Raw genomic sequence first — 135,621 nt, forward strand, 5'->3', positions numbered from 1 at the left:
CTAGCGGAGATTTACACATCAAAAGATTTACTGGGAGGATGCTAAGGGGGCCATAGGGCTATTGAAAAGGATTCCAAGGTCTTTCTGTGGAGAGACAAAAATGGGAATTTTGACCTTATCTGAAGATCAGAAATGGGCTGTAGAGCCTGGTTTGACATTAACGAGCTGAGAGCAGAAAAAGGGCTTCTCTGGAGGTGCCTGCCCTCAATTTATCCATTTTCTCCCTGTTAAAATCATGGCACTCTCTGGAGATGGCAGCTCCAAAGCCCATCTCATTTTATCACTTGAATGAAGTGCTTGATCTGAGAATTATTATTATTATTTATTATTTAACATTTAATATTTGAAGGCTGATAATGCCTTTGACACTCAGACAGAGCTTGTGAACAAGAGAAGTCCATGTTCTAAGGTTTTAGGACCACAATTCCAGCTTCCATTTAGTCACAGGACAGCTGAACACTGTTCTTAATGAAAAACGATGTGACGCATATGGGGTATGAGTCATTATGATGTTAACTACAGTTACTTCAAGCCCAGACATTACCAGAATCACTTTCCTCCCTGAAGATGATTCATGTGCCTCATGCGTGACAGTTCAGCCATTTTTTTGCTTATTCGGGTGATTTTCAATACTCATTAAGGGTTTGGGGGGGCAAAGCCCTTCTGTTCCTGTTTGCTGAGTTGAATTTTCTTAATATGTTCACCATCAGTTTCCCTGAGGTTTGGTACAAGAAAGAAGGAAAAAAAGGAGAAGCCACGAGATCTGCAGGCCTGTATGCAAGGGGTTTGCATCAGAAGGCTGCCGTTGTGCAAGGTCCACTCCCCACTCCAGCCATGAAGTAGAAGGTGCCCCATGCACTCAGCTGCCCATGAGTCAAGCACAAGCACTCAGAAGAGGGCAGAGGGATGCTGAAGAGTTTGCAGGAGACTGAAGGATCCCAAAGAAGGGATACAGCCCACCACTGCCCCTCCTCTGAGCCAGCAAAGGACTGAGCACAAATGGGGAAGGTCCCTGTGGTGCTCACACAGCTGCAACCTGGTATGTTCTTCCTAACCCTGCTACCTGCCTTTCACCTGGGGCTTCAGCAGCCTTCACTTCCAGAGACTTTGTCTCCTGTGAATAGCTGACTCAGGACATCCCTGGAGCTCAGTTTATGCAGCAATTAGTCAGTGGGGGACCTGCTATCAAGTAGGCAATGGCCACTTCAGGTAGTATCTATCTTTGCTGAGGTTGGACTTAAACTCTCTGCAGCCACATTGCAGCATAGAGACAGTCTGAGAGTCCTCAGCTGCTGTGGCTGTCTGTGTCCCCACATGCACAACCTGGGACACATCCTCGCTCAATGTGGCCTTTTTTAAGGCAGAGCTCTGAAAAAAATGAGAGGGAAGAGGAAAAAAATAAGTATATGAACCTTTAAGGAAGTGAAGCACCACAGTATAGCCCTTGTGGGAGAACAGGACTGAACCCTATTAGCTCAAAGCCAGCTGTGGAATATAAGGAGTTCTCTCTCTGTCATCTCCTCTCAAAACATGGCTCAATCATGCTATTTGCTTTGTGCCCTCCAAGGCCCTGGGGACTAGTGGTTGCAGTCTGTACCAGGAACAGAACCAGCCCTGGTAGCAGGAAGGCTGAATCATGTCCATCAGCCATTGACCTCACTTCTCTCCTGATCAGAGCTGGGGAAGATTTGCCAGTCAAGCACATGTCACTGACTTCTGTTCTTGGGAAAAGTTATGTCAAAATGAAGTCTTCAGTTTATGACCTAAATTCAACATAATAGAATGCAGAATTGCACAGACAGGTCTCAAACGCTCTGCTCTGCCTCAAACACATCTACATTTCTACAGCTAACTCTCACTGAGCTTTTTTTTTTGTACAGTTACACAGCAGTATAAATTTGGGATTATGCAGTTTTCCCCCTTGATTTTCTTTGTAACTCCGAGATTTACCTTCAACAGTTGTAGAATCACAGTGCATCAGGCTGGTAGGACCATTCTGAGTTCATGCATGTATCCACAAGTAGTCCCACCAGCTCAGCATTTTTAAGACACTGTTATCTTTCACGGACAGATTTACCACAAAGCTCTGGCTGCAGGCAAAACCAGCAAAAGCATATGGAGCAGCTATTCTGGGTTTAGAGCCTCTTTGCTTTTCCAGAGGAATGCAAAACAGCTAGACAGCACACAGGGTTCCCTTTCATATCCCACTCGTCCTCCAGATGTCCACTATTTCCCTGAGCCTACCCTCTACATGACGTGTGTGCACCCATACACACTTCTTCTCCTTTGTCGCCCCACTTCACATCCTTGAACATCCCACAGTGCTTCCCTGCTGTTCCAGCCTACCCCTCAGCTGAGTCTGGTCCAGGAGCATCAGCTCTGCTACTGATAATTGGAATTCATGGAGATCTCTTGCCCTCATAAGGACTTACCCTTTTCCATAATAACCTCCATGTGCTGTCATCCCAAGCAACTGTCCAGGAGGATGGGAGTTTCTTACACGGCAAGGAGCTGGAGATTTTGCCTCATGCTTTAGGGATCCAACAACACTTTGTAGTTGAAGCGAGGAAAAGGTCACACTAAATGTCTATTCACAGAATGTCAATTGGGAGTTTAATTACTTCAGAATTCAGATGCTCAGAACAGTTTTCCAAAAGTACCTCCTTCTCCCATCCATCATGTGCCAAAGAAAAGTGCCCAGCACCTGAATACTGCTCCAGCACCGTTGACAAGGGGTAGATGGGCTCCTCTTTGACATGACCACCTGAGACCCTGTTGGGGCCATAGGTGATGGGAAGCAAGGCAGGGATAGGTATGGATTCCCTGTGGATTTGACTGCAAAGGAGAGTTTTAGTCTTCAGCCTCCTCACAAGCTGATGTTTACTAAGAAGAAAGAAAATTACACTAATGCTAGAAGGATGTTATTCAAATATATTGCACACACAGGTTTCTCAGAACATTGGACAGAGGAAATTGGAGTCACCTGTGCTATCAGGTGATAATCATATCAAATCAGACAAAATCCGATGCTGGGTACTATATTTCTTAAGGGACCTGCAAATTACGCCTTGCTTACTGCTACCTCCTGAATGGCCAGATTTCCTCACAGACACTTTAAAACTTCATTCTGCACTCCAGGGCTTAGTGCTTCACTTATACAGGAGGCTTTTTTTTAAACTCTGTTTTTCACAATAAATGATCTGAATCTCTCTTCTAACTGAAAAACCTCAAGTTATCCATAACAGCTGAGTCATTACCAACACAGTACTGTAATATTTTTATTATTTTCTGTATCCCTCTATGAAAGCAATCTGGCAACATGTTGGTTGTTTTTTTTTCCTCACCACTGTACATTAACCAGATGGTTTTTGCTCTATTGTCCACAGATACACCCACATAGTATTTTTGCCTTCATGCTTCCATTTAATTTAGAAATCACTAGTGAATATGAAGCACTGAAGTCGTTCCTTCCAATATGTTTTACCTTCTTCTTGTCCATGCTTAATTTCTTCTCCCATCAAGCTGCCCAATTAATTAGTTTTGGCTGATCCCTCTGAAGCTTCCCTCTCATCTCTAGACTTCACTAATCTGATCATTTTTAAAAGCTGCAAATATAACTTTAATCTGTTCCATGCTCCCCACAGTCATCATAAATAGGACTTCAAATCCCCCCACTTATCTTGCCAGCACAAGGTGCTCCAAGTGCCTCTGACAAGCAGGTTCTTCCTGGTGCCCCCTGGTCCTGCTGATGCAGCCACTTGAGCAGCAATGGCCAGTCATCTCAAGTGGCAATTCCCTTTCATTGTGTCTCCACTCTCTGTTTCTTTGAGGATGTTATGCAGATGAGCCCTCACCTTTGCAAAGGCCTTCCAGTCACTGGGTGTTCTAGTAGAGTCTGTCCTTTTCTGGCACAAAATATTTGATCTCAGAACTCCGATCTCCAGTTGTGATTGTTTGGCAGGAGTTCAGCCTTTTAGTCTTGAGCGACGTGGGGTATTTTTGGCTGTCAATAAAGTAATGTTACCAAATTTGTCATGCTTATTTATCTGTTGCTATGTCTGTAGTTAAATGAAGCATGTGAAGCTCAGGACTTACTGGCAGGCAGATTTTAATGTTTGAGAGAACATAATCAAAACCAAAAACCCACCTTCCCCTGCCAGGCACAAGTATAGCCTTTTCCTCCTCTATTTTATGTCTCTGGCAACATTTCTTCTAATTACTTTTTGAAGAGGGGCATCATTTGGCTGGTATTACAAGTCCAATGGGATAGAACATCAGCTAATACTTAATGTAATGAGATCTCATTTCTTTCTGCTGGAGGGGTTCTTACCAGAGCCTCCCTTGCATGAGAGTAAAGGGCCATTTTGATATCCATTTTCAATTTTGTTCATCCCAGCAGATGCATAAATACAATAAGAAGTTTCAGTGGAGTGGGAGGCTCTGTGCATGTTGCTACACTCCCTTCAGAGTCTGTCCCTTTTCCTTTTCTGGGCAGGAAAGTTTCCAACCAGCAGCTTATCCTCACTGCCTCAAGGTGTTTTATGTCTGACTGACTCTTCTAGGTCACACAGCCTTTCGCCTCACGTCACCTCCCAGGGACACTGCCCATCTCCAATCTGGACTAAATGGCTGCAGTGATAAAAGCAAAGCCCCAAACCATATTGCTTAGGCTGGCTTTTGCCGTGCCTCCATAAGCACTAGCATGTACATATCTATGTATGCATACATTTCTCTCAGAGCCATCAGAGAGACACTGATTTGGGTTGCTAATGTTGTCTTATCGTTGTTAAAGCAGGAGAAACAGTGCTGCAGTTCTGCTGCTAAGCAGTGTATCTGGAAAAGTTGGTGACAGTTAATCCCATGCCCCAATGGGCAATCTCAGTACCTGCACATTAATCCAGAGATATGTGTGGCTCTGGTGAAGGATGGAACAGCCGCCCTATGCTGACAGAAGGAGCTGGCCAGGACTGTGCAGTGGCAGCTGTGGTGGAGGTGACCACAGCTGGCAGTCAGCAGTGCTGCCTCTATGAGCTATCCTCCCTGACAACCTGCTTGCCTTCTGCTTGGCACATTGCCATGGGGTAAAGCCAAGGCAGCTCTCTGGGCCTTGGCAATCCATGGATGAAGATGCTTCATCCAACAAGGGAGTTTTTCTTTAAGGTTCCCCCATGATATGGAGGGAAGGGGGGATTTTGAGTCCATGTCTTGCTTCCCTTCACCTCCACAGCCCCTCTAGGCTTGGCAAGAGTCTGTCCATGTGGAATGAGGCCTCTTTCTTTGCCTTTAATTACCACAAGCTGGCTGGAGAGGGCTTTACGAGATCTCAAAACTGAGGCAAACAACAGGACTGAGAAGCAGGCAGCTAGTGGTGACCACATTCCCATGAGCTTCCAGGGATGTGAACGGGACGCTTATGAGGATTTTCGCTAGGAGAAGGTGGTTGTCACCAAACTTTTTTTCCCCCACCCATGTAGCAGCAACTCCCCCTGCCTCCCCTGCTTCCTCACAGGGCTGCAACCCACCCCACACCCACACAACATCCTGGGTTGTACATGGCCAGGGTTTTGCTTCACACCTGCTGGGTCTTTGGCTAAGTTGGAGTAATCAGAGCTGGAGGAATCACTACTAGACATCTGCTCTGTCGTTCTGTCCCAAGTCACATGCTGAGGCCACTTCATAAGTATGTCTCTAACCTGGACCGACAGACCTTGGATGGGTAGAGACACCAAACCTCCTTTGATGCATCCCAAGCCCTTTCCTTTCTGTCTCACTCCCTAGGAACATAGGGTCAGACTATTTCCTTCTTGGCTCACCTCAAGTCTGTTGGCTGTGTCTGGCCAACTGGGACATGTTTTCCCCAAGGATCACTCTGTTCATAGCAGCAGGTCTGTGCTCTGGCTGACATCCTGGAAGAGAGCTTCCCTGCTGAGGCCCCAGCCTGGGACTGCTATTCTGGGTTCAAATCTTTCCCAGACCTGCTAGGGGATGTGAGACACACAGTTTGCCCTCAGAGAGGAAAAGCTAGCCACGTGTCAATGCTTCTTTGTGGAACACAGGCAGTTCGGTCCTGTCATTAGCCCAGGAAACCAAGCCCCTTTAGCAAAAGGATCTTGCTGCTACTACTGCAAAGATGTGTAGCTATCTGAGAACTGAAAAAGAGGGGAGGCTGCCCTGCTATCTCCTCCTCTAGCCAAAGTCCCAGACTCTCTGGAAATGGGACCTTGAGACACAACTGCTCTGGTATATAGCCCATCCGCTGCCAGTTCAGTACCTGGAAGAAGCTGGGAGGTGTTAGAGACAAGCCTGGACCTTCAGAAAGGCACGTTGTGCTGAGAAGCCACAGTGCAGTCCTAAGGGAGCCCCAGTGTGGGCTGTGAAGGGTGACCTCTGGGTAGTATGAATGGTGGACAGAAGTGGTTCTGGGTCTGGTAGTCATGGTCTGCTCCTGGCAAAGCAGCACTGGGGATGGGTGACAGCAGGGAGCTCTCTGCCCATGCCTAAGCAGGTTGCTGTGGCTGGACTAGGCTTCAGCCACGTGTGTATGTGCAACAGTCATCTCGTTTGCTGGGTGCTCCTGAGGTAGGGGAAGCCGCTGAGGAGGTACACCTAAGGAGTTCAGGAATGGCAGAGCATCGGTGCAGGGCTCAGGAAGCTGCTGGATCGTGAGGGAGAAGCGCGGGCTGCCCATGACATTACCTGGGCAGGGGGCGTGGAGTGGGCACAGGAAGGATGGGCTGTTGGGGCTGGAGTGTTGACTCTTGATGTGCTGGTGAAAATCCCGATTAACTCCACTAATCGGAGTGATGCCCAGATGTGTGTGAGCCAAATCAGCCTTCCACCCTGGTCCTTACGGAGCAGGGCAGAAAAATACCTAATCTGAGCCAGTAAACGATCTGGCCTGTCCCTGGGGTGCAGCCCCCTGGTCGGGCTGCTGACTCCTCAGCACCGGCTCGGGCAGCGAGAAATCTCCTTCATCTTTTTCCTTTGAACTCTGCTCGCTGGCACTGTGTCTTTCCCTTGCTGGGGGAGTGGGAAGGGCTGTGCTCTGGGAAATGCAGCGAGCAGAAGAGAAAAGAGAGTTTCTGCCGTGCCATCTGAAGCAGGAGAAGCAGTCACGTCGGGAGCAGCGACACAGCACCCGGTAGCCAGCCCTCGAGCCGCTGAGCGCACGGGCGGGCGAGCGCGGCTGTGCGGGCGCGGAGGTGAAACGGCGGTGCAGCCGCAGCCGGAGCGCGGCGCCGCTCCCCGCCGGCACCGCGAGGCTCCTCCGCGCTGCCGCACACCGGCACCGGCCGGGGCTCCGCCGCTGCCGCCGCTCCCCCGGCCGCCGCAGGGCCGCCGGGCGCCCACCCGGCCCGCAGGCCGCGCCGGGGCCGCCGAGCCGCTGCCGGCCGCCGTCATGCCTCCCGCCGCCACTCCACTTCTGCTGCCGGTGCTCCAACTTGGCCGGTGAGCCCTTCTTCGACACGCAGGTAAGGACCCGGGCACAGCGCTCGTGTCGGGGCACCCCCGCGGGCACCCGGGAGGTCGGCATTCCCGGGGGGTCTGGGAGCTCGTCTCCAGCGGCCCCAGGCTGCTCCAGTGCGATGGCAGCATATCCTCGGGGAAAGGCAGCCGCGCGTCGAGCTCAAGTTGGCCCCAGGGGGTCAGAAAATATGTTGGGGGATGTAGAGATGAAGGGCTGCAACCTGAAACAACCAGGACAAATTACCTGGTTAGAGGCTCTGGGCTGGGCAAAATGTAAGGATTTCACCAAAGTTTTGGAGGCCAGATAATGTAAGGGCAACTGCAATGGCACTTTGGATCCAGCCAACCATCGGGACTCCCTCCCCAGGCGGCATCTCAGCCGCCGGCTGAAGTTTGGGGGTTCTTTTCGTTCTGATAAGAAGCCTCAGGAGCTGGCGGGAGCCACCCCACTGCTGGCCATCCCTGGGATAAACTGGCAAGAGAAACAGCCCAGGGACCTCGGTTAAGAGGGCTATTGCCGCTGCCATGACTTACGCCAACGAAACGACTCCCCTGAGCAGCACCATCTCCCTTGTAGCCCTGCGGATGCCCTCCCAGCTTGTGTCTATGGAAAAAGCTGTTCAGGAGTTTAAACGAGAAGCTCTTTCTCTCTACCCAGTGCCTGTTTATAATTCCTTCTCTGAAACTGCTGCGGATTTCACAACAGCCGTGCTGCTCTCCCCTATCTTGCTTTACTGGACTGCTTGCTTTGCTTCTGAAAAAGATAAATTCCCTTTCTATGAGCTTGGGATCTGCCATCAATGAAAAGCTTTTTCTCAGGAGGAAGGTAGCACTATATAAATACCAGGGATAACCAGAGGTTTGGGGTCTGAGTCTGCCTGCCACACACAAGGGGCAAAAAAAAAGCTTTTCTCTCTGGGAGACAGTTGCTGGTTACTTTGTAGGCTGTCAGGCAAGGAATTAGCCTAGCCAAAATGCAATGAACTGCATTTCTCTGGCAAAAGTTTCTTGTGTCATAAAAATGGCTGGCAGAGCTAAAGCTTTGGGGAGCTGAATCCACTTCACTTTGTCTCCCTGAACTACCGTCAGAGACAGGTAATAAACACCATTATTAAAGAATGAGTAATTTGCTGCAGCTACAGCATGGTGAAATTGTACAGCAGATCCCTGCTTTTGCATGGTACCCAACCCCTCCCTGCCCTCAGCCCAGTCTGCAGACATCACCATCACTTGCAGAGAGGTCACCAAGCACTCAGCAAAAATTTGCGAATAAAAATCCCCCTCTGCCACCTACAAGCTCACTGGAGTAAGCCCCAAAGGGGCCAATCCTGTGTGGCCCAGGAGCTTGTGGTAGAGCAGTCTGTGGGCCCTTTTCGTTTCTCTACCCCTTTCACAGCCCTTCTGCATGTGTTGTGATGCAGAGCACCTTCGACCTCAACAAGTATCCCAAAGCTCTGCCCTTCCTGCCCTCCCTTTTTCTGCCTAATTTCTAAAGCCCTATATCTGAGCTTAGGACTAGCAGGTATCACTCACAGGAGCTGCAGCTCTATTGCTGCTTTCAGGGCATAATTTCAGGCAAGGTCTTCAGTCAGTATGTCTCTATTTGTAAAATTAGAGATGGGCCAGTTATTGACTTTTTTGTATGAAGGGCCAAGCCATTATTAGAGAGGAGAAAAAAAAGTCCATTATAGGTTTCCTCCAAATTGTCTTTCTGTTGCTGTTTCTCTGTCAAGTGAAAAAGGCAGCAAACCAGAACAAATGCTTTGCTCAGCCTGGAAGGGAAGGCTGCAGTGATGCCCAGTATTTTTGGGGTGCATCACTTAAACCAGCTTTCCTTTGGAGTGAAACACTTATCTTTTGAAAACTGGAGTTGGTTGCAGGATATGTCCCCAAACTATATGACTGGAGACTCAGCACTTGCTGTGAAAGATTGGCCCAGGGCACACGTGCACCAACTCAAATTCCATGCCACATGTGACAGCCACACTGGTGCTGCTCTTGAGCTGGGCACCAGTTTTTCTGAAAATCCTTCCAGCTCTCCAGAACCTCCATGGTGGCAGAGGAGGGTGAGAGAGTGATGCTGGGGCTTGCCCCCAATCACAGCAGGATATGCTGGGAGGGAAACACCATGAGCAGGTTTTCCTCACTCAGCCTACATAGGACCAACAGTGCAGCTCACCCAGAGCAGAGCTGCCTCTTTCAACACACTATGGCTCTGGATGGGTGCAAGCAGCAGCCTGAGTCCTGTACCAGACAGGTGGTGACATGGGCTGGGAAGAGAAATGGGCCAGGAAGAAAGGGAAAGCATCCATATAGCAAATGAAGGAGCAGCCCAGGGGCCCCTCAGCAAGGCAACTTGAAAGCAGTATGGAAATGTGATGTTGTTTTGCAACATCTCTTTCCATAGTATATGGAAGAAAATTTAGCACTGCATGATCCTGGACTCTGGTACTATGGGATGGACAGGGGTTGTGGGATAGCTGAGGGCAGCGGCTGCCTTTCCTCTCACCATATTCCTGATGACAGAATAAACCAGTGTGAACTGTGCCTCCTCAAACACAGAGGGCACATCTCCGCTTGAGTATTCTTTGGCAATAAATCAGAAAGAGACTCTCAGCATTTGGTTTGGATTGCACCTTCTGACCTGGGTAAAAATTTAACACTTCAGAAGTTTGTCTCAGTCTGCAGATGCTGGCCAGATGAGAAGATAGCAATCCACTTATTTTCTGGACCAGAACATCAGCTTATTGCTGAGAAATACACTTAAAATTAGGGTTTGAAAAGTAAGCTGGAAAGGTGTCATCTCCACAGCATAAGTTCATTTTTAAAGAGAATGGCAAATGAATTAAACATCTGAACTACAGAGAAGCCTTGTGAATCCCCAGGAGAATCAGGACACAGTAAGCAAGGTGGAAATAGCCCTGAGTTTAAGGCAGGCAGTCATGGATAAAATAAACAGGGCAGTGGGGAAAGGAGGGTGCTGGCATGTGCTAGCCCTGGGGGGGATAATGAATCATTTGAGTAAGGCTATGTTTTAAACAGAGACAAATGAGCAATCCTTAACAGATGCTTTCCATTGACAGCTTGGATTGATAGGAGGGGAATTTTCAGGGAGATGTGAGGATGGAGTTCAGTGCTGTGGCTAAGCTGCTCTATCAGCAAGCTGCAGCTGTGAAGTGGGGGACATCTCTGTCTCCTCTTCAACACCTACTGCCAACCAAGTGCTATGTCCCTGTTCCCATTTTGGTCTTGGATGGTGCAGGTCTCTCACCTGGAAGAAAGCCAGGTCCTATCTGCCTGACCACTCCTGTGCTGTGTGACAGGACATGCCAAGGAGAGCATCCCTGTGGCACAGACCCCAGGCATAGCCCTGGGGCAGGCTGGGCTGCAGGCCTGAGGGAAGCAGGGCTGGTCCTGGAGGGGAACACGAGGCACAGGTGTGCTCCAGTGCAGGGTATCACTGCACTCAGAGCGGTGTGTGGGAACAAAGCAGTGGGGAGAATGGGATGCAGGGTTCCATGGTAGCAGCAGCCATAAATGGCCTTCAGGACTTTACAGGCAGAAGAACAGCCTTGAAGTGGAGAAGATGGGACTGGAGCAAAGGGTATGGGTGAAAATGCCTGATGGGAGAAGAGCATAGAGCTATTTAGGATACCTACTGTGTTCAGTTCAATACTGGCTGCAAATAGTGATGGAGAATAGCTGATGTGAAATCGAGAACTGCAACCATTAGCATAGGAAAATCAGCTATGAGCAAAATTACAGTCCGTCAGCAAGAGCTTCTGTGCATCCTCCAGCAGCAGACAGAATGTCCTGGTAATAAACACATCTTGGGAGACCTCTGTGAACAATCCAGTGGGATGCCTGGTGTCCCTCTGGGTACCCCAGGCAGGGAGCCTGCTCTCAGGTGAGGGTTGAGGCTACCTCTGTTCTGGGAGCATTGGAGCCCAGATGTCAGTGAGTTTGGCTCTCAGTAGCTCTACATGCATGGATGTAGAAAGCTAAGTAGGCTTTCTACATTGAGGGCAGGGTGCCAATGCCCCTCTCTCCAGACAGCAGCCTAGAGTACTTCCTTAGGGTGGTCATGAGCTGAGGAAGTTGAAGCCCAGACCCAGTCTGACCTCACTTTTCTCCAGGACAATGATTTAGATGCTGCAGCATGCAGGGGAATTCATTCTTACCTGACCCTGGGCTGGTGGTTTGTGGCTGAAATAATCAGAGTCCAACCGCCTCCCATGCTGTCCTCACTGGTTGATGCCTCAAAGGGCTGGATATGCTGAGTGACAGTCCCGGCAGTCTCCACACCTGGAAGTTACTGCCTTGACCTCCACTGCCTCTCAGCCACCCCGCTGGGTCCTCAAATAGGAAAGTGAAAAAGCCTCTGGTGAGAGGTATCCTTCAGTTTTGTTTGGCACTTTTATAGCCCCGCACTGGAGCTTGTTGTTGAGGGCACTGCAGGGCTGCAAGTAGTTTGGGTGCAAACACAGCAAAAGTGCCTTGAAGCTGAGAGGACTGCCCTAGTGTGGATGTTGGCATCCCCACAACTGGGCCATCCCTGATCCTTCCCTGGTCTACTTTCTCGGCACAACGCTGCCAGCCAGGTCACTCGCTCTGCTCTGCCTCAACTGGCCACCCCATGGCCACCCCACCTGCACTGTCCCCTCTGCTTCCTGATCCTACGCATCCAGGACAGCCTGTGGAAACTTCTGACAGCCACCTTATTTACTTGTTTGCGTCTCCAGCTAAAAAAAAGGGATGCCTAGAGAGTCCAAACCTGCTAATTATACACCTAGCCGCCCACTCCACCATGTGCTTTATTTCCATCATCATCCATTCTGAGTCCTTCCCCCTCGACAGCTCGATGAGCCCGTCTCCGATCTCCCTTGCTTGAGGTGCACGGCGAGGTGCAGCCCGGCGGAGTACACTGCAGCGGGGCACGGCGCTGTGCTCCCACTGTAGGGGCCAAGGCTACCCATGCGGGGTTCAGGCGCCGTAGCCGAGCCCAGAGATTTGGACACAAAGGCGCGGGGACCAGGCTTTGCCAGCAGGCGCGGTCCCGGCCTTGCGGCGCTGTGGGTGCCGGGGGCGGCAGCCGGGGGTCGGGAGCGGCCAGGGCGGTGCGGGGCCGGCGCTGCGCGGAGCGCCGGGGACACCTGGCGGCCGCGGGGCGAGCGCGGCCGGGGGCGGGCGGGGGCCCGGCCAGGAACGGGGCATCCGGCGCCCACGAACGCCCTGCCAGCGCTGCAGCGGCGGGGCGCAGCTTGTGTGCAGGCATTCCCGGTGTGGGGAGGAGTGTTACGTGTGTGCCTGCAGTGTTTGGATGCGACGGAGTTCTACTGCTCCCCTGATACGATGTTCATGGGCAGCGTGTCCGACTTGCTGGAAACGGGAATTGAAGATAGGGCGGTGGGGGAGCCTCAGCCCTGTAGAACCCCTGGCACGGTTCCTCCAGAAGCAGCCTGGCTTTCCCTTGCCAGCCCCGGGGATGAATTTGCTGTTTCTTGCCATTAGGAGCAACGCCTTAGCTTTGAGCACAGCTGGGTCGGAACACTGCTGCAGAGAAACATTTTTGTCAGGGACAATAAAGACTCGATTTCCACCTGGAAATTGCCCAATTTGACTTGTGAACCTTGAAACGTAGCCCATCGCATCCCAATTCTCAGAGCAATTTAGTCTCTGTTGAAGCCAGGAGCCCATTGCCGAGGCACTGGCTTTCCACTTGTCAGGAGATCAGAACAAGCATTTTATTCATTCCTTTCCAGCTCTATCAAATCAGCTGCATCAAAGTTGTGAATCAGATGCTCTACATCACCAATGCGTCAGCTATCCTTCCTCTAATCTATGTCCACAGGTTCTCAGTCACCTTCTTCCTTCCCTTCTGGTCCTCACCAATTCTTTTGCCTCCAGCAGCTTCAGTCCTTTTCTTCTTCATCTCAGCCACCAGGGTCCAGTTTGTTGCCTAGCTCAGACGTGACTTTGCTTCCCCTGCCCTGTGCTTCTTGTCCACCATGGTGCTTCCCAAAGCTGTCCCTAATACACTGTTTTGCTTCTCTGTGTACCACCTCTGCCAGCCCCACTGGGGGTGTCATGTCCCACCACCCTCCCCTCCTGCCCCACACTGAGAGCTGCCTCTCCCACACCACCCCTCGGCCCTTTCCAACCCACTGTTCACCTCATCTGATGCTCCTGCCACAGCAACCTTTCCCAGTACTGGTGAAGGCTTTGTTAGAGGGATGGGCAGCCCCTTACTCTGCACACTGGTGCTGTACCCAAGGCAGGAACAGCGATTTGGAGATGGGCAGAGCAAATCTGCTTTCTGCGGTCATGTCTGCGGCACTGATGAAAACACTTCCTTCTCCCGCTGAGCTATGGTTCACCCTGCAGGGCTCAGGACTGGGACATGTCAGGTATCCATGCTGCTGCATGGGCTTCTAGGGCTGAGAGAGGGCTTGATTTGCCCCTGCCAAATACTCTGTCCGTGAGCCTTCACCACCCTTCCTTCATCCTCCTTGATCCATTCCCTCTCCAAGATGACAACTTTCTTCTTAGCAGCTTTTGCAAACTGTTTTTTCTTGAGCAGAATCACAAGCTTGGATGTCCAGAGGAAGAGGTACTGTGTCCTGGCAGGACTTGGGCCTCTGCTTAGAAGCCTCAAAGCACCTCCTTGAGAGCTTCTAGGAAGGTCTGTGACCTGGGAAGGGTGCTAGATGTATATGCTTTCCCGCTCTATCAGAAGCAGCCCCACCTGTCTCAGGGATATGGCAGCTGTACCTGTCTGTGATGCTGCTTCACATCAGGAACAGACATTCACACTGTCCCCTGCCCTCAGACCAGCCAGGGCATGGCAATGCAGAGGGGCACCACTCCCTGAGGGTGCCAACCTGCCCAGATGCTGTTCTGAAGGGGGAAGTCTTCGTTTGGGGAGGGCTGACCTTCTCACTCAGGAGTCTTCGGACATGCATCAGCACCACAACCTGCTAATGAGCCCGGGAAGCAAGGCAGAGTGTTTGCCTGACAGGGCAATTAAATGATGATTGATTCCTGGAACAGCTACTTAATTCATCATTAACTGGCTTATCACAGCTGGCATCTGTGCCAAGGGTCTCTGTGAGAACTGCCTCAGGGGATGTGGTGTGGAGGTGAGGTCTATGAAACACAAAGCTATATTTGCTATCTCTTTATTTTCATGCCTTATTTTGGCTCCTTTTACCCAGTACTTGCCTTGAAAAGCTGATACACAACGCACATCTGCATTTCTCACTCTGCTGGGGACCTCTGCAACCAGGCTGGGGAGCATGAGGGTCCCTGCCCAGCCAGCTGGTTACAGGAGCAGCCATGCAGAGGGGAAGGCAGTTCAGTAGGGAGCCATCAGTCAGCAGTAGAAGTGCAGCAATGGTTCAGCTCAGCAAGGGCACTGAAGTCCCTCCTCCCCAATGTGCCTTCCCCCTGAGCTCACGTTGTGCATGTATGCTTGCATGTGTGCATCTCCCTGTGCACCTAGCAGCATCTTGCCACCATTGCCTGCTGTCAGTACTGCCCAGACGAGCCCCCTGGAGCTGATGGACATGCATGCTATACAGCGTTGCTGGTAATGAAGTCAGAGAATGGCCACTCTTCCCCAGTTTTGTCTTTTACAGCTTCCTTGCTTTTATCTGCTGACTTCATTCCTTTCCTCATAACAAGGTGTCTTTATTACCAGGCTTACTTTATTACTAGCTTACTTTATTAAGTCCCTGTGTGGCTAAATTCACTGTAGAATCCAAATAACCCAAAAGGGGTTTGAGGATAACTTCAGGGCTTGTGCGGCTCTTCTTCCCTGTGTGTGGGCATGCAGGGATGGTCTTCACCTTCTCTGCCATTCCCTCTCTAATGCCATCTCTAGAGGTCTGATGGCCGTCATCTACACCTGCAAACCCAGATCATTTGCTGCATGGTCTCTATGCGACGTGCTGATCTTGGTGACTAAGGAGTGGGATGCATCTCTAATCCCTCTGGCACTGGGACTCTTCACATCAGCTATTGGAGAGGAAGGTTTCAGGCTGGCTGCCTTCCAGCAGGGCTGAGCACACTGCTGTAGGCATATTGTGATGCTGGCCTTCAGTGTCCCCTCTCCATGCCTGACAAATGCTGGGACTGGGCAGTAGGACTGCACTTAGTGGTGCCAATTTATCAGAAGCAGAGTGAGATCTTCTGTATACTTACCTTCGTCCTAACAGTTCTGTTATTGCCCCATCCTGCTCCCAGGGAGAGCATCAGCCCCAGCTCTTAAGAGTTGAAGGCTGCAAGGAAAAGCGAGTTTAATACAGGTATATTTTTTATAATACCAGAGGGTACATGGACTAAATCCTTCAAGCTGTAGCCCTGCCCTGTCCATGCTTTGTGCAGCAGCTCTGAGGTCCTGGCCCTGCCCTAGAAACAGCTCAAGTGCAGTTTGGGGGATCAGAGATGTTGGGGCTTTCCCTCCTCCCCTGGGAAAAAGCCTTCAGCCCTGCCCAGCCCACATGCACAGAGACTTGCCCATGCTTCAGCAGTATTTTCCCATGATTCCTTTTGCTACCCACACTATTACCCTTCCAAAGCATGTTCACCCTGAGCTGTTTACTACCTGCAAACCATCCCTTCCTCTTCCCTCCCACTCAGATCAGTGAACCATCTCCCAGCCAGCCCCTTTAGCATCCTTTGGGATGCCCAAAGTCAACAGAGTCCATGTCCAGCAGCAGTCCAGCTGCATAGATGGACTCATCACATGCTGATCCTCTGGCACCTCCCAAGCTGCCTTTTAGGTTTCCAATTCCTACCAGCTCCTTTCCCTTCTTTCTCCCCCACGCTCTGTTTCCCAGCACTTGCTGCTGTGAATGTATGGCTTTCCCACACAGCTCTCCCCCTTCTCTAACCTGCTGCAGAAGACCCAAAGCGAGAAGCGCAGCAACCTCCACGCAGGCAGCACCCACTGCCCGGTGGCCGGGAGCCTGCCTGCAGTCCATCTGCTGGTGTTTCTCAGCACATTTGGAAGCTGGCTCCCTTCAGCAGCTCCCAGCAAGATCCCATTCCTCCCTGGTGTAGCTTGCTGTCAGAAGCGTTTCTTGGGATGAGGCATGGATGCCATACCAAAACTCAACTTTCTCTTACTAGCGCTGGGCTTCTGCTTTTGCTTGGGCTGCTGCTCTCAAACGACACTCAGTGATTGGTCTCTTCTTACTGTTTTGTTAAACAGCAAGGTATTTTATTAGAAATCTAATTTGCATGTTAAGGTAAGCAAGGAAGAGGATTGGGGTTTCCTTGCCTTAAAACCATAATGACGCTTTGAGCTTCTCTCAGTCTGTGGAGGAAATAAAATCATCCTTGATACAAATATGCATCTCCCTTAAATACTTTGAAAATACTTAGCAGCCATCTGCTGCACGAGCCATTACAGGCTTTATTAGTAAGGTGGGAGACTGCAGAAGGCAGAGAATGGTTTTGGGGAGGGAGAAGTTGAGGGCATTTACCAAAATGCACACAACTTTCGCAGCACAAGAGGGCTTTTGAACAACAACATTTTCCTTAACAGATTTCCAAAATGTGATGACCACTGCCAGAACAAAGCCCATGGACAGCTCCATTTAAAACTGTGTATGGCTCCCAGATTTGCATGGTGTGGCAGAGTGTGGCCAAGGTACTATTTGGGCTTTTCACTCCGGGGTCTTTGACTCCAACTTCTTTACTTTTATTTCATTCTTGAGGACAGATTTAAAGCCATGGTGATGTGCTGTCTATCAGAAAGCCTAGTGCATCTTGGGGAATCCTGTAGCAGGAGGGAGCATGCCCCTGCTACACAGCATCCTGCAGAGGAGTCAGCGATTGAGGTCTCTAAGGAGGACAGGAACATTTGGGGTTGCAAGACAATAAGGTGTCATGGTCTAAGAGCTGGAAAAGTGCTAGAGAGAGACTGTAAAATGCAGGGCTCAGGTACTGAAGAGCACAAAGTAATTGTTTCTCTCTCCTGGGGAACACTGATATTTCATTGTACGTTTTCTTTGTGCCAGGGTGGGTTGGGAAACCAAAATAGCAAAGAAAAGGGGTGGAAATATTTGATCTCAGAAATTTTCATGGGAAAAAAAAAGCAGCACAAGGTTTCAGCACTCTGAAATGGAGGAAGGGAGAGGGAGGTGAATTTCCCCAAGGAATAAACCCATGTTGACATTTGTATCTGAGGATCCCATTTAGATTCAGCATTTTTCTGAAGCTGGTGGCCCAGAGCTAAGGCTGTACTGCTGCCGCTGTACGCAAGGGTGGAGCTGGCTTAAACAGGGCTTTGATGTGATGGATCATTTACTTAGAATGTCCTCATTTCAAGTGGACCAAACCCCATGGGGTGTCCCCTTTAATCTCTACATCTCTTAGTTCCTCCTCATGGCTGGCTGAGCATCCAACACTCCCACTCCAGCCTAAACACCACCTCCATGTCCTCACAGCAGCTCCCTAGCTTCCTTTTGGAGCTCACTGCTCTTGTCCCAGCCCCAGCTCAACCTTGGAAGAGCCCTAGAGAACCTCCCATGTACCTGAAAGTCTGTTATGTGTTTGTGTAATCTCTAGAGGGATGTAATTCACCATGCAATCCTCTGCTTTGGAAAGTCAGGGAGGCTCCTCAGTCTCTTATCTACTTCTGTGCTGTCTGTTAGGCTTTGTCACAGCTCACATTATGAACCAGCAGAAAAGATGCAGCAGGTCCTTTCCTGTCAGGCTGCATATGGCCAACTCAAGATACATTATAGATACACCAAATTCTCATCTTAATCCAGCCTGAATCAGATCATCTTATTGCAGGGCTGCATCCTTATCTTAACTACCAGCCTGGGAGAGACGAAGAGATGCTCCGTTTGCCATGATAGCATTCAAGATGTGCAGAGGTGGGGAGGGCTCTTGTTTTCTTCATTATTGCCAAATTTTTCTGTTCCCACTAGCCTCGTCTTGACATCGGCTCAGCATGGGTGAGAGGCTTTTCTGCTCCCCTGCCTTGCTGAAATAACAGCCTTCTCCCTTCCACTCTCTCTGCTCCTGCAGGATCTCTTCCCCCTACCACCGGCAGTATGGAGAGCGTACGTGAGCTCCAAAACCCACTTTTGGCCAACACCAACGGACACCTTCGCAGCAGCTATTCTTACCACCAGCATCACAGCCAGGACTATCCCAGTCATCACTGCCAAGGGAAACTGTATTCCTACATCTTCCAAAACACTGGTGCTGCCAGGACTCACCAGCTGCTGGATGCCAGTTCCCTGCAGCTGGCTGTTGAGGCCTTGTATGGCCCCAGTTTCATCCTTGTGAAGGATGATACCACTCTCAAGGCCAAGGACAGCAAAACAGAAAGCTGTGAGACCACTTTTACAGAAAGCAAAGAGGCTCCATCTGAAGCTCCTGATGGGCATGAGGCACAAGAGTCCTGCTTAGTAGAGAGTGACATCCGCATTCAGACTGTGTCCTACGAGGTGGAAGAAGAGGAGCTCCAGGAGTATGAGGTGAGTTTTGCCAGGTGGTATGGCACTAAACTCCTATGGTAATTCTGGACATGAGCTCAGATTCTTGGTAATTTTTTCTCCCTTCTTTACCCAGAGCTCCTCCCCACACCCTACCATCTCCTGCCTCACCAGTCTCCCTGTGCACCCAGTATTTCTTCTTTCTCCTTGTAATTTCTGCTCCCTTCTCCTCACTGGTGACCTTGGAGGTCAGCTCCATGCCACTGGGAGCAAAGGGGTGGTGGGCCTCTGCAGGACCCATGGGTTATGGGGACTCTTTGGCAAGGGCAACCTGATGCTGCTGCTGCTGCTGTGGAGCTTGAGCTGAGGAGAAACAGCAATTCTTGCATAACAGCAAAATTCACATGCCTCATGGTAGCAGCTGAGAAAAAGCATTATATATAAAGACAGGATGAATCCTGCAAAGAAAGAATGAGAGCTGACAAAGCAGCCTCCTTTGCTGCACTGTGCCCCACCATGGCTTGAGCAATGGTGCTGAGGCAGGGAATATGATCCAGGACCTTGAGAGGTCGGAGTGCACCCCTGGTGCACACTGGAGCTGATGTCTGATGACCCAGCACAGCTCTGCTCCTTTTGGTGTTGGTGATTTGGCCTTTCCAGACAGCATTAGGGGTGTCCACACCTGCATGCCTTCCCCACTGAGACAAATCACTTCTAGGGACGTCCAAGGCTGGCCAAGTGGTGCCCAAAGGCAGCACAGTTGAATGCAGCCACTGAGCAATACACTTAACACTTACTGAGGTGACAGAGCATATTGCCCTTGTGATGGAGGCTCCAATTCACCTGCTTTCCCTCACTTTGTAAATTAGTTTAGCAGGATATTGATCTCCTAGTCTCTAATGGGGATAAGACAGTTTTTTAAGTTTGTTTAAGCTGACAAATAGTCAGTTCTGCCAAAGCTGAAGATATTTCAGTTTAAGACTCTCTCTAATGCAGGGAAATCCCAGACCCCCAACAAGTGAGTTCAGCATTTGCTCTGGCAGGGAGCCAAGAATCCATTCCACTCTTGAATTTGCTGAGCTACATTGTGCCTTATCAAACCACACTGAAGAGTCTAAAATATTTTTGAAATTTAGTCCTTGAATTTGCTGGTGGGAATCATATAAGATTAAGTGATGGGACCAGGAGATGGGCTGAGATGGAGCTGGCAGGATGGAGGATGGCATGGGGAGGTGGGCATGTGCTGAATTCATCTGGTTTTGCAGAGCGACTCCTCCAGTGACAGTGAAAGCGAGGATAATTTCCTGATGCTTCCTCCCCGTGACCACCTGGGCTTGGCCCTTTTCTCCATGCTGTGTTGCTTCTGGCCCCTGGGGATTGCTGCCTTCTACTTCTCCCAAGGGGTAAGAGATCCCTTTGCTTGCCTGTGTGCGCTGAGCGCGAGAGCAAGGGCCCTGCAAGCCACATCAGCCCTGGAGGTGATCAGCACCTTTCTGGATCTAAGGCTTATCTCTGTGCCATGGCCATAACTCTAAAGGTTGAGGCAAAGGGTGCTTCTGGACATCTCCACAGTTGCTGTGGGATTGCAAGCCCTCCAGTTCTGAGGTGGGTTGCTGGACTTCAGGCTTGTCCTTTGGGTCTTTTTGGTGTTATTTAAGGAACTGGGGTTCCTCTTGACCCCTTGTTCAGCTTTTCACCCTGCAACTATGCTCAGGAAAATGGCATTTTCCCACCTGTTCTCCTACTCTCCAGTAGTGCAAGAGGTTTGACACCATGACCCAGACCGATGCAGCTCATGCCATGGGAACCAGGCTGCTCTGGAGTTTGGGCACAAAGGAGATCCTGGTGTCCAAATCACACTACAGCTCCTCTCTGGTGTTTGTTTCTGATGCACATTGGCTAATCTGTGGGAGCCAATGCCAGGCTGGCAGAAGCTGGAGAGGGTGGTGGCGCTCAGGCTGCACCAGCTCAAAGCTGCTGCCTTTTTGAGGACTTAGCCTGAAGCCTGGGCTCATTTACATTACTGTTGACCCAGAATAATTCATGCAGAGCCCTGGGATCTACTCCACATTTGCACAGATGCTTCTGTACAAAGAATAGATGGAGGGGGGTGGCACTAAGAAGTTAAATCAAGAGAATAGGAACAGAAATGGAAAAGGGTATTATATGAGTGACTGGAACAGAGGTGGTGAGAGGCAGGGGAAGCATTAATTGATTAGGACCCCAAGGAGCAGTTGATTTCACATTTTTCTGCATGGTGCAAGATAGCACACTGCACTCTCCACATGATGTTTTACGTGGGGCAATTTATATCTAGCTCCATTTGCTTTAACTACCCATTTTGTTCACTCACTGAGACAAGGACCATCTTTTTATTTGGTATCTGTGCACAGGGATCTCCACATGGCAACTTGAATACAAATAGGAGGTAATATCAAGAGCAGCTTGGAATGTGCCCTGAGCACTCAGAGAAGCTGGAAGTTGCCATTCCAGAGAGCCAACACCCACATCTCTCTCCACTGCTGGCTCCATCAGCCCTCCTGTAGCAAATAGGCTTCAACTGAAATACCTATGGAGGAAAAATTAGGTGGCAGCACAGCCAGACCAGTGGAACATGCTGTCCAGAGTCAACTCCCTGAGACTAGGCAGTTCTCATTGCACATCTGCACAGGGTACACTGATATCTAGTCAGTGCCACACAGCCATCACCCTGTGCACCAACCATTTACCTGCTCTTATGAGGGTCCAGCCTCCCACTCACAGCTCTAGCTGAGTGCCCAGATGGGTGCTTTCAGACAAGTAGCCAAAGCCCACGCTTCCCTTGGAGGCAAAATCCATAGGGAAATGTGTGTAGGTGGCACTGCTGTTCTGAGCCCTCTCGAACTGGCAAACACTTTGGTGTCTGTTCCCAGCCTCCGTGGGACATAGTGGCCAGTGAAGGGGTACTGTCTCAGTAGTGAAACAACTGCATGCTGACTGAAAGGCCATGTTGATACAGCTGTGAGCAACAAGCATTTCTTCTCCTTCCAGACCAGCAAGGCTGTCTCCAAAGGAGATTTCCATCTGGCCAGTTCAGCTTCCCGCCGAGCTCTCTTCCTTGCTGCGCTCTCCATAACCATTGGCACAGGAGTGTACATCGGGGTGGCAGTAGCACTGATTGCTTATCTCTCGAAAGGAGGTCACGTATAGCTGCCACCTGCATGTCACTGCCATCCCTGGCCACTGGCTCTCCTGGGATTGAGCTTTCCTGTGGAGCACAGAGAATCAGTGCCTGCAAGGGCTGCTTTCACAGCAGGACCTCAGCATGGATGCCCTATGCAGGTTCTTTCTCCTTTCAGAGAAACAGTAGACCTCTGTTCTCTGCAAGGCTGTGGTATTCCACCATCCAACAACAGGGAATTGAAAACCAGCCTGGCTGCTGGGACCAGGAGGAGAACATCTGCCTGGTGGAAGATGTGCAGGAGAGAAACTGCATGCTGCTTCTAGGCTGGTGCCACCATCCCTGATTTGGGGCCACAGCTTCCCTTCTCAGTCCCATAGCTGGGAGATCCATTGCTGGTGCCCAAGCTTAGCCCATGAAGGAGGCACACAGGGAGGAGAGGGGATATGGTGCCAGGGAATGACCGCTATTTCTTCTGAGAGGCCAGAGTCCTGGTGGGGTCTCCAGATGCCTGTGATGGGGACAACATTCTCACTTCAGTTCCATGGGGGTGGCACCTGGCTCCTCAGCTGCAGTGAACAAGGAGGAGAGAGCATGGACAAGACCAAAAAGCATGCTGTACACATTCCTCTGCAGACAGACCCCTGATCCACAGGAGAACATCCTAGTTGCTGACCCGTCCCAGAAACAAGGAGGAAGGCAAGCTGGTGGTTGCACAATGTCTCTTCCATTGCTGGTGCAGGCTGGTAAAGACAGCAAAGTTTTCTCTGTGTTAATAATGACTGCCATAATGATCCCAAGTTGGAGCCCCCATAAGGTTGCTGTCCCAGAGTGCTGGGCCCTGAAAAGACTTGTAATCAAAATCTCCACCCAAGAAGTGACCTGGGAGGGGTGGGGCCTGAAGTATTCTACTCCTGGCACTAGGTCAGGGTCCTGCACACAAAGAAGATGGAGAGAAAAGGCTTATACGACTGCAGAGTCTGGGCTGGGACCGCTGTTTGCAAGGGGATAGATCCAGAGAGGGAAGAGACATGGAGGGAACCCAAGACACAGGGGTTGATCGCAATATGCTCCTTCCCATCTCAGAGAGGCATATCTCCATCCATCCTAAAGCCTCTGCTGACAAGGAAATCCCAAGCATCCCCACATCCATCTTACTTCTGCTTATTTATATATTGTCAGTGACACGTTAAATGCTTCAGGGGTGAGTATGAAGAAAATGGGTGCCCCGAAGAGCTGGCATCAAGAGACCGTGCCTCCCCCCTTACTCCCCAGCATCCACCTTGACCATCGCTCCTCTCCCTGGACGTAGCTCTCCTGTTGCCTCTTTCTCCCATGTGCAGGGGACTGCAGGCAAACTCTGCGTGTCCCTCACCTACTTCCCAGGGTTTCTGGGCAGGCTGCAGCCAGCTTTGTAAGAGATGCAGCATGTTCCTCCAGCTGGGTGCCATTCAAATGTACATTTTTATACTAAAGACGCATGTTAATGTCTGCAATTGCTGTTGTGCTTGAGCCATAAAATAGAAAAGCGCATCAGAGACTTGTACAGAAGCTGGTCTGAAAGTTCCCATTACATTTTATAACATGGAAGAGCTAATAAAAAAGCAGGAGAAAAGTCCCTGTTTATAAGAACATGAAGCTGGCTAGGAAAGAGGTGAGCTTTGCAAGAGTGCTGCAGTTCCTTAAACCTGGAGGTGTTCGTGCTGTTCCCAAAAGGAAGTTATAATCTAGCTGGTGCCTGGGCAACTTGGAGGGAGATAGATTTTGATGAGCAACTAGCGCTGAAAGCAGAATGGTGGTGTAAACTTTTTTCCCTCTGTGGAGGGACAAAAATTAGGGAGAGAATGGAGCATTTTCAGGCTACTGTGTGTGTAGTAGTATAAAATGTGCTTGAAGAGGAGCATGAGAACACAAACATCAGGAGGGAACAAGCAGATTTTGCTTCTGGTGGTGGACAGAGAGACAGAATTTGCAGGGAAGGGCTGAGGTGTCCAAAAGAGATTAGGTGGCTTAGAGAGGAGTAATAAGGGGTGTGACTCACTCAGCAGTCGAGTGGCAGTTTTCATTCCCTCTCCTGCATGTGCTCAGCCTTCCATACCTCCAAATAACTGAGCAGGACAAGAGTGCTATTTCAGGAGAGGGCACATCTGTGGGTGCCCATTCAGCAGGGGCAACCAGCCCCACAATCCCCCAGCTCAGTGCTGTCCCAGCTAAAGCCCTCCTTGTCTATCTCCCTCAAGCATCCCCAGCTGGGGGGCAGGGTTGGGGGTTTCCTGCTGATTCTGGTCCAGACAAAACCACTGGGTCTGCTAGACCAGAATCTACAATAAGAAACTGCATTTGCCTCTGAATTTGTAATTCTTCCAGCTGGTTTCCTCCAGGGGCTGCCGGAGAGGGGGGGTGGGAGGGGCAGCAGCCCCCAGCCCACTCCCCATGGGCACCCCCTGCCTCTCCACCCCAAACTGCTTCTTTGACTTCTTTTAATTGGAGAGGCCTGGGGAAGAACCAGGCTAAAGGGCCAACAGGATTAAAGTGTTTTGCACTAATAGCCTGAATCTCTGATGATCTTGTCAAGGGGGGGAGAAGGGGCTGTGCCACAGCATCCCTAAGTGGGACATTATGCAAATGGAGAAATTAGTTGGAAACGGCCTGAAGGGAAACATGTGGAAATTGAAATTCGAGGACCAGCAAGGAGATCACTGCTGAATAACTTATTATAGACTCACAGCATCTGCTGCAGCCGCCTGAGCAGAAGGGAAGGAAGCAAAAAGGCAACAAGGCACAGCAGTCAGGGAAGACACAAGCTCCAGAAATTTGAATAAGCTTAAAACAAAAGTTTCAACTGAACCATGCCAGTGGTGGTGGAAGAGGTGTCTCTTCACTCCCCCCTCCTGTCCTCCCAGAGAAGGGCTTCCTCTCCCATAGCCCTAGGACCCCCAGTCCTACAGCAGAGCTCTGTGATGGTCCTGATCTCATAGGGAATACTCAGAAATATAAAGGAGGGTAGGAGTGGCAAAGGAGGAATAGCCTGAAGTTCTTGCCTGGAAACATGTCTAGCCTAGAAAGGAGAACTGAACACAGGGAGCCTGGCAGGTCACAGCTGTAGGAGCTGATGCAAATGACAGTGAGTGCAAAGACAATCTGTGCCTGTGCAAAGGGGCAGTGGGGAAGCGAAATTCCTGGTGGCTGATGAGGAAGGATTTGAAAATGAGGGGGGCGGAGGGTTGGTTAAACAGGGATGTCCTGCAAGGGTGTACACCACAACCTGCTGTCCTTCCCTGCATCCTTTTGAAAAAATAATCACAAGAGGTGCTGAAGAGTCCCTTGACATAGCAGAATAACTCCTCCTTCTCTGTTTATGAGTAATGTGTTCTCCATAATAGGACATCTATTTGCAACCGAGTTCCCCACCAGCTGCTGCAAGTGCCTGTCCCTGTGCTGTCTGGCGTTCCCAGCACAGACACGATCCTGCAAACCCCTGGCCCCAGCAACCCTGTCACTTTGCCCTCCTGCCTACTGCTCTCCAAATGCCCATGCCCTGGCCCAGCTGCCCTACCCAGTACTCCCAGCCCTTGTCCTAAGACAGTGACACCAAGAAACAGACACATCTGTGCCCAAACACCTCTCTCTTGCCTCACACACTGACTGGCTTTTGGGTTGCAAAAAGTGTCATGACCTCCCTGCTGTGAGGACAAGACCTTGGGGATCAAGCCAGCCCACTCCCAGGGCTAGTTGAACATCCCCTCCATTCCTTTCCTGCCTTGGAGATGTTCCTCGCTCATCCAGGAGCTCAGAGGAGTGGCTCTGTGTGAGGTGTGTTGGGATTTGGTTTCTTTTGCCAGCAGCAGAAAACGTTGTCTTCCAGCTTGGGCTCCTTTTGTAACCTCCGTAACGTCAAGGTGAGCACTTCCCAGCACGTCTTTCCCTTCAGAAGCAGCTAACAACAGGGTGGATGGAGCCTGTGCCAAGCATGGGGGTGGCCTTTGAATCCTGCCTCCCTCTAGGATGCAGCCAAGAAGAAAGCTACCAAGGAGAAAAAGCACTAGCACCTCAGTGCAGATCTGAGCCACCAACGCATCTGAGCCATCGCCTGCTTCCCCCAGCTGTGCTCACACTGCTCGTCCCTTGGCAAGTGCTCTGGTGTGCCAGAACGGTGCCACTGGCTACAAATGGGATTGGGGAGTGGTAATGAGGGATGCTGGGATGGGACCATACTGGACCTTGCTCCTCTTCCCTCAGAGATGAGGTGAGAGAATGGAGGAGAAGGGAAAAGAAGCTGGTGCAGTTTGTGGAGGACACAAGAACCCTGTGGGACCCTGTCTCCAGCCAAAGCAATTCACTGGTCCTCCCAGCTAACCTGATCCTCCTTGGGGTCAGCCCTGAGGTGGGTTATGTGGAAATCACAAGAGCAGGACATGGGTTGTCCTTCCTGCTGCACTCCCTGCACCTTCACTGACTGGGAGGACAAAGCCCCTTGTAGAGGCAAAGGTACTACCTGCTCTCTGAGCAGTGCATGTCAGTGGAGTGGGATTGCAACCATGCTGATGGGTCAGAAATGCCTCAGTTCTCCCCATCTCAGTCCTTTGGAGGCTGATGTGAAAAGAGACATAGGGAAATAAAAGCAGAGTAAGTCCTTTGGCTCACTTAATGGCACAGTCAGTGTTTTGCCTTCACAGTAATCCAGTAAGGAAATAGCTAATTATCTGAGACAGGGCAAGTTTTCTATTTTTGTCAAAAAACCCCTTAAAATTTAAAAATCATTTAGCAGTGCATCTCTTCAGCTAGCTTATCTTTTCCTCTTTGCTCCCCAAAAACAGCCTGCAGTAGAGAGAGTGTGAGGAGGCACAGCCTGTGGCAATGCCTTCTCTCCTGGGGCTGGCAGGAGGGGATTTTTGCAGAGAGAAGCCAATTAAGAGCCATCACTAAGGCATCAGCTGCTGGGAAATCATGAGGCTCATTACCTCTCCTCTCCCCGCACATGCAGGCACCAGCTCACTCTTCCACAGCCTCCAGTAGCCACAGGTGCAGGAACACACTGCTGGGGTTGAGCTGTCCTCGCAGGGCAAGATGACAAGGGGTGTCAAGAGGGGAAAAAGTGCTAGGTGGTGGGATACCTTGCTGGGGATAAGGCAGATGCTGCCCCCACCCGTCACTAGGGAACCATGGGGCTTGCTGTAATGTCACTGGAGGGATTGGTTACTGAGGGTGATGCACTGGAGGGTGTTGGCATCACCCTCCACTGCTCATCTGTCCCTTTTGGTGCCAAGTTTATCCCAGGACAGCTCCCTCCCCACTGTTCCCCTCCTTGTCCCAGGGGTATCCGGACATAGGGACATTTGGGGACCACATGTGCAGGTGTGCTGCTCCTCTACATGGACCTCAGTTTTGCTGTAGATGATACCAAGGCTGGATCTCAGAGGCAAGAAAGGGCTTTTCCAGGTGAACTGCAGCTGTAGTAGATGTATCTTAAAGATGCAATGTAAATATTCTCACAGGTGATACTTCAGAGGCTTTGGAGACTAGAGACTAATAAGTACCAGAAGCATCCAACCAGACAGGGCCTGTGTCGCCCCACCCAAAATGAGCAGGTTCTCTCCTCAGGCCAGTCTCACCTGAGCAGAGGAGCTGGTGCTGCCCCTCCAGCCATTCCAGAGAGCAGGATGGGATGGGGCCAGAAGTGGAAGAGCCTCTCTTCTCCTCCCACTCCACCCCATCCTGCTTCTGCCCCTCAATTCTGCTCGATAGCTTTTCTGGCTGCAGGGTTGCACTCAGCTTGCTCCTATCCTCTGGAACCTTTTGGACCCTTCCCTGCAGAAATCCGCCCCCCCCCCTCTGTAATGGTTCCCTCTTTACTTTTGGAGACATGACGCTTAACTGGTTTTTAATCCTTCCAGGATTTTCTGGCTTAATTTTTAAATCCATCTTTTTGCTTAATTGAAGTGTCACCAGGATCAATCCCCGTGTCTCATGGGAAGTCAGAGCGCAGACAGAGCACTGCCTTCTCCTGGCACAGAGCTAGGGGACAGCCCAATGGGCAAGGGGCCCTTCCTGCCACACAGCCAGGCTCCCTCCCCCAACTCACACAGTTAGAGAAGTGCCAGGATAATAGAACTTTATTCTCAAGCATCTGAGTTTGGCAGGAGGCATCCATTCCGCTGCAACATCATACCTTTCCCAGCACTGTGGTTACTGACATGATGGAAAAATGGATGGGGAGAGGGGCAAAGCAAGATGCTAGGGAAGGAGAAATGAAATGCAAATAAATGCAGTATCTGCCAAAATGCCATCCTCAAAGTAGTATATCAAACTCTAGGCACAGGCAGCAAACTTTTGACAGTATTAGGCGAGAAAGATGGAGTGTTCCTTCCTGAAGTGCTTTCATATCTGAGTACCTTCTGCAAAACCCCAATATTTTCCAGATGCAAACTGCGCTAAATTAGCATTACACATCACCTCACTTGTTGTCTAGAAGAGGAAAGACAAGAAAATGCTGCATCTAAAATTTGGCTAAACTGCTGGGATGGAGCCACACCACAGTTGTCAGGTGGGGACTGGTTCAAGAAATCTAAGACCAGGTGTTGTTGATTATTGGTATATTAGAAGAAGCATTGAGCTGGAGGACAAAATCCTTGAGGATCCAGATGAGGACAGATCTTCCACCCTTCCACTAGCAATTTGGCATATGAAGGAGGGGCCTTAGCATGATTTGCTAAGAAGAAAAAATTAGGAGAGTTTTGAAATACAGAAGAATAAAGAAATTGGGCTACCTTGAAGGCAGGAGAGGTGGCGACGGGATTAAATGCATGGAGATGCAATGAGGGTTTGCTAACAGGAAATACTGCAGCAGGCAGGGAGCTCTTCGGGTTGCAGTGACCAGGGAAAGGCCTGAGCCATTGCTCCAGCAGGAGAAAAGCGGATCTGATGTTGGGCAATTGGTTCAGCAAAAATATTCATGAAGCATAAATGGCAGGGCAGTGGTGGGCCACGGCTGGATTCCAGGAGTCATTTTCAACCACAGCACATGAGATGAATTTTAATGGCAGAAGGAGGCAGAGAGGAAGAACAGGGACCTGGCAGTGTTTGAAGTAACCTGCTAGGACAGAGGCAGATGGTTCCCCATCTGGAAACAGGGCCCCTCCTGGGGCAGAGGAGGAAGAGGACTCTATGTACAGAGTTCATTCAGCAGCACTAGTTGCTTGTAGTCTGGACCTATGGAGGGAACAATGCAGGGCACTGATCCAAAAGATCCATCTTTTTCTTCACATCTTCTTTGTTTCCCCCCCACACAGATATTTTGATAATGAATTGCTGCTATGCTTGTCAGCTCAGGAGCAATTTTGAATAGCGGCACTGACTTTTCTATCTTCCTGCTGCTGCTACATCTGCACTCTGATGATCCCAGCAAAGCACAAGAGCTGTTTCATGAACTGCAACCCTTTCACCACCTTGAGATGCTTTTAAGACCAACAAACCAACTACCTGTGCAAGACCTGGAGGCAAAGCTGACACATACCAGCTCAGTGCCCCAAAGCTTTGCTTGGGCATAATCAACTATTCCCGTGGCACAGCATCCAGGCAGGCCCTGCTCCTCTGCACTGCAAACCTTCTGCACCTGCAAAGCCCCTCCAACAGACAAATGTGGTGCATTAGTGGCAGACCTAAACAGCAAGTAGGTGGAGGGCTGCTCCCCATGAGCTTTGCAGCCCCCCAGTTTTTGCTTTTCAGTTACCTTTTATTTTTTCTGGCACCAGCACTCATAAGCACCTGCCTGTGAGGGAGCTGACACAGCACCTGAAAGCTCACTGCACACATGCAAAGGGAGAGATTTACTATCCAGTACCTGGATGTGGAGCAGCTGAGGCTGCTTCAAATTCATCTCCCCCCATCAGATCAGTGAGAGAGCAGTATGACATATACAAATCAAGTGCTACAGCTTCCCCCCCATTTAAGCTCTGTTCAGCCACAAACTACAACAATAAATAATGAACACCCAGCATTCAGGTGGTGTCAACTGGCAGTGACCCACCCCATGGCCTACTGCCATCAAGTCATGGGAAAGAAGATAAAGGCACTTGTAAAATCCCTCAGGGGGATGAGTATTATTTTCCTACCATGCCACCTAGGCAAGCAGCTAAGGACAGAAAAACCATCACACTTAAATGTTGTCACCAGGGCTTCTAAAAAACATCTTGCAAGGGATTGGAGCCCAACACCAGCACCCAGAAGAGATTCATCCTGCAACTGCCGAGGTGAGATGCATGCAACACTCCCAGTTCAGGGCAAGTTGGGTGATGTGAAGCAGGAGAAGCCATTCCTGCACCCCAAAGAACACAGGGTCCCACAACAGAGGATTCCCCCAGGCTCTCCTGGTGCCCACCTGCCCCCAGAACCACCTCCCACTGTGCTGTGCCATGCTCCAGCCCTGCTGCCTGCCCCAGCTTCCATGCCATCCAGTCAGAAAACCCACCCTTCTTGCTTCTTCCCTTGGTTCAGACAAGGAAGGGAACACTCTCAGGATCTTGCATCCACCTTCAAAGCTGCTGTTGCAGCCACCACTGCCACTGAGAGCAGCTATCTCCAGCCTCCAGCAGTTTGGAGATGCAGGTGATCTTTCTGGAGTAATTACCAGTTCACCCCCTTAGAGGAGTTCATAGAGGAGTCCTCCTTGGCAGCTAATTACTCTAATTCCTGACACACAGAGCCCAGGGCTCTCTGCAGCGTGCACAGCACTGCTTGGCAGCTCCCTGCTCCCCACATGCCTCCCTTCACAGAGCACCCACTGCCCCAGAACCTCTCCTGTGGGACCACATAGGGTATGTTGAAATGGACAAATGGTGGTGAGACACCACTGCCACCAAGCACGAGAAACTAAATGGTTTCTTAAGAGATGCCCCAGATGCTGTCTCAACACTGCTCCTCCAGGGCTGCTCCACCTCAGAGCCAAGAACATCACAGGACAACACTAAGCAGCCTTCTCCTGCAGGCTGCTACAGAGGAACACTCAGCAGAGCTTCCTAGCATAGGGCCCCTCTGCCTAGGAGGCTGACAGGTAGCAAACCCAGACTGTATCAGGAGCAGGACTGGGTTCCAGTAGCCAGTGATGTTCCAGGCATCTTGAGAAAGAAAAAACAAGTTGTGAGCAAGACTGGGGGTAGGAGGATGGATGGGTGACAGACACACCACAACATGCATTATGGAATCTCAACTCTTAAGGTCACCAGAGCTCCTAATGCCCCTGCAAAGACTTGAGGGTAAGAAAGACCAGACTCAGTCCTGCTGACCCAGCCTCAGCAGCTGACTTTGTAAATGCAGGCCTCAGGAGCCTCTCCCTTCACATCTGCAGGTTGCTCTGACTCCTGGCAGCTTCCTAGGAAACAAGAGCAGGTACTGCAGTTGTCACCACAATCCTCAGCGGTAACAGCCAGCTGCAGACCTCCTACAGCTTAGTCCTGCACAGCCATGCTAGCGGACACCACAGGAGAACTCACACACCAAGGGGATAAGGCTTTTTGGAGTTAGGTAGAGACCTTGCACCCCAAGATGCTCACAGGGCAGAAGTGCAAACAACTGTTTTCAGCCTTCCAGTACAGCACAACCACTTTAGGGCAGGACCACCACTATCTCAGACATTGCCACTGCATCCCTGCCAGCACACAGGGCTATGCCCACTTAGTCATCTCCAGTCTTGCATCTGACCTGAGAGGCAAACCCTGCCCCCTTACCAGGAAGGGAACAGCTCCAGCCAGGCCTCCAGAGCACCATCAAGCAGCAGACAGTCCCCACCATGACCCAGGAAGCAGAAGCTTCTCAGGAGCAGGCACTCCCTGCCCATAAAAAACAGTTTCAGAAAGTAAACAGGGAGGGGAAACTTTGCCTAGAAATCACACAGCATGAGTTAGAAAGTGCACAGGACTAGAAGTGTAAGAGTCTTTATTGCTTTGGTTTCTTACAAGTGAGATAGGTGCATCTAAATTTGCTGCAAGGAGAAATCCACGTTGCTTGCAGCACAGCACAGGAAATGAAGGGACACTGGGCACACAAGTTTCAGTCTCTCCATCTCCCAGGCATCAGGGAAGAGAGACCCTAGGAAAGTAAGGCAGCTGCCAGCTGAGGAAGTAAAGGTTTGTGTAAAACGTTATTGCTACAAGACCTGAAAGGTCAGGGACAGCTTTTCCAGAGCCTTCAAAAGACACAGCTTCTGAGCTTAGTGTTCCCAGCAGACAAACTACAGTGGGGACACAGACAAGTCCTCTCCTCTACCAACCTCCGCTCCCTCTAGAAAAGATCAGGGCAACCAGAGGCAGGTATTAAGAGCCAGAAACCCAAGGTGGTATCAGCACTGACCCCAAGTGAAGCTTTTCTTAGCTGGGAAGTACCCAGACCAAAGATGCTCCTCACATAAGGCTGAACACACCCCAGGCCCCTCTTCACCCGGAGCTGAGCCAGCACTGCTCTGCTCACTGAGGAGGTGCTGGCCACCTCCACATTATTCATTCAAGCAACTGCTTGGGGCACAGAGACCTTCATATCCTTCATCTCAAAGAGGCCCAACATGACATCTGGCACAGTACTGCATCCCTTGCTCATCCTCTGAGAACAAGAAAAGGACAACTTCCTGGCCCCTCTCCTTCAGGGCAGCTCAGGGCCTTCTCCTTCCATTCCTCTAGTCTCTGGGAACAGGTGCTGTGAGGATGCTCCCATACCTGATTGAACCACACAGAAAATAAAGCCAGAGACTAGGAACAAAATAAAACAAAATCAGAACAAAAGTTAGAGTGAGGTCCAAGCCCAGACACCCCACCAGAGAGCCAAAGGGCACATCAGCAGAGGAGCTGTGGCCAAGCCAGCTGACAAGTGGTGCTCAGGCATCCACCAATGTCAGCCCATCATGGAGGGCACGCTTCCACATGTAATAGGTGGAACGGGCTGTGAGTGGGAAGCGGGCACTGAACTCCTTGTAGGTTGGGAAGGTCTTTGACTCAAATCGCTGCTGCAGGAACAGCTTGGCCTGTGCCTTGAACTGGGCGGTAGCAATCACATCCATCACAAACATACGGCTGTTGGCTTGCTCCGACATGGCATAGCCTGAAATGGTAGTGTTGCACGGCACAGTAGGCACTGGCTTATCTATGTGCATGGTGGATGCCTCCACATGGCACTGCGGCTTGAGGCCTGGCTCCACTCTTGGAGGTGCCAGGGAAGCAACACGGTTCAATGGCTGTCTGGAGCTAGTCCAGGACAGGCGATGCTGCCTGATGGCCTGGCCATGGCCCTTCCAAAACCAGTAGGCTGTGGAGGAAAGAGATGGATAGCGCAGGCGGAACTTGCAGAACGGCAGCTGCCACTGCTGGACTTGCCTCCTGGCCACATCTCGCAGCTGCATTCTCCAGCACAGAGAAGGCTTGAGCTGCAGGAGATTCCTGGGTGCTGGCCGATCTCCATTCCGTCTCTTCCTAACAGGCACACTGTTTGGCTTCAAATGCAGAAGTGGCTTTCCTATAGCTAGAGTTTTCTGGTTATCCAAGGGTGACTGGGGGTGTTTGAAGTTAGGGTTCTCCTTGATTGCTTTTCTTCGCCAATTGTAGTAAGTGGACCTGGAGATGCCAGGGAAGCTGCGTTTGAAGCACCTGTAAGGCACCAGAGTGTTCATAGAAATGCATTTCTCCAGGTAGGATTTGGCTCCCTGCATGAAGATTCCTGCTTGGATGGGGTCTAGGGAAGGACTTGGGGATCTTAAGCTTCCCCGTGAATTTGCTGGCTCATTCATATCAGCCTTTTTTGGCGCATCCCTTTGAAGCTCCTGCAACCTGTGGGCCTCAGACAGAGCAGAAGCATCACCATTGACCATGCTCTGCATCTCATGCTTCCAGGCATAGTACGTGGATCGGGAGATTTCTGGAAACATTTGCCGGAAGCGCTGGAGGGGGATTATATTGCCCTCCTGAAAGCAGGACTGAAGGAAGTGTTTAGCTGCAAACCTGGCAGCTGCTTTCTGCCGGTGTTCACGAGACTGGCGTTTCCAGCGGTAGAAGGTGCTCTTGGTAATACTGTATCGGTCACGCAAGTTAGAGTAGGTCAACTGGGGGTCACTGTTCAGCAGCTCAAGGGTCTTCATGGGCTGGACAGGAGGCTCTGGTGAAGGTACTGTGGGTTCTAGTTCCTCCAGGCCAACCACAGCCACAAAGTACTGTGCTTTGAAGACCTGCCGAGAGAGCTGCTGCCCTGACCACATGATGTGGAGCGTGGAGGTTTGCGGGCCACACTTTCTGGGCCGGATGAGCCGGTTGAAATAGGGCCGGATCTTCAAGTTGCTCATGGGATAGATAGAGTAGATGTTACACTGCAATACTGAGGCAAGAGCATAGACATGCCACATGTTGGCAAAGGTGCCAGGGAAACAGGTAGCTTTGATATCAGCATCAAAGATGGCCTCCAGGATAGGCATGGGAAGGCTGGTCATCTCTGGGGTCTCTTCAGTGCAGAGGGAGTAGCGGGCAGCCTGCAGCATCACTTTGGAATCAATCATGCCATTCAAGTAGTATTGCTTGTGCAGCAGCATCTCCACCACAGTACGCACCTGCAGCTCCAGGCTGAGGCTGGGATTGCCCCAGAGCAGCACACTGGCAGCCTCAAAGAGGCGGTTTCCCTCACCTTTGCAAACCAGAGGCAGCATGTTACTTGGGGCATCCTCAGGATAGAGGCTCCTGGCTACCCGGTCAACCTCTAGCTCTTCTTGGAACTGACTCCCACAATAGCCAGGCAGGGAGAAAGATGACAGGGTCCTCTCTGCCTCCAGTGCTGCACTGGTGAGGCCATCCAGGCCAAAGCATTCGGTGGCTTCCTGCAGCTCCTGCAGCACAGACTGCACCAGCTGGTGTCGCTGGATCATCCTGAAGGATGGCAAAAAGAAAGAAGTCACTGGAGATAAAGACAGTGCACACTCCAGACTGCAGCGGCCTGACCTCCAGGTCCAGCTCCTGACCAAAGGACAGGATGGGGGAAAAAGGTAGAGGAAAGGCCACTGCTCACCCCTTCACCCACACTCCAAGAACAAAGGAGGAAGCCTGGGTCTTCACAAGCAGACCTAGAAGCGGGACATGGGCTCAGCTTGCTCTCCAGTGACCTCCAGTGGGCAGCACATATGGCAGACAGTCTCCACAGAACTCAGTGAAAACTAAAGAGTAACTGCATCCATTGCGTGGGAAGTCACATTACCTCCCACCCCTGTGCACTTGGCTTTGTGCCCAGCATCACTCCTACACCCGCCTCTCCCACAGGTAGCTCCATCCTTCCCATTTTATCATTCCCCTACCAGCACCCAGAGAGAGGGTTTCCTCAAAGGGAAAACATTTGTCACCTCTGCAGGAAGGGACCTGCAACAGAACCACACTGCATGGGTACATGGAAGGACCTGTCTCAAACTGTTCAAGCTCAACAGAAAAAGTGGCAAGGAACTTGCCCCCCTCCCTCAGAGAGGAGCACTGCAGCTGCACCCATTGCATGAACTGAAAACATGTTACAGAACCCGGGTTGTGAGGAAGAGACAGCCAGCCCAAGCCACAGCTACTGCTGCCTGAGCTGACACTAGATGTCACTTGCTGCTTAGCAGATACACATCACCAGCTAAAGAGAAGACACAAAAGGAGTGCTTCTCCTAGACCAGATACCAGGCAGGAGGCAACCCAAAAATGCAGGGAGTGTGAGCACTGAGTGGGTAATTAAGAGGCTACATGGAGCCCTCCTCTCTGAGCCAGTCCCAGTCCTGTCCTCCCTCTCTTCCCATACCAGTCCCCACTCATACAATACGAAGGGTCAAACCTGAATTCCCCTTTTTGTCCAGCTTTTACATGCCCATGCGCTCTGACCCCACCACCCCAAGGGCTTTCATGATGGATGCAAACTCTTTAGCCCACGGTCCAGCTCCATCAGTGCAGCCCTCCTTTCACTGCCAGCCAGCTCAGGTTCCTCACACCAGCCAGCCCAGTCTCTCCCAGGGACCACAACATTCAAATAAGAAGCCAAATCTCCTTGATTTTCTCCTAAGGTTCATTCCCATACCACCCCCAATATGTAAGGCATCACTTGGCAGCCCACTCAATTCACATCCCAGCCGAAGCCCACCTTCTCACAGCACTTCACAAGTATAATTATGCACTCACAGCTTTGTGAGGAGATGGGCAACAGCAGAGCCAGGCAGAAGTAGGAGCTCAGTAAAGCAGATATCCTGCCTCACCTCTCCCACTTCTCAGTCCTGCAGCAGATACAGTTATTAATTCCACAGCATCTACAGCCCATGACCAAACCACAAATGAAATGAGGTGCCACAGAATCCAACAGACACATACAGGCTCTTTCACCACAAGGAGACTCCCTTCTGCTGTTTCCCCTTGCCTTTAATCAGGCCACAAGTAGTCATCAAATCAAGTGACTTCTGCTCCAAACTCCCCCAAGATCTCCTGAGTGTAGAGGCCAGAACCCTCTTATAGCTGCTCTTCACAGCTGTGGGGCATCAGCTATCAGAGACAAACAGGAGAATGCACACAGCTGTGAAGCAGAGAAGATAAACTTGTTCTAAAATTCTGGTCTGAGAAAATATCACTTCAGGTCAGGTATGTATTGTTATTCTCCTGGAAGTTCATAGGAATTTGTAGACATTATAAAAATTTTGACTAAGTCTGTGGTCAGTAGCATGTAATTGAGGAGTTGAAGCAAAGGCATCCCCCAGGAGAGCTGTAGGGCTGACGGAGCCCTAGTCCTTGTTCTCTGGGGCCTGTCAAACCCCTTAGGGGTCAGCCACCTATTCCTGCAGCAGCCACCACTTCCCCATTCAGCAGCCACAGCCTGCTGAGCACTGTCCCACCAGCAGAGCCAAGAAAGGCAAGACAGGCTTTTTTGTCCTGGAGAGCATAAGTAGCTAACATATGCTCAGGAACATCAGCAACAACGCTGGTCTTTATGTCCTAGGGGCATTTCCCACCCCCTTACAGCTTGGGGGAGACAGAGGGAGGGAGAGCTGGGGGCACAGGATTTAATCCTTTTTTTTCAGTGTTAACTCCACAACCTCAATGTCACCATCAGCTCCTGCTGCCCGGAGAAATCCTAAGGCAAAACCCACAGCTGAAACATAGCAATGAGCTCTTGGGTTAGGGTGGAGTGGGGCTTGGGTAAATCAGAAGCAGAAGTCAGACAGGCTGGGGGGCTTGGTTCATCGCCAGATCAAATCAAGGCACAGGAGACCTGCTGCAAAGGGAACATTTCTCCCCACACACCCCCAGGGAAGCCAGCGGAACACAACAGTGCTCGCTAAACTGCCTCAGCACTAAGAGGTAACCGAGGGAACTTTGCGCAGCTGATAAAATAGGTTTTACCTAACCTGGCCGCTTTTGCATTGTAACAGATAAGGAAACACTTGCAGATCACGTTCCCTCACCTAAACTCATGGGCTGGTGGCATCCAGTAGTGCAAGTTCCCCCAGCCAGTCACAAAAAACGCTCCCGCCAGCTGGAATCCAGAAGACTTTAGCTCCTGCCGCCCGGGAGCACTGGCACCTTGCAGGACCCGGGGTGTCCATGCATCCCAGCCCAGCTGGGTTAGGTGGCTCACTTCCCAGCCCCAGCGGTGGGCTCAGACCACCCCAGCGGTAAAGGCTCTCATTTGAACCACCGTGACCGTACAGCAGGAGCACAGAAGCAGTAGTCTCCGGGAGCTGTCTAGGCTGGAAATATCATCGGGGGAACTTCAGTGGGCGAGCAGCACCGGCAGCTCCGGCTGCGGGTAGCCTGCTCAGTCTGCCGACACCCACATGTCCACCGAAGCCCACAAACATCGCTCGCCGGGAGAGGGAAAAGCCTCGGAACCACCATCCCCTAGGCCGAAGCGCTGCAGCCGAGCCCAGCTTCGGCCGCCCTTAGGGCAGGGGCAGCAGCAGTGCCCGCTGGGGCGCGGGCGGCGCCTGACAGCCGCCCCCAGCCCCGGGCGCCCAAGAGCGCGCACCCGCGGCCGCTCACGCCTCTCCCGAAGGCAGCGAAGGAGGCTCCGCGCGGCCACCCCGGGACGGGGACAAGCCCCGTGCCCCGGGGGAGAGCACCGGCGGCCGCTCCCCTCGCCGGGAGACAAAGGGGCGCACAGCCCCTGGGCGAGGGAGCGGCCGCCGGTGCCCGGGCAGCTGCCGAGCAGAGGCGCAGGATGGGATGGGACGCCCGCCTGCCGGAGGAAGGTGCCGCCACAGCGGGACAACCCGCAGAGCCCGGGTTAGGAAGTAACGGCGCGGAACCGCAGCCCCGACGGCGCCCGGCACAGCTCCGTACTCACCTGGCTCCGCAGGTCAAGTCACGCCCCACCCGCACCCTGGGCCGCCCCGCACCTTTAAGGGCGGCGGCAGGAAGCGGCGCGGAGTCGCGGCCGCCCCGGTGCCAGCCCCGCAGTGACCCCCGGGAGCGTGAGGCCGCGTGCGGCGCCGGGCCGGGCCGAGCCGGGCCGGGCCGCCCCTCCCCGCCGGCCCCCGCCCTCCCCTCCCCCGCCAGGAAGCGGGCCATCCCCGCCACCCCGGCCCAGATGAAAGCGGAGCGGGCTGGGGGTCACTTCCAAAGCTAAAGTGATAATGGCCATTGTCCCGCCGCCGCCGCGCTTAAAGGGCCCGCCGCCTCCGGCAACCCTGCCCCGCTGCGTCCCGGTGTGCCCCGCCACTCTGTGCCCCACAGCTTCCTTCTGTCCCGCGCCCTCGCCGGGCTTGCAGCCCCGTGGCGGGTAGCAGAGCCCACTGGGGCCGCGGGGTGTGGTGGGTTGGACGCCTGCGTGGAGCACCCCTGGTGTTCCACGGGGGTCAGGCAGGTCCCAGGTGGATGTCACTGCAGCCCCAGGGTTGGCCCAGCTTGTGTGTGTGTCTGCCCCGCTCCCCAGTTGCTCCTGATGCGGCCACAGTCCTTCAGTCTTGCTAGCTAAGAGATAGTTACCGTTTCCTTTCCCCTCCCCAAGTGATGCTCTCTACCCGGCAAGGCCAGGCTGGTAGGACCCCATGGCTCCTAAAGCAGATGAAGATCAAGTATGCTGCCCTTCAAAATTTTCTTGTTTGTCTGTGGGAAGCACACAAATGCCAGCAGCCTTTTTCCCTGCCCTCGTCTCTGGACAGCCTCCTGAACAGTCCCGCATCTGCATCCCATGCCTGGGCCCTCTGTGGAGCTGCCTTCTTTCCCGCTGTCTCTGCCCCACTGCCTCCCCAGCCTAATCTCAGGGCCGAGGTCCCCCTCATTAACTGTGCTCTCACAATGGGTTCATCCTGTCCCTTGTGTATCACGTGAGGCTGTGCAAACAGCAGGCACATCAGGCACCTCACTCCAGCATCACTAAGCTGCCAACACCAGCTCCACCCCATGACCTCTTCACGTGTCCAGAACCCTAGAGCTTCCTCCAGGACCCATCTCATCCCAAGCTACACCACTCCAAAAGAGGACCCCAAGGAGGCCATCTACTCTTGGGTGTGAGGGCTGGAAGCATTTTAACAATCTGGTCTCAGTGCCTCATGTTCACTGTGTGTGTAGCTCTGGTTGCAGACAGAACTAGTTTCCTCTCTGCAGTCTATCCCTGGGGACCAGTCTGGAACCTGCCACAGCCCCCTAAACCCAGTGAAGGGGCACAAAGTAACTCCTGATGCCAGAGACTTGCTGCCACGACCCTCTGGGAACCTCACCTTGGCACTTATTTCTGCTGCAGCATTTGGCAGTGAGAGGGCTCACCACATATGGGACTCTTGTGCAATTCAGTCATTTCAAATGGGGAAAATGTGCCCAGCTCCCTCTCCTGCTGCCTTCCCTTCCACATCAGTCCAGGAGCAAGCATTGTCACACAAATCAAGGCATACCTTCACTGCTCAGAAGCACATACCCCAGAGCATTTTCTCCCCCTTCTCTTGTCTCACATCTGAGCCCAGGAACGAGTCAAGGAGGGTTTGACAGGAGGAATGGGCTCTCTGGAAGCTGTGGACTGGCTGCTTGAGAGTCCTTCCAGCTTCAGTTAGGAGTCACCACCCCAGGTGACACTGAACCTCGGCCTTCAGTGCTCACAAGTGTCACTCTCACGGAACACAGAGAAGCTATAGTGCAAGGAAGAGAGACCTAAATCATCCCCTGCTGAGCTTTTTTCCCCCTCAGGCAATCTTTGTATCTCTAAAGCCAGCTCTGCTCTCGCTATCAACCTGTCCAGTCCTGGCTCTTTCCCCTCTATCCCGCCCCTCCCCCGGCAGGCTCATGTTCATCTCCACAGCTGCTGAGCTTCCCTTCTCATCCTTCATCCTTTTAACTTCTTCGGTTGCAAATGCAAAGTGGTGCTCACAGGGCAGTGAGACACTGGTAAATGCCAGAGTCAGCAGGGTCAGTGATTAACATAGGAGCTGGAAAACACACAAAGAGACAGCCTGGGCAGTTCTGTTATGCAGATGACTGCACACACACGCTTCCAGCTTATAAACAAGTAGTTAACATTTTTCTGTTCCTTGGAGGAGTTCGGTGGGGGACCAGAGTGCTTCCTGCTTTGGCGCAGGATGCTTCAGCATGACAGTAGGCTGTGGAGACCTTTGCAGTTTAGTTCTCGCTGCCAGAAACTTTTCTACCTGTTGTGCTTTAATGTGCCTGCTGCAGCCCATTCTCTCTCAGACAAGGCCATGAGAAAAAGTGGAGAGGCATCAAGTTGCAGGGGGTCTCAGAGCACCATGTTTCCAGCCATGCTGTAAGGCTGGTTTTACTGCTCCAAGTTTGGGCATGGAGTCTTCTCCCAAGTCAAGAGCAACCTCTGTGTTCAGCAGATAAAATTTTTGTTGACTTGAACCTCATGAGGAAGGGTGTCTCAAGGAGTTGATGCTGGGTTCTTGTATAATAACTTAGGGCTTCCTCTGGTTCTGTCACTGCAATGTGACAATTCTTACAGTGCCACACATGGGGTCAACATTTAAACAGTTATCCACCACATCAGGGAAGTTCCCCACCACATCAGAGAAGTTCCCCAGTTCTGCCTCCACTGCCACCTAAGGAACCTCCAGAAGTGGAGGGAGTCAGAGCACCCTATCCACTGCAGGGCTGTCCATGGGCAGACCAGAGGAGACTATTCAGATAGGATGGGATATGACTGAAACACCGGGGACAGCCAAATGCTATTTGGGGCAGACTGTGGGCCAGTTGCCAAACCACCTCTGGAACTGGAACAGGTTGACTCAAACTACTCCATGATCCACTTATGATCTATACATAGGCTAAATTGACATTGCTGGTGCTCTGGCTTCTATTTTCCCATCTTTCTTCCTCCAGAGCACTGCAGAATCTGAAACTGAGTGCTGTCATCTTTCTGAGAAGTCAGGGGAGCTGGGTCTGCTGAGAAATGAGAGACAGAAATGAGAGCTTCCAGGAGGGTCCTAAGTGTCTACTGTCTTGGCTGGGTTTCTCTTCTGTGCCTGGCCCTGTCTGTGTCCCTTCACAGGGAAAGAGCAATGAATAGAGCCTGCAGTCTGAATTGGCAACAGAAATATGGTTCCTGGAGCTGCAATATGCCCACCAGTCTAAGGGCGAAGAAATGTCAAGTTATTCTGGTATGATTGTTCCCAAGAGGGAACTGGAAAACATAGACTCTGCACCAATTTTTGTAGTAACTTGTTCAAGGTGAATGACACAAGACCTGTTTTGGGGTTCACATCATCTGGCATTTCCTTTTCCCAGACCTGAACCCACCTCTGAACCCATTGCCTCATGTCTGCTAGAACCCTTAAAGTGATGCTCAGAGAGGCTGCTGGGCTCTGCAGAGAGGTCCTGTGAGGCACCCTTCTGTCTATGTGTGCCCCAGGACAGTGCTGGACACTAGCAGACAGTAGATTTTGTTCAGTTCTGCTTAAATCACACCAAGAGGGAGAGTGACAAACTGCAGAGAGTTTTCAGCCAAGAGCAACAGAGCTGGAGTGATTATAATAGGAGATGATCTGAGGAGAAATTCTATTCAGTGATGCTGAAGTGAGAACTGGTGGGCAGGACATCAAGTGCATCAACCTCAAGTGCGAGAGTGGTTAATAGGAGTGACTTCAGCCATGGGACTGAGGATAGAAGGGCAGCACATAGGACAGAAGTATGTGGCCTGAACTTGAGGACAGTTTGGTGGCAAGGCCCAGCCAGGAGTTTCATCTCCCAGGTGAAGCGGAGAACTGGCCTATGCATTAGATCCCACCTTGGATAAGAGACTGAGGCCCCTAACTCTCCCACACCCTCTTGATGTCCTCCTTTGAAGTGACTCAGTGCTCAGAGTCATTCCCCTTCCTCCAGCACCCCTCAGTGCTGCTTACTTCCCATCCTGTAGAGAACACGCAGAGCCCTCAATGCTGTTCTCTCTGGGACTAAGATCCCTTTACCAGGGGACCTCAGTGTTGTCTACTGAGAGTCACCTAGAGTACTGTGTCCCTCTCCCAATAGTGGTTGCCTCCCAGTTCATCTTCTGGGTGATGTTCAACACTGACCAGTCTAATGCACCAGGAGTGCACAAGAGAGCCAGGTCGGCCGGCCCCCTTCCCTGGGGTACCAGAGCCCTGACAGTAGGTCCCATCTCTAATTCACCTCTGCTCAGCTTGGGGCTCTTCTCCCTTCTGGCTTCTGTCCAGCTGACCTCCCTCTTCCTTCCCACTTCATGAGATTGGAGGGAGGGTTTGAACTTGGTGTTGGCACTGTGCTATTTTTCTACAAGGCCCCATGAGGGTCCCTGGCACACGGGAGGGAATTGAACATGAAGCACCAAGTGCAGTACCATAGCACCAAGCAAGGCTCAGGAGTTGGCCGCATCCTGGGGTCCTGGCCATAGGTGGGAGGGGTGGAGGAGAGCTGGGAACTGCAGGAGATTCAAAGTCAAGATCAAAGCATTTCCCTCTGAAGCCCTAACACTCTTCTTCCCTCCCACTTGCACATAAAAGCACTTTGCCCTCAGCGGGCTCTCCACTGGGGAGGGTGGGTGGAGGAGGGGTCTGCTTTCCCCCTCACTTTTCCAATGTTACTAATAATTCTTCTCATAGGTGAAATGGTGAAAATCCTTTACCTGTCTCCCCTGTGCCTCCTTCTTACCAGATCCAAAGGGCCTGAAGCTGTTTCAATGGCTGTAAGTTCATGGCAGATCTGGCCTGCTTTAGGGTGTTACCAGCCGATATCAGCATGGGGGAGATGCAGCAAGCAAAGCCTTTGAAGTGTACAGTAGAAAGACACTTAGAGGCAAAGCACAAGGAAGGAGGATTGAAAAGAAAGCAGAGCAGTTTGGCCCACAGGAGGGGAACGGCTAATTAAGGCACAGTGTGGAGAAGGAAAGGCAGAATCATTAAGATATCACAGCAGGAGCCCGTGATGTGGCTCCATGGAGGTTTAAGCCATGCTGAGCATGGCCTCTGCTTGTTTGCCTTCCTCAGTTCCCCATTCCCACCCTTTGCTTTGGGGTGGCACAGGAGTGTGTGGAACTCTGACAGCCAATTCAGGTTGCTGGTCCAGGTGAAAATTAGTTGGTTTAATTCATACCCTAACACAGACAGAGCTGAAACTCAGGATGGGAGTCTTCATTACCTCTCTGTTATTAATGATCTAACAGAGGGCTAAAGCTTGCAGGTGACCCCAAACTGAAGAAGCTGCAAGCTCTAGTGAGGACAGGCACATATGAAGAAACTAGAAATTGGAAACATGGGCAGGAAATGGTGGATGCAGTTTTGGAAAGCCCATGAAAGGGATAATCTTCTGGCAGTGGTTCATTATGCAACCTTGCACAACGCCAGCAGCATTAAGGAAGACCTGTGAAAGAGGGAAAGCAAGCTGCAGAGTCAAGGCTGAGTTTTGTGTTTCTTTCTGTGATCATGGCAGCTGCTGCTTACTTCAGAGTACACCCAGGGCCACTTGCCCCTCAAAGGCAATGAAGGATGGGTTTGTCAGGCTTGTCCCTGCATCCCAGCGACAGGCCAACAGGCAGAGAGGGACCACAGGGAAATGGGAGCACAGAGGGGCAGTGGGGACTGCCATGAGTTGGGGGGTGCAGGAGGATCTGGCTTTCCTCACCAGTCCAGGGTAGGGCAAAAATACATCGAACAGGAGACAGGGGAGGAGGGGGGATGGGATGTTTCACACCTAGCAAGCAGGAGCAGATGGGGCTGGAGTTAAACACCACAAGAAATTAGCTCGAACTGCCTCAAGGAGCCAAAGCCATGCCCAGCTCTTGCTTCTCTGGATTCGTGGCACTTTAGTGACAGGTTAGCCATTCAGAGGAGGTTTCTCTTGGGTCTGCTAGTCAGGAAGCTGAGATATGGCCCTTCAGTGCAAACAGACCCATAAAACCCTGCTCAAGTTGTGATTCCCCAGTCCTTTCTCAAGCCCTGCCCCCAGGCACACACTGAAATGGCCACGGTGTTTGCTGGGGGAGAAACGTGAGAAGTAGAGCTGGAGTGCTGTAAAAGATGTAAATGTTTCTGTGCTGAGAGCTGCTCTGAGTGTCTAGGGCACAGCCTCGGAGGGGGGACAGAGAGGCACCCAGAAGACACTTCTCTTTTGTTCTTGATCTTGGCTGCCTTAGGAGCGTTCCCAGGAAAAATCCTGAAGCTGATACACTAAAGGGAGCTCACTTGTGCTATATCAGGTGGTGTCATGGGGTGACAGGGACAGAACAAAGGGCAGGGAGGAGGAAGAGGTAGAAGGAAGAGCTTGGGATAGACAGTTGTGGCCGTCTGAGATCCTCTGGCTCCCTTCGTGCTGAGAAGCTATTTCATCAGTTGGGAAGGGGAGGAATATACCTTTATCATAAAGAGAGCAAAAGAGTCAGTTCAATCCCAGTAACTACTGACACAATAGCCACAGCTGCAGTGCTGCACTATGAGAGGATGTGACTGCCTGGGAGCAACCGTCACTCAGGTCTGATGCAACAGCTGAGAAAAAAATTCTTTTAACATAAAAATTAGTCATCACTGAGGTCAGGTTTTCACAGAGCAGATCTCTGCCCTGTGGAGCTTAACCTTTAGGTATGACTGATAGCACTGTGAATTCCATCAGTAAAAGAGCTGAGAGAGAGAGATGAGGGCAAGGAGAAAGGGACACTGCTTAGGGAGAGGGCCATTTGCTGAGGAAACAGATTGATGTGTCTTCTATCATCCCTGAGTCCATATATTCTGATTTTGTATATTGAAGTATCTGGACCACTGAGCAGGTAGCAGCAGAGCAAAGAAGATGAGGATGAGGGAAGAGGAAGAGGGCTGGGAGGCCGGGAACTGGGAGAAGAACAAAACTACTTGGCACATGGGAAAAGGGACCTATAGGGTATGTGCAGAAGCCCAAAGGCTCTGCAGAAGAAATGGCATCAACAGTATGGCATCCAGGTGTGAGAGACACACGAGAAAGGAAGGGATACCAGCTCATAGGATCCCTCATATTATCAAACTTGTCCTGAAATTTACTTGTTTCATAACCCAGAGTTCTGGGTTATGAAACCAGAACCCAATCCAAATCTGAAAGAAAAAAAAAAAGTTGGTTTCTGTATTAAACTTGGGATCACTGAGAAGCCAAAGCGGGTCCATTCACTGACAAAGCCCATTGCTGATTTCTTGAAGGCCTTCCTAGCCTCTGCCCGGGATTTCGCTCTGCCCCACTCCTGTTCATGCAGGAGGGCGGGGAGCACACACTGCCATTCACCGTAACGCTCGGAATTGCTGCCTTATCCCAAGGTTCCGGTCTGAGAAATCCGCCGCAGTGGCCACCGCAAGTTGAGAGTCCTTTCGAAGCGACCTGACACTTCACTGCCCACCCTAAAATAAGCCATACATGCAGAATCAGTACCGGTCCTTCCTGTGTCCCCTGTGACAGTGGGCAGTACCCGCTGCCCCCGGGGACCGTCCCTCAGCCTCTGCGATCCCAAAAGGGAGCAGCTCGCGCCTGTCCAGCTCCTTCCGCGGGAGACGAGGAGCCAGTGCGCGATTTCTCCGGGCCTGCTGCCTGTGGCTCGGCCCCGGAGCCTGCCCGGCAGCCCCGGGCCGGCTGTGTGAGCAGGCGGGCGCGGCGGAGGTGAGGGCCGGGAGCGTATCCAGAGCCCCAGAACCCCCGCGGGGAGCTGAGCGCGGCGTGCTGAGTGAGCGCGGGGAGCTGAGTGAGCGCGGCGTGCTGAGTGAGCGCGGGGAGCTGAGTGAGCGCGGGGTGCTGAGCACAGCGCGGAGTGCAGAGCGCGGGTGCCCCGCGGGGCGCCGCCGTGGGGCCCGCCCACACAAACACACACGTCGCCACCAGGGGGAGCTGTACCCGCAGTGAGAGCGGCGCTCCGCCAGGGGGCGCTCCCGCCGGGTCTCGCCCGGGAGAGGCGGCGCCGGCGGCGAGATCTCTATGGTGACGCCGCGGGCGGGAGCAGCGCATGTGGCGGCGGCGGTGGCCGCCCCCTTGCGGGCGGGCGGGGCCGGGAGGAGCTGGTGCCGGGGCCGGGCGGGGCTGGTGCCGGGGCCGGGCGGGATTGGGGCTGGCACTTCCCGGGCAACGCCCGCGGCAGGCGCGGTCGCTCGCCCGGTCTGGCGGGACCCGATGGCGGAAGGCAGCGGCAGCGCGGGGGGCGGCGGGGCCAGCGGGCGGTGAGGAGGGACGGGGTCGGACCGGACCGGGCCGGAGGCGCTGCCGGGGCCGGACGCGGCGGAGGGGTTGTGGTGGGGTGGGATGGGAATCCCCGAGCTCACTGCCGGCCCCGCTGTCCCTCCGTTGCAGGGCTGCCCCCCGGCTGGACGGGCTGTTCCTGCGGCGGTTCCTGCGGCTGCTGGCCGTGCTCTTCCCCGGATGGCCCTCCCCGAGCGCCCTCATGTTCTTGACGCTGCTCGGTGTCGCCTTGCTGGGTGAGCCTGGGTGGTGGGGATGGCGCGGCGGCATCCCACGTCTGCTCCCGGTGCTCCCCCGCTTTGCCTTATCACCGCCGTGCTTCAATTCCCTCCCGTGCTTGCCTCTCTCCTCCAGAGCAGCTGGTTATTTACCAGGTCGGGGTCATCCCCAGCCAGTACTATGCCGTCCTAGGAAACAAGGACTTCTCCGGGTTCAAAACATTGACTGCAGTTGCCGTGACTCTGATCATAGTGAACTCCACGGTAAGACAAGCTCACATATATTGGGAGAGGAAGGGAAAATTGCCCATGGCTCCTGGCATGATCCTGGTCACAAAAGATCTCAGTCTGCTCATGCTCGATTAGGTAGCTATGTGTCAGATGGATCACTGGCACAAACTTCTTTTTATTTCATTTTGGAAATTGCTTGTTGTTCTCACTTCTCTTTTCCCCTCTGTCTCTTTTCCCTCATTACAGCTAAAAAGCTTCAGCCAGTTTATTTGCAACATGATGTATGTGAACTGGAGGAAATCCCTCACTGAATACCTCCACAGCTGCTACTTCCAAGGCCAGGTCTACTACAGCCTGCACGTGGTGCATGAAGACATTGATAATCCGTAGGCTGCCTTTGGCTTCTTTCACTATCTTGCTTGGCTTCTCCTGGGCTGCTGTGCACCTTTTCCTGGCTTCTCTGTGTCTCTGGGTAGGGGGTTGAGCCCTAGAACCTTTTACCATCTAGGCACAAATACCCTCTTGTGCCCTGGTGGAAAGTGGTACCTGTTGCTGGGAACTCCTGTGACTGCTGGTCATGATGATTTTAGGGGTAAGATGTTTCAGTTGTGAGGAAAATGGATGCCCATCCAAACAGGGATCTACTGCTAGTATAAAACACGCTGTCTGCAGACTCAACCCTTGACACTCAGTGTGACATTGCAAAGGGCCTGACTGGAGTCAACAGTGCGTTCCTTGCCTTCACAGAACCAGTGCATCAGGACAGTCCCTGTTGTGTTTGAACTTCAGTCACCAGAGTGTGGCTGAACAGTGTTCTGGTCAGTTGTTCTTAATGGTTCTGATAACCTGTGGGAGCCATGTCCAGAAAGGGCTTTGTTTTGCACTGTATGAGTGCTGCATTTCCCTTTTCCTGTTCCTACAAAGGAAATGTCAGGGGTCACTTCAAATATGAGAGGAGGAGTCTCTCCCTGCTTATCCCAACCCACCCTGACTGAGATCCCTCTCCAGTTTGCTTCATACGCTGTCCTGCTTACTGCAGAGCTGCTGATCTATTTGGGCTGTGCAGCAAAGGTGAACGACTCCCTTCTTCGCAACTGCCTGTGGACCTTGGCCTTCCAGCCTGTCCTTGCACACAGGGCATTGCTGTCATAGTTACACACTTTGAAGAATTAAAGATCCTATGTTAGACATCATGTGAGATGTCACAGAATCACAGGATATTCTGAGTTGGAAGGGATGCACAAGGATCACTGAGTCCAACTCTTACGTGAATGGCCCATGTAGGAATTGAACCCATGGTATTTAGTTAGCACCAAGCTCTTACCAACTGAGGCAATCTCAGTGTAGAGGCTTTTTCCCTCCCCCCAGAATTTAAAGAAGTTGTTATTAAATACTTGCTGGAAAATGAGAAATCAAGGGATAACTTTTTCCAAATTGTGTGGCTTTGAGATTCCAAGCTCTCCTCTCCTGGAGGGGACACCTCTGGTCTAGTTACTGCACCCATGTTGATGGCACCAGAGACCAAGCCCAGGGTCCCGGAGAGAAATGGCTGTCTGGCAGGGACTCCTCTCTTGTGGTGACCTCAAGGAACTGAAGCGGCCTGCGCACTTCTGCTGCCTGGTGCTCCAGGCTGCCTGTCCTCGCCCCTTTGTTGCACATTGTGGTGGTCTGTGTGGCTGCTACGAGAAAGTGTGTTCTGGGTGTCTTAAGATTTTTTTTGTCTGTATTGCTTTTCAGCCAGACCCTTTCCCTGGCTACTGCTGGCTCAGTGCTAGGAGATGACCCATGTAAGAACAACTAACTGTGCACAGGGAGAGCAGCAAGCAAGGACAGAGGGCTTGGCTTGGGTCAAACAGCCCTACATACATGGCAGTAGGCGATCATCAGCATAGTGATGCACTTTCCAATTGCTGTTGGGTTTACTCCCATGATCATGAATGTTCATTTCTGATAGTGTTTTGCAGTGGTATGGAGTTGCAAGGAGAGGTTGAAAGTCCATGCCTGTCACCAAAGCATGCAGTGCTTCCCAGTTAGTGTAGCACATTGGCTGTAGTCAGAAGTTCCTGCTTTCCTATCTTTTTCTTTGGGTCTGGAGGGGAAAGGGTGGATAAAGCTCCTCACCACATGATTATTCTTCTCAGGTTTATTTTTAACCAGGTAATGTGTTCACATTGTGCAGTGAAATGCAAGAGATAACTGGGTCAGTCTGCCCTGCAGGAATAGAGCCAGTTCCCCTGACCTTAGCAGACGAAATGTGTAGGATTACTGCAGAGTAATTCTCATTACCACCTTGCTTCTGCTCCAACTTACAATCTTACAGTTTAGTGTCTTTTTTGGTGCCACTACGAAAATTCTCTTTATCTTGCAATTCCTTGATGAGAATTTTTTCTCTGCACCGGGAGGGATGAAGAGACCTCCCACTGTGCAGTGCAAACCAAGCAGAGTGTTAGATGCATGGAGTCATCTATCTCAAAGGAATGAAGGGTGGGTTCTAAGTGCCGTACAAACACTTGCAGTGCCTAGCAGGGCATTTGAATTGATGTTTATGTGTTTTCATTACATGTTGCTTAATAGCTTGTAAAAAGCAGCCTTCTCCTGTGAGTCTGTAGCACAACTTAAATTACAAGTTTTTGGAAACAATTGCAGTCTGAGGAAAAGGAAAAATGATGTCTTGAAAGTCAGTCAGGGTGAGAGCTGCCCCAAAATTACACCCATTGCTGTTCCAAGGCTGCAGAAGATTTGAGAGATGAAAGTCCTTGTGGTTGGATCCGCACTGAGACTTACCAGGAGACGAGACTCACACTTTATTCTGGTCTCCAGCATTCACAGTCATGTCCTTTCCACCTGGGCATAGCACAGCAGGCTGAAGTCCTTATCCATGTGCTCTGGACGGATGAGGTGCCGAGGGAGTAACTATGTTGAAATTCTTCCTAGTTATCCCAAGTGCAGCTCCTGCTCACCAGTGGGATAAGTGAGACTTGAGGGTCTGTCACCCATGTGTCTGCTGCCAGTGAGGTGAGAAGGTTTGGTATGCTGCTGCCTGCTCTTGGGAGCTAGGGCAAGTGGAAGCTCTTTCTTTCTTGCAGTTGCAGCAAAGGAACCAGCTACTGTGGAGGTGTGGCTTTGATGGAAGTGTTTGTAAATATTCAACATCTGGCAAAGGCTTGGCCTGTGCCCTAGCCAGTCCTGATGACTCTGATGCCTGAGATGCAGCACCAGGACTGAAGGTTTGGGGGAGAGTCAGCAGTGTTTTGTAGTTTGGGTGTTGTTCCAGGAGAAGAGTAAAGGACAACAATGAAGAGACCTTTAGCACAGAGTTGAGCAATGTCGTTGAAAGTGAGACAAAGGATTAATACAAGGCACAGGGTGAAAGTAACAGCAAGAGCTGTTCTTCCTGGGTGCCAGGAAGGCCCTTATGTGGGTCCTGCTGGGCCTTGGAAATGTTCTCCTATGGGGGAGCAGGAATCACAGCTGCAAGTCCCTCCTAGGCAGTGTTGTTCACTTGCACCCTGTCCTAAGTTCATACACTTAAACAGTCTGGCTTGTTCCCTTTTAGGTGTTCAGTAATGGTTCTTGCATCTAGGCTTTAATGGCTCTTTGTGTTGAGCAGGGACCAGCGCATCAGCCAGGATGTGGAGAGGTTCTGCAAGCAGCTCAGCTCCATGGCCAGCAAGCTTGTCATTTCACCCTTCACACTGGCCTACTACACATACCAGTGCTTTCACAGGTAAGGATGCATCCTGGCCCTGCTTTCACACCTGTTTCCTATGCTCTTTTTTGAATCCTGGCACCCATGTTACAAATCCCCAGATGGGTGTTTACAAGCACAGGTGAGTGGTCTCTGCACTCCAGAGGGAACGAGGCTGGGGTGTGCAGGGTTGGCCCCCAAACCTCTGTTAAAGCCATGAGAGATGACAGTTGAGGGCTCTGATTGCTTGAGCCCAATAGCATAAGAATGTCCTTTTGCTTGGTTTATTAGCTGACCTCTCTTTCTCCTCCTCTGTAGCACAGGCTGGCTAGGCCCAGTGAGCATCTTTGGGTATTTTGTCATTGGGACAATTACAAACAAAGTATTGATGAGCCCAATTGTGTCTAAACTTGTGCATCAGGAAAAACTGGAGGGGGATTTCAGGTAAGTCCCAGCAGAGCAGCATTTTCACTGCCTCTTGGCAGCTTCTGCAAAAGCTTCATTTTTGTCCCCGTTCAGGCCTATGTATGCAGCTACTTCTCTTGTCCGTGACTTTACCACCACTCAGAGAAACCTACCTGTGCAACGGTGACCCAAAGTCCATATACTGATGGATGCCACCCATTTCACTGCCCTGTGTCATGACAGGCAGTGCCTTTGGTTCAGTCTCCAGCTCAGTCTTCAGGCTGCTTGCCTGGTCATTGCTGGTGTCTCTGCTAGGGGCTGCTAGAAGAAAACTGTACATGGAGCTTTGTTGGGTGCAGATGCAAGTTCAGTGAACTGCATCTATTGATAGAAATGAGGTTTCTGTTTCACCATCACGTTCATTAAGTTCCGAAAACAGCACAGTCTTTTCATATGCTCCGTAATGCACCTACTCCCCCTTCCTTTGCAGGGTTGGCTGGGTGTGTGGCAGGGTCTTTGTAGCTTTCCCTGGGGCTCAGGGCATCCAAGGACAGCAGCAGAAGCTGGTGTGGCACAGGGAGCCCAGACCACAGCAGTTGGTCATGGTGATTCTGTGTGGTGGAGATGCTGGACTAGCAGCAAACAGGAGGCCCAAGAGCTAAGAAGATGCACACAGGGAGCAGCATACCAAACATGCGCCACTGAGCTGGCCCAGAATGATGTTGTCCTGTGCTCAGCCTTGGTCCTTGGTTTCTTTTTGAGGTTGTTGAGTATTTCTGTCAGAAAATGCCTCAGATCAATGCTCTGGCAGATGTAAGATGAGTTTCCTCTAGCACGGGTTTTGGCTACATAATTAATTGAGCATTTGTGCACAATTAATACTTTTTTCTTGGTTGTCCAGGTTCAAGCACATGCAGATTCGTGTCAATGCAGAACCAGCTGCTTTCTACAGGTTAGTAGTGTTCATTTCTTTATATCTTCATACGGACTGTCCCAGTTCAGGACATCCTTGTTGTATTCATACATCCCAGAGGAGTCCAAGTCCTGTTGCTGCAACCAGAGCTTTCTGCCTCCTCCTTTCCATTAGAGCGTCATACAGCCTGACACATGATATGTTATTTCCATTCTGTGCACCATCTTCAGAAATAATCCACAACTGAAGACAACTGTTTTTCCTCTGCCTCCCTTCTAACATCCCCAGAGGCCAGATACAGATCTGGTGCTGGCTTAGAAACAATTGGTGGTATTTTGCCAGGTCCATACCTGGAAGATTGCTGGAAGTTAAACCATGTCTTGTTCTTCTGAGAATTTGCTGCGTGTTGCTAACACCTGCTGTTAGTAACCTGTATGTCGTCTGTGAGTGTGGAAGCTGCTGCCTGGCCACCTTCCCTCTGCTTGCTCCTCTTGGTCAGTCTGTACCCTGACCCTCCCTTTGCTGTACTGCTGCTCTGAATTTGCTCAGAGGCATTAACCCCAGAGCTGAGCAGTTGTGAGCCTGGCAGCATCTCCTTGTTCAGTGATGCCCTGAAGTCTGTTGAACTGCTGCTTGGTTCACAGAAATGTTGAGAACACAGGAAAAGAGTCATGATTTTACTGCAACTTGTTTTGGGGTGGCAGGAGGTTGTTGCTTCTCTCTTGTCACAAGTTTGCCCTTACCCTGCACATTGCAAAATTGCACTTTTCCCAGAATTTAAACAAGTAGCATCTGTCCTCTCTGTGGTCTTCCCTGCCTGTGATCAGTATTTGTCTCCTTCATGCTGTAATGACTGGGCATTTCAAGTGTTGTGGTGCTGTCCCCAAAGAGTTTGATTCAAAATCACTTATTTCATAAAGATTTATATTGAGAGGTATGAAACTGATTTAAATAACTGAAATCAATCTTGGTTTGCATTAGCAAGTCTGAGTTACTTCTTTGTGGACTGGTTGATTCCTAGTGGTTGATGATAATTTTTTGTAATGGAGAAGATACTCTAGTTACGTGCTCTTATTTAAGCTGCAATTCTTTTCCTCAGAATTTTGAAGTTTTTTATTCTATTACTAAGTAGAAAATGAAAAATTAATCATACCAGAAAACAGAGTGTCTTACTTCAGTGCAGTGTGTTAATAGAAAAGGTTCATTTTGTGGGAAACCAGAATTAAATTGAACTGCACAAAACCAGGAATTTTCATGGCATTCCTCTTAATTAAAAATAAATAAATTATTTTAAAGGTTGCATTCCTAGAATCCTGCAAGAGGAGGAGCATGAAGTGAGTGGTTGGTTTTGACTGCTCAGCTTCTCTAGCTGTTAGACCTTGTCCTCTTGCACCTGTCTGACCATTGTTTTGGTTAAGGAAGAAATAAAAGCTGAGCACTGTCACTTCTTTAAGTTTTTGTTTCTAAGCCTTTGGCAAACTTGCTTTAAAAGTGAAGTGAATGGAAGTAAAAGAGGAACCAATACAGCAATCTCTCCTCCTCTGCAACAGAAAAAATAGCTCTAGTCCCCAGTGCCTTGCTTGCCTTTAACTCCTTGTGTCCAAGGCTTTGTCCTTTCTGAATAAATAGCAAAGATTGCAGTTCAGTAGTTACCTGAGTTGGGTTGTAGGCCAATAATGCCAAACTGAATTCTAGCCTGGTGCATTTTTGAAAAAGAAAATGCGTTTTTCTAAGAGCTGAGAATCTTTAGAAATGAGACTTCAAAAATGTTAATTTAGATGTTTTTGTGCAGCTTCTGGCCTTATCTGCTTGGGCTCTAGTGACACTTCTGTTGCATGGAACGTGGGGGGAGTGTGGGTGTGTACTGGGCACAAGCCTGTGTTGAGCATCAGGGGCAATAGCTGCCGTGGCAGGTGGGAGCCTGGAGTGAGATGTGGATCTCTGCATTTTGCCACCTGAGGGCAGTCCAGCTCTTGCAAAGCAGCAGCAGGAGCTGCTACGCTTGCTGAAGGTGGTGGTTTAGAGCAGAGATGTCTCCTTGCTACTGTATCAGCCTGGCCACAGGTGCATCACTAAATTGGGTTGTGGGTGACCCAATGGAGGTAGCCCTGGGAAAGGGGAGTTGTGACACTGGGGTTACCTACATGGGAGCTGCACTGCTCAGGGCTTGTCTTTCTTCCACTCCTCTGGAGTGGGAAATAGGGAGAGGTGGACTCGGGCTGCTGGCCATGTAGGCTGTGTGGGCTTATTACAACCTTCTGAACTCCCCTCTGCCCTCTCTCTTCCGGCTCTACCTGTGCCTCTCTTCGACCCAGGCTCTGCTTGGGAAATGTGTTTGGCCTTGGATGTGCATTGCCCCAGGATGGGGCCTTGCAGACAGTATCTGGCCTTGCCTCATCTCCTGTATGCAATAGAAGCATCTGCATGCTCTGGGAGATATTTACAAGACTGCTTGTTTCAGCCAGTTTCTTGATGATGCCCTTCAGAAAGGTGCTTTTGGCTGTTCAGTTGCTGCTCAATGAAGAGCTTGTAACTTGGAGGTGAAGATGCGAGACCCATTCCAAGTCTCAGTTTTAAAGCCCAGGGTCCTGAGATGTCTGTGGTACTCTCGGAATCTTATTTTACAGGGCCGGGCGAGTGGAGCACATGCGCACGAACCAGAGGCTGCAGAGCCTCCTGCAGACCCAGAGGGAGCTGATAGGCAAGGAGCTGTGGCTATACAGTGAGTGGGGAGCTTGGAGGGTGAAGTGGGGTATATGGTAGCTCCATTGTGTTGGCCCTACTGGTAGAGCAGTTGGGTGAGTGCTGCCTTTTCCTCTCCCACCTCTTGCTGCTGGTGCATGAAAGCCCTGAGGGTGAACAGAGGGTGCCTCCTGCTGTGCTAAATGGGGATCCTATTGTGTAAAAGCCTCATAGAGAGGCAAAGCTGTGGGGAACCCAGAATTTGCAGAAATCTGGCTTTCTGTGGGGCAGGTGTTCAAAGGCCAGGAAAAAATCAAAGGGCTTGAGCTTTAGGGCAGGGCAAGACTGTATGTGTAGTGAGAAGCTGTGAAAACTTCTTTCCTATAAAGCTTGTCCCTTAAGCATGGTTGTCTCCTCAGAATCTCCCTTCTCTCATTGTCAATGAGTCCGGGCTTTGGCTTTAAATGACAACTATAAAGACAGCTCTTCCTTGTCTTCAGCAGCATCTCAAAGCTTCTGAGCAGTGTACGGGAGGGGGAGCCCTGAACAGAGGTGTCTGTGGGAATTTGGAATCTTAAGTCTTTCTGTGGTGTGCTCCAAGATACACTTCATGGAGAACTATCTCACCCTAGAGCTTTCTTTTTGCCATCCCTCCTATTTACTGTGAGTCAGCCAGGCCCCTGAAGCACAGAAACAATCAGGCAAAGTGACTTTTGCCCCATGGTGGTTTCTGACCTGTGTTTGTGGATGACGTTTCTCTGGTCAGAAGTCTGCTCCAAAGTGCTCTTTGCTTGGCAAATGAATTTTCACCCTGGTGCTTGTGCTGTCCTGTGAAATGGGTTCTTCTGCTCTGGTGCATCATAAAGTGCTGAGACAAGAATGCAGATCTTCCTCTGACTGGGCTCATGGGCCAGACTTGAGCCTGGCTGGGACAGAGGTTCCTACTGTAACTCATTGTCTTCTCTCAATGTGCTTCTGCCCAGTTGGAATCAACACCTTTGACTATCTGGGTAGCATTCTGAGCTACGTTGTCATTGCTATTCCCATCTTTTCTGGGGTCTACGGTGACCTGAGTCCAACAGAGCTCAGTGCCCTCGTCAGCAAGGTGAGCTAAGGCTGATTTCCCAAACTCCATTGTGGATGGTGAGCAGGCATGACGACAGAGGTTTCATGAGGCACTGGTGGCCCTGGGGATGGATAAACCTGCAGCACCTGACCTTCAGGTTACACTGTCCCTACCCATGGAAATGGGAGCTTGTAGCCAGCTGGTATATGATTAACCTCGGGGTGAGAGCTGTCAAGGTCACATCTACATAAGTGTTTCCTAGCTCAGACCTCTGTGTCTAGAAACATTATGATGTCAGAAAGTCTCTGGCTTTCAGCAGTGGAGGGGGATGGGTTCTGCACAGTATTGCAGGTCTGGGTTATGCCTTGGGCCACTGCCTGTTGTGGCTGTGGCCACAAACAAGGCCAAGCTGGCTTGTATTTGCCTTCCTGACCTGACTCATTACCACATACTTAAAATTGCCTTGTGATAGAGAAAGCAGAGCTAAATATAGCTAAATGAGCACTGCAGGCTGAGACACCCTTCTCTGAGCCATATACGGTGCTGGGGCAGGGTTGGTGGCAGGGATCTGTGTGACTTAGTGTAAGTGTGCTGGACCCTAGGCTGGCAAGCAGGCACTCTGCAAACACCATCCCTGGGTGGCAGGACATGTGTCCAGCTGGCAAAAACTGCTATACTGAGCAGGGAAGCCCTGCTCCTTTCAGATGTGGTCACCTTCTCCTTCACTCCCACCACCCTGGTTGACTTCACAACCTCTCATTCATCTTTCAGAGACATCTGACATGGCCGAATGTGTGGACTTCTTGGCTGCCTCCTTGCAGTCATGAAGTAAGGCACAGTGCCCAAGCTCAGCACTGATTCTTACTCTGGCATGTGGTTTCTCCCCAGAATGCCTTCGTTTCCATCTACCTCATTGGCTGCTTCAGCCAGCTCATAGATCTCTCCAGCACTGTGACTGATGTAGCTGGCTACACGCACAGGTGAGCTTCTCTGTGGGCACATCTCTGAGAGAAGGGAAGTGCAGGAGAAGACCCTGCCCTGAGCTAAAAAGTAAGAAACAATTGCTAGTGTGCAAACATGGGCAAGTTTGGATATTGTGAGGAAGCTGCTGGAGTTGTCCATGGCATTCATGCAACTTCTTCTTTGTCTAGGATTGGTGAACTGCAGGAGACCTTGCTGAGCCTTGGCAGAAAAAAAAATGGTAACTACTCAGAAGCCAAAACCAGCTGGGATTTGGATGGGTGAGTCTCTTCTCAGCAACTGGCTGGCTTGCAGCTTATGTGCCAGAGTGGGGCTGCCATGGGATGGAGGTGGCCCTTGGTGTCACAGTCTGTTGCACACAGTTGGTTGGAGCAGGCAGTGCTCACTGTGATTTGTCCTGGGGTGTGTGAAGCAGGGCTGCTGTCACAGAGGCACAGGAGGTCTAAGATGCGTGACCTTTGCCAGTCTCAGCGTGGTTGCTTACCCCCAGATCTCTCCTCCTTTGTCTTGGTGGTGGCCCAGCAACCATTATGAGGAGGACCCAGTGCCAAGGGACACAGCTTTCCTTCTGGACCAAGTGACACTTTCGGTGCCATCCTCTGGCAAGCTGCTCATCAAGGACTTGAGTCTCAGGATCTCACAAGGAAACAGTGTGATGATTATGGGAAACACTGGTACAGGGAAGACATCTCTCCTGAGGGTCCTTGGAGGACTCTGGGAGAGCACGCGGGGTAAGGACTGCTACATGCCGCAGCCTTCTCCTTCCCAACTAAGGCTACCCTGAGTTTGGAAGGTGGCAGTGTGTTCTTGTGAGGCTGATGCCACCTTGTGATGCTGAGTGTGTCACTGATCCACTGATTGGAGGCACCTGTTTCTCACATTCTCTGGCTCTCATTGCTTTGCCCTGTGTTACACACTTCTGTGGGAATTTGTTGGCTACTTCATGGGACAGAACTACACAGGGGGCAGTGGGGAGTTGCTGTCTGGTACTGCAGGCTTGATGTGAGTGTGTCTCTGTGCAGGGAGCATCAAGATGCTGACCTGCTTTGGTCCCCGGGGAGTAGTGTTCCTACCGCAGCGGCCCTTCTTCACTGATGGAAGCCTGCGTGAGCAGGTGAGCCCAGGGGCTTTCTCTGCTTTGGGCTCAGCTCAGCTCCCAGCTGTGATCATGCCCTGCAAATCTCTGTGGTGCAGACAGGTCTGCAAGATACCTGTGACTTTTCCTTTCCTTGTGCCTGAGTTCATGCCATTGCCTTTGCATCTCTGATGCACTGTGTTCAGCTCCCTCTGACATGGTTTCTTTGGCTCTGTTAAACAGGTGATCTATCCCCTGAAGGAAATCTATCCAGTTTCAGGTATGTGGAAATTCATTAGAGCGATTAACCAACTCTGTGGTGTCAGCTCACTGTTTTGTACCCAGTGGAGCTTCTCCCTTGCCGTACCCCATCAGAAACACTCATCCATTTTGCTTTTGTTGCTCTGGTTTTCCCTAGAAGATTTACCATAGTGTGTGTTAAAGTCAGTTCTGTGTACCCTCCCTTCTGGGAGGGAACATATGCTCTTGATAAGTATTTACTCTCTTAGTACAATGAGAACAAGCTGGCCATGCTCTGCCTGCTGTGCTAGATGTGATACATGTTGATGTTCGGATACATCTGATCTGTTTGGTACAGTCGACTTTTGGTAAGCCTTGTATGCCTTCATCTTGTTTTCCATCCACCTTCATCTTTCACTGTTCCTTATTTCCAAATGATGTCCCAGGGCTTTGCATTCTGTTGAGGTCAGAATATATGGGTCCTTTCTCTCCCCTGCCCTTTTCCCAAGCCAGACTACATGGTCTGCTATAGCTTGAAGATGTCCAGCACTGTTATCTGCTGCTTTCAAACACTTGGGAGTCTCAATTGCAGAGAGTAACTACAGCTGTCAGCTACTGCTGTGGCTCTTCAGCAGCTTCACAGAGGTCCATGGCAGATGCCCAGCCCTTCTACTCAGCTTTCATAGATGCTGACTGTACCAGGTCAAGTATGTGTTCTGCTCCACAGCTGATTTACCCTGAGGCATTTCTCATCTAACATAGCATCCTTTTGCCGGTTGTTGTCTGAGCCCCATTCCAATGGCTTCACCACCTTCAGTGTGCAGTCTCAGCTATAAGAGAGAAACTGGCCTTGGCAGTTGAAGCCTGGATCCTTGTGTTCTGGCTGTGTCCATCTGTGGCCATGGACTGAGCCAAATGTCAGGTTTTATCTGTGGAGCCCAGCTGCTGCTCACAGGCATGGTTAACATTTTTAAGGAAGGCATCTTTGGGGCTCTCTGTGCCAAAGGTCAGGACCTGGTATGATTAAGTGGTCTGGTCAACTACACTGAACCTCAGTAGACCCTCCAGTCCTTCCCTTCTGCCCCACCAACTCCTCCATGCAGCTTTTGCCTCAGCACGCATTGCCTCTGCTTACGCTGTTGAGCTTTGTCCCCAGGGTCTGCAGATGATGAGAGAATTGTGCGTTTTCTGGAGCTGGCTGGGCTGGTGAGTCACTGGTAGCGCTGCTGCCTTCTTTTCTGGTGCTGCCAGCAAGGGAAGAAGGGATGATTTTTCTGTGGTAGCACAGCATGACTGTGTGCTGGACTTATGTGGGGATGTTGTCTCTAGCTGGGACAGGACTGTCTATGGGACAGGAAGAGGAAGAGGGATATGGAGCAACTTCAGCTCAAGTGGGGAAAGCGAGACTAGCAGGAAGAGGGTGGTTATGGTTAGAGCCATGTGCTGACAGGGTCGAGGACTGTGTTCACAAGTCTGCTGTGCTCTCTTCAGACTGATTTGCTGGCAAGGGCTGGAGGACTGGATGAGCAGGTGGACTGGAACTGGTAAGGGAGCTCACTGTAAATTTGACTGATTTTGAGTGGGCAATACTTCAAAGCAGCATGGAGGGGGGCACAAGGGACATAGGGACAGTTGCTTGTTGATGTTTCTGATATCAGAAGCCATATGATTTTCAGCAAACAAGCTCTGTTGCTTGAGGGAGACACTGAATCTTGACCCTGCTGCAGGTATGACATCCTGTCCCCGGGGGAGATGCAGAGGCTCTCGTTTGCACGGCTCTTCTACCTGCAGCCAAAATATGCAGGTGAGGGACTGACTACCAAAGAAAAGAGGGGAAAAAGAAAAAGTCAGGGCCTGTGGTGTAAAGAGAAGCTGGTACAGAGATCTCATGAAATCCCTTGTTTGCTAGGAACATGCTTCACCATGGCCATTATTTTAGCATCATAGTACACAGAGGATTCAGGTGTGAAAACATTTCATAATTTGTGTGGAGGGTAGTAAATCATGAGGCTGTATATAAGACGTTCTCAGGGAACTAGTGATTTAATGTTCTTGGTCCAGATCAAATGACACCTGGCAGCATGCTCACCAGTTGCTATGTAAAGAAGTACATATGCTGGAGAGTGTGGTGGCAGCTGCCATATCTGAAGTTCATAAACATCTGTAGGGTTGTGGAAGCAATATGGGAAATTTAGCCATGACATGGCAAAAGAAGACAAGGACCAATGGGAGAAATGGTCCTGAGAAATCACAGAAGCATCTGGGATTAGCTGTTGCGGCCAATTTCTTAGTCTCTGCTGAGTGGGCTATTGGAGGACTTGCCATGAGGGCCAGGGTGGATGTGCCAGTGTCAGTAGAAGGTAGCCACGTGTAAGTAACTCTCTTTCCCATGAAGCCTGCAGCACAGCTCAGTGCTGTCTGGGCAAAAGGAATCTGGATTGAAAACTAAAAATTACAGAGATGATGTAAAGCAAATTGAATCTGTAGTATTCACACTTAACAGTCAGAAAGGTGCCGCAGGCCATCCTAGGTGCTCCATGTGATGTACCAGCTGCTGCTTAGCTTGGTGCTCTGGCATGCAGCCTGCCTTGAGAAGGTCGTGTCTTGGCTTTCACGCTGATGGGGACAAGGCAGTGGCTGGAGGCTGTTAAGGGAAAGGAGTGAGGGGAACAGAGCAGTTTGGATGGATTCAAGAACTTGAGGGGAAGACTGGCTTTCCCAATTGACTGACACCAGCTGTGCCAGAGGAATACCAGAGTCCTTAGGCTTCTCCTCACTTGATTTCTGCAGATGCTCTTGGTGAACTCCAGTTAATAAGTGAAATGTTTTTGGCAGTTGCTGCTCTTTTGCCTAGGGGAGATGTCTGCTTGGGAGGGGATTTGAGGGGCTTATGACTTTTCTTTCAGTGCTAGATGAAGCCACCAGTGCCTTGACAGAAGAGGTGGAGCATGAACTGTACCGGCTGTGCCTTCAGCTGGGCATGACTCTGATCAGCGTGGGACACAGACCCAGCCTGGAAAAGGTGAGGTGAAAGGACAGTGTTCCATACCTCCCTGGTGGTGGCAAGACAGAGGAGGTAGAGAAGGTCTGTGGCAAGCAGAGGAGAGTGACTAAGGCTGGAGTACCTCACTGTGGGAAGACATGCCCTTGTAGAGACATCCTTTAATGCTGTGTTATTGAATTGCAGTTCCACAGCTGGATTTTGAAACTTCATGGGGAGGGAAAATGGGAGCTCACTCGATGTGAGAAGATGAAGCGGCTCCTCGCTGTGGAAGGACACTGAAAAACATGCCCTTGTCTGGCCAGACAGAGAACCTGCATAGCTTGAGAGCTCTCAGTAGCAGACGTGGTGCTGCCAGGACAGCAACTGTCAACATGGGATTCAAACAGTGCAAGGCCAGTTCTGGATTTTGCTGATGGACACAGAGCATGTCAGAACTCATGGTGTGGGGTTCTGCCAGGAGCAGACACAGCTATGCCATCCTTCTTCCAGCCTCCTTTTGCCTCCCTGGCTCTCATGGGGGAAAGGGGCTGAGCTACTAGGCCAAAGAGAAGATGCTGCCTCATGGGCCTTACAGAAACAATGGTGAGAGGAACCTCCGCTTTGGGGTGCAGTGGTGCGAGGCTAGGACGCAGCCTCCTTTTCTGCCCTACGTGCCTTGTTGGCAGCTCTGTTTGACACACAGCTCTGCAGAACAGATTTCTCTACCTTGTGGCTCTGTTGAGGGTTGTGTTCACCAGCAGGAGCCAAGGGGTGCACTGTAAGGGAAGGAGAATGCTGGCAGAGAAAAAGGGGCATGTCTCTCCTCTCCTTACAACACATGGCTACAGGTGAAAGGAACATTTTTGTATTAAAATCTAGAGCCTGTTTTCAAAGTATTTTTATGGAGAAGAGTCAATATTTGTTAACTGGATGCTGCATATTTCATTCTAGGTTTTGCTTTGGAGGACATGCTTGTATACTGGCAATGGTCTTGGACTAGGCTATGGCTGAAGAGAGCAGAGCAAGGGTAGGAGTAATATACCTATCCAGGGCTGGGCATCCTGCCCTGCTGCTACCTCCACAGCTACTGCAAGGCACAAGGAATCCCAAAGAGGGCTTTTGGCCCTCTGTCTTTAGGGTAGAAAACAGCTTGTCTCCCCTTACTGTTCTGCTTGTGATGAGTCATGTTCTCTCACCTGCCTCACTGTGTGTGTGGAGTCAGGTTTTGAGGGTCTCTGTGTTGTGAAGAGGTCACTCTGAGACTGCAGTGGAGGTGCAGTCTCTGAGCTTTTACTGGCCACCCCTTGCTTAGTGGCAATTCTGGATGTTTCCCTGGTTTTGCAGTGAAGGAGGAGGAGATGGCTGCTGATAAAGCCAAGCTAGTAGCCCTTCTGCGCCTCCACTAGGTGCTTGCGTCCCTCTATGATCAGCTGCACAGCTTCATGGTCATCCAGCATGGTTAGGTCCCCAAGCTCACTGGCCTTGTCCTCCACGATTTTCCGTAGCACCCGACGCATAATCTTTCCGGAGCGTGTCTTGGGCAGCCGGTGTGTGACCTGTGGTGGGGAGGAGGAGAGTTAAGGCTGAGGGAAAGGAGTCAGCCAAGCTGCCACAGGATGTTGAAGCAGCCTGTGTGTGTTACCTGAACATAATCTGGAGTGGCATACTTAGCGATCTTCTTTGAGATGAGGTCCTGCAGCTCGGCAGCAAGAGTCTGCTGTGTGTAGCCACTGTCCTTCTTCAGCACAACAAACACGTAGACTCCTGGCAGAAAGACCACTGCCTGAGGTTACTGAGCACTGTGCACGGCATGCTCCTCAGGACCTGCCTGGACCTAGTTCCAGGAGAGAACCCCTCTGCTGGTATCCTCAGGGGATGCTCTATAGCCAAAGCTGTGAGTGCTTTTGGCCATGATGCTGCTGTTGCCACCTTATACAAAGCCTAGCTGGTCTCATGCAGGTTGTTACGGCTGTGCTGAGATCCTCACTAATATGCTGTATGGTGTGGACACAGCATTGCTGCCGGGGGTTCATGTGACTGTGCCACATTCCATTGCAGTGCCATAGCTCCAGGAAATATGTTTCAGGGGCAGGAAATGAAGCATCTTACCTTCTCCCTTGATCTCATGTGGGTAGCTGATGACGGCAGACTCCGCTACTGCCACATGATGATTCTGGAAGAGAACAGGGCTGGGGTTTGGCTCAGTGCTTTTGGCAGGCTGACTGCCACCTGGGAGCTGGCCTGACCTGACTTGTCTGCTGCAGCCCATAGAGTAATGCGGAGAGATAAGGAAGGGTCTCAGGTGGCTTCTGCCCTTCTTCCTTCTTGCCTCAGTACATCTGCAAACACAAGTCTTTTCTCCCTGCCCCTGATTCCTTTAGAATTGCACCTTGTAGACCCTGTTGTGTGCCTATAGGTTGCTCCACTGGGTCCCACAGTCTGGCTGCTGCTGTGGAAGTTACCCACTTACAGCATCAACCTTATCAGGCTTTGTCCCTCCCTTGCTGCAGAGTCAGAATGGCAGAGGAAAGGGTGGGAGGCCATTCCCACAGGCAGGCTCTGGGTCCAACACTGTTCCCTGCTGCTACAGCAGCAGCGTGTTTATGTCAAGGTATTTCCAAGAGACCTCTCTGAGTACTACCAGTGTGCCCTTGCTGTATCTTTGGGTGACTTTACTCCCACTCACACCTCTTACCACAACATCCTCCACCTCCGCAGTGCCTAGCCGGTGTCCACTGATGTTAATGATATCGTCCAGCCGTCCTATTAGCTGGTAGTAGCCCTCCGTGGTACGATACGCACCATCCCCAGTGAAGAAAAACCCTGCAGTGGCCAGAACCATGTCATGATAATTTGTTGCAGTGAGCATGTGAACTGCTTGCCAACTGTGCTCTCGCCTTGCCCTCTTCTCCTCTCTGTTGGTACCAGGGCTCATGTACTCTGCTCCTTCCTCAACTGCTCAGGGTGAAGGTGCCTGCCTTCCTTGTTAATCTGCGTCTGTTGGTACCTGATCTAATCAGGCTCCTTCCCTCATTCTTCAGTGCACTGTTTAATGCCCAGCCTACCTCATCTCCTCATGCTGGGAACACTTTGCTCCAATGCAGGTGCCTATGGGCTTGCTCCTTCTCTTTGCTTCTCACATTTTCTTGGGCTTGCTCAGTGCCTCGGGGTGAGTGATAGAAGCTGACAGGATTTGCAAGAGATGCACCAAGATGTCTGTCTGTGCTTAAGGGAATTGGGGGCAGGAGGACAAAATCCACTGCCTTAAAACAATGTGTCATCCAATAGGGAAGGTTGATGAGAGAGACCCATTCCCAGGGCGATGCTGTGGTATCAGGTCTGGGGAGATGAAGGGCTTCAGCACTGTGAAGGGTTTATGGAAGAACAAACCAGCAGTACCAGCTCTCCTGAGTCCTGCCTCCATGCAGAAAGCCAGCAGGCAGACACAACCATACCTAACTGATCATGGCTGCAGTGTCCTGCCACCCACTTTCCTTACCTGGATAAGGAGTCAGATAGGTTTCCAGAAATCTCTTGTGGTCATTGTAAATGGTTCGTGCCATACCTGGCCAGGCTTGTGAGATGCAAAGGGCTCCAGAGATGTTGTTTTCCAGAAGGACATTTCCCTGTAAAATAGTTACATTTTAGTAACCATGGCTGAGGGAACTTAGGATGTTTAGTTATTGCGTGTTTTAACAACTCTCAGATGGAAATGTCAGGGAAGGCAGTGAGGAGTGTCCTTTGCTCCCCACTCCAACAGGACAGACTTAGTGTCCTAGCTCCAAACTGCCTACCATGGTGGGATACAAGGCCCCTCCAGGAAGACTGGATGTCCCTGCCCAGCTACCTCACCTTGGAAAGATGTTCCAGGGAGCCCAAGCACAGCCTGTCTTGTCAGGACAGTGCAAACTTTAAAAGCAGCTCAACTTCTGTACTAGTTGGAGGAACAGTTTCACTGTTTTGTCCCTTTCCAGTAAAGAAGGTTGTGGTCCAGCAGATGTGACCAAGAAAACAGGCTTACAGCTCTCCACTCCCATCAGCAACTACACACTGCAAGTGTCTGGGGTAAAGTGGGCTGAGCCAGTGCCTGGCCTGCAGGTTATAAATGTACCTTGTCATCCAAGAGGGCAGGGCTGACCCCAAAAAAGGGTCTCATAGCCATGCCTGGACGGATTTCAGCTCCAGGATTAGAAGGACGGGGTGAGATACAGATGCCTCCTGTTTCTGAAGAAAAAGAAACTCTAATGCTCATCAAAGTCAGGAACAACAGAAAAGCCAAGTAGCACTGCTTGGCCAGCAGCCTTTGCCCTGGCCCCACTGCACAGGCTAGGCCTGGGTTTGTCAGAGAGCTGGGGAAGGTTCTTTGTAGATGGTTGATTGTGCTTATTTAGTTCAGCAGGCATCTGCTGAGATCTACCATCAAATCACCCATGTTTGTCTGGGTTAGCTTTAAAGGCCATTTCTCTCTTTCATGTTTAGGTGCTACTGGGCCCTTACAGCTTATACAAGAGTGTCAGTAACAACTGTTACCACTTGGCCAACAAAGCAGCAGGTCACTCCTAAAGCCTAAGAGAGCAGAAGCTGGAAAGAGGAGTCATGCATCTCACCAGTTTGCCACCATGTGTCCACTACTGGGCATCGTGTCTCACCGACCACGTGGAAGTACCATTCCCATGCCTCCTTGTTGATGGGTTCTCCCACTGCAAGGGGAAAGACAAGGGGGCAGACCTGAAAGATCAGATTAAGGACACAGTTTCCCAGGGGCTGCTTGTGGAGTCACCCCTAAATAGTGCAATCTCCTGACTTTGGGGTCTTGTGTTGCTGCTGTTCATGGGAAGAGGCACAATATGATACCCAAGGTTTTGCTGCTCCAGCCCATGCTGCTGCAGTTACCTGAACCAAGCACTTTGAGAGAAGAACGGTCATACTTCTTCACCCATTCATCACCATATCTCAGGAGCAGGCGGATGGCAGTGGGTGCCCCATAGAACTGGTTAATTCTTAATCTCTCTACTGTTTCCCAGTAGCGCCCTGGAATGGAAACAGGGACAGTAAGCATCCACACAGGTCCTCCCAGCCCAACACCAATACAGAGAAAGAACAGGCGAGAGCAAAGGCTCTCTAGCAGTGCCAGGACCCTCAGCCAAGTTAGTCCCATGCTGGGAAGAACTGAAGCAGTTCAGAAGCAGCAGCTGCGTACCCTTATCCTACACATCATGTAACTGTGTTACCCTGCAAGGAGGGACAGGGAGTAACACCTCCACCCATGGAGAAGCAACAGTGGCTTCCTAAGCAGAGGAAAAGACTCTTCCCCTTGTAGCTTTCTACTGGGCACAGCCCACAGTCTGCTCCTGGGGTAGCAGAGCCATTGCTGCATGTGTCCTGGCATCAAGCTACCTGCAGGTCTCACAGTGTGCTGTGGAATGTTCCAACTCCCCTGAACACCTCACTCACCAGGGTTAGGATGGACAGGAGTGCTCTCAAAAAGGACTGTGGTGCCACCATTGCAGAGGGGGCCATAGACCACATAGGTATGCCCTGTGATCCAGCCAATATCTGCCACACAGCCAAAGATGTCTCTGTCCTGGTAGTCAAACACGTACTGAAAAAGAGAAGAGAGGCAGTGAGGGGTAGCACCTGGGCCTGCCCTCCTGACAAATGGGACAATAGGGAACAGTGTACCTTCTCTCAGCCCTAATGTTATTGCATCCTTCTGTATTCCTACCACCACTGTAGGACACTTTCTTCCTGCAGAGAGGTTTTGAAAACATCAGAAAAAAAAAATTCAGGTGCTTTATGAAGGTGCAGGAGACAGACACTTAAAAACCCCCCGAAAAACCGCAAACCCACAGCCAAATTTGATCTTTTCCAAAGGAAAGAACTGCAACCCTTCCTTCCTTTTGCTGGTGTCTAGAGAAGGCTGATCCAAGTATCCTGTAGCATCAAAACAGAACCTTCTGGGTAAGGATGGTCACTCTGTACTTACATGCCAACATGGAAGAAGAGGAATTGTAGGCAAGGACAAAGTGGTAGAGGACTCTGAAGCTCTCCTAGGCACTGTTGGGTTCCTGGACAGTAAACACTCAGGAAACCCTGAGCTCAGCAAAGGAATCCAGCACAGGAACATTGAGGCAGCAAGCAGAGGGACCATGTGATGTCTTGGCCCAGAGCAGCTCTCAATTGCCCACAAGAATTGGAACCTCTCCACCTCATCTGGATGAGTGCTGTCCTGTGACTGCAGGGAGATGGAGAGCAGAACAAGCTCTTCTTCCCACTGCCCCATTTATTCCTTAGGAGACCCTTGACTGCAAGCCTGGAGTATGAAGGAATGATGAAGTTCTGTGCAGGGCAAAACTGAGTGCTGTCAGTTTGGCAGCAACACATCCAGCTTCTTCAAGCACTCTCCTTCGTTTCATTTACTCAGTGCCAGGAAAGCTTCCTAGGGACCGGTCTCCCACTAGCCCATCACTTCTTGCTTTCTGCTGTGACTTGTGCAGTTTCAGACCTTTCTGTCCCCTCCCGCAGGTCCCTGCTGCAGGCTGCCAGCTGGGGACTCCAGGGCCTCACGTGTTCCAGAATGCTCGTAATGGAAGCTTCCCCTGCTTCCTCTGGCTTTTTTTAAAGGAGTAGCAAGTTATGCTGGCATCAGCCTGCCCCACACATCTGAGGGATCTGAGCCTGCTAGCCCTGTGTCCAGGTTTCCAGTGCTCCTGAGAGCTAACATGGCCACATGCTGCTCACCCTCTACACTGTCATTCTGGAATGGCAGCCCTGGCTCTCACAAACCTACTCTGATGGTCTCAAAAGGGTCATGTATCATGCTGGGCAAAGCTTAGCTCACAGGAAAATCACACTCCTGGCACGGTCCTCAGGAGGTATGGTCTCCAGCACTCGCAGCTAACAGAGAAGACCCAGCCAGTCCTGAGCTTGTTTTGTCACAGGGTGCATAGTCTGAGGCACTACTGGAACTACAATCATGCAGAGGGAGAGCCAGACCCAAAGCTAAAGGTCCATTCAGTTAGGAACTCCTGGTTACATGGAACCCCATATAATGTCATAGGAATATCCTTTGCAACCATTCCTGTGGCCGCATGCATCTCCATGCTGTGCTCAGTGCCCTTTCATCCAGCTCTCTTAGAGTCTGGTTTGGCATGTATTGTGGTTAAAGGCATTCCTCTTCCCAAAGATGACCCACACTCTTCAGTTATAAACCCTTTTTCATCAGGGCACTCCCCAGCTTTTACAGATATTGTCAAATGTACCCCTCCTAAAAACACTGCCTTTGATCTCCCACCTGAATTGGGTAGTTACACTTAGGAAAAGCAAGCCACAATTTTTAGGAGCAAATTGCCTTCTTCCTCCTCATTAAGTAATATGAAATTGCTCTTGTAGGGCTGAGCATCCTACACAGTGGTTGTGTTTAGCATAGGGAAGTGAAAGGAAGAGGAAAGCCAAGGAGGTAGATCAGGATTACATGTTTGAAGGACCCTGCTAAAGAGCACCACCTGTAGAGGCAGATGTGCTCTACTGAGCTGATGCCCTTGCGCTGGTTAAAGATGAGCTTGTAATGTGACAAGGAGTGTCTCTTCCTTGTACTGCTGCCTCTTGAGCACTGTGTGGCTGGGATCCATTACCTTGTGCGTGAGAGCAGCAAACAGCAAGTAACCAGCCTGGGAATGAACCAAGCCTTTTGGTTTGCCAGTACTGCCTGATGTGTAGAGAAGAAACAACATGTCTTCACTGTTCATGACAGCAGGCTCACAGCATGCATCCTCCTTCTTCATCTCCTGCGGGAAAGAGCACAACAGTTCTCTCAGTCTCACAGCCTCCCCTGTGTTTCCCTCACACCTGCTTGTTCACCTCTCCCCCAAGTCTCCTTCCCCTCTGAGCACCTGTGCCACCCTGCTCCCCCCAGACATCCCTGTCTCGGCACCTCTGCTCCCCTTGCTCAGCAGCCTGAACTCCTTTTTGCCTTGCTGAGCTGGCAAATGCTCTCCTCAGCCAGAGTAGACTTGCTGAGTAAGAGACAGCTATTTTTACACTGCCGCTGCTCAGACCAGCACAGTAGTCTTCCATGAAGTCTTTCTAGCACTAATTGCTTGCAGATGTGATGAGCAGAGGCAGAAAGACTACTGTGCAGTTTCAGGAAACCAGCAGAAATGCATGGCAGGGGCTCACCTGTTCAGAAACAGTGCTCCATGCTGGTAGCCTAGCCACCCTGTGTACCATGGATAACAGGCACAGGAGCAACTTCTGTCTGCTTCCTTGGACACAAGTTGCCATCAGCACTCACAGGAAGTGCTAGGTCTACCAGCAGAGCAGTGTGTGACAGCGTAGTGGCAGTCCAAGGCTGGGTTCACAAAGTGGCAGCCCATGTCTGGTGTGTTTCTAGCCTACAGTCCACCCTGCTATGAGCCCTGGCTTGCACCTGACAGTGCAGGGCTAGTAGTGTGGGAAGAGACACCAGCTGCCAACCATGATGGCTCCTAGGACTGTACTGAACTCATGTACAGTTCTGGCTGCCACTGCTGCTATGGGACCATATTCCCAAATTATGTCAATGCTAACCAAACTGTCATGGCCAACCAAAACCCTCTCTCCACCCACTGTCCCTACCCCCAGAGCAAGCACTTTGCCCAGGGGAAAGTGGCTGTAGCACCAGACAGCCTCTCACCTCCTCCAGTGGCACATCTAGGGCTGTCATAGGAACCTTGCTGGTGGTCCTCATGGAAACCAGAACCCGTTTCACTCCAGGGCACTGCTTCACAGCCTGATCCACTGTCTTCTTTAGCTCAATAACCTTGCCACCTCTCAGCCCCTGGTTCACTGTAATGACTGTCTCTGACTGGGCTGCAGAAGACAGAAGTGTCACATAAGCAGCTCTGCCCCTCTCTATGAGCCACAGAGCAGTTTGAATCATAGAATTGACTGGGTTGAAAAAGACCTCCGAGATCATCAAATCCAACCCTTGGTCCAACTCCAGTTCATTTACTAGATCGTGGCACTCAGTGCCACGTCCAATCTCAGTTTAAAAACCTCCAGGGATGGTGAATCCACCACCTCTCTGGGCAGCCCAATCCAATGCCTGATTACTCTCTCTGTAAAGAATTTTTTTCTGATAACAAACTTAAATTTGTCCTGGCAGAGCTTGAACCTGTGCCCCCTTGTCCTATTGCTGAGTGCCTGGGAGAAGAGACCAACCCCTACGTGGCTATAACTTCCCTTCAGGAAGTCATGACCCTTCAGGTCTACCATGGCCATGCATCTCTCTGTCTCTCAGCGCCTGTTACTCATGTCCTTCATTTCGCAAAACCAGCAGATTAGCATCTTGGTTTCCCATTAATTCTGCCTGTATTGCATCTTCTCACAAGAAATGCTATATGTCAGCCCTTTGGTCCCATGGATGAAAGAGAAAAACAGTTCATTCCATGGGGTGGAAGGTATTTAATGAGCTCATGCCATTTCTTGGGTTGCTAATCCCTGCTCCATGGCTATACATCATGTCAGGATAACCTCAGATAGCCCAGGGAATCTTACTCAGAAAACCTTTGCCATCCACACAATCCTGAGAGCCCCAGATGCTGAACCAACAAGCTCAGCACTGTCTCCCAAGAGAAACATGTCACTCTTATCCACTGGCTCTTACCATCCCGGATTCTGTCAGCAAGGGACTCTGCGCTGAACCCAGCGAACACCACAGCATGCACGGCCCCAATGCGGGCACAGGCCAGCATGCTAGCCACTGCCAGGGGGCATGGAGGCATGTAGATTGTCACCCTGTCACCCTGTTTCACCCCTTGCCGTTTCAAGGTGTTTCCCAGCCGGCACGTCAGCTCCAGCAGCTCCCTGCCCAAAGAAGCAATGACACAGTTAGAGACTTTATTGCAGATCTAACCTGTGTGCTTAAAGATGGGTGACCTCAGAGTCACAGGGACATGGTTTATATCCCTGTGCTCCTCACTCTGGAATTCCATGGGAGAGCTGTAAAATTAAGTGGGAAGGAAAGGAGAAGACCGTTTCTAGCATGGGTTGTTATTTGTGAAAAAGAAATAAAGCAGAATGGTTTCTGTACAGCAATGGCCACTGGCAATTCCTCTGGCTCAGCAAGCCCACAACATCTCAGCTGACTTTCCCAATGGCAACCTGCTTATTTCTTACCAACCTGTGCAACTGGCGTGACACACTACACTGCACAGCTGGAGGCTACATGTGAGAAGTTCGATATCTTCCCCCATGAAAACAGGGTCCTGTGCTTTGCTAAAGCTGAGAAGGTCAAGTCCTCCAGACCTTGTGCCCACTGGTAAGAACAACAGCTTTAGGAAAGCAGTGAGCAAAAAGATGCCTCTCCAGAGAAGCATCCCTCCCAGAAACCACAGCTTGGCTGTCAGTGACTCATTTTATGGAAGGGCTCTCCATGCAGGCAGATTGTCAGGGGTGGATGGTCATATTTGTCAAGTGAGGTCTGAAGCCAGAAAGGGCAGAGGGATTTGTTCTGTGTGCAGGCGGATTTAAGTGAATTCTGCAGCAGAAACTCAGAGAGCAGGCAAATTAAGCTGGAAGGTGAGGGGTCCTAGACCAGCCTAGCAAGGCTAGACAGGTAGTTCCCCCAGACAACCAAATTCAGCAGCACTGCTGACATGTAGACGAGCATGGGATTTCTCACCACACATGCAGCTGTAAATCTGCACTGTATTGCGAACCATTTACCTGCAAGTTTACCCTTTCGCTCTGTCCTGGACAGTTGGCGTTTTGCCAGCTCAGCCCAGGACAGACAACAAGGAACCTTGCTGGGAAGGCACACGTGACTTTCCTGTGTTTCTTAACTACAGGCACTGCAGTGCTGCCCCAAGGATCTTTTATCTGCCTCCCCACCTGGGTAGGGATTTCTCAGGGCCCAGAGGATTTAATCAGGAGGTAGGCTGAAGTTTCAGATCAGCACAAGAAAGCCAACAGCCACCATTCTGTTCATCTGTCTGTGTGAAGGGATGCTGCATTCCCTCACTTGACAGACTTCAGAAGATCAACCCTATATAGTATTCATGCATACTGCAATATGCCTCTCATATGCTGAGACATAATTACTGACCTGCATGTCACCCGTACCTCCTCTCCTGGTTCATCCTTCTCCCAGATTAAGGCCACTTTGTCTGGGGCTACATGGACATGACGGTCCAGACAATTCACTGGAATAGAAAATCCAGTCTCATCAACAGACCAATCCTCAGTACACCTTACCTCTCACCTCTTATAAAACCAGCACTGCCAGTTCCATTTTCAGATCGGTCAGGGCTGTATGTGAGTCTTCTCAGCATTAGCTTTGTGCAACCTTTGTGGATACCAGCCAGAAGATCAAAAGCACCATCCCAACCTTGTTACACTCCTCACCACTTCAATACCTACCGATCCCCACTATCAGCTTCCCCCTTAACTGCCTAAAGTCTCTTTGGATTTCACAACCCCAGTGCCCTCAGAGTGCACAGCAAACATTAACTCTACCATCGCTCCAGCCAGCACTGCCTTGCAGCTGCCTCTGGGCTGGAATAGGGCAATGTTTTAGTGGCAGTGCTCCTAAATAGCAAGCAGAGGACAAAACAAAGATCTACACAGGAAAGCTGCAGGGTGCATTTGTTCAAGATGGAAGAGAGCCAGGGAAAAGGCAGAGTGTCCCTGGCTTTCCAGGGACCTCCTAAGCTGAGGCTTTGGCTGTAGTTCTTCCAAGGAAAGTTTCCTACATTGCTGGCAGCTGCAGTTTCCTCAGAAGCCTTGTTCCACTCTGTGTCCCAGTTTGCATCCCAAAATGCTTTTTAATCCTGACCACTTGTATTTTTCCAGATGATAAAGAAATGCACATAAAAGGAGGAAGAGTAAGATCTCAAATCCTAAAGGCAAATAACTGCTGCTTTCCTTCCAAAATGAACTACAAGACACGATCTTCTGAGAGGTTTGTCTCTTATTTTGAACACTGAGACCAACAGCACTGTGAGCAGGACACTGTCCCCAGCTCCTGTATCTTCCTCTGGTAGCTCCCCTAAGGCAGTAGCCTCAATCCACAGAATAGCCTCCCACAACAGTGGGGACTTCCAATATGGCTCATTCCTCTTGTATTTTGCTTTCTGCAGGTACATCCTGCCTTCAGTGGGCGGGAATGACTTAGTGCAACCCTGCCTGCTGAATGCACAGTGGTCAGTGCTGTTGCCTGGGTGCTGCAGAACAGAGCCACTGTGCTGCTGTGGGATCCACAGAGGCTGAGAGGGAGCAGCCCGGCTACCAGCACACTCTAAGCCAGCTGCAGCCCCTCCAGGGAGACCCAGCTGCTCCCTTAGGACCAGTCACAACTTTACAGCCACTGCAGGACCTACTTTTGGGGATTGCCCTCTCTCCAAACCTTTTACTGTGTGCTCCGATATGCTCCCAGGACATAAAACCACCGACACACACTTGGTGGGATCCCATGTCCACATCTCTCCTTACCTGTTACATTCAGCTGCCCGCCCAGGAACCAGGAGACCCTGCCCTGGTGCAGGTCGCAGTCCTGGACAGAGTGGAAGGGGGTGATCCAGGTGATTCGGCTCCTTCCTAGTGCTCCCCAGAAGGCATCCCCCTGATCCACTGACACCTTGTACAAGTCTTGGTAGTTCTTGGCTCTAGGGAAGACAATGGCTTCGGGCATGTAGGCCGTGAGGGGCCCGTGGCTCCAGGCTCGGGCCACCACCAACCCAAGGGAGCATCTGGGAACCTGAGAAAGAGCTTTGGAGCAGCATGTCCTGGCCAGCAGCCTGGCCATCACCACAGAGTACCTGCCTCTCACCAAGGAGATGAGAGCCTGGAGCCCTTGCAGCTGCTCAAGACATCTGGTCTGGGCAAAACCCAGGTCCTGTGGAAGCTGGGCCTATGTGGTCCTGGTCTGACTGGACACAAAGCAGCCCTTTGCCAGAGGGAGCCTAGGCACCCTTTCTCCCCTGACTTGCTTCTCTCCTCCTCTCTTCCAGAGCACTATGGGAAAATAGAAATTCAATCGCTTTAAGGGAGGCAAAAGGGGTGGGCTGTAGAAATACTTGACTGAAAATAACCTTCATGCTAATTTGAGTCCTGACAGCTGCTCTTGAACAAGAGCCAGGTTCAGCATGTGCCTGGACTCCCCTCAGGGGCCAGGGTGCCTGGGCCAGGCTCCAACAGTCTGCTTCTGCTCCTGCTCTCCTGTGGCTGCAGTGCATCCCCAGACTCCTCTGCTTCATCTCCACCCACCTCCTTCACACCTCCCTCTACTCACCCCCATCCCCTCACTCCCCACAGCATCTCTGCTGCAGCCCTCCAGTCCTCTGTTGGCCACAAAGGCAGCTTAGGGTAGATCACCTATAAAAGTTAGCTCCTCCTCCATGCTAATTGTGAGTGACAGGACCATACCCTTCCCAGGATTAAGGCCAGTTTTCTGCAGAGTTAGGCTGTGTTATCTGTGATGGGCCAGTGAAGTCTGTCATATGGTTGTCAGCTGCAGGAGGGGGATATTTTATCCTATTCCACCTCACTGCTGTACAGCTTTCAGACCTGTCCCCTTCAACAAGCTGGGCTGGGCTGCCTCTTCCAAAACACTACAGACTGGCTGTACTACCAAGAGGAGCACTCAATAAAGCCATGGTGTGGCAAAGGGGGTTGGTTTAGCATTGAAACGCTGCAGGCCATCTTCTCATGCTGAGACCTCCCAGCACCCTCTGCAGCAGAGGAAAGCTTCTTCCCTGCCTTCAAATAGCTTTTTTTTTCTGCTGTCCTTTCCTTCATGCCCTACATAGGTAGCTTTCTTTAAGATAGAGTTTGGAGGCTTCCTTAATATCACTGACCAGGTTCACCTCCTTTCCTACAGGGCACAAGGGTAAGGCAGAAAAAGGCTTCTCTGCAAGTAGGGCTGTTCTCAGCCAGGCAGCCTCATCGTTCCACAAGTCTCTTATTTACTATGCATGCCTGCTCTGCTTCAGCATTTTTCCCCTCCCTGTAAGACATTAGTTTTTTCCATCAGATCATCCCCAGATGCCCTTAGCAGGGCATGCAAGTCTCAATTCCTTATCTGGTAACTCAGAACAGGCCGTAACTTCTCTCAAATCAGAGCTCACCTTGCTGGAAATCTTGTTGGTGCTCTTCCTTCTCAACCAGTTCCCCTGCACTTGCAGCATCTGGCTGTTGCCTCAGCTCCTCAGGGCCCCCTGCAGCCTGCTCCTGGTAGAGGGGCTGAGGCTGCCTGAAGGTCTGTCTGGTGCTCTAACACCAGGGCATATGTGATATGGGATGACCCAAAGCACCAAGGCTGTTCTGGATGCTGAAGTCTCTTGTTCTCTGACCAACTGTATACCGTAACTTCTATTCCATGTACAAGCACACTCATTTCAAAGGTAAAGCAGCACGCAAGTCCTGTCTCTCCATGCCTGGGTGAGGAGGAAGGTGCAGATCTCTTAGTGTGCCAGTTTGGATCTCCCACCCCTCTCTGGTTACAGCCTGACATCCAACCCCCTCTCAGCTTTGGCTGAAATCACCCTCCTTGAACACTGGTGACTGGACTCACACACAGTATTCCTGTTTAGTTTTATTCTTGTTCATAACTTTACAGAAAATGGCACATAAATCACAGATGCTGGATGACTAGAAGTTCTTACAGCTCCATATCTCAAACACCTCAATACTGAATTCTTTTCTCACTGTATATACATTATTTACACTCCATGGACTATCATCTAACACGTCAAACGACCAGGCGACAAAGACGAACAGGGGTTGGATGAATGGGCTGAACCTTTGACAGAACTCTGGGGAAAGGGTGCTCACAGCTGAAAGCAGGACAGAAAGGGACACCTGTTAAGTCACTGTCCTACAGCTTCTGGAGGGGGAACGGTGCCTTACTGGGATGCGAAGGTGATGGTACCATGGAGGGGGTTTGGCTGTCTGGGTCTGCACGTGCTGATACACGTTACGGGGTGTATCAGGTTGGATATGCATGGCTGTCATTCCCTTTAACACTCAGAGGGTGAGCTGGACAAATTTAATTCAATAAATACATTAAGGTGGATGTTTTTGTCTTGCCTGCAATAATGTATTCAGTAAATAATTTCACTGTTCAGCCCCTCTGCGGGGATGCAGGGCTTTGGCATTTGAGGCAGAGTCAGACTCAACTGTTCAGACCTGCAGGAGACAGTGACATGGGCTGGGGTCACCTTGGAGTGCCAGGTGGACCAGGGTGTTGTGCCTGTGGGCTAAACCTGCCTCTCCTTGACAAACAGAGGCAAAACATAACTGCTGTAAAGTTGCAGCCCCTTCCCAGCAGACCCCAGTGCTGCACAGGGAGAGATGGGTAGAAGGTGCCAACTATCCTGGATAGACAGCCATCATTTAATGCTAACGCTCCGATTGGCTTGTCTTGCTGTAGTCTGGGCCAGAGGCAGAAGTGATGGCCAGGGGAAGGTGGTGGGTCTGCCTGTGGCATAGTGGGATACAGTGCAAGCAGAAGGGGCCTAGGCAGCACTGGGGAGAGATGTGCACCAAGAAGGTGCATGGTGGCACGGGACAGGCTTGCTTCAGGATGGCACATGGGATTTCGGTCTGCAGCAGAAGGAAAAAGTCCCAGAGCCAATCATGAGGCTGAAGGGACCAGAGCCTTGCTGTCCTCTCATGAGGCAATGATGATGTGACACTTCCCAGTCCCCAACAAGGAAGGGGTGGGGGATGAGGAAGGCCTGGTGGGGCAGAGGAGTGAGGGGCAGGGGTACACTCAAGGGAAGCAGGCAGTGGGCACCCCTGCCAGGCAGCCCCAAATACAGAGACCAGGACCCTGCTCCCTGGCAGGGGTGGGCAGGGAGGCCTGGCAGTCCAAGGGGGTACATGGCCCCGAGAGGACACAGTGTCTGTCGGGGCTGGCTTCTGCCACCTCTCTTCCCCCTAGATCATCTTCTCCTCCTGCGACGAGTTCAACTTCTCTGTCTGTCTCTCATCCTCTGCTACTGCCACCTCCTCCCCTGTCTCCAGCTTCCTGCCTGGGGTTGAGGTGTCCCCAGCGATGGTCCCCAGGACTTTGGTGCTGTGCTCCTGAGCTTTGGCCCTGAGGGCAGCAATGCTGTTTTCTCTCAGTTCCTCCTGGGAAATGGTGGTTTTGGGATCTGGATGCCTCTCTTCTTTGTCACCTTTGTCAAGCTTGGGCAGGGCCTGGCGCTCCACTTCTGTCTTCCTCCCCGCCTCAGCCGCTGCCTCCAGAGACTTTTTGTGCATCCCTAAAAAGAATTGTTGGTATTCGGGTTTAGAAAAGCGCCTGGGCATGGGAAAGCCATCTTGAACTGAAAACAGCAAAGATAAAGAGAGGCCAGAATTAAGGAAAAGCAGAAACCCTCGCTTCACACAGCACTCATGGCAAGCCACTTGCTCCGGCCCCCGTGTGAGGGCAGCCCAGGCAAGGCAGCAGCCTGGCATCTGTGGACTTTGGGCTTCCCCCCAGAGGTCTGTAATTACTCTCCCCTTCATTTCTCTCTAAAACTAACTTGTCCCTGCAGAGGTGGATGAGGGTCTCAGACAGCAGCACAGTTGCCTGAGCTTCACTGAGGCTGGGAAAGGAGAACTCTGCCTATTTCTGTATCAACCCACTCCACACAACCATCCCTCTGCCTCTCTCGGTTTCACAAAGACAGAAGGACAGTCAAGATGCCAGACACTAGGTCTGGGACAGAATCAGCCTGGGAGGTTAAAAAGAGGGAAGCAAAGAGCAAGAATGTTGTAGGGTAGCTACCCCCTCCATGTCTGCACAGAAAACCAAGTGAAAGCAGGCAGAAATGCAGCTCCCCCAGGTGTCAAGGGCAGAAGGAGGGAGAAGAGTGTTCCTTCTGGGACTTGGAGTAAGGACCGTGCATTTGAGAGTTTTAACACCCCACACAGCATCACAGGACTGGAGGAATGAGACTGGGATGACCTCCTGCTCTGGACAAGGTTTGCTCCAGGGCTGAGCAAGAAGGATTCCTCAGCCATAGGAATTGAAGGCTAACAGCAGCCTGAGCATGGGGGCAAATTCCTGCTCTGGCCAGATTCCGCAGGTCAGGACCCAAGGTCCAGCAGGAATTTGGGATAAGAGGTCAAATCCTATTGATGAGTGTCACTGTGGGGCAGGGGACATCAAGGGAGGCAGGACAGAGAGGGCCTTGCTCTGCGGCCCTTCATCCATTTACATGACTCCAATTTCTTCCCTGCACCCCCTCTTTGTCTCTAACCCACTTGCCATGCCCACGAAGGCAGCTGCTCTCTTACCCAGGAGCCAAGGGGCGCAGGACTCCATGATGCCATCCTTGGCAGACTTGAGGATGGACTCGGGCAGTGGGATGGAGTGACGCACCATGGCACCGTAGAGCCCGTACTCAGCCATCACACTGCTCCTGCCCCAGCACTTCTCCCTCTTCCGCCATTTGGCCCGGCGATTCTGGAACCAAACCTGGAGCAGGCAACAAGGAGGAACATGGGATTTTTCGCAGGAAGAAAGCATGTCAATCCCTTTCCACATGGGGGCACACGTTTGTGCAACAGAAAGAAGGCAGATGTGTGGATGATCATCCTGAAGGCACTGCATCCTCTCCCCCAATGCAGCAGACACCAGGTATCTCTTCCTCCCTCCCCTGAAGGAGTGGCAAGGGCCAAGTGTGATAGCAGGTCCCATCCCTCTCTGCAGAATGTAATTAATTTGCCATTGCAGCATCTTCTTCTAGTGGCTTTTGGCTCTTGTGCCTGGGATTTTATTATTTACGGGGTGTGTGAACAGCAGCATAGGGCTGCAAGCAGCAGTGCCTGCAGGGAGGGCATGGGGGTGGATGCTCAGGAGAAGCGGAAGAAGGGGAAGCTGATCTGTGCGCTTTGCCCTGAATTCCCAGTTCGAAAAGCCCCTCATCTTCTCAGAAAATTGGCAGAATAATCTCTGAGCTGTGACCTGGGGGGCAGCGAGCAGAGAGGCAGGCAGCAATGGCGTGGAGGGGGGCGATACTCGCAGAAATCTATTAGTGCTCTCTCTCTGATTTCCATTCCTCTTGTCTCCCTCACCCTCCTCCCTCCCCAGCTCCCCTCCCTTCCCGCCGAGCAGAAGCATCAGCTTTAGATGAAAAATTGCTTGAGGTCTATTCAGAAGGAGGCAAAGGAAGAGTCAGCCCCAGGGGCAGCCCAGGCCTGATTGAAAAATAAGTTAATTTCAGTTTGAATCGATGGGCCTCAGGCACTGAAATATCACGGGAAATTAAAGCAGCTGGTCCCCAGGGAACCACACCATTGACCTGCGCTAATTAATGCCATGGAGTTACCAGGCCTCTCTCCGAGAGGCAGCCCCTCCCTCCCTGCGCGGACACCCCAAACACCTCCTCATTTAACTAATTAGACTCACAGAAAATTGGGTGTTAATTTGTTTAGGATTTTTTTTCTTTTCTATTTTTTGCCTCCTTTTCCCGGAAAGTACTCGGCAGAATAGAAATGAATGGCAGGGTCTTGCTGGCAGATGGATGCTCGGGGTCACTCCGCAATCTTCTCCGACTTGATTGCTTGATTAGGTCGTTAGCACATTAAAAAAAAAAATTGCTTGCCGTCTGGCGCTGGCCTGATGAGTGGGATGAGGCGGGAATCGCCTGGGTAATTTATCTTTTTATACTGCAAAGAATTTGATTTCAATCTGCAGATATATGGAGGTGCCTTTGACACCTGTTTAACATTACAGAGCTGACAGCTTAACCCTCTCTTGTCCCCACCGCTCGTTTCCATGAGGGAGCTCAGACTGCAGTGGGGAGCACTGGGGGTCTGTCCCAGTACTCCAGCTCTGCTATGGGGACAGTAAGACTGGTGCCAAGGAATGATGTCTTGCTCTCGGCTGGTACAGCAAGCTCACCTCTTCTACCTTTGCAGAGGAGAATTGCCCAGCACTGAAGCCTTATCGTGGTGGGGACACAGCTGCAGGGTAGGCAAGTGTTTTGCTAGCACTGGTGACAGCCAGCCTTGGCCATTCCTGGGCTGGGAGCCCAGCCGATCTGCTCCAGCAGAGAGCTCTGAGGGATGGGTGGGGTGGTGGTCCCTGCAGCTGTGATGCCAGCTTCTCCCAGCAGAAGACACTCTGTGCATGTCAGAGGGGATTTTACAGCCAGGCTGCTCCAACACACATCACCTCTTCTGCATGATAAACAGTCTGATTTACACTTTCATGCTGCCAGTATGTAACCCCTGGACCAGGGATGGCTGCAAATCCTCCAGCGCCTGAACAAAGACCCTCAGGAATGCGGACCTTACTCTCTTGACCCACTCCTTCATGTCTGTGGGTTTGCGTGGCCCTGCAGTCAGCAGGATGTTGGTAGGGTCTCTAACTCCAGGCGAGGCATTCCTTCCGCGCCCAGAGCTGGAGGGGCTGGCTCACTCCCACTCCAACCTCAGCCCAGACTTCTATGGCACTTTCTCACGCACCAGACCCAGGCAGTGGGGCAGCCACCCCTGACAATTCCATGCTGTGAGGGGACAGCCTAACCCACCTGGGACAGTAGAGTGATCCTGCCTTTCCTGCCCTGGATAAACCAGTACAGTTAGATCTGTCACAGAAGAGCTCCTCCCTGGCTTCAGAGAGAAATTCCTGCACAGCCCAAGGGCTGGTGCCTGTAAACCTGGCTTGGTTTGCGACTTCAGTAACACCTTTCCATGTACCCAGAGGGGCTTGCAGCGTTCAGCTCTGCACAGCTGTTTTTGTCACCACCTGTCACACTTAGGATCTCAGCCCAAGAACAGGTTTTTCCACCAAGTACTAAGTGGGCAACTTTTTAAAACTCTCCTCGTTCACCAATGCTTTTACTACCTTTCCCTTTCTCCTTCCTCCTGCCTTGATGCCCAAAACATTTCCCCCCATGCCTCATGCTCCCTTTCTCTTCTCCCTGGCCAGGTCTTAGCCTGCTCCACTGCAGTCCACTGCTACTAAACCTGCTGCCCTGGAGCATCCCCTCTTTCATGGCAGTGTTATAAAAATACTGGAGGCAGCAGAAGCTTTGCCAGCTGGCAGCCCAATTTTGACAAGAGACAGTAGAAAATTTTCAATCAAAAAATGCTGATTCAATCACACAGGAAAAATTGTGTCTGGCCAGTGGAAGTGTAATCAAAATTATCTATAGCTTTCTTATGAATCCTGTATTTTAATCTCAAGCACCTAAGACACACAAACCCTATGCTTTAAAGCCAAATGGGAAAATCAAAATTACATTAACATCTCAGTAAGATTATTCTGAGATTTCTAAAACCAGTTTTTGTCATTTGATGGGAATTTCCTCTTGCTTTTGACTGCAAGAAATCGAAGTTTGAAATCCCACAATGTTTGTCAGAACACAAATCAGGAAGACTGACCACCATGCTTTAATACCAGGAGCCATCTCTTCATCTCAGCCATGAAGTTGAGTGAAACCAATGGTGCTTAATACTGATTATTGCTGGGATCAGATCCCAGCCCAGCATCTCTGCCACAAGCTGTCTTCCTGAGAGAAGTGCTCCAGCATGGCACTAGCAGTTCCCATGCCATTTCAGATCAGCAGAATTGCTCCCTGTGGCCCATTGTCATGGTTTTTCAGATGGCTCCATCAGTGGGACTTTCTTCTGGAGAAGAACTCACTTTTGTCAGATTTCTTGATGTGTTACCAAAATTTTCCCATAACTTGATTCTGAGCTGAACTGTGCACTGGTTTTAGTAATTCAGAGGTATTTTCAGCTCTGTTGGTACATAAGCCACAACTTCCAAATACTCAAGTTATTTATTTCTGATACCTCACTTTTCCTGGAGAGAGTTTCATCCTTACACTTACATTTTACTTCTGGTTTTGGTATACTTCAGCTGCTTATTGTATTTTCTTGCTTTACTTCTTCCAGCTCTGTAAAATTCATCTGCTTCAAGCAATGTTTAGTTTTGTCCATGTTTCCTCTTGCCCCTTCCCATTCCATGGATTGGCTCAGCTTTGTGAAATGCTTTATTGACGTGGCTGTGTACCATGCACCTTCCTTTTCACTTGCTTTCATCTGCATCTCTGTTGCATAGTCCAGGGTATGGTGAAAAGACTGCTTTTATACCTTATGGGAAGTGGTGAAACCCCCTGATTAATTTTAGACTGGAGCACATCAGATGTTTGTGCAAATCTATCACAGTCTAATGTGAAGAAGTGTCTTTTGAACCAATGTGCTACATCTTAAGAAGTTTTAGAGTTCTTCGTTTTCACACAAACATCCTTTGTGAAACCCAGGAAGCCTGTTCAAGGAAACCTATCCTCAAAAAATGGACAACATAGTAAAGTGGACAGGTTTGTCTTGCAGTAGTGCAAAGCCTTCTACATGGGAATTTTTCTAATTTTAATCATCATCTAATTCTCACCTTCAGTGCCCACTGCCCAAAACAATAAAAGCTGAGGCACTCTGTGCTTGACCACAAGGTTGCAAGTGTTTTGAAGTTGGAGTTTTGGAGTCAAGACTGGCAAGGACAACCTTGCCAGTTTTCTCTGAATCACAAATGATGACTGATGCTTCTTTTGATTATTGATGATGCAGAAGAGCAAATTGTAGGAGGAGGAATCTCTCATTTTGCAAAGGGACGTGAGACTCAGTGTGTCCTTGTTATCCACATTCATCATGTTAGTTAGTTTGTTTACCTAATCAGTGTCTGAAGCATTGTCTGCTAAAGAGAGAAATCTCCCTGAGGTTGGCCATGGCCCAGGAATCAGAATTAGCAAAGAGATATTTTAAAGCATCTAGGGTGTTATTGTATATTGTTTCTGTGTTGTTTCAATCTAAATTTTCCACTGGTTACACTCATTTTCATGGCTGCTACTTTCCAAGCTGGGGTACACAGACAGGAGAATTGGTATTGGCCTTCTTTGCCTTTGTAATGTGAAAAATATTATTTCCCCTGCCCAAGCATTCTTCATCCATAAAAGGAAAATTCCAGGCTAGATAATGGTGAATTTTTGCTTCACCAAATCTCTCATACTGCCTTCGAAATAGCATTTCGACAGGGGTCTTTCAAGGAACGAGCTTTATGCAGCACAAGCCGGTCCCAGCCCAAAGCAGTGCAAGCTGACTGTCCACTAGATGGCCACAAGCAGATGAACGTCTGCACCTGCAAACACACCGACACAAACAGACGCTCCAGCACATGCCTTTGCCAGACTGTGGGGAGCAGCTGCGCACAAGGTGCAGGTGTTGGCAAACCAGCACCTAAAGCAAGGGACAAAATCCCAAGACCCACAACATCAACGGTGAGACCATCTCCCCTGCCCGTGAATTGTCAGGCATACCTGTCACCTCCCCACCTGAAGCCCTTTGGTGGGTCTAGCTGCAGACCAGACAACACCCCCAAGGTCACCTCCACATCCAGGGCCCTGCTGCCGTCTCAGCACTCCATTTTTCCTGACAACTACACCTCTCCCTTTCTACCTTCTCCCTCTCCAACCCAAGACTCAAGAATGAGAGTAGTCAAAATGAAGACCTCCTCTGCAACAACAGCACCATCCTCACCCTCCTGAGGGCCTGTGACCCTGGATGGGTTCAATCTGAAGATGTGAGCTCTGCAAAGAACAGCCTCCTGTCTTCCTTGGAGCATGTCCCCATCCATACCCATGAGCACTGGGGCTGTATAATGAACTGCCATTAGAGCATGAGCCCTGGGGCATCCCCGAATCCCTCCCCTTTAGCAATCACTACAGGAAAGCTTCCTGGCTGCCAGTGGAGACTGCACCGCTTGAGTACACCTGGAAACAGTTTACTGCTGTCTTTTCAAACTTAATGTCAAAATTACTGGCACTGTTTATGGTGACATCACTTTCTATGGCTGGTGTAAAGTGGTTATGAAGTTAAATGAGAGCAGTAAAGGTTGCACATGGGCTGCATGGCTGATCACAGGATTCATCATCCTTCCTCTTACTAAACACTGAGAAAGGGCTTTCTGAGCTCACATTTGATAAAGCAATTCCTGCACACAATATGACAAGAGCCCTTCGTGGTGGTAGCTGAAGTTGTGCCTGACCCACCTGGCTAACAAGTCCAACCAGAGACAGAAGATGAGCCGTAAGACAGCACTCATCCCTCTTGAGCAAAGATATGATGGTTCACCCAAGCTTGGATCTCCTCTAAGCTATAACAGAGCACACATGGGCTTAATTTGGCACCCAGCAAAAAACATACACACTATTAACATAACTATAGCGCCATCTGCGCTCTCTGACACCCGATCCTGTCAGATCTCAGAAGCTGAGCAGGGTCAGCCCTGGTTAGTACTTGGATGGGAGACCTCCTGGGAATAGTGGGTGCTGTAGGTTCTAGTCCTGAGAACTTCACTGTCACCATCCAAGTTCGCTCGGCTATGGCAGATGAACCTCAGGAGTTAAAAGGAGGGGCCAGTTCTGCGCACGCTGAGCCTCACCTAAAAAATCCACTGCGCAGGCTGGAAGGACACACCCATGTCGAGGGAGCGCTTCCCAAATCTTCATTTGTGAAGCTGAGCCATCTGTATTACCGCAACACCAGTCCTGCAGACTAGGCCTACCCCTGAATCCTGCTCTTTAAAGTACTGCATGGGTCAAGTATAGATACCTGTTGAAATTTATCTGACTTATGCAGCCAAAACTGGAAAATCCCGCCCAACCACAGAATGTGCCTTAAACTGTGTTCCCATGGCAAATTTTGAGCATTTAACCTGGCCTTGCCACCTCATGTGGTGACATGTTTTTTCACTTCTTGTAACCTTCAAAAAGTGAAGAACTTCATTTGCTGCAGGGCTCCCATCTTCCCCAAAGAAAAACAAGTGTGCACACGCTGTGCATGGTCGAAATAGTGAGATCAGTGGTTCAGCACATACTCTGTCTGTGCATCACATCTGCCCTCAAATGCATCTCTGAGATACTGACTTCACCATGGACACACTGTGATTCCAACTGACCAGTAGTTTAGCTGGCACTAAGCTCTGTAGAGGCTGCCACATGCTAGGACATGGCAGATAAACACCCAAATCACTCTTTTCCTAACATGCTGATTGAAAAACAGGAAAAACATCAGGGTCATAGGTGCATGATAGTCACAGGAAAGCTGACAAGAGTGTACTAATCATCCTAGTGCACACAAACCCAGGGAGGCATTTGTCATCGTCACAAAGGGTGATAGTGCACATCCATCCTTTGGGCGATCACAATGCCTGACTCCATTAACCAAGCTGCTATCCTGCCTGTATTATTTCATTTTGCCTTTTTCCCCCCACTAACACTGCTCTGCAGGTCCTCTAGCACAGAGGAAATCTTAGCATAGATCTTCATAAACATCCATATGCAAAGCACTCTGTGAACATGCAGGGACACATCATATTATCATTTTCTTGTTGGAGCAAGGTGAGTCAGGACAGTCAGAAGATAAATGTCACATCCCCTTCATGATGCCTTTCAATGGGCCCTAAAATCAGACCATAGGATGCCAGCACTCCTTTGAAGCTGTGGAGCACTGCCTGTGCTCTGGGACTAGACCCTGCACACCAGCAGCAGCTCCATGGTGCCCTTTCCTTTATCAGTACCCAGCAAGTAAAGGGCAAAGGTGCTCTCAGACTTTATCCAGGAAAAAATACATAGCTACCAGAGGCTGTGCATCAGTGAGAGAATGTGTCTGCAGTACTACCTGGTGCCCACTGTTTCCCGAGATAAGGCCCAAGCCCACCCAGGTGCATGGGGATATCCACAAGGTCCCTGTGAAGGATACAGCACATGTTCACTTGGGGCATTGAAGCATCAGCTGGAAGACTTCATAAAACAACCTATGTTTGTGTAGATATGCTGTAAGATGTAATCGGTTTCCATGCAGCACCTTGGACTGAGCACAAAAAGGAGAAAGTTGCGGTCCTTTACAATCTTCCTTTAGGAAGGTACATGATAACAATGATGTTTATAATTCCTTGCCTTATGCAGTAAGAGATATCTAATCACCAAAACTCAGAAAATCCTTCATGAGGCTCTTAAATCTGAGGAAGGAGGAGGATCACCAGAGCCAAAGAGCAGTGCAAAATAGTGGTCTATTGCCTGACCACCACACAAGGTCAGGACTGGTAGTTATCTTGGCTACACTGGAGTAGCCCTTCAGTGCTCTACTCCTACCCTGTGTCTGCTCCTGGCTCCACACATTCCTCAGCTTTCTGTACTCTTAACCTTCTTAGGGTAATTCACAACTCCAGGGGTTTTCACATGGTATCTTACAGCTGTAGAAGATTGATGCTCCAGGCACAGGCTGCTGTGCCTACTGAGACCTGCAGCCAGCACCATCAGCTCGGGCTAGAGCACAGCTAACAGTGTGACCCACAGAAGTGGCAACACACAGCCCTCCTGTGGATCCTGCTTGCACCAGGACAGCATATCTGAGCTCATGGTACATTTCCAGGTATCTCCCATGCTTAGTCCACCCAAGCTAAGATCTCCCAGGCCAGGCCCTTCCCTCAGTTGTCACTAAACACTGAAGCCTTGATCTCAGTCATGTTCATCATATAAGCTCAAGAAGTTGACCTTGTCAACTAAGAAATGGCAAGTTCCCATAATGACAGTAATGGGGCATTCTGAGTTGGAAAGAAGGGAGCGAAGCCAAAGATATGAAGTGGCCCAGATACCAGAAACACCTGTTGGACATAAAACAATTTATCTTGGAGTGGACATCACTGGCACATCTGGCTATCAGCAGTGACTGGCACAGATACTTACCATGTATCTTTACATGGATGGATTGGATAGATCCTTTCAAGGCGGTTTTTTCCCAACAACACTCACAGTTCAGCCCTACCTCTGTGTGTGTCAAGCAGTGTCTTCAGAGTGGAAAGGGTAGTACAGATGAAAAGGTATTTCCGCCAGGGGCATACTCTGTGGATCCCCAAGCTGCAGGTGAACCACAGCTTCCCAGAGGCTTCAGGTGGGCAGTGTGGCCATGTTGAGCCTGGCTGGACAATATAGGTATGAGCTAACCCTGACTGGCAATCTGCTGCTACTTATCCACACTGTAACAGGTCAGCTGCAAAAGCCAGGCAGGAGTCTTCTAGAGCACAGAAGGGACATAACCCCTCTATTTACGCATGTGCAATGTGCATTCCATGGGTCTTTATACAACTCACAGGAAGGTGATCAGGTATAAGCAATACTTGGCTTGCATTCCCTTGCTATGAATTTGAAGAGAAAGCTATAGCTGAAAGCTCTAACTTCCAGCTGTACTTCCAGCTTTGCCTTTCCTCAGACAGACGGGAGCCTAACCTGCTGAAAGTAGGGAGTAAAGTGTTCTCACACCAAGCAGGTCCTAAACTGAACACCTCTTGCTGCTCCCAGGACAATAATGCTCAGAGTAGACAGAAGAGCACCTAATGCTTTTTCACAGCCTCTGACGAAGGTAGTTCTCTGGAAGGCACCTTTGTTGTAAGATATGTAGAAACAGCTTGCTATCCAACTCAGTTTCTCTTTCCTGTTCCATAGAAGGAACTGCCAGCCTCACTCATGCAGAGATCAGGGTCACTGCTATGTCTGTTGAGGGCTAGACTTCTCAACACTGCCTGGGCCTGTGCAAAACCTGGTTCACAGAACACCCATGAAGAAGGGCAGTGAAAAGGCCAAGAAGGTTTGTGCTGCCAGAGAAGAGTAAGAAGAACTGGTTGAGATCTATCAGGGTAAAAGGAAATAAGAGAAAAATAGAGCCATTAAGAAGAAAAGGGGAGAGTAAATTAACTGAGTGTCTAAAATGCCTGTGTTATTGAACTGTTAGAAAAACCTCTATTCAAAGTCAGGAAAGGAGGAAAACTTTATAATAAAGGGTCATTAAAGGAAAACATGAACACAACCATCAGCTGGTCCCTCTGCCAGGCATCCTAAGGCTGGAGGGAAATTAACTATTCAGTTTGCTGGGCTGCCCAATTATTTTTTAAGAAATCAGTTGTGAAAAACTGCAGTGGTATCAGAAGAGAGAAAAGAAAGTTCATCATTAAATGGAGTGAATACAAGAGTTCCCAGCACAGAGATGGGCAGCATTTCCAGAAGGGCTTAAGTGATCAAAGAACTGCAACACTGAAGCAAACTCGGAGAGGTGTTACACTTAAACTATTGTTGTTAAGAAAACAAGGAGATGAATGCGGAGAAGGGTTGTCACAGCCTGGCATCAAGCCTGCAGAGCCATTCCTAATTCTTCTGGACGTGACAGAGAAAGCCTTTGCTAAGGCACTCCACAGGAATGGGCTATGGCATATTTTTTTTCCTCTCTCAGGGAACTCATGTGCCGCAACACTTGAAGGTGTCTGACCCTTGGTGATGGTGTCTCCAAACGGCAGAGAGAACAAGTGGAGTCATTGCAAAGAGCCCCCTTTCCCTCCCAACACAGTGGAGGAGCACACCAAGTTCACAGTTGCTTACAGTGGGACAGCCATAAGCATCTTGCAAGGAGCAGAGCAGCAAGGACAGGCAAGTTTGGGTTTATTTGTTTTCCTTTCCTATTTAGAAAATTGGTCAGTGGCTAAAGCAATTCAGGGATTGAACATGGAGGGATAAAGCAGTATCTGGGTATAGAGGATACTTATAATTCTATACCTCCACCTCTGCACTAAAAAGACCTTTTTAACTCACCTACAGCCCCAGCTGTAGCAGGGTAAATCCCACAAGCTAGGCAGGCAATCTGCATCATCTAGTAACAAATATGAGTCCCCCCTTCACAGTAAGCTGAAGAGTTGTTCCCGACCCTCCATCTTCCTTTCTTTCTCCTGTCACATTTTCTTTCTCTATCTAAAGGCATGCAGCGTAAGACTTTCAGACAGGAATCCGTTTGGGAAGGCTTGCCTGGGCCTCTGCTCTTGCCCATCACCCAGCCCCTCTGCCTGCAGCTCTGATAATTAACTTGTAAACAAAGTTCTAGCACATGGGCTGAAAACAGGCCATAGAAAAAGGGTAATGAAAACAATCCATTACAGAAAGGGCCAAATTAAACAACTCTTAATTGAAAAATGGAAATGAATATGAATTTAGATCAACTAAATAAGCATGTTATTGAAGAGGCAGCAAAGTGGATGAACTCCTAACATACCAATTAAAGACATGGAGGCAGAGATGCACCATACGCCATGAGGAAAATTCATAGTAATATTCTCACTAAGCCACAAAGTCTGATTAGTTTTATTACTCTCACTTGTACACTTCCTGCATTTCTAAAAGCATAGGGGAAGTTAATGACACTTATCTGGTATCACACAGCCATGGCTTGCCCCAGTGCTCAGGAATTACTGGCAAAGGAGGCCAGCACTAGCTGTGCAACCTATTTCATTATTAACTGTTTGTAGGTCTCTTTAAAAATATACATATATATGTATGTAAAAAATTAATATATAAAAATGTATTTTGAAATGTGGCTCCACACAACAGCTACACTTTCAGCTTCCCCTTCACCTTGTTCATCTACCTCCAACAACCCCAACTGCTCTGGTAACCTCCTTACAGCTACATGGTCTCTGTGAACCTGCTGTATAGAGATTCCCATTGGAAGCCACTGGCAGCGTGCTTCATGCTGGCCTTTCTCTGTTCTATGTGTGAGTCACCCAAAGTTTTACCAAGAATAGGTAAGTCTTCACTTCTTAGAGTAATAGCGATAAGCTTAGAAAATCCAACACCACCGCTACTTTCTGCATCACTAAGAAATCCTTTGTTGGCCACTCCAGGCACAGATTCGGGAAAGGTCACCAACTGTGTGGAGCAACCACAGCATTCCATACTTACACCATGGGATTCAGACTACAACTCAACACTCTGCAGCAAGCAGAAAAAGCTGGCAGAATAGAGAGAAGCCAGAGCTGGTAAAGCTGCAGGAAGCTAATTCTTCCTTCACACTTTCTATTATTTTTCTTGAGGGGACTCCATGAGTTCACTCCTGAGCTCATGCTCAGTGCAGTAGAGGTCCCTCAGATCTTTCCAAATTATGTTCACCTCTAAATAGAGAATTTTTTTGCAAAACTGAAGCAAGGTAAGCCTCTTGTTCTGGAAAAATACTCAGTACAAATGCTTCCCTCCAAAAGACTACTCTTGATTCTGCCATCCCTGCTCAACTCCTTAAGGGCTGCACAGTGATACTGAAATGTGTTAAACTCATAGAAGCTAAACTAGTACGTGTTCAATTAGAGACTTAGTTGACTTTGTTTTGGTTTTAGCCAAAATTGATCTTTTAGCTGCCGGACAAAACTTGCTAGATACACAATCTCCACTTCTCACGCACAGCACCAGCCTCTTCTTGGGATTCCTTTTGCTTACAAGAGCAATTTTATTTGTCCCAAAATTCATCATCCACATAATTACATACAATCAACAACATGAACTGACAATTTTTAGCCCTTGATTAGTTCCCTTAAAAGGTGTCCCCACAATGGCAGTCAGGATCTTATTTTTTGGAAATACTGATTAATCAATTTGTTTGATTGGTAGGAGACATATTTTAAGGATAAACATACACAAACATTTCAGTAATCACAAATCAAACTGTTAATGAACTTTGATATTGTAACATCTGTGTTTGAAGTCTAGGACTGTTACATATTACTAAATTCAATAGGGATAACATCTAAAATCTTCACATTACACTTAAGAGCATTTGTTACAAGAAACAACGATTTAAGTCAGATGTCACAATAATGTCAGTTTGAGGCAATTTTTAATACTTCATGTTATTTATTAAGGATATACATGCCCACAGGAATTTACTTACCTCACCTGGATTTTACAGAACAGTCTGGGTTAATTCTAATAGGGACACGTCAACTCTTATGGATATTCTTTCAAATACATTGACTAATGTAGACTTTTTCAAGTACCTTAAAAAATGGCCACAGTGACATCTGGTCTGACTTGTGCATAGTGTCTCACCAGGAAAAAGAATTATTTTCCCATGTTGCCCAATAGGAGGATGCTCATTTTCCTTACAGGAGCAGTCAGCTCAGTGTGGGAGGCAGACACACACAGTGTGAAAGAGTCCTGTCTTGGAAAAAAAATTACACATTCATCTTCTCTTTAAGTAGAGAATTTGAACACTTCTTTCCTAGATTCAATGGTCTCTCAAACCATTAACTTTCTTGGTCTCTGATGGCTATTTGTAGTGTTCTACTGAAGGTTTTACCTGCAAACAGTTCCTATATATCATTCTTTCAACTGCATTCTTTGAATATCTCTTTCACATCAAATTTCATAGGTGATTTACTTTCTCTGAGACTACTTCCTCCTGAGAAATAATTCCATGAATGAAAATAAGGGGTACTTATCACTCTTAGGTGTGGATCCAATGAGAACCCGCATGGAATGCTGTGGAAGCCCACAACATGTGATGCTCACAATAATCTTAGAAAATACTTTCATTAGTGATACACAAGAGGAAGAGAGGAATGTTGAAAGATGAGAGAAGCTGTAAGCCACAATTAAAATGAAAAAATCTAGAGCTCCATTAAGCGGTTGGAAACTCATACGAGGAAAAAATTTCAATTATGTGGAATTATAAATATTATGAAGACAAGAATAAAAATTGTCAGCTGTTTCTTTTAAGGGGCACAAAATAATGTCAGGAGATCCAAATCAAGGTTTACTTCACTCAGGCAGTTCTGCTGCAGAACTTCTTGCTGTAGGATATTAACATATTTTAAATGTGTTCAAAATCCCAGGAGGCTGGCAAAGTACCCACTAAGTACCACTGGATAGCTGCCCTGTTCTCATACTCCAGCACCCACCTCTTGCCACAGTGTCAGAGCTGGTAGGGCTGTTATTATGGTTGTTAGCCAAGGTTAATAAAATGCCATATGAAACCCAGAACACTGAAGAGAAAATCCTGAGCAATAAAAAATCACCAAAAAACCAACTCTGTCTAAAAAAAATTTGAAGTGACTGGATTAGATAAATATAAATAAAAAAGGAAGCAAGCAGACCAATGCTAATCCAAGGTTGTTTCTACAAGGGCTCAGAAGTCCAGCTGAACCAGTGTGAACACACCCAACAGGCATGTGGTCTCTTATCTCCAGGAAGACTGACAGGCAGGATGGGCTTCATATAAGAACAACCACATGATTAAGAGATTTATGAAGGATAATTTAAGTAAAGATCTTTGCAACTTCCTTAAGCAATGATGAAAACCAAAAGTGATGGCCAGGAGAAGAAATAGCTTAGATTTATTTAAAGAGTATGAAGGGGGAAAGAATTAGTATCCTAATACAAAGGGCTAAAGTTGAAAAGGAATGAGGTGAAATATCAAGAAGCATGATCAAAAGTGGGAATCATCTTGGCATGGCTTGTCACACATAAAAAAGTATGGACAAGGAAATTTCACAGAATGTGTGGTAAGGGATAATCAACTGCTGACCTACTGGAAAGAACAATGGTGCTCAGGACTTCTATGTAACCCCGATGCTCCCTCTGGCAGGGTGCTCATACTCACACACAACACATGCCACATAAATTCTGCTGTTTCTTACTTTTCCCCTTTCACAATGAGCAAAACTGTTACAAGCACTTACTTCTGGAATACACATGCCATTATTTACACCTGATGTTCAGAACATAGAGTGCTTCTGCTGTCCAAGTCTAACCTGATCTCTAGAGCAGAGGGATTCACATTAAGGAGCCCTCCTAGGTTTAAAAACTCTGCAGTACAGGAAGAGCAGGTTGGCAGTTGTTCAGTAGCCAGCTGCAGAATGACATGGCTGCAAGTCAGTGACGGTTAAGATACTTTAGCCTCTCTTTCACTTCTGTACCAGTTAAAAAAACACTGAGTCTCAGCACTAGAAGAATGCTCCAGATGCTGAAACAGTACCTACAGTGTCCAACTCTGCACAGTCTGCCAGAGTATCTCCCTCTTCCTCACACATAGTGAAGGTCCTCAGCTCTGGAGAGAGAGAAATGGTACCTCTGGAGTTCAGCTGTGCCACCAGATAAACCTGTTCCCTGAAAAGGTCCTTTATGGGAAATCAAAGGATCCTCTTTCCAGACCAGCACCAGATGGTGGCTGCAGACAACACTAAACTCCCAACAGATCTCTCCTCTCTTGATGTCTTACAGAGTCACAAGCAGAGACAGGACCCTCAATCCATCTCACTCTCCAGAGGCTCAGAGCAAAATTCTAACGCATCAGGTAGGATTTCAGATGATGGGCCATTATCTCTGAAGACTGGTGGAAATCCTGTCAGCACAAAGGTTACCTACAAGCTGTTAGGTTAGCACAAGTCCTGCCAGATCAATGGGCTATGAAGCACAAGCTGCTTTTATTAAAATGTCACTCTTGATTGAGCACAAAAATAATGGTGGTGAGGGGGTCTCAAGGCTGAGGGAAAAAAGGCTGCACTTTTGTTTGGAAGGATCTTCCTGCCCCTGCACAGGGTTATACCTCAGCAGCTCCCAGCATCAGTGTTATTTTACTAAGTGTCCTCAGAGCTACATTTCAAACCCACAAGTGAGCAGCCCCCTGGGCCACCTCTTCAGCAAAGAAAGAGCACAGGTTCAACGAGCAGCTCAGCAGCTGCTGGGCACGCATGAGGGACTGAAAAGAAGGAGGAACCAGAGAAACTAGGACCCTCCCAACACTGTGTGGCACTGAAGACAATGTCTCTTGTAGAAACTGCTATACACCAGTAACAGAGGCAGCCACTGCCACTGTGTGGAGGACCTGGCCAGTTTAACCCTGAGCCAGCCCAGAAATATTACGTGTATCAGCTGCTCAAGACTTGGCCATTACAATCCTGTGCCTTGTGTGGCAACCTGACGGGAGCAAGTCATGGGGTGAAGTGAGGCAATAGAAGCTGCTGGAGCCCACCTTTGTGAACATCATGTTTAACCTGTCCAAGTACATTGTGCCTCCCACACTGTACACAGAAGCTCTAAGTCTTCTCCTGCTTTTTGGCTGTAATAATTGCTTGCACTGATTACTGCCATACAGGACAAAGGATGGTACTTGCACAGCCCAGCAGCTCAGGCTGCTCCTTACCATGGAAGGATTCACCACACAGAGGTGATACTCCATACCACCCTTTTTCTACTTCCTCACAGTGGCCTGACAAGCAATGAAAACCCAAACATTAAAAAAGTTGTTAGGTTAACAAAATTTAATAAATTAACAAAAAAAATAACAAAAAATTATCCCCCGAAACTTTTAGGGAAACTTCACTTGAGGAGGTAAATGCCTCCCCAAATAAAAATGACAGTGCAAACACCTCACTGGGACTCACTCATCATTCCCACACTAAGGTTCTACACATAGCACTGCTAGCTGCCTGTGCATCCTTCTGTGCCCAAAGGAGCAGAGATGAGCTCTTTCCCTCCCACAATGCCCACCCAGACATGGTCTCTGGGAGGCTTACTTCTTGCCCAAACCAAGACCTCAAGATATTGTGATCTTCTCTTGCATGCCCATTCTCCTTCTCTGATTTAGGATTCCCTCTGTTACACCCACCCTGATTCACTGGTACAACATACCACACACAGCACATGTTGATATACAAACACCAAATGAAAATCTGCCAAGAATAGCTGATCTGTCTGCCTACCCATGGAAAGCAGGGGAGTGGATAGCCTGGGGAAGTTTATTGAGAGAAATTTCAGCCTTCCCATGTTGCTGCCTCTTCAGGGAAGGATGAATATGGCTGAGAGGAGCATGATAAGGGGGTCCAAGAGATATGATTACCTGTATCCTGTCTTCTGGCAACTCTGTTTTCATGGCCAACATCTCTCTAGCATAAACATCAGGATAGTGAGCCTCATTGAAGGCCTTTTCCAGCTCCTCCAGTTGGTAGGATGTGAAGATTGTCCTGAGGGGAGTAAAACTCTTTGATCAATAAACATAGTAAGAAGAAGCAAAGATGATGAAAAGCAGAGAAATGGACACTGAAACCAGTGAAACCTGGGTAACCTGCTAAAGCAAAACTTCCCCCTGTCTCCTGTGCTTCTGTGCACAAAGGTCAGGTGCCAGGTGAAAGGAGACCAGAAAATGCCAGAAGACACCACTTTTAACAGTTACAAATCACCTTCCCTTTCAAGGACTTGCCTCTGGAGACAGTCCCTCCCTGTTAGTGAGCACCCAAAGCAATGGCACCTGCTCTTACACCTCAGACTCCAGTGTCTCTTGTCAGGGTCCTGGGGGATGTCCTTATCCTTTATGTCCTCTACAACTTTGAACCCACCCCGATCTGGCTTAAAACCACAGCTCTCCTCTTGAATCCAGACATTTCTTAACCCTTTGATAGTCACACAGAGATGAGCAGCATCCCCTCAGCAGCCCATCTAGGGATGTGCTGAGCCCTTTCCCAGCTGCTCGTCCTTAGCCTCTTCAATCTCTGCGAGCAAATAATCCTTCACTTTGAGTCTTGGTCTGTGAATGAATTCTCTGAATGTTTTATTCACTCTATACCCCACCATTTTTCACCAGTCCTTCCCTACAAAAGCCAGGACCAGCTCCCTTCTTCTGCCTTTACCCTAGTTGCTCCCACCACATCCCATTAGCTGCTCCCTGCCAGTTTGCATTACCCCATTATCCTCTGGAAATCCTCCTGGACTGCCCTGGGTGGGCAGCAGCCCAACCTGCCTTCACACAGCCAGTTCTCAGTTTGGGACAACCAAATTGAAAAATCAGCAGCTGGAAAGCAGAGACAGATGAAAGCTCTTCTCCAGCTCGATGAGAAGTCTTGGACCACTTCCACTCCCTGAGGATTTAAAACTCCCACCCTTAAACTCCTCCGGTACAGAAAACACAATTTTTTATATAAACCAACGATGCTCTGATGGCAGAAAAAAACCCAAAACAAAACAACCAATCAACTAAAACGCCCAAACAAACAAAAGCCACCAAAGAAACCACTGAAACAAAAAAGCAACCAAGAAACCAAACCAAACGAGAAAACCAAACCAAAATAAAACAACCCAACAACGAATTGCAGCATTTTTGCAAAGTCAATGTATAAATATCATCAATCTAAGAAACATGTAGCTCCCAGAAGGAAAGAGGAAATAGAGTGTTTTTCTAAAATATATCCAGATTTCAGAAAAGCCCTACAATTCCAGAGAGCATAAACAGAAAATCTCAGAAATATCCTCTGTTATACAGAATGAAAAGAATTCCAACAGATCGATAATATTACTAACAAAAGCAGAATGCAAATGCAAGGGACCTGCCTGTAACCAAACCCTTCTTTAAATTCACTCTTAAATCCCATTCTCTTTTTAAATCGTTTTTCTTCAACTCTGACAAATCTGTGAACTCTAGGGACAGCAGAGTCGTCTATTTTCTCTCTCTGGGACCACAAGGAAAAATTATTCCAATTTTGAACCATTTTAGATTTCAAGCATTCCCCTCAACCTTCCTCCAACAGGAGCGCAGAAGCCCATCCAAGCTCAGCGGCAGGAGGGTATTGCCTGACGTTCAGCTCAAGTTTTAGCTCATCCTCGGGTAGCCCCTGTCCCTTCCACAATACACAATCCACTACCCTCCTTGGTTTTTCTATCTGCAGCTATTTGCAGGCTATTGGTCAGGCATCTCCCAGCCCTTCCTTGGTACAACTACAGTTCTTCTTGTTTAGTGCAGAATATACAATTACAGCCAAATTCTGTAGGTCTATTTCTGTCCAGAACCGAAAATAAATCTGAAATTCGTTTCCTATCTCCCATTCAGATTCAGACCTGTACACCAGTCACAGCTGTTTTCACCCAGCCCTGTCCAGGCCACAAAGAAAATGAACTCCTGTTTACTTCAGAACACCCAAACTGGTAACATTCGCCTGTGGAGGGGCTCTCCGCTCGGGATGAGCCCTCCGGACTGAGGCTCCTGTTGCACACATAGCAGGGCGTCTCCTGGGATAGTCAGTCTCCTTCCACCCCACATCCTGCTAAGCTTTCACTGACTAGGGCGTCTTTTAATCCACCTTTCCTGCATCGTGGCAGGATTGATTTAATTATTCCTAAATCAGCCTCAGTGGATGGTGCCCGGCCTTCCTTTGTCCTGACGCTCCAGCCACAGCAATGCCAGAACACAGGACAGGATTTTTCGTTTCTGTTTATGAAGTGTAGATTTATCCAACTCCATTTTAACTGCGGGAGAACTCAGGCAAAGTCTATTACCCTGACCGTGCTGAGGGGAAACCAAATCCCAAAGTGGATCTTCGTTTCCTTAAACAATTTTTCAGCCTTCTTCAGCTTCCCCGAAGGTTGTCTCTGATTCCCAACTATTTAATCTATTGGCAAAACATTTATTTCTACGTGATAAAAATATTTAAATTATTGATAGGAATTCTGTCTTGCTGACAGCCAATATTAAGATTGCTGTATGTGGAGCTGGGAACAGCTTTTATTATTTCTGACAGGTTTATGATTTCTCTTTCCCGAACACTAGTGATCCGCATTCTGCCTAGCTGCTCCATGGGCTGCTCGGGATTGCGACTGGGGATACCTGGATCCGCAGCCAGAAAAAAATTAAAACTACACCTGTGGTCGATCCCCCCACTCCCTATAGGCTCATCCTCAGATCCGATTTATTTTGGATGGGCAGAAAGAAAAAGGGAAGAACCCGGTGGAGAAGCCGCAGGGGCGCCGGGGCGCTCCGGCGGCCGGGGCCGGGAAGAGTATTTTGCTCCAGGCCGGAGCCGGGTGGCTCAGCCGGGGTGGCAGGGCTTGCCGGTGTCCCGTTTCCTAGGGACTGGGGCAGCGGGAGCCCGTGAGCTGGACGCCCTGGCTTACCTGTGCCTCCTCTTCTTTCGTTTCTTGCTCTGGTTTAGGGAAGATTTGGACATTTTTCGGTCGCTGGAGGAGACATCTTCGGAATCTGCGGAGAGACAGGCAGCGACTGTGGGCTGAGGCTCCCGGCCCGCCAGGGACCCCCGGCTAGGGCCGGGCCCGGCGGCTCCGCTCCCTCCGCCGGCTCTGGCCGAAGATTTCGTTGGGATCGTGCCGCGGACGGGGCACGACGCCTGCCGCTCCCTCCAGCGCGGCGCGGCCGCAGCGCCGCTCCCGATCCCGGTGCCGGTAGTTTGGGGCGACCCGCCCCACAGAAGGCTATGGGCCGGGACCGAGCTCCAGCTCTCGCCTCTCTACCCTGCAGTCGTTTGCTGAGGCTGCTGTTGCTAAAATGTTGCTAAAATGCAGAGCTCGGCGGGTTCAACCAAACCGCAAGAAAAGGGGGAAGCTGCAGCCCCCTCCCCGCGGCCCCCGTGGCCACCTGCCCCAACCCGGGCATCCCGGACTGCGCCACAGGAACACCAGAGAGCGAAGGAGAAATTGAGGTTTATGGAGCTACCAGCAAAAACAAACCCCGGGAGCAGCTGGCTCTCTCCGGCTCTCCCGGGATGCCTCGATCCGGGGGTATTAAGGGCAGGGCGCCGTCGCCTTTGCTCCGAAGGAACCGCCGGGGGACGGAAGCGGGACCCGCATTTCGATGCGTACTCCGGCCGCGCTCCGGTCCCGCTCCTGCCCGCGGCGCCGCGCGAACCTGCCCGGCCCCGGGGCCGTGCTGCTCGGCGAGCCCTGCTACGGGCAGTGCCCGGGACGGGCACCGCGTCGGACGGCTCCGGCCGCTGCCCGGAGGAGGCCGGGGCTGCCCTCGGGGCCAGGGTCGGGCCCTGCTGCCTGCCCCTCCGGGAGCACCCAAGGCGGCCTCGGAACGGGGCCTGCAAGCAGGGTTGTGGGAGGCTGCTGCCGTCTAGGAAAAGGATGCCGAAAGGCCCCTAATTCCCCGGCAACGACTTGGGGTCGCGCGGGCCGCTCCGACGGGGCTCCGCGCATTATCGGGTCGTGTGCCCCGGGCCACGCCGTCACACTGCGGCCGCAGCGCCGGACGGGGGAAAATACAGTCCCGTCCGCCCTCCTCCTCTTCCTCGGGATGGAAACGAAATCGCCCTCCCGCCGCCGGGCAAGTGGCCTCCTGCCGCGGCGCCGGGTGCGAGTGCCGGCGCTGGTGGGGCGCGGCGGGTCTCCGGGGGCCGGGGACGTGCCTACCTGAGCTGGCCGTCTGGCTGCTGTCCAGCTGCCCGGGGGCCCGGGCCAGAGGCTGCAGGTGGACGCTCTGGGGGTCGGAGAGCACCTCCAGAAACGTGGGCTGAGTGTAAAAGCCAGGGATGCCGCCGGCCCCCAGTAGCCCCATGCCCACGCCGCCCACCCCGGCGGGGCTGAGCACGGAGCGGGCCGCCAGCAGGTGCCCGGCGGGCAGAGAGTCCAGGGCGGCCCGAGGGTGCGACGGCGGCTCCTTGTTCAAACCCAGGATCTCCTGGATGCCGAAGCCGGTGCAACGGGGAGGGGTGGGCCCGGAGCTGGGCTTGACCCCCGCCGCGGGGGGCGGTGGAGGCGGTGGCGGGGCGGCGGCGGCCGCGCCGTCGGGCTTGGGCTTGCCGGGCAGGCTGGGGGCCAGCGCTGCGCCCGCTTTGCCCGTCATGCTGCGGCCGGCGGTCCCTCGTGCCCGCTCTGGGAATGCCTGGGAGCCCCCGGCTCAGGCCCCTTTTATCCGCCCAGCCGGGAGCCCGAGCGGGGTCAGAGCCGCGCAGCCAATCACAGGGGCCAGCCGCGATTAGGGATGCCAAAAAGCCGGCACCGGCGGCAGCGAGGCCGCTGCTCGGAGGGCTGGGGCTGGTGCCCGGCCGCGGGCTGGGGCCGCCGCCCCGGCCCGCCAGGCCCCGGCCCCGCTTCGCCTTCAGCCGTGCTGGGGAGGTGGGGTTAGGAAGGGAGGGACGGATGGAGGCATCCTTGCTTTCATAAACAGGCACGGCGTGGGGCACCAGCCGTGGAGGAGAGATGTTCAAAGCCTCCGAGAAGAGAAACCACGGACTCTCCAGATTTCTTGTTCATCCCGTATTCTGAGATAAATATGTGGTCCGCAGAGCATTTAGGGACCATGGAGGAAACCTAAAAATTTAAACTGAACAGTGTTCCTTGAAAATGTAGAGCTAGAAGGTTTGCATGTTGAAGAAACATTTGACTTCATGCCATCAGAGATGGTGAAACAGTTGCTTGGACTGTCTAGACACCTACGCCCAACAAGCATGCTTTCTGAACTCCACAGTTCCTCAGTAACTTGCCTTTCACCACCCATGGCAAGATACTACACACCTTGTCCTTGCCTGTGTTACCCTAACCAAAGACACTAAACTAAAAGAAAGCTAAAGCATCCTGTTTCACTCAACCTAAGGCAATATTTCCACCACAGCACATACCATGGTAGTGGTCAATAGTCCACAGCGTGGCTCCTAAAGTCTGCCCATGGGTGCTGCTAGTTAATCAGTGGAACACCAAACTGGGTCTGGGACCATAGCTCCAGAGCAGCATGAAACACCCATCAGAACCTGCTTCAGCTTTCAGGGGAAGCAGTTCCATGTTCCTCCTCTTCTTACCTTTGCAGGCCTCTGGGGTGGTCAAGGAGGCCAAGTTGCTCCTGCCTACCTGTGAAGGGAGGTTTTCCTGGTCCCTGGAGAAGGGTCTGCAGTGTCTGGTGCATAGTGACACAACAAGGGGTGGGAACTGCCTCTGAACTTTGTAGGATCTGTTCAGGATCGTCACAGGTGCTTTGGACTGGCCCAAGGGCATGTCCTGCATTCTTTGGAAATCCTGTTTAGAGCCTTGGCCTGCCAAAAGATTGGGACTGCTGCAGATCACGTCTTCCCTGAGCAAACCAAGGGCACCTCCACTGTGATGGCAGGATTGCTGAGGCTGCCTCCTGTCAGAGCAGCAAGGTGGTCGAATACTGACTTGGTATTTCAGATATTCCCAGACATAATTTTAAAGCAACTCATGTCTCCACAGTGATGGAAATGGTTCATAAGAAGTGAATGAAGACTTTCAGGGCACTGTAGCGGCCAGCTGGTCCCTAAGGGACAGGGGCTGGCAGCCAAATGTGCTAACACAGTCATCAAAGCAGGATCCCTCCAGCCAGGGTCTCGTCACACTGTACCTGAGCAAGGCAAGCAGAGCAGTTGTGGGCAGCAGCCAGACTCAGCCTTCAGTTCTGATCACCAGACAAGTTGATGGGGACAAGGCAGGCAGACCCCTGTTCAAGCTGGGAAGTTCAAGCCCTGCCTGCTGGGTGGGGGTCCAGATCAGTAGGGTAAATGGCCAGGTACAGGCATGTAGCTCTGGCAGGAGCCAGGAGTGAGACCCTCAGTTTAAAAGCAGCTGTGAAGCAAAGGAGGGAGGAATCCCTGCTGAGAATCCCTCCAGGTCTTTCCTAACAATACTGAGCAGCCAGCTTAATTCCTAGAAGGTGGAGAGGTTGTGCTACAAGCCTTGTCAGGGACATTTCAGGAGATCAACCACACCAAACCCTGGCTATATCTTATCTTCATTAGCTAATGCTTGGTTTGCTCTCTGTTCTATCCTGCTGGGGCTCCCAGGTGTGATAATGCAATTTTGTTCCCCAGCATTCAACCTGGACTTACACAAATCATGCCTCAGCCCCCAGCATGACTGGATCTGTTAGGGTAAAAATTCAAGCTATCAGCTTGCTAATAAATGATTTGAAACTTTATTATGGTTTCTCTAATTCTCAAGTTCTGTAAACTGATTCAAATTTCTTCAGAAACAACTTCTCACATATCTCTGATGCAGCATGGCGTTATGTGGCTTACATGACCCCAAGCTTCAGTCTGCTGCAGAACCAAGACCACTAGATCTGAAGCCCTCTGAAATCTTGCAACTCCCTCTGTTTAGTACCAACATTGCTGAGAGGAGGTGCATGCTGTGATTCTGTCTAAAGAACTGCCCAGGGCTCACACAGCATGTAGAGATGCACAGGGGCTCCTTCTCAACTTGAACCTGTGTTCTCATCGCTCTCTGTGTACCATCCTTCCTCTCTTTTTCCTTCAGACTTAGCTCTGCATCCCTACCCAAGGACACCCAAGAGGTGTGGGTTCTTGTGCAGTACTGACAAAGAGCCCAACTAGACAAGTTTATGAGCCTGAAGTCCTCTCTACAACAGGGGTCACCTCTATCATTTTGTCCCTCTTGGACCAGTGATTGGAAGTAGTTCATACAAAGACAGCACTCTGACCACTGCCAGGCTTAGAGGTATAGACATAGGGCCTTTGTTGATGTAAATTAGAGTTTCTTGGTTTTTCATTGCTTTGCTCCAAATGCTTCATCACCTGCCCGCTGAGGTTTTCTTGCAGGCTTTGCAGTGGAATGTGACCCACTGGTACTGTGTACACCCTCACCTCTGTTTTCCTGGGGGTGCTGGAGGGCCCTCCATTCTCCGGATGATGTCTCCAAAGCTGTGAGGACAGCTCTGTCCCCCTCTGCCAAATCTTTTTGAGTCATTGAGCTGGAAAACTCAGTCTGTGGCTGTCTGCTTTTCAACAGGCCTTCTCTAATTCCTCTTTGCCTCTCTGCAAGCTTTTGTGATTATGAAACTGAACTTATATATCAATACTTCAATACCTCTAGGACTAATCTCTGGCAATATTTCCAATCTGTCTTGACCAGAAGAAATTTTGGCTTTATTTGAGCTTTTCCTAGGTAATGGCTAAGATGGTCTCCTGGGGAGAGGAACATTAGAAACCTCAGAAGCCTCAGATCCTCTCACAGTATTCTGATCCAGCTCATCCTTTGCCTTCTTCCACAGATATTCTGCATTATCCTTGATGCTGAACTTCTCCACTTCTCCCATTTCTGTTTACAAATCTGTCCTTTATCCAGGGCACACATATCGGGCTGTCTTGGTTCTTCATTCAGTCTTGACTTTACTCCAGCCCTCTTCTGTGTCCACGGACAACCTGAATCCCAGTAGAAGCAATGTTTGTCATTACCTGCTCAGTTTGCAAAGAAGTATCACTTCTCCACTTCTATAACAGAAGCATGTTGTGTGTCACCTCTGTCCATGCTGGGTTCAAAGCTGCCTTTTCTCTTTGTCTAGACAGACTTCAGTGGATTCAGTGGATAAAGGTGGCTTACAAAAAAGCAACCTCTTACATGGGCAGACAGTGATAGGACAAGGGCAAGTGGTTTTAAATTGGAAAAGGAGAGCTTTAGATTAGATTCTAGGAAAAAATTCTTTGCTCAGAGGGTAGTGGGGCACTAGAACAGGTTCCCAGAGAAGTGGTAGATGTGTTAACCCTGGAAGTGTTCACAACCAGGTTGGATGGGGTCTCTGAGCAACCAGATCTGCTGAGTGGCATCCTTTCTCTTGGCAAGGGGATTGAAACTAGATGATGATCTTTAACGGCCCTTCCGACCCAAACCATTCTGTGATGATTCACACAGATAGGTCACAGACTTGATCTCCCTGTGCTCTTCCATCTCCTTTACATTGGCTTTTGGGTCCTTCCTGCACAGTGCTAGTTATCTTGGTCTCCTCTGCATGTTCTGACAGTGGAAGTGGCCATGGAGCTTCTGCCTTTCTCCTTTAAAATCCTATATAATTATTTTGACTAAAAGCATATCTCCATTTTGTTTATTTTAGCTGTGTTCTTAAACTTTGGAAAGCACAGGTGATCTACTAAGTTGCAGTCCCTGGACATTTTCACATTATCCTTCCACCATATGTTGCACTGTAGATTCATATAGGACATAATAACACTAATATGACAAGAAGAGACACTTGCTGTATTAATAAAAGCTGCTGAGACATGAAGACTGACCAGAGCTACCTGCTCACAGATGTAAATTCTGTCTATCACACAAAGTCTTCAAATCAAGGCTGAAAATTTTTAAGAAGTGATCTCTAGCTCATCCAGAAGCTAGTGGCCTGATGCAGAAATTACTTGGTGAAGTTTTGTAGCCTATTTTATGTTGACATTCAGGCTGGAAGGTTGCAATGTTCCCTTCAGGCTCTAAAATTTTGAACCCCATGGAGCTTGTGATGTCTGATAGGTATGTTCTATCTCAAAAAAAGCCTTTCCATGTAAGAAGCTTCTGAGGTCAACAGTGTCATGGTGAAGATATATTTTTCTTTACATGTCAGTATATTGATATCTAAATAATCAAAGATACAAAGTAGATGATGACAGGGATTATGCCACCTGTCATACCCACGGCTGAAATCTCTCAACTGGCAGCTGCTGGCTGAGTTGCTGCAGCCCTTAGCAGATCTCTCTGTTTCTGCCTGTTCTGAATTATCCTTGTAGTTTTGAGTTGCACCTCTTAACCCCTAGGTAAAATCCTCATCCTACTGAAGACAGCACAACCTTGGTCACTGACATTTATCAGAGCTAGGATTTCACTTTGCTTAGCACTTCTTCTGACATTTTACTTTTTTCCCTTTACACCTCTTCTCTCCTGACACAGATGAATTCATATTTATCCTATTTTGTCTCCCATAGCTAAGCACCTCTATTCATGCCACATGGAATACCCAGCTTCTAGGCTCCACCATTCTGTACCACAGGCCTTTCCTCTGTCCCATAGTCTTCTGTAGCAAGGTCAGAGTAACTCATGACACTTCCATGGCATCTTTCAGTTTGAGGCATTGGGCAGCTCTGCCCTGCTTAGGTAAAGGGATTAGACAGTACATTTTTGTGCATGGAGCTGCTGAGTGGTGAACAGCTGAACACCAAGGCTTTCTGTTTGTGGAATGCATCGGTAACTCCCAACTGCAACTAAATGAAATGGGAAAAATGTAACCCTTTGGGCCAGTCTGGAGTGGATACTGCATGTCAGTGCCCCATCACATCTGATCCCACCTCCTCTCTTTGCACAGTGCTGGATGAGGCAACACCAGAGGTTTCTTGCCACTCTTTTCCATCCCCTAAAATAGAAGAGAATAATATTCAATGAATAATTGCTTCTATCTCCTTTTGAAAGAAGCTTAGTAGAAGTGATTTTTGTACCAGGCTAGACCCATAGTAAAGACATGCTTTTAACTGTTTCAGAGAAACTGAACTTTTTTTTGTTCAACCTGTCTCAAGAGTCCTAGTGTTGATTCATTAGAAAGTTACAAAGCAACAAGACATGGGCTATACCAGGGTAAAGCAAGTGCACTAAAGTCTGTTCAGCAAAGATAATTTTAAAGTCAGCTAAAATGTGTCATAGGAAAGTAATGAGGCTGGACTTGGACATCCTAAATGAAGCTACCATGAATGTAGATTAAGATTAATTTGATCCACTGTGGCCAACTCATTAGTAATTTAATTCTAATATTTGTTTTTGGGTGAGGATGTCCTGCTCAGTTCTCAATAATATTTTGCCACATGAGTACTACAGCTAAATTATATGTTTTGTCAAAGGATTTTGTCTGATGCATTGTCCTTTAACTATATAAGTGTTCCCTTTTCTTGCTTTGTGAGAAAGAAGAAATTTAGGAATCAATTTGATGTCCTTCCCATCATCAGATGACAAAATACTCCACCTTCTCTAAAGAAAAGTGTGTGTTAGTGTTTGGGGGAAACCCAGGGAGATCTAGTTTTGTTCCAGGGCATGGAGTCTTTAAGTAAAATAAATATATGGGAAAATATCGCTAGACCCAGCTTCTGCCTGTACGTGACTATCCATACTAATGACAATATACAAGATAAAGTATCTAAGGCAGTTTTCTAGCCAGTCCACGGCCTGGGTTGCACTCTGCTCTGCCCATCCTGGGTACTGAGCCTCCGGGCTGAGGATCTGGGCTAACTTTTGAGGGACTGCAGAAAAATAATGAGATTGTAGAAACTGCAGAAAAACTAGAAAGCATTTATTTGATCTACAGAGAAAATGGCTGAGGTGAGATGCCAACAAGTCTTCAAATACATTTTAAAAAATGTAGTAGTGGTGGTCTTCCAAAATTGTCCACTCTATCTACTGGGCCTTATGGGAGATTGCTTAGTCTATATCAAGGCAGTAGGGAAAACTCAAACAGTTAGGAAAGTGTTGGGACAGGATGCCTATCCTCTATAGGGCACACATTAGGATAGGATGCCTATCTTGAAGAAACTTCATTGGGTAGTGTGAGATGAAAAGAAGAGGCAGAAATGCAGAGATTTCTTGTCTGACCTGTATTAATACAAAGTTAATAGCTATAAGTCGAAGCCGTATGAACCCAGCACTGCCTGCCTGACACTGGACAGAACAGAGACTGGACGGGCCATTGACACTCTTGTGAGGACCACACTTTAGCTAGGGAGAACTTTCTCTACGAAGATATTAGCTATAAGCATTCCCAGAACCTTATATAACCCAGATCAGACTGTCTGCATCTCACTTAAAGAGACAACACTGGACAGCACACTGTCTGGAAAGGTCTTTGACACTCTGCTGTGAGACCACACTTAATAGCAAGAAGGAACTTACTCTATAGCAGCTCCAGAAATCTTTGCATTTCTGCCCCTCCTTTTCATGTGACAGGTGGGTTTAAGGACAGGTTACATAAACATCTTGCATGATTGGTTTGTGTATAGTGGATCCCATTTACAGCTGGAGAAGGACTAGGGGGTCTCCCAAGGTCCTTATGAGCTGAAATTGCTGTGTTCCTGTGAATAAGACCAGATTTCAAGAACATTGCTTGTTCCACTGCCATTCAGAAGACAGAATTCTTCTACTAAGGGTGAAATCTAACTATCAAATTTGGGAACACAAGTGGCTTTTTTTCTCAGAGGATGCAATCCTGTTTTTTAGATCCTAATCATTAACTAAAGAAAAATTATCTTGCCCACGAAATTGCATCAATAATCTCAAAATTACAGAGTGAACACAAAACGATGCCAGGGAATCTAAGCAGCCTGACGTTCTGACGCTGTAGAGAACTGCTCTTACTCTTGTCACACATTGCTAGTGGAGACATTTCTAATTTCACTGACTCATTTTCTAACTTTAGAAACAAGTTTGCATTTCACGCATGTAAAGAGAAGTCTGAGCAGCTAAAGATGTATTCTGTGGATTTATCAGATGTCTTTCATAAAGTTGGTTGTGAAGGAGCTCAGTGTCTTCCCAGCTTTGGCCAACGTGCTTGCCTATAAACCATTGCAAATGGCACCTTGCCTGGAAGTGTGCTGTGGGCTATATCACTTGGAAGAAGTACCCTGGTGGGAATTTTCCTCCAATGCACCCATAAATTAGTTAGGTTTCCAAAACTGGGACACACGGACAATATCAAAATGATCTAATAAGGTAGTGGGACAAGATACCATCTGCTTCACCACACCAGTGCCTATAGGGAGCATGTGTGAGGAGGCAGGATGCAGCAGCAGCCCCCACCCAGCACCCATCAGCAGCTGTGATGCTGCTCTTGCCCACACCCACATCCCTGCCGTGGGGTCCTGACCCTCCTATGGGCCCAGAGCACAGGTCATGCCTGCAAACTGTTTCCCATGTATGTCATGTGAAGGCGTGGGAAGGGACACTGTGACTGGTATTCTGCCTCTGTCCAGGCAGGGGGCTTAGGAAAGCAGCATGCTCCAGCAGTGGGAATGGGTTTTCTGTCTGCTTTGTCCCACTCCTTTTTAGCTTCTCAAGTAGCAGGAAAGGGGAGAAAACTCAGCTCCCAGACCTGTGCTCAGGGTTTCTGTGCTTAACCTTAACCTATGCATAAGCCTAAGCCTAACCCTAAGCCTAACCCTAAGCCTAACCCTAACCCAAACCCTAAGCCTAACCCTAAACGTGACCCCAACCCTAAACCTAAGGCTAACCCTAATCTTAATCCTTATCTTACCCCTGGCCCCGGTCAAAGCCCTAGCCGTCGCCCTTGCTGTTCCCATAGCCTTGGCCCTCTCCCTGGCCCTAACCCTGGCCCTGGCCCTAGACCTCGTCCTGGCTAGGGTTAGGGCCTGGACCAGGGTCAGGAACTGGGCCATTGCCAGGGCAAGGTCCAGGGCTAGGGAGAGAGCCAGGGGCAAGGGCAGGTGGAAGGCTAGAGCAAGGGTCTGGGCCAGGGCGATGGCACAGGCCAGGGCCTGGGACAGCATTAATGCCAGGACCAGATCCACGGGCAGGCCCAGGGCAAGGGCTAAAGCCAGGAACTGGGCAAGAGCCATGGTCAGGGCCAGGGCCAAGGCCAGGGCCAGGGCCCGGGCCAGGGCTAGGGCCAGAGCCTTGGCCAGGGCCAGGGTCAGGGCCATGGCCAGGGCAAGGGCAAGGGCAAAGATAAAGGCCAGGGCTACGGCGGGGGCCAAAACTAACGCCAGGGCGACAGTCAGGGGTCCAGGGTGATCTCACAGTGTCCAATATGGTCCAGGTGCATCCAGAGAGATCCAAGAGAATGGAGGGAGATCAAAGACAATCCAGTCGGGTCCAAAAGGGTAACTAACTCTAATCCAAACCCTAACCTTGATGAAGCTCTAACCCTGACCCTAACATCACCACTTGGGTGCAGTTCCACCCCCAGCATGCAGCAAGCTGTTTCCAGGTCCCAAAGGTGATTCTGCTCCCAGCTGGATTCGCTCCTTGGGGATTGTCATTCTCAACAGGGTGTTCTCATAGACATTACCCAGGTTCCAAGCTGGGCATCCTGTCATGCCCAGTATGAACTTGATGCCGCTGGAAACTGCCATGATGTGTTATAAATCCTGGAGGACAAGGGAATCCAGCTGAATATTGTGAGTGAAATAGAGACATCCCGGGCACATGGCATCAGCTAGGGCAGGAATTCTGAGACCAGAAGCAATTGTTTGGAAGTTGTGGACTGGTATAACTTGAGATGTGCATGGGTTTGGGGCCATTGTAGGACAAGGGTAAAAACAACCTCAGGGAGATGGGGTCAGGAACAAAACTTCTCCCCTGAATATACTCAGCACCATACCCTGCCTTACCCTGTGTCCAGAGAGGCTGCGTAAGCCCCTCTGTACCAAGAAGGACCAAGACCATCCAGTGGCCTCCTTATTCAGAACCCTTTTAGGAGTGATTTTAATTCGTGTAAATGAGTGTTTTTAATTTGTTATACTGGCCTTTATCTCTATTACCATCTCATTTGCTTTTAAACCTAGTTTTGCTATCCTGAGTGAATTCCATTTGATGCATTAGGAGTAATTCTCTTCCCAAAGGGTTAGACATTTTCTCTCCACATAAAAGTCGCTTATTTTGGATAAAGAGACGATTAGATTTATCTTTAATATTTTAATGGCAGCCAGGATTATTGGGTGGGCAGCCCTGGTTTTGGTTGTTGTTGGGGGATTAGACTCTAATAAACTCTTCAGATTGGGATTTTTTTTCTGTTTTTCACAAAGTACTTGTATTTATTTAAAAAATTCACTTCTTTTTGAGTCATAAATTCCATTTGCTGTTTCCTATTAGTATTAAATCAAGTTGATTAAATTCATAGTGACTATTTGCACATATATCTTTTTAATTTTAACATCCACAACATAAAATCTTTAACGGTGCAATTTGAAATACCTGCAACATACATTGCTGTTGCTGTTTAAACAGATGAAAATGAGGATCCAGAGGGTAGGGAGAGGGAGAGAGGAAGGGATGGAGAAGTGGATGTTGAACAGGGAGTGAGCTGACTACCCCCATCACATGCAATGTCAAAGATCTGGAAGGTTTATAAGGAGATAGAATTTAGAGAAAGCTCCCTCTTCTCAAAATCACCAGCATCTTTTTGGTGAGCAAAAGGAGCTTGCCGAGGGCCACAAACTCAGCTTGCCTCCACAGCCCTTCCAGTCCCAGCTCCCATCTTCCAGCCCCTGGAAGGTGGCATTTGCTCAGAGCAGATGCTTGCAGGGCCAGGCTGGTCCAAACCCAAAGGGCGGGCACCCTTCACCCCTCGGGGCTCCGCACCCTGGCCTGGCTGTCATGGATCCTAGTTTAGGCTAATCGTAAACTTGGTAATAGAATAAAATGTCAGCAAAGTAGAAATCAATAAGTGTTAATGCTCCAGGACTTTCACTGCTGGGCTCCCCTCTCGGGCTCTCCCCCCTCCCGCACCATTCTGTCCCTTTGATTTCAGTCCCTTCTCTAATCCCCACCTCATCAGCTCCGGGAAGGGCTGATCTGCAGCAGAAAATCCCTCATTCGGGGCAAAATCAGCTTAATTTGCAGCAATTTGTAGCAGGTCTTTGCTGGGATTTGAGTCTCAAAATTATTCCGCGGGTGGGGGCCGCAGCCCCTTGCAATATGGGCAGAGATTTCGCCGCTCCCCCGTTCTCAGAGATTTGTCTGGGCAGTAATTACAGCCGGGCGAGCGGCTCCGCCCGCGGGGCTGGCACCGGCCGAGCGGCCGAACACGCAGCGCTCGGATTAGCAGCATTAGCGGCCAGCGCCGAGCAACAATTAATCATTTGCTGGTAAATACAAGCGGGAGCCTCCCCCGGCTGGCGGGGAGCGACGGGGAGAAGGGGGTGGTCGTCCTGGCCTGCAATAGAGCAGTGAGGAAAGGGAAGGGAAGGGCTGGGGAGGGATGGAGGCGCCCGGGGACCTTGTGGCCTCGGGACGGGAGATCAGAGCAGGCAACTTTCCTTCCGCTAATGCCGCTAATTACAGGCGGCAGCTCCGCCGCCCGCCGATGAGGGAGCCCAGCACGGGGACCCCCCGTTCCCCCGGGCCGGGCGGGACCAGCCCCGGGTGCCGCTTCCACGGCGGGGGATGCCGTGCCCAAATCCACGACCCAAATAATCCCGGAGGATGGGGGCGCAACCGGGAAGGTTATTTGGAGTGTGACTTGGTTTGCGGGAGAGGGAGAAATAAAGCGGTGTGGAGGCAGCTACTGTCCCAGTGCGTTTCCGTGCGGGGCTAGCACTTTGCTTAGCAGCCCGCCACATTCTCGATAAAATATTAGCTTGAGGTGAAATCGGAATCACACACATTATATGAATTCAAAGCTGACTAATTAGTGGTTCTGACAAATTCAGCACGGAATCATCCACTGGCCGAGAAGTTTTTGAAGATGTGTTTCCCAGAGATCGGTTCTTGGTCCATACCCTGCAATATCTTTGTGGTGACTCAGAAGAAAATACGAAATCAATGCTGGTAATGATTTCTACTTGACATAAAAATTGGTGGAGTGATAAATAATGATGGGAGTAGGTCAGTTATACTGAGCAATCTGGATCACTTGGCAGGCTCTGCTCATTTGAACAATATGTGATTTTAATATAGCCAAATGCAAGACCATATATCTCCGAACAGAAAATGAAGGTCACAGGATACTGTCATGGGAAGCAGTGGCTCTGAGGAGGATGGAGGAGATGTGGCAGATAATAAAAACTAAGCATGGATTTTTAGTGTAATCTGCTCTATCTGAGCTATGCCATTTTTGGATCTGTTGGCAAGAAAATATTACCTAGCAAGATGAGGATAGTCTTAGCATCTCAAGACTGTAATAGATTCATAGTGTGTCCACTTCTGGTGTCTGCATTTCCAAAAATAAACAAACAAACAAAGAACTGAAAATTATTCAGATCAGAACTTCTTGAACAACCCAGGAGCTGGGAAACCTGCCGTACAGTGAGAATTAAGAAACTTGTTATTAGGCAGGAAAATCAGGATGTGGCTTGGTCACCCTCTGTAAGGAATTCGGAGAGACACTTTCAGAGGATGGAAGATTCTTTAACTTACTAGACAAAGGTCTAACAGGATTCAGCACTAGAAGGTCAAACTAATTCATAATTAATTAAATGTAAGTATTAATATAAAGCCTGGATTTTTCACAGTGAGGATAATTAGTAGAGCAGGCAAGACATTTTCAAAAGAGCTTCATGTTGGAAAAAACCTCTTTGAACAGAAGTTTTTGGGGTTTTGACAGAAAAATAGATAGTTGCTTACAGAAATCCCCAGAGCAATATATTTTGAACAGTTTGTCTTACAAAAATGTTCAGAAATGCATTTTCTCTTGTTAATTGATGCATTTTCATTTTATATTATTGTACTACTATCACATTATAGCATGAAAAATCGTTTAAATCTGTTTCCATTTTAATTTTCAAACTCTTAAGTACATTTGCTAGTAGTACTGAGTAAATATGAAATTGATGGAAAATCCTTTTGTTATAATACAGCAGAGAATCTTCACACTGCCAAAAGTGTGAAATATTTCATGTGCCATGAAGTTACTGATGACCTTAATGATTTTAAAATATAAAATAGGAATCACCATCTCTACTGTCTGTCACAGTGTGTTGCTGGCAATAGGTGTGCATATGCTGCAGGTAGTGCTTGCTGTCAGATGTTGGTGAAGACTTGTAAGACTAGTAAAAAAAAATTAAAAACATTTTAAAATTACACATTAATTCTTCGTGGAGAGAAAATACTTTAAAGCGTTAGAATTTCCCACAGTATGAGAAAACCTGATTTATGCCACATCTAATATTCCAGCATTAAAAATGTTTACTGAGGAGTGGTCTTTCCCACTTAGACGTTCTAAAATACATGCTCCAGCACAGACAAACTTATAGCTTTGGTTAGGTCAGACTCGGTGACTAATGAGTCTGTCTACATTGAACATGGCTTTTGGATCCAGGGTGCACTCCAGATGTGAAGGTTGCAGTTGCCTCCATTGCTTCACTCTGTTGCACAGGGGTTGCAGGAGGCTCAGTCTTGGTGTCCTTGCAGATGAAATAGGATGGGAAGATGATGTGGTACAAGCCCCCACTTCCAGTGCCCTCCAGCTGCTCATGGGTTCTTGGTCCACGGCACCAGGACAGATAGAGCCATGAAATATCTAAAAGAAGCCATGGAGCCAATATTAAATGCAGTGATGGGACATCAGGGTGAAAGGATGGAGACCAAAAGATTCCTTTTCTGGGCAACCCTAAGAGGGTCTAAACAGGTGACATTGCCAAACCAGGAGCTGGACTTCAATGATCCTTGTGGGTCCCTTCCAACTTAGGGTATTCTATGATTCTGTGAAACTGGGGGTGCATGGAGGGTCACTCCAACCCACTGTGACCCCATGTCACTCTTGCTCCCACAGCAGGAAGGTTGTGCTCCAGCTGCCCAGGCATCTAGCAGCAGGTGTCACACTACTTTGAACTACTGGAATCCCATCATCCCTCTGCTTCTCCCTTGGTGAGCCAAAGGACTGAGATGGCAAATTGAGCCCAGGGTGCCCTTTTGTTTTGTCAGAGTCTGTATTAGCAGCTGGGGTATCTGTCTCATTTATCCCAGCTTTAAGTTGCTTGAGATAGGTCCATGGCTTATGAACACTCATGGGCCTCTTTCTCATCTTACATCATTGCATATCTTCCAATATGCATCCCATTTGGTTGGAAAATGTACACTGTTCTCTTGCAAAATAGCCTCTGTTCAGCAATATGTCTCTGCCTTCCTCCTTGTGTGGAGCTGAGCAGCCCACTTTCAGACCAGCATTCCTGAAAATGCTAGTCTCACACCCCAGACTCCTTACAGTTGAACCTAGAAGACTTTAAAGAGCATTTTGATGGTCTGGGATGGGAGAAGCCTTTATCAGTGCTGCTGCTTTTGTGTGATAGAGTGTGGGCAAAACTGGCTTTCAGCCACCTGCCAGAGGTTTGGTTTGCTAGGCAGAGGTGTAGCCCAGGGGAATGAGCCACACATGTTTGTTAGATGGGAATAGGTTAAAGAGACAAGGAAGTATTCTGAACTGAACTATGGTGTTCAGAGGCCCTGGAAAGAAAGCAGTGCTTGTTCCTCAGGGATGAGGCTGGGCAAAGCCAATGGCACAGGGTGATGCTACTGCCCCTCCTGGATGATATGCAGGAGTATCAGCTGAGGAAAATCCTGCATGTGAAGTGGCCTGGAGAAGTCACCTGGCTTTGGTGTGCTAAACCCCACTGTCTTCCATTAAAGTTATGGTAGGACTGGACTACAGTGCTCCAGGTCCCTCTGATCTTACTATGGCACTACCCTTTGTCTTCAGATTCCTAACAAAACCTAGACTGAAAAATGAAACTAAACATTGCTCCAGGCATTGCAGTATGTTCTTAGAGTTGTTGTAAGTGACCATCCTTTTTCTGAAGAGCTTCATAACATCCATCAAGAAAACCAGCTTCAAACTAAGGCTCCTCCAGAGGCTAATAAACATTAGAAAAACAGATACCAAACCCTTGATGGAAAAAGAGGGAGAAGAAAAAGGTAACGTGTTAAGGATTTGATTATGCTTCCTATTCACACGTCTCCTAAAATAAATCTAAACCTGGGAAAATTAACAGTAAAGAAACATTTCAGTAATCCCTTTAACTCTGAATCTCTGGAACCAAAATACCAAGGTGCAAATCCTTTTATATGGGCTTCAGAGTTGGATTTATAAAACCGAACAAAACACTGTTTTCAAAACAGAATCCATTAATATGCCTTCAGTAACTGTGGCTTGTCTTGCTTTAAACTAGGGACTGATTTGCTACCTCTCCTCACATTATCACATTAAATAATACTCATAGAAGCCAATTGAACTATTTGTTCAAATTACTCAAAAAAATAAGACTATAAAAGCTAAATCATATGTAAATAATACCCTTCAAAGTCTGCTGAATGCATCTTCTAGGCATAGAGCGCTAACATTTTAATTACCAAAATATAAAAATGCTCACTGCAAAAGCCCAGGAGTCCGAAGTTTTTGAATTGAGTCCGTAAAAAATAAATATATTAGGTTAAAAATTGTAGAAGGCTTTAAATAAGGTATTAAATGTCTTCTGCTTTTTGTGCATTAGAATGGCTCCAGTTGGTGTTGTCAAACCTTCTGCAGCAGTGCTGGTGGAGACACTTTTTAATGAAAAAAGAAATTTTCTTGTGCTCTCCCCATTCTTAGAGGTCTTTGTGAAAATCACAAATAGAGTGAGATGCAAGAAAGCATCAAATAATTTAGCAACAATGCGGAAATACAGTTAGTGAATTATTTTGCTTGCAGTGACCTGTAAATGGGACATGTTACCTTAACTAGATCTTGATCAGCTTCCCTTTGAACTGGCAGCCCATTCCAGAGTTACTGACTAAAGAGGAATAAATACCATGTGCTGCCAGCACTTACACAAACTAGATTACTAGAATAAACCTTCATAAATATTTTTGAAGGTCAGAGTGGTTTTTCCACAGGAAAAACAAGATAATTGACCCAAACTGCATGTTACTGGAATGACAAAAGAACTCATCATGTTTACATTTGTGCTAATGAAAGGGGTTGAGTGACAGAGTATTCAAAATTTTACACATTTTTGTAGTAGTTAATTTCTACTGTCTGTTAAATTGTTGGGGTTTTTTTGATGCTAACATTCTCAGAACTTACTTTGTGAAAAGTGCTGGTTGATAGTGAAGCTGTAGCATTAACCACATTCTTTATGTCTACAAATACCCCTCTACTTTAAAGAATTAAAAAATGCATTAAAGGGTAAAATAGTCACCAACTGTCATCACAATATCAAGGATGACCTCATCAAAATGGTCTGCATAGCATTACATCATGTAAGTTTGCTCTCTGGGCCTCAGACCTTCAGCCTCTCTGATCTGTGCTCTGCCTTGGTAGAGCTAACCAGCTGCAGATGGCTTAGTGTTTAGAAGAGGGAAGAGTGGACCTGCTGCTGTGAGCAGTGCTCTTAAGGGTGACATATGAAGAAAGAACAGAATTTTTAACTCAGAAGTGGCATGTCAGGGAAGACTGCATTCACATAGTAAGGCGAGACATTGGAGATTTTAAATATCTGGCACCTTAGTACAGGTAGATGACTCTATAGCAGTGAATATGTTTCACTTTTCAGCTTAATTTTTCTTGCAAGAGTATTTCTCTATGCCATATGGCTATCCATGTCTGACAAGCTCCACGTTGAACTAGTGGGTAATTTTGACTTAGGCTGTTCCTGGTTGATAGTTTCCAAATCATGTAATGAAATTACCCAAAATAAGCACTCCACTCCAGCTTGGCAGTTTAACATCAGCAAATGATTTTTCTTTCTTGTTCTAATTTACAAGAGGAGTAAAAATAAACTGGAGTGAAAATAAACTATTAATAGTTTTTAGTTACTCGGTTTCATGCCATTGCAAATCACAGTGAGTCTGGTGGAGATTTGTGCCAGAAATCCCAGCTGACATGGGTGGGTGACAGCTTAGAGGGAGGGAGGAAGAGAGGGAGGGAGCTCTGTTAGACAAGGTGCGGTATTCCCGTGGAGAATTCAGGTAACAGCATGCTGTATTTTTCTCTCCAGTTTTCGTTGCCTCCAGTACTAAGTGTGGCATAGTCTTAGCCTGGCTCTGGGGTATTGTGGCTGTGTGCTTGGGAGAGGAGAAAATATCACTGAAAAAAAACCCATGGAAGTTTTCTGAAAAATTCTGGGTGCTCTTCTTCAGGAGAGACACCTTAGTGGCTCAGGGACTCACTAGTGGTTCTTCCTAGTGTAAGAGGAGGAGCCAGAGCCTCTGTGCTGCTTATGGTTTTGTAACATCCAGCACAGTGTAGAAATTGCTCAGCATGACTCCAAAAGACAAGAGGGAAACCTGAAAAGAGTCTGGCTTTTAGGAACCTAGGGAAAAGGCAGCAATTTCAGAAATGTTTAACAGAAAAGTGAGAGTATGAAGACACCATCATTAACATGGCTTGAAAGACAGGATGTTAATGCAGCTGAAAGCTCCTGTGGGTTGAACCTGCCAGGACATCCCCACCTACACGGGTGTATCAGCAGCCAGAGGCGCTTGGACTCTGTTGACGTAGGTAGGTATAATCAGGAGGAGAAAGTGGAGAGAAGGCACAAGGAGGGATGGAGACCAAGAGACAAAAAAGGAAGAGGGGGGAGAGACAGAGGAAAGAAAGGACAGAGAGAAAAGGGAAATGGAGAAAGAGAGAAAAAGGGGGGGAGAAGAAGAGAAATGGGAAGGAGAGCAAGCGAGACTGTATTTCTATAATTACTGTGGATTGGCTCGGATTAAGGGCAACTAGCTATCTCTTGGTTTTTGCTTTTTATATAACAACTAATCTCCTTCTAATCAGTTATTATTAAATTATATTCCATTTTTAATTCATTCACAGATCATTGGTGGCACAATTCGGACATCTGGACAGATAATTGAATAGAGATAATTTATGTAAATGAGGAACAGTTGTGTACAAAGGTGGGGGAGGGGAGATTTCAGCTCCCAAGGCCAGTGACCTAATGAGGAGTCTCTAAAAGCTGCCTTTGCTCCCTGGCAGGACTCAGGTGTGAGAGGGGATGTTGGGAGTATTCGGATATTGTGTGTTGGATATTAACCCACAGACAAGAGGCCATCAAGCCCAAACTGACTCATTTACCTGAGGGACCAACATGTATGGAACATCATTTCTCCCAAGGCTGAAAACAGTAGCTAAATCACCACCTGGAGATGCCTCTCACCTCCCAGGAAGAGGTTTTTTCTAATCATGACCCTTACTTATAGCATGATACCCCAGTGCTGCACTTACCTGTTTGTAGGGCTGGGGCAGCAGTGAAAGAGCTACTCCATCTCAGAACACCATCTCACTGCCAAGTCTAGTACCTTGTGCAGGCTTGATTGGAACCACAGGGACTATTTCTTACTCCTTAAAAATACCTCTCTGATCTTTGATAGATGTGGTCTAATCTCTCATTGCTTGTCCCGAACTCTGAATTTTGGAATCAGAACGAACTTATGTAAGTAGACTTGAAAGAGAGCTTCCATGATCAAAGGCAAGTAGCCAAGCACCACAGAGGAACTGGACTAAAACATTGTATTAGCAACAACGTGAAAAAACTGCCCCAAAATTCTGGTTTATTGTCATCTACATAGGAATCATTAGAATGGGCAACTGGACATTGGAAGACAAATATTGTCCAGAGAAAGAACACAATTTGGCAATGGGATCCATAAGATCCAGCATGAATACCAGTGGGTTAGGGAGTCTACATTGGGCATGTTCTTATTCTAGCCAGAGGACTCATCAATAGGCTCAATAGAGCCTAGGACACGCTTTGCCTTCTTGAAAGAGGTGTTCACATTGGATTAGGGGCATTGCTTGTCTATTGACCTTATTGATGAGATAGATATTGACTACAGAATTAGCCCATGACTAGCTCGGGTGTGGGCATCTAAAGTTAAGCAAGATGGATCCCACTGTAAGGGAGATGAGGTATTATTCTACTTTTGCAGAATGGAACAGCACAAATGTGTATTCCTCTGCCTCAGAATAAGGATGAAGATTAAAATTAAGTTCTAGTTCTGAGCTGTGGTTTTATTACTTTTCTACTACATTTGGATGCCATAGAGCTAGGTGCTGAAGAAAGAAGCATGATAGATAAATTTATCTTCCAAAGGGGGAAAGAATGCTAGACTCAATTGCTATAGCAAAAATTTAATTTCCATCACTCTATCACAACAGGAGAAATTTTGCTGTGCATACTGAATTGTCTTAGTATTAGGGGACCGTTGAAGGAAGGGAACTCCACAGATGCATTCAGAATGTGGGAAGACCACTCACAGGATTGGTTTGTCAAAATAAATTCAGGTTGAATTGCCAAGGACACAACAAAAATGAAGTGAAACGGATTCAAGTGACCTTCTTGCCTAGTGTTGGAAATACACTGGGCTTTGTTCAGCTCTGCAGGGGTATTTTTATTGATTAAAAAATTCCCCTTTCAGGTCTGTTCTTGAGGTTTAATTAACAAAATGTGAAATTGCCACTGGAAAAATCACTGTGAATTTTTGGATAATAGTTACTAATGATAATGAGAATGCAGTCATATGACTGTAAATAATAGTCTCTGAGTGTGCCCCATAAGGCTGGGACAAAAGTGCTTCAGCAAGGAATGTTTAAATCTGCCCTTCTTCAAGTCTTCATAAACAATGAGAAAGCAGAAGCAGACCAAGCTGCCATTTGCAGGATACTGAGCTTGCAAGAATTTGTGCCCATAAGGCTGAGAGAACCAGAGTGCTGCAGTGTAGAGGAGACAGGCGGGAGTCAACTCAGTAAACTGTCATAGGGGTAAAATCCCAGAGCCAAAAACATGCCTCAGAGACATCAGGAAAATGAGAACAGCTGGAAATAATGGTTTGGTGTGATCAGAATGTACATTTGCAATATGACAAAGCTCTAAAACGGCTTGAGACAGCTCCATGTTCAGAAGCATGACATTGTGGAGCAGCCCATTGATGCTGTATTTCTCCAGTGTTAGGACTCATCTGTGCAGTTTTTCACATTTTTTTAAGGAAACACTGATAAAACAAAGTGTAGAAAAGATGAAAGAAAATGCCTGGGAACTTGTGGGTTTGGCCTGTGAGCCATGCATGGATGTGTCTGACTTAAGTGATAACTAAAGAGAGAGGAGTAGTAAACCCTCAGCTACCAGGAAGGTACAAAATCTGATGAGGCAGACTAAGATTTGGGCTATCACTAGTAACAGGAGTAGTAGTCCCTAAGTGAAAGGCAGATCACCCCTGCACAGGATAAAGGTGAGCACTGAGACGGAATGCATTAACATTAAATTGTAGAAATTTCCCCAGAGCAACTGGTAGGACTAGGGGAGCTCTGCTATGGGGAATATTTTCACACTCACACACTTGCCTTCTTACTGGTGATAGCCACCAGTGCCAGACACAGGAGCTGTACAATGCTGCTGGCTCCTTGCATCCTGTATGTTCAGCCTGGAGGAAGCTTGGGGAGGACCTTTTCGCTCTCTACAACTAAAAAGGAGGTTGTAGAGAGGTGGGGGTTGGTCTCTTCTCCCACGTAACAAGGAATAGGACAAGGGAAAATGTCCCCAAGTTGTGCCAGGGAGATTTAGATTGGATATTAGGAAAAATTTCTTCACAGAAAATTTCTTCACATGTGGCACTTAGGGATGTGGTTAGTGGTGGACCTAGCAGAGATGGGTTAATGTTTGGACTCAATGATATTAAAGGCCTTGTCCAACCTCAATAATTCTATGATTAAATTCTTTGAACAAGAATGCATGAGGCCAAGGAAAGAAGGTGTTGGAGGACAATTGGGGCAGTTGTACAGACTGAAAATAGCTGGGAATGGAGAGAAAGGGTAAAGGAAAATAATTCCAGCCTTTACTTGAAATTCCATTACTTGGGGTGGATACTCATGCCTGCCTAATACATTTGACAACCTCCCTAGATTTCCCCAAGGAAATGTTGTAGAAATGGATACTTCTATTAAGGTGTATAGATAGTTTATTGTAAGTCTTCAAGCCATCACTTGATTTAGATTTCCTAGTGGGAGGAGCAGCACTAGCAGTCATGTTGGTTATCTGGAGGTGATAGGGAGGCAGATGCTCACAACACTCTCTTAACTCTCCCAGCAATGCTCAGTCAATCACGGGCTCGCATGGCAGTGGTCTGGGTGGCACAGCCCTGCCCTGCTCCTTTAGCCAGATCCCAGAAGATAGTAAGGGCCAATACTTTGTCCATCTCCAGTGTTCAGTCATCTTTCAGGTCTCCATCCTGTATTCATTCCTGATTAGTGAGAATACAATGGGGTATGAGTGAGGAGAGCCGTGATGTGTTCAGTGAACCAGTGGCACTCCCTTTTGCCTCAACCCTCCCTGTGTACTTCTATCTCAGATATTGCTGAAGGGTAGATGGTGGATGTCAGAGATTAAGAGATGGATTCCTAGAAAACTAGGGCTGATGGGAACCCAGAGAGGCTGTCTCTTCCTCCTTTCTGCCCCATGGCATGACCAGTCATGCCCATCTCATTCTTGACAGAGGGACATGCACCTTTTCCATTGTCTCCTTGCAGTCTCTCTCTCCCTGCTCATTTTTCTTAATTTTGCTCCTAATGTCTAACACAGACCTTTCTTGCTACTATTTCCTGTGTCATGGGCATGGAGGGCAGATTTTTTCTTTTTCCCCATACAACTTTTGTGCCTGGGGATTTTATTTTATCCTCTCTCTGTCTTCCCTTATCAAGTTATGTAATACCTCTTCTTTCAGGTTTTTCTTGCAGGACATGTCTCAGATCTTTGATCATTCTCACTGTTCTCCATTAGACACCCTCCAATGGGTCATCTTTGAAAAGCAATGCCAAAACTGGGCTCAATACACCAATTAAAGTCTTACCAATGCTGATTACAAGGAAAGGTAATTTCCAGAGGTCTTGATAGCTGCAGTCTTATCTATTATTTACACTAGGAGGTTTGCTTTATTTGCAACAGGATACTATTTTTGACAGGGTTTGTAATCCCTTTTAACCCCTAGTGCTTTTTTGGAAGAATTGCTGCCTAACAAGTTGCTTTTTAACTCCCATTTATGCATTTTCTTTTTCCTGCATCACTGAGATTCTTTTGCATGGTTTCTTACTGACTTGCATCTACATTTTTTCAACCATGTTCTCAAATTGCCAAGATGATTTTGAATGCCAGGTCTGTCCTTCAGTATACTTAAAGTGCCTTCCATGTCTTCTGTGCCTTCTATGTCTTCCTGATGTGCCCACTCCCTTTTTTGTCCTCACGCTGTTAATTCAATCAGTGAGCAGAACCAGACGCAGAACAGATCTTTGTGGAGCTATTCTTAATACATCATTTATTTTGGTAGTAAACCACTGAAGACTATTTGCTGAGCACAGTTTTTCAACTAATTTTTCATCTATCTAACAGTAGTTTCTGCTAATTTATATTTACGTAGTTTACTCATAAGGATAGCTTTTGAAATAGAGCCTAAACAGCTTATGGAAGTAAAGATACACAACATCTTTTGTTCCTTCCTTATCTACAAGATCTGTTGCCTTGTGACAACAAGAAATTAGATTGACTGGAAAAGACTGATCTTTAACAAATCTACGCTGAATATAATTGATTGTCTCATTTTTCCTTTGATACTTAGAGATAACTTGATGATTTATTCCAGAATTTTAATGGAAAAGGAAACAAAGCTGATTGGTCCATAACTACCCATTGCCCTATCCTTCACTTTTTTAAGACCAATACCTGTGATTTTCCTGTACTCAATCACATCTCTACAGGTTCTGGAAGACAGCCACTACTGACTCTGTGATCGCTGTAGCCAAATCTCTAAGTACCTTCAATGAAGCTCATTATGCCCAATAAATCTGAATGCATCTAACTCAATAATATTACCTCTATCGTACTCTTTCCCTATTCTATGCCAAGATCTTACCTCTATATCACTGTTATTAGTTTCTCTAATATTACCCTCTGTCAATAATTTTCACTCCCTGTTGAGCAGTGATCCAATATTTTGTTTAGTCTTGTTCTTGCTACTAATGAACTTACGGGATGATTTCTTGTTCCCTTTCATTATCCTGCTACTTACAAACTTATTTTATGCTTGGCCTTTTTCATTATATTCCTGCTTGCTCCACACTACTGTTTATCCTCTGCATCCTTCCTTCACAGATATGAGGTCAATGGTGAATTTGTGAACTGACCAGGTTATTTTAAAAATATTTTTTCCTATTTTCCCATGAGACTGCCCCTCCTGGAGCAGAGGAGGGTGAGGTGGTTTAGAGAAATAGGGCTGGTGTATCATGACTTAGCTCCAATTGAAGAAGAAGGTTAAGGGGCAGATTACAGTTGACAGTTGGATTAGGAGATGTCAAAGGCAGGGAAATGCAAGAGACCTCTTTTCCCCACAGTTGTTTGTTGTAAAAACAATTTGAGCATTATTAAAGACCATAACCATACCTCTACTGACATTTGTGTGAAGGCAGTGTAGGCTGCATCCCTGAATTCTGCAGCCTGAGGTGTTAGCCTGCTTGTCCAGCCTGGGTGCAGATGGTTGGTCTGATCCTCAGTCTACTAACAGTGCTGGGAGTGGGCAGGTTGAGGAGGGATGGGAGAGCACAGTGCTGTGCTGCAAGGAGACCCTGCACTGCAAGACACCCAGGGATGATACTAAGGTCCCGGTGTGCCCCCACAGTGGGGCCTTGGCACCTCTCACTATGCCACCACCAAGCCCCTGTGTACAACACCAAACTCTCCTCCAGCATCCTGCCTCGACAAAGCCAGAGGCTGAGTTCATAGGCAGAGGCCTTGGGGGAATGCCAGGGTGAGGTCCTTCTAAGCACCCTGTCACATCACCTTGCCAGTGCTGCCCCATGCCCATGTCTTCTCCAGGATCTAAGTGTCAATGTCCTTGCCCCTTTATACTCCCCATTTTGCCGTGACAACAGGTTCTCCTCTTCCTCCTCCTCCTGCTGTCCTGGGCTCTTTACAGACAGCTCCCCTCCCTGTGCTCCTCATTAACACCCCTCCTAACCGGCAGGAGCAGACACCACCAGCAGCTCCTTTCCCCTCCAATCCCCTCCCCTTCCCTTCCATAATCTATCTAAATATTAAAATGAGTTTGTCCCTGATTTACATGCGTAAGAAGGGATGTAATAATGAGGACGTAGATTAGAAGATTTAGCACAATCGTTTGTGTAGATTGTGTCCCATCAAAGGGCAGCTCTGACAAGCCGAGATTAAGGAGCAAACAGCTGCCGCTGGAATTCAGTCCATTTGTTTGTTTGCTGTTTTCTCTCTTGACTCCAGCAAACAGTCTCATTAACATGCAAGTGATTTGCCCCTTAAGCCTTTTCCTGTTTATTATTGGGGGAGTTGCTGACGAGGGCTTTGTAGGGTCCCTGGCCCAGTTCTGAGAGATCGACATGCAAATCAAGATTAAAATGAGAAGTAATTAAAAACAAAGAAGGGGCCACTAACACCTTGGTCCCCTCTTCCCTTTGAGGGGTCTTGAAGTTAGGGCATCAGGAAAAGGTGTGGGGTAGGGGGAAACAGAGTGCTGCCCACCCACACCTGTGTGGCCCTGGCAGGTCCTTCTTGGCTGTGGTGCAGAGGTCTCCCTTTCTCCTGTTCTCTTCCACTCCCTCTGCCTCCCCCCTCCTCAAAATATCTGTCTACTAAACTCATTTGCAGCCTTTGCTTCAACGGCCTCGTTTTCAGCAGCTTCCATATGGTCCCTGCTTGCTGCCCACCATAGCCTGGGCACACTGGGCAGCACATCCCACACCAACTGCTGACCTCCCGTGCACAACCCCTCGCCCAGGGTCTGTGCCCTCTGCTCCTTATCAGCAGTGTCCCCATCCAGCATCATGGCCCTACCAACAGACCCTGCAGCTTTTTGAGCATCCACAGAGGGTGAGGAACTGAGTCACACAGGGACCGTGCAGTGGCCAAGCTCATGGGCACAGAGAATTGTACACTGAGGATTCCTCATACAAGGGTCTCCTGAAGCCACGCAGGTTGTGGAGGCTGGCTCGGGTCACTGGAGCAACACTGGGAGCAAACCCGCATGGTGTCTGTCTTTCAGTAGCACCCAGATCCAGCTGGTGAAGGTTGCTGGTGAGAGTGCAGGAGCAGAGGCGGTGGGCTCATCTACCAGCTCCTGGAATCTGGCACACCCTGTCTGCAGCAGGCTAAGGATGACAACTGTGAGGAATGGCATGAAGGATTTCTTGGGCTAGGAGAGAGAGAGAGACTGTCACATAAATTCCCTGCAAAGCAAGCAGCCCTTTCTCTTCATTTATCAGAGTGCTTGCTCTATCTCCTGCAAGACAAGTAAAAATATAATGAAGCTAGAAACTTGCTCTGGTAAGCAGCAATGGTTATTCAGTGTGTGTGTACCAAGATAAGGAGGGATGGAGGTGGGTTTGCTCTGGCTGGCAGATGACTCCTGTCTGGCAGCACAGAGCTGTGCTGGAGCATCTCCACACCCAGTCTCATGTCTTGGCCACCCTCAAGGCTCTTGGCTTGGGCACAGCTGCTCCTGGACCCAAGGAGATTCCTGCCTGCGTTCACAGCACGCTTGCACCTTGTTCAGCAGACTTGCATCCATACGTGTGCACACACCGTCAGTGCCAGGATGAGGCTGTTCACCAGGTGGGACACTGAACAGTTAGGAAATTTGTGACTTTCTTTCATGGTTTTCTAGAGTCCTGCTGTTGACAGGCTGCTGTGCACATTTCCATGGAGCCCAGGACCAGCAGGAGCTGAGGACAAGCAGCCTGCTCTAGGCTAGCCCAAAGGCCCTGGCCCAGGGGGCGGGCTGTTGTTTTCAGTGGTTACCCAGTTGTCACTGAAGTTGGTGTCGTGCGTGACTGAGGAGAGACTGCAACACTGCAGACAATGTGATTGCAGATTGCATTGTAATGAACACATGTAGGAGAATCATGATGCAGGTTGTAAACACTTTCTAACCTAAGTGCATTACTTTTATAATCATGGGGTAGAGCTGCACAGAGGGTTGGTCAGGAAAAGCTCACTCTTCCTTTTGCTCCAGTCAGCTGTTAAGTCCAGAGAAGCTCATGGCTTTTGTGGGAACAACTGTTTAGAGCAACAGAGCCTTCTCCTCAAACCACCTCTGCTACTTGCTAGGGCAATGCATCAAGGAACAACCAAACCAAAACATTACCAACCTCAGTGTTATGGCATTACACAAAGTAAATGAGGTGGTGCCCATGATGCTTGCAAACACCCAGTATTGTGTACAGACAGAATGACAGGCAGGTGATTATGAATTCCCTGCTGTTGTTTCCAACTCATTAGTAGAAATAATTAATGAAATAGTTATAGCTTTTGCTTTTTCAAACTCAGAGAGTGGCACAGCTTCATGGCTTACCTAGCTTTTTTTTGCATGGTTGTTATGACAGTGCCAAAGGGGAGAAGAGCATTTTTACAGCTGGGGCAGTACCTGCAGGAGAGCATGGTCTTGCACAGCTGGACTGGCCAGTAAAGTTCAAACAACATCAGGGATAGGGATAGGAATAGGAATCTTTTTCTGTCTTGCACTTGAATAGCCACTGGATTCCTCTTACCTACTCTCACCCTGTACCCTTCTCCAAGAAGTACCTCCCCAGCCAGCAGCCAGGCTCCAGCTGTGCTCCCTTAAGAGATGGCCATGAGCAGTCCCAGCCAGGCACCTGACAAGCAGCACTCAGCTGTACAGCACCACGCACGCAATCCCGGCACAGGGAGGTCTCCAGGCAGCAGGAGCAGCAGCGCCCCACCAGCAACAGTAACACTGCCTCTCTCAGCACCATTTTCTTTTCTGTAACAACTCAGCCCTTGTTGCAATTGATTTTCGGTGGATCACTGAAACCTGCTCCATCAGTCTAGTCCTAACAGATTTCTATTGCCTGCTTCTCTGTTGTTTTGCTGTTTTGTTTTTTTTTTTTTAGTTTCCACGAAGATAGTTTTGGTTTATAATGGGATAAGTATCCCCAAGAGTGGGACCAGTGCTTCAGCCAAAGGAAGACTGTGTGATGGAGAGAGGGGTCTGGAAGAAAAATACTTGTAAATGAGGGAAGTGAGGATACCGAAGTTGTTCCTGATTCCCCAAAAAACCAGCTTTTTTGCCCAGGTGGATCTAGAGATCCCCCTCAGATGGCAGGTGCAGGAGAAGCTCTGGAAAATGGTGGCTTTGCCAAGGGGATGGAAGGGACACTAAGTCCCCCAGAATCTCATGAGCCACTGCCAAACCTCCTGCTGCAATAAGTGCTTGACTGAGAACAGGGCAGCAGAAAAAAAAGAGGGGCCTCGTGGTCCCAGATGCAGCGTATGCCACCATGTGAGCAAGGAAGGTGGGGGAGCCTCTAATCCCTCAGAGCCAGGCCAGCTGCCAGGATCCGGCTTGTTCCCCAGCATGGCAACTCTGCAGCCTCTCTCCCCAGCTGATGACACTCTTTGCAGGGCAGGGGCTGCCTGCAGACTCTTTTCTTGGGCCTTGTGCTCCAAATAACCACAGGCACAGACATGCCAAGTTTTATGTGCGTTCTTTTGGGAGGCTCAGGAGGCTTTTGCAACCTACATAGACACTTGGCAGCGTCAGGAGGGAATGTTGCTTCTCCTAACTCCCGCCTCTAATCACTGGTGGTTTCATGCACCCAGCTTTGCCAGATCTGTGCTGGGCTGTTGCTTTTCCTCTCTGTGAGGAAAAATGAATATAAAATTATCCTTCTGGACCTAACAGGGGGACTTTTAATCAAAGCCACTCCAGTGCAGGAAATTTCTCTCTTCAGAGCCAAAATATCCAACTCACCCTCCACAGCATCCTTCTTCTCTCGACTGTGATTATTGTTGCATTACTATTGCTATTATGTCATAAATTGACGTCTTGTGTTCCTGTTTGTTATCTGGGGATTCTGCTCTAATCTTGACAATCGCTAATGCAGTGTAAATCCAGCACGCTGGGTGATAATCTGGCTACATAAAAAAAAAAAAAGACTTTCTAGGCATAATCAAAACCTTTCACTTTAATATTGAGCACAATACTTTTACCATGAAATTGCATTTCCCTCAGATCTTCTCCGCAGCTCAGAAGGATGCTGTGCTTTGTTTGCCTTTAGATGAAGCTGCTGCTCAGTGGGTTTAGTGGGCAGGGTGCAAGATCCAGGACAGCACAGTGCACAGCAGTTCTCGTCCTGTGCTCCTGTGACATCCAAAGTTGGCAGAAGCAGCCCTGCTGCCTCCCTGGCCTCGGCAGGGAATGTCCCCCTCAGCCAAACAGGGCTCTGGAGGATGGATGGGGGCTTTTCCAGGGCTGTGTTAATTAGACACGCAAATTAATTCAGTATGACTCATTTTTATAGGTAGTAATTAATGCCGTGAAACCCTGTTTCCCCCTACCTTCCCCTTTAAGTAGGTGTACTCAGAACTGAGGAGGGCCTGGGCCAGCGAACAGGGGCTGTTTCGCTCTCCTGTCAAAGCGACGTTAGAGCCGTGCGGGTGCAGAAACCACCGCAAACCAGGGAAAGAAAACGGGGAGGGCGCGGTGGTTCTCAGATTTAGCAAAACGAAACGACCCCCTAACCGCAGGCCAGGGCTTTTAGCAAGCCGGGGCCCCCAGGCTGGCGGGGCAGGAAAGTCACAGCCCCGGCCCCAGCGGGGCCCCGTCCCCGGTGCCCGCACCGCCCGCCCGGGTGTCGGTGGCGCGGCGTCCGGGAATGCGCCGCTGATCCTAACCAAGTTTGCCAGCCATGCTTTTCTCATGGCTCCCGCACAATGGCCCGCTTTCTGCCCACCTGCCGATTATGCTTAATTAGGCGAGGAGTTGATTAATTTGAGGTAATTGACAGCTAATTACAGGCCTGAGGGCTCATTAACTTGACGTCCTGTCTGAGGGAATCAGCTGGAGGGGGTCAGGTGATGTGCAGCGCCTCTCCGGTGCCCGCTTGCTGCCCACTCACCTGGCGGCCCAGGGTGGGCACGGGCGAGGCCAGCCTGTGGGAGATGGGATGCCTGTGGGAGATGGGATGCTGGGGGCAGTGACTGCAGGACCTGGAGGGACAGACACCGCCAGAGAGTCATGCAGCAGGAGGGATGCCGCAGGGCAGGAGGGATGCCCGTGGTGATAACGCAGGCTCCGGGTGGAGAAGGCTTTTGGAGGTTGGTGATGGGGTGGGGGCTCACAGGTGAAACAGCCAAGCATGCAGGTATGAGGGGAGAGGGACGTGAGTGGGCTGAGGGCTCCCAAGGCTGCAGCTCGGCCAGCAGCACCCCCGTGTCCACAGCCCCAACAGGGAGTTCCAGCAGGAATGCCACAGGTCCATCACTGCAGCAGGAGCCCACGGCAGCTGCCAGCACGCTGCAAGCACCCATGCCTGTGCACAACAGGTCACTGCAAGGCATTGTTAGTCACTTCATATTTACATCAGACAATACAACTACTGATTGAAAACAGGGAATCTTTCTTTCAGGAAGATTTTTCTCAGTTGCTCTTTACTGCGTACACATAATAGGACAGCAAGAGAACTGTTTACCTGACATCCTATTGATCTTCCTCCATTGGAAAATTTGAGCATGTCCTCTGGATTTACAAATTTATCCTTATCTCACCTTTCTGGAGCTGGCATGATCCCTGCTAAATGACATAACCAAAGTTATGTTAAAAATCTAGGCGCCAAGTCCAGCTTTTTGAGCCCTAAACCCAGGACCTTGACTGTAAAACTATCTTCACCATTTATCTCAGTCATAAGATGGGTTACCTGAAGACGACTGACACCTGCCAGAGGTTTGGCCTTGTGGCCACTCATCTTATAGACAGACAGCTCACAGGTCTGGGTTGTTCTTGGCAATACTGAGGAAAGGGGCAGAGGATGCCTTTTTAAAACTATGTCAGACAAGATGTGGCTGGAGAAATGTATTTGAAAGGTCACAAAAGTTTGTGATGGCTTTTTGTTCATGTGGGAGTGCTCACCACCCTTAGACTCCATCTCACCTTCTGAAAGTCTTGCTCCAGAGATGGTACATTATGGGATATAACGATGGATTGTTAAGCCTGGATCAGGATTCAGTAGTAAGACAGCACAGAAGTGACAGGAGGAATGAGAAGTAAGCCATACTGGTGAGCAGAATGACTATGGAACGCAGCAATAGCTGGATTGTCAGCAGCCACTGGCTTCATACCAAGATACTTGGCACTGCTATGGGCAATGAAATTGAAGGAATGGGATCTACTGGCAAAATTTCAGACAACTCTTTCTTTCTTTGCATGTGGAAGTCTAGTGAAGAATCTAAAAAATCATCTTAAATCTCAGTTTGAGCTGACCACTGAGGCTCTTCAGCCAGAGGAAGGTGCATCACAACTGGAGCTGAGACACTTCCCTTCACCCATTGACATTATCCTTCTGCCTTATTTTGGCCTTACTTCTGCCTCTGTCTCCTCTGAAAGTGCTATGCCATCCTCACATTCTTGGTTTGATCAGAAAGGATGAAAAATACAGGTGACTCATCTGCATATTGCTGACAGTGGCTTTTAGAAACCTGACTAAACAACTTGCTTTGATATCCTGCTATTGCATTCTACAGCTAACTTATACACTGCCCTTTATCCCTTTGAAATGTACTGGGGTTTCATTTTTTTAAGCTCTCGTTTAAATTTCATGAAGTTGGGTAAAGCTGACTGGTCTCTATGGCAATCATTATTTAATACCCTTCTCCCATTTGTTGTTCCTTCTTTCTACCATAAACACACAGACTGGGTGATGATTCACTGTACAGAGGCCAAATGGACCCATGTGACGAATAAATTTTGCTTACTTGCTCAGAACCTCTTCTGTGTCTGTCTCTTTCAGGAGAAGGTGTCTATAATTTAAGTTGCATTTGAGAGGAGAGCACCCCAGCAACTTTTATAGTGGCATTTAACATTTAGAACCTGTGAGAGGAGTTACTTGGAGGAGTCCAGACAGGTAGTTTCCTCTTTTTCTCTCTAAATCCATTGTTGAAATTGGCTAAACCTTGGCAGTTTCTCATCTTGACTATTACAAGGCTGTTGCCTTCTAGTGTAAATACAAAGACTACATTTGTGCAGTGGTATTAAGCATTAGGTGTAGCACTGTCATGAATTTCTTCCTCTTTCCTATGTTGACACAGATTTCATCAATAGTGCCTGAGAATTTCATAAGCAGGGGTACATTTAACTATATACATTTTCTATGAGCTTGCTTAATGTTATCATCAGCTAATAGGTGGAGCACTAGGACCAAAGTATATTAAGTGGTTACCCACATTTAACAGGATGTCTGAGGTAATCTGGATAAGAAAAGTGCATCCTGTGTGTTTTAACTCGCTGAACCTTAGAGCTCTCTCTTGCTTTGAAAAGCTTCACCCAAGTGCTGCACTGTGATGCTGAATGCCTTGCAGAAGAAGGAATGCTTCATGGAGACCATTACTCTAAAGTCTAAGCTTTAGCAAAACTTCCTTTTTGATACTGAGTATTTGCCTGAATTCCCAAGAAATCTCCAGAAGCCAGAAGCCCCACCCATCATTCTTGGAAGGGTTCCAAAAGCATGTAGATGTGCTTAGGGATATGGTGGTAGACCTGGCAATGTTACCTCAATGGTTGTACTCAACCTTGGAGGTCTTTTCCAACCTTCATGATTCTATGGTAACTGAATAAAGAGCTCCTTCCATCTATAATGAAATTGCTGAGTCTGAGCTTAGGGGGTTAGTACTAATAGCAGAAAATTTTACACAGCTGTAAAGCTCTGGGTAGGCAGCAACAAATATCCTTGAGGGAGTGGTAAGTAGTCATGCTAAGATTATCATACTGATCTATGGATCAGGATAGCATAGGATCATTTATTTGAGAGGTGCTTCCTCAGAGAAATCCACTCTCTAACAATGTATTTTGACTTACACTGATGTTACTTCAGCTGGGGAGGCTGGTTATTGGTATATGTTCATGACAAGCTATTGGTATTTGAATACAAGTCTCTGGGAGTCCAGAATTTAATTACATTTAGGCCTTTTTGTATTGTTAGTGGATGCTGAAGAAAAAAAAGTTTAAAAGTCACCAGTACTCAAAGAGAAATGTGTAATACCAGTAGTCTATTTTACAATAGTAGAAGTGCAAATAATCTCTACACAAACTACACACAAAATTTCTAAATACGTTAGCAGAATGGAAATTATTGCTGTGATCACTGACAGGGCAACCTGTTTGAATTTAATTTGCTTTTTATCTCAGAATCTTTGGTTTTGGAATCCTTGGCTCTTGGGAATCCAAAAAAGAGGGAGAAGTCTCAGCAAACAGTTTGTTCAAGGGATGCAACTCTACCCTTTTTGGAAAGCAATGTTGTCTTCTGGCAGGTTGCAGTGTTTTAGAAAAGGTTTCCTAATTTCAAGGAAGAGGGTAAGACTTCTGACCATTTCCTAAGCAGTGGCAAGGATGCAGTTGCTGATGCCTGTGCCAGTTCAAAATGCTGCATGAGCCATCGTGTGAAGCAGTCATTTGTGTCACCTGGATGAGAACTGTGCTCAGATATGGACTGGCAATATGGCCTGCTCCTTCTCTCAGACCCTTCCCACTGCTTTCCTCTTTGGACAGAGCCCAGGCCACTTCAGGAGGAAGGGTGTTAGGTCTAAATCATTAAGATTTTCTTGACTTACCTATTTTTCTCTGATTTGGCAGATACAAGTTGTTCAGCACTAACATCCTCACACCATATCTCCTGCAACGCATGCCTCTGAACCTATCCACAACAATATCTATAATCAGTGACTTCTAATAGAGTGACCTTCTGATTCTCCAAGGTCTCCATTTAATTTGGGTACCTCTGTGAGATAATAAAACAGACTGAGAGGACAGCTCTGAGCCCCAGAAGTAGGAATGGCCAGAAGGAGAGCTTCTTAAATCTGGAGTTTTCTGAAATACTTCCAACTCTTTTTCTTCCCTAAAAATTTCTTCTGCATCATAGAGAGGGAGTGGTCACCAAAAACAAACTCTTTTTATTGAGTCTGGTTCCAGAAATATTTTTTCCACATACACAGAATCTGTGTGGAGTAACTCAAAGCATTGTGATGCCAACAACAGCAGCTTGATGAAATATTGCTTTAAAATCCAAGTCATAACTACTGTGTATGTATATATGCCTATATTTGTACATCTGTATATTTGCACCTACCCTGCAGAGGCTGGATGACAACTCTCCAGAATCAATTAGAAAGGTGAATTTTAGGTCAAGATCCTGCTAAACAGCTTCAAGAACTGCCACAAATATCCCATGGTTACACCATGCAGGTCTTCCCAGTTCTGACATTCAAAAAGAAGTATTTTTCAGGTGCTGCCTGTGTAAGTGACATAGTTCCCAATCATCAGAAAACCAGCCCATATTTTAAGCTTAAATGAGACCTCAGGATCAAAATTCTACAGTTTCAACCCAAATGCAGTACATGATGCACACATTACTGACACACATGCTTAACTTCACATGCCTGAGAAGCCATTTAGCAGAAGAGTGTACACAGGTGCACAGAGTTTTTATATAATTTCAAACATCTTTCACCTTCTAGAGCTGTTAAATAACAATTCTCTATCCATATCTGGGATTCAGAAAAGAAGCTGCCTGATCGAATGCCCTGCTCAGGAGTAAGAGGGTTACTGTAATTATCTTGTTTGCAAGAAAAATAAGAACATTTACTTCATTTTAGGTTAGCAGTAGAAATAGCAATGGTGAAATTTATCAATAGCCCAAATGCATTTTTATTTTGCAGATGAATAAATGAACAACTGACCTTTGTGCTTGTATTTATCCCATTATTTCTGTAGGAAATTTATATTAAATTTTCCATTAAATGCTGGAATTTTTCAAGACATTTGACTGACCCAAATAAGAACAAACCACCTTGTTCTTATGTGTCCTGCATTTTAACATTTGGAGGTGAGAGGATAACTAAAAGCCATCAGTTTCCATGCTGTAGAAAATAAAGAGTATTTCTGAACATTTAGGTTACATGAGACTGTTCATGTTCATGCACAGTAATGTTGATCTGTTGCAAACCTGTGTGAATTAAACTGAGCCCCAAAGGGGACCTTATACCTAATTTGTTTGAAGATGCTGCAAGACAGTGTGAACCACAAGAATCAGACCAGCAAGTCACTGGGAGGATTTGTCTCCTGGAGTCCCCAACAGCAGTTGGTTACTTTGAAAAGGGTAAGACACCAAACAAGTTTCTCCTTCCTAGGACCCACCTCTCTGTACAACCAGGCAAGGACCACAGGTCCAGAGTGAAGAGGGAACTTTGGTAAATGTGGGGCTGGCATGGGGATATCTGATGATCTGCCATCCAACAGCAGAAGTCACGTGCAAGTAGCAAAATGTTTGCCTGTGCACTGTCTTCCGACCAATGCACTGACAGTACGTCCTTCAAATCTGGAAGAGTCTGAGGAAAGAAGTATGGGGACAGCTGATTCAGAGCATCTATACGTACCTTCTCCCAAATAAAGGTATGTTGAAGTTGTGCAAGTGCTAGATATTAAAAGACATCAGATACTCACCCCTTCAAAGCACAGACTGTTTACTTTGGTATAGCTCCGAGTTGGGATTTATAACCAATTTAGTAGGACAGCTTCTCAGAATTTATAGAGGTTGATTATTTTGGCATTAGTTTGATGACCAATCTTCAATCCAATGCTGAGACTAAGTTAATTTACTGCTCTGATAAGATAGTGGGGTTAGTGTCCCTCAATAACACTTTAGCTTACATATGTATACAAATATATATGTAGCTTATTCGGATTTTATTTTTATTTCATCTTAGTTTAAGACTTTTATGAACATTATAATAAAGAAACATGTACAAATGTCCTCCTGATACTTCTGTAGGCAATAACAATTGACCAGAATGGATATTACCAGGCAAAAAGCCTGACTGCATTTATGTAAGAAGCCAGTGATATCCACACATTTGTTTCACTGACAGTACATCTGGCTCATCAAATATATAGCACTCTGCCTGTACACTCAAGTTTTTAAGACATGGGCTTGTGACAAAGAGACATCTACCCACTTGCTACAAGAAAAATGGCAAATGCTACTTTTTTTGTCATGGACAATAATTTTATTAAGTTACAAAAACTAGAAAGCTTCCTAGAGATTAGAGACAAGAATTGTGCTATTGATCATTAAAATAAAATAAAAAAATTTGGAGTTCTCAGGAATATCTACTGCCAGTAAAAAACCCAGAATTTAAAAAATGGGGGCGGGGGGGGGGGGGGGGGAAATCACTAACTACCTAGAGATCAAAAAACAAGCATCAGCACTAGGGGTTTCTAAAGAACAAATTGTGCTGGAGAAACCTGATTGCTTTTTAAAATAGAATTACAAAATTAGTGGATGAGGGAAACACGATGGATTTGATACATTCGGATTTTAGTAAAGATTTGATACATAAATCCTACTCAAAATTAATGCAAATGGGTTTGGCTACACCACTAGATGGAATAAAAAAATTGGCTGGAGACTCACAAATAAAGGATAAAGGTATTGTGTTGGAGGGAAAGGTCTCTCTCCCAGAGATCAGCAGTCAGTTCTGTCCTATTTAACACCTCTTGAGATGAGGAAATCAGGAAATTTTGTTCAGAGAGTGAAGTATGGAAGGCCATGTGTGACAGACCAGCTGAAAATAAAATGGTATCCCAGCAAAAACACAAGTATTTTACTGGACAAGTATTGGACAATACAAATATTGTCCAAATCACAGTATAATAAAGAGGAGGTTCCTAGAAAATACCAGATGAGAATCACTGCAGCAGAAACCAGTGAGATGGGAATTTGCAGTGTAGCACAGCAGAAAACCTGCTGTAGAGTTTGAGTAATAGAGCTGCAATTCACCCTGTATGGAAAGACCAAAGGCTTTTGCAAGTGTCAGTGTCCCACATACGCTGCCAGTGAGGTTCCAACCAGGTCTTGATGGTGTAGCTGGTAGGGGAGCTCCTGGAGCCTCTCTTGTCACATGCTGGAGACAGAACTGCTCTAAGAGATTTTTCTCCCCAGAAACAACTCAGAGTGAAGTTAGCCTGATTTGGGAGCAGTGCTTTAAACAGATCCTTGTTCATTTTTTAAAAAAATGTAAAACCAGGAAAGGAAATGGCAGTAAAGCAAATTAAATGCATTAACAGCAGCAGACATAAATCCCCATTTTCCTAATGTTTTCCCATTCTCTATAACTAACTCTGTCCTTTTTCAATTTCAACTATAAACCATCTAACCGTAGCCTCTATCCACAGGTGTACATGGGTGTCCCAATGACTTTTGGAACTGTAGGCCAATTTCAGACCACTTTCCAGAGGGTAGGTAATACATTTCTGTAAATTTTGTGACATTAATTGGCTGACAAAAAAGAAATCCAGTGACTGCCCTCACTGAAGTGTGAGCATACCCTCTGTGTGGCATCAGAGAATCCACACATGATGCAGTCTGGAGACACATTCATGAGGAAAACCA

General features: G+C 48.8%; 5 protein-coding genes across 11 annotated transcripts; 2 read left to right on the forward strand and 3 right to left on the reverse strand.

Moving 5' to 3' along the window:
- Positions 1–7,045: 7,045 nt before the first annotated feature.
- On the forward strand, positions 7,046–25,231 carry SYNDIG1L (synapse differentiation inducing 1 like). 2 transcript variants are annotated; one of them, XM_071559424.1, is made up of 4 exons: positions 7,046–7,472; positions 18,511–18,965; positions 20,189–20,326; positions 21,954–25,231. In XM_071559424.1, exons 2-4 carry the CDS (start codon positions 18,537–18,539, stop codon positions 22,110–22,112), a joined length of 726 nt encoding a protein of 241 aa, XP_071415525.1. In that variant the 5' UTR covers positions 7,046–7,472; positions 18,511–18,536; the 3' UTR covers positions 22,113–25,231. The 2 variants fall into 2 exon arrangements, with proteins under 2 accessions (XP_071415525.1, XP_071415527.1); XM_071559426.1 differs by lacking the exon at positions 20,189–20,326.
- A 6,781-nt stretch (positions 25,232–32,012) lies between these two features.
- VRTN (vertebrae development associated) lies at positions 32,013–43,213 on the reverse strand. Of its 2 annotated transcripts, none has more exons than XM_071559428.1 (2): positions 43,138–43,213; positions 32,013–34,973 (listed from the first exon to the last, which is right to left on the reverse strand). In XM_071559428.1, the coding sequence occupies exon 2, from the start codon at positions 34,970–34,972 to the stop codon at positions 32,945–32,947; it is 2,028 nt and encodes a 675-aa protein (XP_071415529.1). In that variant the 5' UTR covers position 34,973; positions 43,138–43,213; the 3' UTR covers positions 32,013–32,944. The 2 variants fall into 2 exon arrangements, with proteins under 2 accessions (XP_071415529.1, XP_071415528.1); XM_071559427.1 differs by lacking the exon at positions 43,138–43,213 and adding an exon at positions 38,395–38,542.
- Positions 43,214–46,515: 3,302 nt separating this feature from the next.
- On the forward strand, positions 46,516–76,182 carry ABCD4 (ATP binding cassette subfamily D member 4). Of its 5 annotated transcripts, none has more exons than XM_071557851.1 (19): positions 46,524–46,672; positions 46,803–46,927; positions 47,046–47,173; positions 47,387–47,526; positions 50,751–50,867; positions 51,147–51,272; positions 52,135–52,185; positions 54,774–54,868; positions 55,812–55,933; positions 56,783–56,874; positions 57,046–57,135; positions 57,398–57,606; positions 57,898–57,989; positions 58,194–58,230; positions 59,347–59,396; positions 59,682–59,734; positions 59,918–59,994; positions 61,097–61,212; positions 65,653–76,182. In XM_071557851.1, the coding sequence occupies exons 1-19, from the start codon at positions 46,626–46,628 to the stop codon at positions 65,734–65,736; spliced, it is 1,851 nt and encodes a 616-aa protein (XP_071413952.1). In that variant the 5' UTR covers positions 46,524–46,625; the 3' UTR covers positions 65,737–76,182. The 5 variants fall into 5 exon arrangements, with proteins under 5 accessions (XP_071413956.1, XP_071413953.1, XP_071413952.1 ...); XM_071557853.1 differs by lacking the exon at positions 65,653–76,182 and adding an exon at positions 61,378–62,069 and having other exon boundaries at positions 46,526–46,672; XM_071557855.1 differs by lacking the exons at positions 47,387–47,526; positions 65,653–76,182 and adding an exon at positions 61,378–62,069 and having other exon boundaries at positions 46,516–46,672; positions 51,152–51,272.
- LOC139672994 (acetyl-coenzyme A synthetase 2-like, mitochondrial) lies at positions 61,954–74,146 on the reverse strand. The gene is made up of 14 exons (XM_071557858.1): positions 73,645–74,146; positions 72,260–72,356; positions 70,820–71,019; positions 69,848–70,023; positions 68,808–68,960; positions 66,628–66,775; positions 66,067–66,204; positions 65,781–65,873; positions 65,285–65,397; positions 64,673–64,799; positions 63,869–63,996; positions 63,283–63,346; positions 62,816–62,937; positions 61,954–62,729 (listed from the first exon to the last, which is right to left on the reverse strand). Exons 1-14 carry the CDS (start codon positions 73,955–73,957, stop codon positions 62,553–62,555), a joined length of 2,049 nt encoding a protein of 682 aa, XP_071413959.1. The 5' UTR covers positions 73,958–74,146; the 3' UTR covers positions 61,954–62,552.
- A 909-nt stretch (positions 76,183–77,091) lies between the features above and the next one.
- Positions 77,092–99,585, reverse strand: VSX2 (visual system homeobox 2). The gene is made up of 5 exons (XM_071557857.1): positions 99,153–99,585; positions 97,899–97,983; positions 94,858–94,981; positions 78,442–78,622; positions 77,092–77,420 (listed from the first exon to the last, which is right to left on the reverse strand). The coding sequence occupies exons 1-5, from the start codon at positions 99,583–99,585 to the stop codon at positions 77,092–77,094; spliced, it is 1,152 nt and encodes a 383-aa protein (XP_071413958.1).
- Positions 99,586–135,621: the final 36,036 nt, after the last annotated feature.

The sequence above is a fragment of the Pithys albifrons genome, chromosome 6 (assembly GCF_047495875.1).
Source record: "Pithys albifrons albifrons isolate INPA30051 chromosome 6, PitAlb_v1, whole genome shotgun sequence".
Classification (NCBI taxonomy): domain Eukaryota; kingdom Metazoa; phylum Chordata; class Aves; order Passeriformes; family Thamnophilidae; genus Pithys; species Pithys albifrons.

Coding starts and splice junctions, on each gene's coding strand:
- VRTN (XM_071559428.1), bottom strand. CDS start 34,972: ATGATCCAGCGACACCAGCTGGTGCAGTCTGTGCTGCAGGAGCTGCAG.
- LOC139672994 (XM_071557858.1), bottom strand. CDS start 73,957: ATGGCCAGGCTGCTGGCCAGGACATGCTGCTCCAAAGCTCTTTCTCAG. Junction 68,961..69,847: donor TAGATGTGCCACTGGAGGAG/GTGAGAGGCTGT, acceptor TCTTTCCCGCAG/GAGATGAAGAAGGAGGATGC. Junction 62,730..62,815: donor CCACTCCAGATTATGTTCAG/GTAACACACACA, acceptor TCCCCACCACAG/GTCACACACCGGCTGCCCAA.
- ABCD4 (XM_071557853.1), top strand. CDS start 46,626: ATGGCGGAAGGCAGCGGCAGCGCGGGGGGCGGCGGGGCCAGCGGGCG. Junction 54,869..55,811: donor CAAGGAGCTGTGGCTATACA/GTGAGTGGGGAG, acceptor GCTTCTGCCCAG/TTGGAATCAACACCTTTGAC. Junction 59,735..59,917: donor GAGCAGGTGGACTGGAACTG/GTAAGGGAGCTC, acceptor ACCCTGCTGCAG/GTATGACATCCTGTCCCCGG.
- SYNDIG1L (XM_071559424.1), top strand. CDS start 18,537: ATGGAGAGCGTACGTGAGCTCCAAAACCCACTTTTGGCCAACACCAAC. Junction 18,966..20,188: donor AGGAGCTCCAGGAGTATGAG/GTGAGTTTTGCC, acceptor CTGGTTTTGCAG/AGCGACTCCTCCAGTGACAG. Junction 20,327..21,953: donor CCTTCTACTTCTCCCAAGGG/GTAAGAGATCCC, acceptor TTCTCCTTCCAG/ACCAGCAAGGCTGTCTCCAA.
- VSX2 (XM_071557857.1), bottom strand. CDS start 99,585: ATGACGGGCAAAGCGGGCGCAGCGCTGGCCCCCAGCCTGCCCGGCAAG. Junction 97,984..99,152: donor CAGCCAGACGGCCAGCTCAG/GTAGGCACGTCC, acceptor GTCTCTCCGCAG/ATTCCGAAGATGTCTCCTCC. Junction 78,623..94,857: donor TGCCAGAAGACAGGATACAG/GTAATCATATCT, acceptor TGCCTGCTCCAG/GTTTGGTTCCAGAATCGCCG.